The following is a 144,179-nucleotide window of genomic DNA, read 5'->3' as shown; positions in this document are numbered from 1 at the left end:
TTTGATGAAGTAAAGCAGCAAGTTTCTTACATGCAAAGGTGAAATAGAATAGAACAGTTAACCTTTTCAAAAAAAAAAAGGTAGTGAAACCACATCACAAGAGAACCAAGACCATAAACCTGGCTTACTGCTCAAGCAGATGTTAAAGAAATCTCCCAAATGGCTCATTATTGGGAAGCTTGCAGCAGGTGGATAAGTAATTTGAACAAATTATGAGACCACAGGAAAAATGAGTAATTTTTAAAGTTGCTTTAAATTAACACCAAAAACAAAACATCATCCACTGAATCCCAAAATGTAGTAGAAATAGCAATAACAGACGAAAGAAGTGATCATACCTAGTAATAGAGATAAAACATGTATAAAGGTGCATTACTGTGTTGCGATGAATGGGTACTAGACTCAAACCCGAAGACTATAACTATTTGCAAAGAATTACCTTTTTCTGACTATGTATAAAGAAAGAGTGCGATAGGATTTGAACTTGAGCAATGGTCACAAAAAAAAATTCCAAATTTATAATACTGCAAAGGAATACGATTTATAATTTCACATGAGAATTTATCATTCCCAAATTCTTTCAAATTTACAAGGAATAAGAACATGAAAACAGGATGCAATGTGCTACAAATTGCAGATTTGGAGGACTTTAAGATCTGTCGTGTGCAGGGTCTTGTGATCAGTTTGGTTGGATTTGGTCGCACATTTAAGCAGATAACTCATATCCACCAAATTGGAAGATGTCAAGAAGAGAACCAGGACCTTTCCAACCACATGCCAGCCCTCATCTCTGACCCACAAATTTGAAGATGCATTATCCCGTAAGAGAGAGAGTGTACAAAGATTTCCCGATCGTGGAGTTGCCAACTACTATCACCAAGAGTAATACTACTTAAGAGTAGTTCCCATTTTTTTCTGTACCTCAGGCACACTATCATGAATATTAAATCATCATTATACAGCTAACGATCACCAATAAGAAAGCATGTTCATGAAATAGCGGCAGGAGTTTGTTGAATCCAAAACCAATATCGTTCAACTCGTGGCTACATCTGAAAGGAATTAATGGTATAACTGAATATTTGAACCCTAGGATGGGATTGGAGCATGGGTGTTTAGGGGGGCGGATGCCTCAACATTACTTCCCGGCCTCCAATTCTCACAGTTAACATATCAAAAAAAAAAGGGGGCCTCAGCCCAAACCTTCAAAGTTACAACCGCAGTGCTCCTGAACTGTATCTCCCAATTAATATTCAGCCAATGATATCCAACCTTTCTGCATGTTTGTAACATCACCCTCGTACTTTTTTTTTTTGAAAGTAACATCACCCTTGTACTTGTGGCATATTTGCTTATAGTTGCCTTTATTATTTTAAGCTAAAACTCAGGTATTTACTAGTATCATGCTATATTTTTTTCTCAAACACTTAAAACATAATGAGTGCCATACTAACATGATCCCCTAGTCAGACCTCCCAACATTACACTAAATAGCCACAAACACCATCTCCTAAATAATGTTTTCATTCCTTTAACATCCAATCTTCCTGTATACTGTGAAATCTCCTTTACACTTGCAGCGAATTCTGTTCTACAGTCGATCTTTAATCGTTAGAATTTCATGACCACATCTTTAACCATGCCAATTAGGTTAACTTGGACAAGAAAATTCTGATTGGCTATTCCTCACAACTTCATTGGTGCCACAAATTTATCAGCAAAATTCAAGAATTCACGTGCAAAGTTTTATTGCAGTGATAGCATTAATTGAGTTAACAATTTCTTCTAAGGATAAGCTTTGATAAGTCGGCCAACTCATCTATTTATATGAGCCCTTCCTCCAAAATATATCTTAGAGATGGATTTTGGATCCAAAAATTTCAGGGGTTGACAATCTATTCCATTGATTTGTGGGTCTTGGTGGGACAGACCACCACCTTTTGACATCCAACTCTAACATGTTAGGTGTGTCAGGGGACGCACATGTAGAATTGCATCCCCTAACGCACACTACACCTTCTTTTAATGACCTATTTGGGTGAAGTAGCTGCTGAATTGCCAAATGAAATACTGGAGTGATATGGTCTATTGTAGTCCACGCAGCAGTTTGACCTTGTGGAGCAGAGAAATAGCAAAACTTGCAGAAATTGGGAAATCTAAGGGAAAGCCATCGATGAAAGAATTAGTATATACACATTGTAAAACGTTATCATTTTCAATAGATCAGTATAGATACACATGCGTTCAGTTTTATTCCTTGATTTATGATGCATCCATCAACAAACATGAGGTAGCTGTAAGTCATCACATGCCAAGTGTGCAAAGGAATGCCCATAATCAAATGAATTCATGATGTCAGTCTCAGAGCCATGTGCACTAATAAGATCCAATTTGCAGTAATTCAGGAAATCCGAATGCATAAAAACAAACGGTTCATTAAACGGAGCACCTTAGTATGAGAGAGAGAAAGGGACCTCTTTATTCACATCATTGTTATTAGCTAGCTCATTATCATCCTTGTCTTCAGAACTTCCAGCTATTTGAGCAGCAATTATGGAATCTACGAGTTCGTCAAGGGGAGCTTCCACACCTGCAATGCAATATAGTCATATAGACCATAGTACAATAAAATTATGCGGCATTAGCTTACTAAACACCAGAAACTATGTAGTTACAAATGAAATAGGAGAAAGTTTTATATAGGGAGGTCAAATAGGAGAAAATTTTATAGAAGTATGGAAACAAAACGTTTTGACTCAATATGATACTCATTCTCAGTCAGCAGTGAAGTTATGGCTGTGCATTGAAGTCCAATTTTTCAAGAGTTTCAAAACGTAGGGACCTAAAAATAACTGAACTGATGACAATTCTCATAGAAACTTTAACTAAAAGAATTACATTAACCTCAGATTCATTATACATAAGTTAACTAGACTGTTTAAATTAGATGTGGACTACTACTTATTTACATCTATGAATACCAATTAGATCTATGCACCCATGCACTTCACAAGGCTTCTGCTAACAACTTAAGTTTTTACATCTAAATAGTATATTCACACATTCTCTAGAGATTTGTAATATTCATCGATAGATTACATTAAGTATACCTTGCTGGGCACCAGAAACCATTCTTTGCATAAAAAGGTTACCAAATGCACCCTTCTCAACTTGGGCATATCCCAAAAGCCCATTCTTACACGACTCTTCTTCTTTATTCCCGTGATTGAACGCAGGACAAATGCACAGTTGATGTTTCTTTAGCTATTTCAGTGGGAATCAGGTAGTGCTTTCCTATTATGACAGCACCACTTTTGGTTTTTTGGAAATACCATGTACTTGGTATTGGATGTATGACAGTACATTTCTACGATATGCTAACATCCATCAACTTATTTGCAAGATGTTCTCTAATCCAACCAACACAACCACTTCAAGAAACCATTATATATATATATATATCTAGGGAGGGGATTTCATGTCACCATTCCATTCTAATATAATGAAATCACTCTTTTTAAAGACCATGTTCATGGCATTTGTTGACCCCAAATTTTTAGTCACAATCTAATCATCCCGATAATCAATCCCAAAAAGGAAAAAATCAAATTTGCATCCTAGAAAAGGCCAAAATCAGTCATTCTCAAACAAATGATTCAGATTGTCTATTTGGTGGACATTGAGATCTAGGTCTTTAAAGGACTCAAAAATCCATTTTTGTTTTTCTTTTTCAAAACCGGAGATCTAATGGTGATAAGGCCATCTACAAAATTTGGGATTCAAAATAAAAAATCTCTATAAGGCTAAATTTTTTTTTTTTTTTTGGGGGGGGGGAAGAGATTGTTCATCTGAATCAAAACATGGTTTTGAAACCAATGTCCCTAACATGGTTTTGAAAGGTGCTTTTCATTTTACTAGTAGAAATTTGTTGCTTGAAATAACTACCCCCGCCTCCCAAAAACAAACAAAAAAAAAAAAAAATACAAACACACACTTCCCAAATACCAAGGTTTGAAAAAACGGATCGCGACCCGGATCAGCCTCCCCAAAAACCATGTCGGATCAGTGGATCAGCAATCCGGATTCGAGAATCATTCGGATCGGTGGATTTCGGCCCAAAAAAATTCAAAATAATCACCAAAAATATCTAAAAATAGTGTTTTTTGAGAGTCTAAAAACAATTGGGAGTGGTGCATTATGTACTTTCATTATTTTGTAAAAATATATGAATACAGAGATGTTTTCCTGTCTGGGTGTCTATTAAGCATTAACTTATATCACTAAAAAAAAAAATTTATAATAATCAACATGGATATAAATTAAATGGAACATACAATACAACAATTAAAATATAACCTGAAACCAAAATGAAACATGTCGTTGTTCTTCCTCTTGATCGTGTTGGTGCCACTCATGGAATTGTCTCGACAATTCATCGAGTCGTTTCATATATGCCTCGGAATAGTGTGAACAACTTGTTATATATTCCATATAACAATAACAACTTAATATAATTTAAGATTATATTAATTTTTATAGCTCTATAAAATAAGTTATTATAACAATGACAAATTAACAATAGGTTATTTGTTAATACTTGTGTAAGTGATAAATATATTAATTTAAAATTATAATCTATATTAAATATGAAAATAGCATGATCTATACAACAATAACAATGTATTAATAATGCAGCAATTTAATACATTAAATTATGAGATGTTTTAATTATTTATAACAATAAAAATTTCAATAGAGAGGTAGAGAGAATTTGTTAACAGTTATCAAAAAAAAATAGAGAGATAGAGAGAAAGAAGCTATATGGAACAAATGATTGTGGAATTGATTTGGAGAGAAATATGGATGCCAAGGGGAGAGAGAGAGGAGCCAAGTGGGGGAAGACGGATTTTATTTTGATGGGGCCAAGGGGTTCTATTGTACGCAAAGTTCAATAGGTTTTATTGTACGCAAAGATCGGTAGGGAAAATAATCCCATGTCGAACTCATAGCTTATGACAAGGTTCTATAAAAGTGTCATGCCCCTAGTAATAAATGTCACAGGTGACTCAAGTTTAGGGAAGTGGACTTGCTGCAATAAAGAGTCCTTAAGTTGAAATTTAAAAATTCATTAAATGCAATGCGGGACCAGCAATGGAGTGTTTTTTTTAATTAAAAAGCTGCTATTGGAAATCCTAAACTTAGGAACGCGTGACGTGCCCAGTTTTCACTTGGGAACTGGTGATGTGTCCGGTTTTCCCTAACAGAACCGGGTCTGACCTAGCCCGGTTCTAGGGGGAGTTGTCTGGATCCCAATATATTGAGGGATTCGAATTGCCATTAACGATTCCCAATCCGGATCAGGTGATTCTGAACTGGATCGCCAGATTTTCAAACCTTGCCAAATACCATACCAATGGGATTTGTTTGACCCCAAACATTGAGGATGTTCCTACGAACTAGAAATGAACATTAAAAAAAAAAAAAAAGACTTTAACACATCCAACCCCAGATCTCACAGAGCACCACAAAGAACGTGTGCACTATCTAAGCCACACATTTCATTGTAGCCAAGGGTCCATATTATATCTTCCATCAAACTTAAGTAACCCAAACTCAGACTTTGTCATCTTCTCATCTCCAGCCCAAGAACTCCCTCATCTCCTCCCCTGCCACCGTTGTGCATTGCACCTACTTCTGGCCCCCACCTGCTTCATCAACCACATTAGAAGCTCAGCACCAACCAAACCCTAAATTATTGTACATTTCTGATGGTCCACCATTAAAACTTAATACAAAACCTGTAGAGTCCTTATCCATCCATGAGAGAGAGAGAGAGAGATATTGGGAACCTACAAGTTGAGGCAGGAGTCAGGAAGTGGTCAATGAAGCAGGTGACAGAAAAAGGCAGTGGTGTGAAATTTGGGTCGCTTTTGATGTAGGTGATATTATAGACCACAAAATTTAAAGAGAATGAGCGGCTCAGATTATGCCACATCATGATTTCTTTTTAATCCCACCATTAGCATTTCATACATGCTACAATCATTCCCCAATAGTACCACGGTACAAAACGCAGACATTCTTCTTTTTTTGGGTAGTTCAGCAGTAGGATCGAACATAGTGTTGCCACTGTCAACACCTTAACCAATCAAGACTAAGCCAGAATGCAGACAACTAAACTTTGGCAAAAATGTAAGGAACCATACAAGAAGCTCTTTATTGAACAAAAGATAAAGAATTACAATGAGTCAATGACCATAGTGGGAGGTGATCAAAGAAGAAGGCATCACAATATTCAGAAGAATACAGAAAATCCAAAAAGGACATTCCAGAGAGTTGGTGAACAAGCACGTAGATCTTAAGCTGTGGTCATATAAAATGAGATTAAAAAAAATATTATGTTGTTCAACTTCAGTTGTAATTAGCATAATTGGAACGTGAAATAGTCTTCAAGTTACCAAATGAATCCAGGCAAGAGTTCTGAACCATTTAAAGAATACACGCATACCCAAAAGATTCAAAAATCCCTTGAAATACCTTCACCTTTATATGAGTGAAACTACACCTAGCTCAACAAAAGCCAAGCCTTATAGGGTGGGCAATCAAAGTCCACCATCAACAAGATGATCAGCAGCATGAAATAAATACTACAATGACAAAAAAATATTGAGACAGACCAAAACTGCAAAATAAACCTTCCAAACAGAACAATAATCTAGTTTACATAACTATTGAATGCTTGTGAAGTGAATCATGAGTTCTACAACTTCCACATACTCAATGAATTGAATTATTAAATACATAGTTATCAAGACCAGAGCGAACTAGTAGTACAACCAGTTAGATCGGCAACAGGTGCCTTGGCTAGTCTAGTCCAAGAAAAAAACCACATTTGGTCAAAAACTAGTCAAAACCAATGTTTGACCAGTTTAGGCCAATCGAACTAGCCGGCTTTAATCGGTTAGACTAGCTAGATGAAGTAGTGCAAAAAAAATTAATATATTTTATATTTAAACTATTACATCTATTTTTATTTCCTTTTTCTAAAATCTGGTCCAACTGGTTTGGACCAGTTTGACTAGACCACACCCCTCAACATTGATTAAATAAGGTTTGGACCAGTTTGACTAGACCACACCCCACAACATGCTGTCAAGGGTTCCATTCCTACACCATTACTATGTCAAAAAAAAAATGCAATATAAACAAGAATAGTACAATATGTTAGCTCAGAAGCCTACTGATGTTAATCAAAGATAATTTAAGAAAAAAAATAGTACCAAGCCTACTAATGGCCATATCAATTTCATCGGCAGAAAAGTCCATCAACAACAGAGAAGTCTTTGTGTCTATCACATCATTAGATGGAGAACCCTGGTGCTGCAACAGTGAAAAAGCAAAATAAACAATGTAGAACATAAAAGAGAATGCCTGTAGAGATCAGCACAAAAATGGTTACCTCCATTCCTTGATCGTTGTTCAAATAGGAGAGTTCAGCAATTTCAGTTTCCTCTATGCTGGGATTATTTATGGCTGTTAGGGGCTCGTCCAGGTCTAAATTAGAGTTTTCAAGGGCCTGTGACATTCAGTGAAAATGCAGTTACTGATCACCCACCATTTTTTCCATTTTGTTATCCATAATTATCTTCCCTAATCATCATAAATATATTTTAGAGTTGTAAGATAATTCAAATTACAAAACATTTGTGCACGCAAGCATCACAAAATCAAAATAAACAACCAAACTTCGCATAATGTTTTACCAGTGGGCATTGCAAAAGGAGATATTTCTTGAATTATGCTCCCACATCTACAGTTCAACCCAAACTATATGATTACATCTTTGCAGGCAGCCTATCCCTTACTAGTAGGAATGTATTTGAGGTTAATGCATACTGTATGCAAAAAAGTACTCCGTACTCCACTACTAATAGCTATATTGATAAAAAGTGAATTACAATAGATAAAATAATAGGCAAAACATAAAGAGTCTAAAAGGACAGATACAGTTAACAATGTCATCTTGTAGAAAATTCCAGGCGCAACACATTTTTCAGGTGAAGGATGTGGTCATCTCAAAAGCTACTATCAAGTTTTTGCACCAAGTTCTCTAATAGATCACATTTTTCAGGTGAAGGATGCGGTCATCTCTAATAGATCACAATATTCAGGTAAAGGATGTGGTCATCTCAAAAGCTACTATCAAGTTTTTGCACCAAGTTCTCTAATAGATCACAGTGCAAGTTACGAAGTCTCCACAACATGGAACGTCACAGTCAGTTTATTTCTTCTTTCAAACGAAGCATCATGGTCATAGCCTAAGAACCATTGAAGTTTGCACTATGGTTTTTACACCAAGGATGTGGTCATCTCAAAAGCTGCTGTAGATCACTTTGCAAGTTAAGAAGTCTCCACAACATCAAACAACACGGAATCAGTTTCTTTCTTCTTCCACATCATTTGAGCAAGGAAACATCATGATCATAGCCTAAGAACGATCAAAGTTTGCAGCTAACTGAAATTGCACCTAATAGAGACCTGAAATATCTTTGGAACACCATTCTACACCACAAACTCCTCTTAGCAACCTGTAATCCTGTACAAGAGTACGACATTAACCAAAAATAAAATAGATGCCACCTAGAATTTCCTACATTTGTAGCTCTACGGGTGTGTCTTTTCAGCACATTGAAGGAAGCTAATAAGGCTGAGCCCTCGTGAATAGCAGTGTGACTAGACAGACCCTTGATGTGGAGAAGGGCTTGCAGATTTTGACAATGAGATGTTGCAATGCAATCTCCTGGAATTTTGGCATGTGTTTCATAACCTTGTATATTTAATAATGTTTCATGATGATAAAAAAGAAACTACAATTTTGCACCAGATGGCATGGTTAAATAGCACAATCAACTTCATCAATGAAAGACAACTTAAGCACTTCAGGAGAAGATATGAGGACATACAGAATAGGTAAAGAGCGAATTCAACATTGCATCAGCATCCTCTTCACCTGGATCCCAAAAGAATTAATCAATTAATAGCAGGATCAATATTCTTTTGTTAATCAATTAATTAGCAAAAGAATTAATAAATTAAACAACAATCAGTTTTCTATGAATGCAATTAAATGACACAAATGCAATTGGAACCATACAATAAAAAAGTATATGCACATAGATACATATCATTGCAAATATGTACTCAGAACAATGCACTCACGCACAATCTAAGATTTGATATTTTTTAATGTGTTGACTGTAGCATTGTATCAAGTTTAGTAAAAAAATGCCCACAAGCTGGGTGCTCTAAGAAAAAACCCTCACAGGAGCCCAAAAATGCTATACAACCAGAAATAAAAGAAAACTAGATATAAAAGAGGGGGCTAAGTGCTCAAAAAGTTGCCAAAACTCCCGAGTGCCAAACCATGCTGCCCCCTCCTTAGCACGCGTAGCGCAGGTGTCGGCTGCTGCATTGGCCTCTCGCCAGGTATATGTCCATGAGACACGCATAGGCAATGACAATTTAGGGTATCCAAACAATTTAGGGAGAGGGAGAGATTTTTGAATGATGTGCATGGAATTTGTCTCTTCCGTACAATGCATATGTTAGGATTGAGATCCCCAAATGGGATCGGGAGCTGGGGGATCTTGAAATGCTAGAAGATCCCTATAGTTGAAAGCACCATCCATACAATGAATATGTTAGGGATTGAGATCACCAAATGTTAGGGATTGAGATTCCAACCTCTTGGGGATCTTGACCCTGACATTTTGGGATCTTGATCCCAATTTTACTACCAACCTTAAACTGTATGATAAATAAAGATTATATACTCTTTAAAGTAGGGATCCCCACAAATGTTAAGGATAGAGATTCCAACCTTTTGGGGATCTTGATCCTGACATTTTGGGATCTTGATCCCAATCTTACTACCAACCTTAAAGTGTATGATAATCTAGGATTATATACACTTTAAAGAAGGGACCTCTTAATTTATAGCAAGCAAGCAATGCAACCACATTAAAATTATAGTTTATGTTGGTAGTTGGCTATAAATGAAGAAAATCATCAATATGGTTGTTGTTTTGGTCTTTAAGGTTGGGATCTAGATCTTTAACAACAGGAATCGGGATCTCTAACAATGGGGATCGAGATCTTAAAATTTAAAAATTGAGATTCTTGAGAGATCTGTACTGGGAATGATAGAATCGAGATCCTAGAAGGGATCACCTGAATCGAGATCCTAGAAGGGATCGCCTACCAAAGTGATCCCGATAACCATGATTCATACATATGTACATACAAACACATATAGGACCAGTTCGGATAGCAACTAAAAGTTGTCGCATATTTTACCTCCATATCCAATAAAATCACATCAAATGGACAAATCCCACTATCTCAAATAGATTAGAATGCCACAACCGAAACGTCATAATGAGGCACGTACATATAAAGCCCCAATATTGGAAACTTATATATGAGCCAAAAGGCCGATAGAGCATAGATTTAGGGCTAGCAACAAGCCGAGCTAGGCCTAGAATGGGCTCATTGGCAGGACTAAGCTGGGGCAGGGCTTTTACTTAGTATGTGGCCAAGTGGGGCCTGGAATTCCAGGCCTGCAGGTCTAGCCAGGCCAGGTCCTCGAGTAACATATGCTGGCTGAGGCTCTGGTTGAAACAGTCTGGGCGGCTGGGGCACCTAGACCATTGCCAACCCTAAGCAAAGTCTATATTCATGCTGCATAAGTCCAATAATCAACTAGAAATACATATTGTACAAACAGACACCCACAAGAGCACAAAGATACACATATACACCACCTGTATGCATCATAATAGACACCCAAATAGAAAGTTCTGGCAAAAATTGTCTATCAAAAGAGATTTTGAGAATTCAAGAAAAAGATAAAATAGCCGACCCCCATAGTTGTTATAAGGCTCTGATGATGACGAAAGAAAAAGATAAAATGACGCAGGAATAAATTAGATATGATAAAGATCCTAATCAAATGCCGAAAGTTTCAGTTACTTTGCATAAGTGGGAAATACTTCATGCCCCATATTTAAAAAGAGAGGGGTAGTTTTGTTATTTTCTATAAATGATTGAGGAGATTACCTGTAACAGTGATTTAATAACTCAAACACAGTAGGTTTAATTCAAAGTTTCAAACAATCACAGTAAGTGATGCCTAACAGAAATGGAAGAATAATAAACTTTATTGACACAATAGTAAAAATAAAGGAAGCAAATGAAACTTCAATAACTTTGCCAGTAAAAGCCAAAAAGAACAATTAGTAAGAGCAATACCCTGCTCTGCAATAACTTTGTCCACAAGAGCCACTGGGAAACCCATTCCTATAAAATGCGATTTCAAATGACTCCACGACGAGCAACCAGCAGTATTCTTGAATCAACAAACAAGAAAATGAAATAGCAATGGTGATGAGTAGACAATCAAATGCCACTGGTATTCAACAAACCAACACCAAATGAACTAAATTTTCCCACGGCCAAAAAGATGACAAAACAAAATTCAAAAACAAGGAAACTAAAACAAAATCTAAATTCCAACTAGATTTTAGGAGCATGACCATGTTGAAGCACAACATTAATAAAAAGCAAAAAGAAAAAGGCACAACAATAATGAAATTAACAACTTGCATGAAATGATTGCGATATAACACATAGTAACCATGAGCAATTAAAAAACAAACGAGCAGATAGCTAATGAGACACCTTACAAAGGGATATCATCTAAAACAGAAATTTTAAGATTATGACAGCTAGGACAAATTACAATTCAATTGTAAAAGCTTAAGTTTGATCAAAATGCCAAACGAAAAAGTCGACTACATTGAAACTGAAACCTTGCACCGACATGAATGTGATATAAGAAGACATACTAACCATAAGCGATTATTAAAATGGGTAGAGTTCTAGTGAGTCACTTTACCCAAGCGATAATCATACAAAGCAGTTGTTGAGATAATACAGACACCATATGGTCCTATTTATTTAACAGTCAATCTCTCATAGAAAGCACCATAAAAGCCAACCCAAGATGAAAAAACAAACAACAACAAAAAGAGAGAGTGGGTTTGCATGGTTTGTACAATTTTCAAAATTTGAACCCCTGACCTCCCTCATACAAACCAGGTGTGCCACTAGATCAGAGCATAAGATACCAAAGGAAAAAGGCAATAATAAGTCAATGAACATAAGAATGCAAAGAGCTTCTTAATAACAAAATTGAAATTAGAGTGAGTAAAACTTATTTTAAAATAAGTAATACACCTAAGAAATGCAAATTCACCGGGATACAAAATCAGGAAGCTCTAAAATGTCTTAAAGAAGTAAATAATCCAGATAACCCCCCAAAAACAAATACCTCAACTGGATCTGCGCATACTGAATCAGAGTACATTCTTGAAGTCGATGGGCCTATCAATGACATGCTAGTATCATGCTCCAAACCATCTGAGGAACTCTCACTATCATCACAGTCTATTATGTTTTCCTGGACAAAAAAAAGAAAAAAGTGAAGAAATAAGATCAAGAAGAATTGAAGTTGACCCATCCAAGTCATGGTGGATACCATTTAGGAAGCGTGCAGGAGACAACGCAAGAGCAAAAGACAATCCTGCCACCACGTATTTAAATCTCTGCAAAAAATCCCATAAGAAAATCAATCCAGAAAATGTTTCTTCTAAAAGATAGGTGGAGATCCAAAAACTCTAAGTGAATTCAAGAAGGCATATATGATTTATATGATTAAACATAACTAACAGGAATAAATAGAACTAGATAAAGATGTCAAACATTGGATCATGTCATTGTTACTACAATCCAAGACTGTTTAGGCAAGGTATAATTTCCAAGCCACCTTACAATTGGGCCCATTTGAATTTTTGTGACATGCATTTTGTCCTCAAGGGATCTGACTTTCAAATTTGAATTGATTCCCAATTGCAATTGGGCTCCCAAATTGAATTTTTTGCAAAACCATGCCAAATCTCTCTCTCTCTCTCCACCACCATCACACTAGCATCACTCAAGCCATCACCACCATCACACCATATCACTAGCATCACTCAAGCCATCACCACTACCACCATCACACTATACCACTAGCATCACTCAAGCCATCACCACCACCACCATCACACCACACAGAAACAAATTACATTTCAAACTGAAACAACCAAACACCCCTACAGTGCAAATGATAATTCACCAATTTGCGATTTGATCAATTACAAATTGAAACAAAACACCATCTAACAATGTTATGAAATCAAACAATGTCTTAGAACATTCAAATACTGTAATATAATAGCATTGGCACAGGTGAAAATGGGATTTTAGATCACAAGCTTTATCAGATAGCAATTCATCTCTTTTCAATAGAAATTTACATATTTTACACCATTCAACATGATATTAACTGTAGAACACATTTTAAAGCATAAAATTATCTGCAAAATAGCCCACTTTCTGGGACTATAGTCAGAAAGAAAATTTGACATTCCTACAGGACAGAAAACACTTTGACATTCTTAAGAGATTGCATATAAACAACATAGGTAAGATTGACTTGAGTAACTAACTTAAGCAACTAAGAACACTAGCAGGAATCATATGTCTTGTAGGTTATATCTAGTCCCGAGCATCAAGCTCAAAATTCAAATCATTTCGAAATATACATTACAGAAGTTGTATGACATATAAAGGCACAATAAAAAAGATCAGGCAGAGAAATATGATAGAAGAGAGTCTTCGGGATTGTAGAATAGTCAGGCCTGAATTGCCAAAACCAACTTTCTACCTTATATTATCACCATTCTCTACTCCTTCATTCTTTAGTCATATATCATTCAGTACATATTACTCTTTCAGTCTTTCCCAGTGTTTCAAAAAAATTGTGGGGTTTTTCTCTCTAAAATAGGCTCTAATGGATTTTAGGTTTCAAATGAACCTAGAACCCACAATTTCTCCCCTTTAGTATTCAAAGAATGATCAAAAAAGTACAAAAAAGCCCCTCCACAAGGGGCATTTTCGTCCTTGGTGGATCATGGATTAATTGGATTATAATTTATGTTTTGTGAATTCTAATTATATATATCTGCCTTGGCTACCCCCATGCTAGTCATGCCGGTACCAAGCCCGGGTACAGGAGGACGGTTGTGTTAGGTAGGCTGCAAGTGTAACATTTTGCCACAACTTTCTATAAATCTTGAATCTATGTTATCTGCTCATGCTAGAGCGTTCTCCGTGAGAGACATGCTGCAAGTCTTACGGTCTTACTGGGGGTATAGCCCCCTTGATGGAGCACAATGTCGAAATATGATTTGTGTAGCCGACCCTAAATAGTTGGGATAAGGATCTGATGATGATGAGTTTGTAACTGTATAATTATTATATCTTCCTTGTGATTGTGTTCGTAGTTAGTATTAGTAGTCTAGTCTACGAGTATTCCAGTACTGAATTTGAATATTGGATTATATTTTCTTATTTTTCTTAATGTTTAACTAATTGTCCAAATCTCACATACTTTGGTTTGTCTTTGTAATTTGTATTGGTTGAACATAAAAAAATGTATTAAAAATGTCTCAATATGCATTTTTAACACACAATTTATACGTGAAACAGTTTTTTTTGGACACCTCCTACCCTTGTTCTTCCACCTGGGCTGCTCGGCTGCCTAGGTGCTGGGTGGCAACCCAACGCCCAGGAGGGCCGCCTAGGCGATGCGCCCATACCCTCCCGGCCCGCCTAGGCACCAGGCGGGATGTTTTTTAGAACATTGGTTATGAAAAAGTCAATCATTTTACAAACCAATGTTCTAGGACTCAGCCAAGTGCACTTGGACCCAGCCAAGTAACTCAACCTAAGCCTATGGCGGAGGCAAGTTCCTACGGCCAACTAGGCCACAGTTTAAAATTAATATAAATGCTATTTTTTGTTAAAAATTTTAACTAAATAATTTAAAAATACATTTTTAGATCATTTATAAGGTTTTTATGATGATTTGAGAAGCTTTCTCTCAACATGCCCCAATTTTTATTTTTCATTTTTTTTATTTTACTGAATATTTCATGGTATAAATTAAAATTTTGAATAATCCATTTTTATGTACGCTTTTGGACTTTTCTGGACTTCCAATGAATTCCATTACTTATTTTCCACTTTCCTGATTGTTAATATTTTTAACTTTTCTTTTTACATTTTTTTTTATTTTTTTAACTTTTTTTGACGTGTGCATTGCTCAGCCGAGTCCACTCCGAGTTACTCAGCTCGAGCCAGGTCACGCAAGTTGAGTTAAAAAACATATTTACAATATATCAAATTGCCTATGCAAAATAAGCACATGGATGGCATTGTCAAAGTATTATCAAAGATTATTGAAACTACAACAACTTGCTACAAACCATTTATCATTACCCCAAAAGAAAAAAATAAATATCATGTATCATGCACACATACTCGTGCATTTGCTAAAATCCACCTTCTTATGTAGACCATTGTTAAAGAGAATCATCTTACTGGAAATGCAGGTCAGAAAATTTAAATTTGCATGTAAGCAATGGTGAAAAGAAACATAAAATCACCTAAAAAAAATCGAAATTCAGTCTAACAAAAAATGGCATTTCTTAGTGCATGCAGATAAGGATAACAGCAACATTATATCCGTAATCTTTCTATAATCAAAGTCTAACCAATAATCAAACTAAGTCATACAATAAATAGGTTCATAAACAAAAAAACTCTAATTCGAACCATAAAATGAAAATTTAACTTCCAGAACAAAAAGCTCAAGATTTTTACCCTAAATCCTTGATCAGAAAGGATCAGAGTGGACTCAGCCGAGTTTTATAACACTGGAGAAAAGGGGAAAAACCTAATTTCAGCTGGAATATGGAGCCTGTGAAGAATTTGGCCCTAAAATATGGGTTTCAGAGTGAAATTACAAAAGCGAAAACTCAAGAGAGAGAAGAGAGACGCCCCGCAAGCTTCTGTTACAAAATTTTGGAGAGAGAATATTTTGGGTTTCCCGGAGGAGGGAAACGGGGACAGCTTTTTTAAGTGGAGGTTTAGTAGACGTAGATTGACCATCAACATCCCAAACTTCTATCAAAATGACTCTTCAAGACACCAATTCTTATTCGTCAGGTTGAATCACGTCCGTACTGTTTTCTAACGGTCTTGCGTAGATTTTGCTGGCGGTGTCAATGGATCCCGACCCGATCCGGGCCCGAGTGGTAAACCCAATCCAGGTTCAAGCATGGGCTTAAAACTTGGATTCGAAAGATTGGGTCTGGGTCTGGGTCTGGGTCTGGGTCTGATTCATGTCCTAGTTTGGGTATGAGTTTAGAAATTGGACTTGACAGGCCTAATTTGGACCCAAACATTATGTGAGTTTGAGTCTGAACAGGTCTGGGTCCACTAGTATTTTTTGAGACTCAATATATGAAATATATTTAAATATAATTAATTGTAAAGATATTTTAATTTTTTAATAGGATCCTATTGGGTTTGGGTTCGAGTCCCATATAATAATTGCTAGTCCAATTCCAAGTCCGGTGAATTCGAATGTAGAAGGGTTAAGGTCCTATATCATTCTTTCATGTCCAAAATTAGGTCGGGCCCATTGTCATATTTTTTTAGCAAAGTGATAATCTCTTGTATTCAAGTGTTAAAGATTGTATTGAACAAAAATTTTTTAGTAAGGATATTTTTGTTATTAATAATAAAAAAATAATAATAACGAATATCTTTAAGATTCTTTGCAGTAAAAGTGTCACACATTAAAACACGACCTGCCACTTGGACATTAAAAACTGTACTATTATTATCACCACCGTTGATTCCCTATTAAAAAACTTTAAAAATGCCAAACACTTTTTTAAAGTTTCAATACTAGCGTCCAAAACTTTTTGAAAACCAAAAACCCATCTCTCTCAGTAACTTGCCTACACCGTAAAAAATGGCATTTCTTTCGCGGATAAGTTTTCATGCTTTTATGGAACTTCTTTCCTCTTTTATTATCCAGCCGTTCAATTTTGATCAAAAAAGCTACTTGTCATTTAATTTTAGAGTTGATATTTTAAAACTTTTTATTTTTATTTTTTTTATACAAATTACATAAATATGAAATTTGGTAAATATCATCTTTTCATTGGAGATATAGATCTAGCAGATATATGAACACTTGATAATCTTAAAAATAACTTTCTAAAGATACATTACAAGATGCATTTATTTCTATGACTTGAAATCCATTTTTTCTTATGCCCATCCATCTCGATGTCAAGGTGATCAATTTGGGGATTTTTGGGCTTCAAAACAACTTCTTTTAGTGAACTTTTTAGGTGCGTTCTGAATTGAGTGTTGAGCATGACCCTTATGTAATTTTTGCCCCCACTAAAAAGGAGTTGAGAAAAGGTAAAATATTATTTAAAAAAAAGTTTATATAAGGGTGATTCCTTAAACAATCAAATTAAGACGCACCTCAAATATTCATTAGAAAATGTTATTTCGATACTGAAAAACCCTTAATTTGATCATCACGACCTCAAGATGTATGGGCATATTTCAAGTTTTAGAAATAGCGCTCTTGTAATATATTATCTAAACTGTCAATTTTCAAGATAGGTGCAGTTGGCATACAGATGCATCCGTAATTGTAGAAGTAAGGTGCGCATTTTAAGTTTATCGTGGAATGTAATTTTGATGTAAAATGTTCTTAGGATTATCTCAAAATCTATTTTTATATCTAATTATAAATTTTAAATTTTAAAAATAGTTAAAATCAAGTAGATCTATAAGTATATGAACACCTTGAAAATTGATGGTGTAGATAATATGTTGTAAAATACACTATTTTTTATACTTAAAAATAATTTTATTTTTCAACATTAAAACTACATTTTCTAATGGATTTTTTAGATCCATCCATAGCTCTACATTATAAGGTTGCAACCTTATATAAACTTTTTCATTTCCAGATTTATAAGTCTTAATAGATTTGTTCATCTATACTTTTTATTAACTTTGAATTTTATAATTAGAGATGCAAATGATTTTCAGATCATCATAAAGATTTCTCATACTGAAACAATATAGTTCAATACTATTTGAAGGTGTGCCCCACTTTAATTGTTTATGGTCTCGGACTTATACAAATTGCACTAATTATTTAATGAGTCATGATTCATTGCTAGATTAGGACTTCAAATAGTTGAAAAATAAAAAGCTCTAATGATGATGAAGTAACCTCTCACTATATTTTCAAAACTCAAGAGATCTTTATTAGCATTAAGTATTTATTTTTTAATTTAGTTTTAATTAAATATTTATTATACAATACTATAATATTTTGTGTTTAAGGCTTCCAATAACGAACGGTTTAGGTATTTTTGAAATATTTTTGGGAAAAGTACATAAAAAAAAAAAAAAAAAACCTTCTAGATATTTTGATCCCTTAATGCTGTAAGAGATTTTGACCCTTTAAATCATATTTTTCTAAAAAATGTAAAAGAAAATCATACCAATTACTATAATATTCACAGCCAATATCCACTATTTTTAAGGAAAGCAGGCACCGAATATTCACTGTCTATATGTGGATGTGTATATTTAAGTGATGAGTTGTTTTACAGTTCTATATTTAATGTTGTTAAGTAAAATTAATAAGATAATATTCATATACAAGGGATAGTTTTCGGGCTTGAACAGGGTTATATATATATTTAACTAAGGGGTTTATTTAGAGTTTACAAACATGTAATAAAAAGGTTAATGTTACAACGTGAGTAGTTTATTTATCAAAATCACTATTTTTGTTTGAATTTTGTTTTTTATACGTAATTTAATCATTAAGTAAGAGTAAATTTCATTTTTTTTTTGAAAGTTATAAAATTTTATTTGTATAATACCCTTGTCTTTCAATAAAATTTTCAAACTTACTCTTTTCCAATGAGTACGATCTCATCTTTGGGTTTGGGTGAGAAAACCCATAGTTTTGCGGGTTTGGACTGTAACTAGCAAAACAACAGTTAAAAAAATCTTTCCTACTTTTACTGCATTTAAATTCAAAATTTTTTAAACTTTCGATATCTTTATTTCTTCTATTTTAACTTTTTATTTAAAAATAAGGTTTAAGAAAACTTCCCTTTGTCTTTATTTTCAAATTTGAAATTTGTTTTTGAAAAACTATCTTCATATACTCTAATTTGGTATATGATTTCTCAGTAGACCCACATATTTCAAATCTATCTTACGGCATCGATTTTTTTAAAGTCTCCTTCCCATATTCCATCCAACTAGCAACAAACATTTATTCCTTTACCTTTCAAAAACACCAGCACCTCGCTTTCTTTCACCATAAATATGGAGTAGTGCGCTTAACTATCAAGTTGGGCACCAATTTGTCTACGCATTTACTCGTTGGCCCTATCTATTTGCCCATTGTAAAGTTAGGAGAGAGAGATGGGTTGCGGAGGGAAAAAAGTTAGCACGATAGTGTGAGAGAGAGAACAAGAGCTTTGGGCTGCTGGATTTAGAGTAAGAGAGAGAGCGGTTCGGGGAGAGAGATTTAGGGGAAAGATGGCATGGGTGAGACAGAGATTGGAGGAAGAGGCGTATGAGAGAGAGAGACTTAGAGGGAAAAGAGCAAAACTAGAGAATGAGTGGATAGAGAAAAACTTGAGTGAGAAAGTACAGATTTTGAAACTTGTTTGGGATGGAAACATGATATAAATTGTGGTTCTATAGGTTGAGGGGGTTAGTAGAAAGATTTTTAGAAAAGTTGATGACCCTCGAGATAATGAAAAATCATACACAAAATTAGGGGTTATGAAGATATTTTCCTATATTTTAATGTAATTTGATTTTTTTTTTTGAAAAACATTATAAGATACTTTCCTATTTTATTTTCATCCAAACTGAATAATTTTTGGAACTTTCTATATCTTTATCCATTTAATCTTTTTTAAAAAATAATTAATAAGGTAACTTACTAAATTTATTCAATATTAATGAGGTAACTTACTACATTTATTCAATATAAGTACATGATAAGCTGGAAAGTTACTGTGTAGAATTAATCAATATTCGATGGATTGGATTCTACATACATTTTGGTATTAAAAAAAAACACACACACATTGCAATTAACCAAAAAATCATCAAAAGACTTCCATGCAAAAGAAGTGTTTCAACTTCTAAGGGCTCATTTGGTTCCTGTGAAAATATGTCATACGAGTGTAAAGCTGATTTGAAAACTTGTCCCATAGAAAAAGGTTTTATCACCACAAAGAACAAATCGTGTGAAAAGAAATCCCCACCCTACAAGGTAGGGAATGTTCCCAAGGACCCATTACTCGCGCGGACCCAAAAAAATATTTCATTCGAGTTTACCACAAGGGGTTGAAACAACAAAAAAAAATTAGAAATTTTCTCTCTCTCTCCCCTCATCCCTCTTTCTAGTCTAAAAGGAGAGTGGGTTTTTGGAAATAGAAAGAGATCATGGATTTCTAGAGAGATAATAGGTCTTTAAAGAGAGAAAGAGAGATTGGGTTTTTAGAAAGAGAAAGAGATATTGAGTTTCTAAAGAGAAAATGGGTATTTAAAGGGGAAATAGAAATTGAGTTTTCAGAGAGAAAATGAGTTTTAAAAAAAGAGTAATGATTTTATGAGACCCTCCCACACCTATGTGTGTAAGACTCCAAACGATCACCATTAAATTTGATACAGATATCTAGAAAAGTTATCACATGGGAGTGAGATTTGACTTTTCTAGATATCTATGTCAAATTTAATGGTGATCCTTTAAGGTCTTATACACATGGGTATGAAAGGGTCTCACAAGGTCATTTACCATTAAAGAAAACAAATAGATATTTAGTTTTTAGAGACAAAAAGCGAGATTGAGTTTCTAGATAAAGAGAGTGGATTTTTAGAGAGAAAAATAATGAGATTTGGAGAGAGAAAGAGAGAAAATAGGTTCATAGAGAGAGAGAGAGAGGGTTTTTAGTGAGAAAAAGATAGATTGGGTTTCTAGTTAGAGTACGGGTTGTTAGAGAGGAAAAGAGAAATTGCGTTTTTAGAAAGAAAGATTGGGTTGTTAGAAAGAGAATTTTTTTTAGAAAGAGAAAGAGAGATGGGATTTTTGGATAGAGAGAATGAGCTTTTAGAAAGAAAAAGTAAGATTGAGTTTTTAGAAAGTGAATGGATTTTATAGAGAGAATGAGTTTCTAGAGAGATAATAGGCTTTTAGCTAGAGAAAAAGATATTGGGTTTTTGGAGAGCGAGAGCGATTAGGTTTTTAGAAAGAAAAGAAATTCGGTTTTTAGAGAGAATGAGTTTTTAGAGAGAGAAAGAGAGAATGAGTTTTAGTATAAATATAGTTTGGGTTATTAGAGAGAGAAAGAGAGATTGGATTTCTATATAGCTTGGACTTTTAGAGAGAGAAATAGCGATTGAGTTTTTAGATAGAGATTGGGTTTCTATAGAAAGAAAGAAATATTAGGTTTATAGGGAGAGAAAATAGGTTTTTAGAGATAGAAAGAGAGAGTGAGAGATAGTTTACCAATGGGTTACCCAACATAAAAAAACTGGGTACATATGAATTCTAGATATGTGAACCAAATATGGAGAGATACAGAATTGAAGAACTCTTGCACATGGAATTGTGTAAATCTGAAAATTGTTTTGCATTTACACATGAACCAAACGAGCCCTAAGGGCTGAGACAATTATAATTTTCCAAGATTTTATTTTGGTAAATGACCTTCCACATGAGAGTCAAGAGACAGTGGGGTCGCTTCTTCCATACCTGCAGGCTAAGATGGAAAGTTGTGACTGTAGAATATTAGGGTGCACCTAACCCTAGTAGAAAATGAATAGTGGAAAGTCCCACCCTCCATTATTTGTGGTCAACAGTCTTCAAGGCCTCTGTTCTCGTCACATGGCTTACCTCTCGGCTTAAAGGAGCAGGACATTTCCTTTCAAAGCTCTAAAGCCAGTTAGGTTTGATGAGAGCCAAATTACCATACTTATATTTTTTTTTAAAAGATTACAGGTATTATGGTGAAAAAGACAAATATTGCAATGATCTCTAAAAGAAATGGGTCAAAAAAATTATAACGCTCATTCTTTTGAGGGTCACCCCTTTGAAATTTATGGGAAGAGATCTTTGAGATGGATATGGGTCTTCAAAAAAGAGCGACATATAACATCCAAGAGAGATATGCTATTTCTATCGGTTTTTGGGTGGTAGGTTTCCACTTCTAGATAGAGAAAGTCTCTCGGTTGATCTCAAGGTGCTTTTTCCAGTAGAGGTATAGTGGTGGTAAAGATGAGGTTAATTGATGCTCGGTCGGGAGAGTGGGTTTAGAAGAAAAGATCAGTGATGATCTTTTGTCGATGTTTAGAGAGTTATATAACATTGTAGCCCAAAATTGCAATTTTCATTGAGATAGTAAAATTTTATTTGCCGAGGCCATGATGTAGTTTTATGGGGGTGAACCACGTAAATCTTGTGTTGTTGTGGTGTACTTTTGATTTTTACATTGTTTATTGTGCTTGATTTGTGATTGTATTTATCTATTTCTACGTCTACAATATTGGGTGGGATTCTGGTATTTGAGATTCCTCCTTGTCCCCACCTAATTGATCAACTCATTTGAATTAGCAGTTTTCAATTAACCATGGGAATTTGCATGATCAGCCTCCCAAGGTTTGGAATCACTTAGGGCCCGTTTGGGTACCGGGAGAAGTTTGTCATATGAATAGGCTTCTTCTAGAATTGGGTTATCCTGGAATTGGTCTGTCAATTGGATAGGGGTGTCTGATGTTTGGATAGCACTCGATAAGAAACACGGAATGTACCCGTCTACTATATGGATTGCTTGAAAGATGCAAATACATAGATATTCAGTTGTAGTTTTTATATTATTACATTACATGTAATTTTTACCGATTAACTTCTCTCATTAATTCCACACTTCAATATTATTTCATAACTAAGATGAAATCTTTATTTCATTCTTATTCCTTTTCATTGTATCCTTATGTATAGATATCTTACATTTCAAAGATTCTATTAGGGTATGTTTGGTTCATACGTAAAATATTCCTCAATAAATATTTACATACGTAAATTGTGTTTCACATGTTTGGTTCATGCAAATGCATATCCAAATAAAATACCATGGTAAAAGCTTTTACCATGAAATGGTCTAATTCATTGAAAAAAAAAAAACCACACTTATTGAGGTGGGGAAACATTCTATGTGCACATTTGTTTTCACATGCGGACCCTCACATGCGGACCTACTATTCACCATTCATTATTCACTATTTACAATATAATATATTATGGACATGGTTCGCGTTGCGGGCCAAGCCCGCACATACAAAAATGCGGTGCCTCTTAAATATCTATTTTTGAGATGGATTTTTGGACTTAATTTTTTAAGGACATATAATCTCAAACATAGAGATCATGAATATGAAAATAAATAAATTTATAAAAATAGAAATAATATTTTTATTAAAAAAGCATTTGGGCTATCAGTTTTCCATTGTTTTTAGATGGATCACCTACTTGCATTCATTTTTAATATATGGATGCTTTACACTACTGGACAACACATGTAGAAATGAGGTCCAGCCTGTATGAAACAATTTTTCATATATTATTATAATATTTTATTTACATATAAATTATATACTTATTATATAAATTATATTGCAATAATAATTAATATAAAATATATAACTAATATATTATTTTATATTATACTATAGCATATGACATTAGAGGAAATATATAATATTATATTATAATACATAAATATATTATACATATTATATAAATATATAATATCCTATTATATATTTATATAATTTGTATTATATTTATATTTATTTTATTAATGTAATTGTATTACGTTTAATATATATTTATTATGTATAATATAGGTAATACATGATAGTTATATACTATAAGTTATATAATTAATGAGTAATGATCTTATGAGACCCTCCCACCCATATGAGTAGGACCCCAAATGATCACCATTAAATTTGGCACAGATCTCTAAAAAAGTCAAGTCCCACACCCATGTAATAACTTTTTTAGAGATCTGTGTCAAATTTGATGGTGATCCTTTGGGGTCCTACTCACATGGGTGTGGGAGGGTCTCATAGTGTCATTTCTCATAATTATTATATATATATATATATATATATATATATATATATATATATATATATATATATATATATATATATTATTTGTATCATATATGATATAAAAATATCATATATTATATTATAAAAATATTATATTATATAACGATACTACTTTCTCTTTAGGGGGTGGAGAAATATACATTAATAAAATAAATATAAAATACTAATACATTAATATTATGTTATATATGTTACATATTTACATATTTATGATATCAATATATATTTTATTATAGATAACATAAATATTTATTATATTACATATAATATACAATATAGTATTTAAGTAAGATGACTTTGTAATGCGCGGACCTCAATGTTCCTTAACTTGAATGAATTGTAAAATTTCGGGTCCGACAGGGATTGGCCAATCCAAAACCCGTGATAACCCTATTCCACGTATTTTGGTAGAATAACATTTTCCACGCATGAATTGGCCACTCTCCGGGATTCAGCTATCCATGCGCGAATGTGTTACCCAAACAAAGGATCAGGGCCCAATACCTGGATTGTCTTATCATGGAGAGTACAATCTAGGTACCGAAACAGGCCCTTAGCTCTTTGAAGTCACCATCTTTACCTCTTCCTCTTTCCATTGATGCCTTGGCTGACTGTTAGAGAAACCTGCTTGTCAAGGATCCAAAAAATGAGCACGCACCAGGAGCAAAGTGCTGTGTCCCTAAAGAACTAGCTTCTAACAGTCAGCCCAAAATATCTTAAGCCTGTACAAACTCACTTCGAAGGTGTTAAGGAAATTTGACCGAATGTTTTCAAACTTGAAGGGCTCTATAAAAATTGAAATTAATCAAGCGACTAAAAAACCTCAGTCTCAGGCAATTGAGAAGAGTTTGACTCTGATAATGAGACCCTGCAAAATCAGAAGCACAAGGATGTTCCAGATTCCAAGGTTTTCAAAAGTCAGGTTAAATAGTTCAAGTAGCCATCAACCAACATTCGAGGCCACGGTTGAGAAAATCCTGTGATGTCAACCTAGGACAAAAGATGACCAAGATCGCATCCTCACTAACTCTCGAGGCACCGGACCCAATGATCACATTTTTTAAGGGGTACCGAGATGTGTTCACGTAGTTGTACAACAACATGCTAGGGCTAGACCCTGACCTTGTTCAACAGTACTTGGTTCTACTCCCTAGAGCCAAGCCAGTTCACAAACACCTTCATAAGCAACCCCTGCAACTTATTCCCAAAACAAAACTAAGGATGAGTTCAGTAAGTATTCGATGTTGGATTCATATACCTGGTTGATTACTCTAGCTGGTTCAGAAGTATTGCAGTCACGAAGCACGACAAATGTGTCGGAATTTGTATTGACCATCATGATCTCAATAAGGTGTACACCAAAGATAATTTCCTACTAGCATTAATATATTGATTCATGGCCACTCGTATTAATTGCCAATAACCCTTAGTCTAGGGCAATCCAAACTGAAGGCAACACAAGATTTTCCTCTTTGCTTTGTTTCTTTTTAAGCTTATCAATTTTGTCTTACCTCTTATGATATCTTAAATACACCTTTTAACCTTCAACTTATCCCACTTATCGTTGAGCTTTTCCAATGAGTTGGCTAATGGCCACAAGTTCACGCTTTCCCTTCATTTAAAAAAATGGTGATTAAGAGTTCTGAATGTGTACAAAAGGATACGGTTTTGGCATGGCCATGGCTGTATGAAACTGCATCTCAAAACCTTGCCAAAGAACTTCCTCGTGGACATCCAATTTGCCTTTTGCCTATGAATATTGATCTTGGAACTCCTACATCTATGAGGACTTGCAATGGACTGTCAAAAAAAAGTGCCACAAGACCTACTTTTTAGGGTTTAAGGTCTTAATTTATTTTAGATCACCGATTACCGAGGTAGGGTATAACTTATGGTCAGACTCAAGGTAATGGCTTTTGATAGAGCAGACCGGAGGAACATGATTCATATAGCCAACCCCAAATAGTTGAGATAAGACTTAAATGATGAATAGTTGAGATAATGCTCAAATGATAATGATTACCAATGTAAAATAATTCACAATCAAGATATGTTTTCCTTCCAATGAGGTCTTGCAACCTTATACAGCCCCAGCCTCATAAATTGTTTTTCTTTTATAAAAAGCAATCAATATTCCCTCAACCATTTTAATGCACACCCAGAAGATCATCTTGCTTACCACCAAGGTTCATACTGTACACTTACTCCATCTTCAAACAACTTGCTTATGTCAATAATAATATTATTATAATCATAGACAATTTCTAAGATGTTTACCAAGTACCTTAGAATCACTCTCCACCAGTCTTAAGTACTGCAAAACCAATCAAACCTAAGAGGTGGTTGGGAATAGTTAGTGGAGAGTATTTTGGAAGAGATGATGGCATTTGCAGCTTCTGTGTAGTGAATCCCATCCCAACTCACAAATCTTAACCCCTCTTTACATGCTTCTGCACTCACCATTCTCCCATTTATGTACCCACTTTGCCCGCACCTCACCTTATCATTGAAATTGAATGGAGGCCCACCATAACCACAACATGCCATCAATGGGCTCTCAAAACCTATTAAAATCAAGCAAACAAAGAGAAGGATTTGTTAGGACTTGAATGTTTATTGTATGTTAAAAGAGAGAGTGTGTTTTATACCACCCTATATTCATAAACGATTTCAAAAATTTTGAAAAAAAAAAATTTGGCCAGTTATATGTTAGTACTTTTGAAATGGGGCAAAATTAGAAAAAAAAAAAGAACACGAAATGACTGAAAATATGGGTCATGCAGTAATACCACATCTTTTTTCGAGTCTACGTAAATTTCAAAAAATTAAAGTGGAGCTTCTCACCATATTTGGAGTAATTCACAATTAGATCGTATTTGATGGCGTAAATATCGACGTATATGATGGTGGCATCATGTAGTTCAGCTCGAAGCTCCGCACACACACGTCGGAGGCCCAAGTTGAGCACCTTGGCAGCTTCATTGAAATAGCTAAGACATCCCGCAGCGTCTAATGCTACGTTCTTTCCCCCAAACATTGCAACCTTTTGAGGCAAACAGCCCAAGGGCCCTGTGTTATGAACCCAAAACTTTCTCCCGCCTTGTTGATGTATAAGCTGCATCAGTGCAACAGCCATGGTTAGAGAGGGAGGTTTATTGACTAAACAAGCACCCTCACATGTGCCTGCGTATATGTGTGAGAAAGAGAGAGAGGAGATGTTTTAATCTTCACTACGAGTAAAGAATTTCAAAGGGGTGTGGGTGTGAGAAAGAGAGAGATGTTACCTTCACTAGAGAGAGAGAAGAGATGTTTTAATCTTCACTATAAGGAATTTCAAAGGGGTATGCGTGAGAAAGAGAGAGGTTACCTTCATTATGGTTAAAGAATCTTAGAGAGAAAGGGAGATCAGAGGTGTTTTTTTTTCTGAGTAATTTATGTATGGACCTTAGTTTTCTTTCTAAAATATGAAATGTTCCATTTATAGATGGAAATTACAAAGAAGGTCAGTTAACTGGCTTTTCTTTTTTATTTATTTTTTCAAAATTGCCCTTTGATCTTATGATGGAATTCCCGGTCTGAATTTTATTTTATTTTTTTAGAATTTTACTTAGTAGGGCAGTGCCCTAAGCTTTAGCAGTACACTACTACGAAAAAACTATAAAAAAAATCGGTTTGAGGATGTTCTCAAACTAAGGGACAAATTTTGGAAAAAATAAAAAAAAGACGGATTGATCAACCTTCTTGGTAATGTCCACTTATAAATGGAGCAATTTTGTAATTTGAAAAAAAGTTTAGCCTACAAAAATCTTTTTTTTTTTTTTTTTCGAGAAATTCAATGGGGAAGACGAGCCCCCTACCCATTTTTTCTGATGGATTAGGGAGTTAGCCTTTTTGAAGGTGTTGTGTCAGCAGGATTGGAAACCACAATGTGGTAACTAGGTATGATGGTGCTACTACCATGACCCAACCCCTTTCCTAGATCAAAAATGTTAACTTTGCTATAATTAAAGAACCAGAAAGAGAAAGAGAGAGAGAGAGAGAGAGAGAGAGAGAGAGAGAGAGAGAGAGAGAGAAATGAAACCTCTATGGCAGATTTAATCTGCGAAAGAATGGTTGGGATTTTCCGGATGACCTGCTGATAGGTGAGATTTTTAGAGAAGGCATGAGACAGATCATTTTGTCCAATGTCGAACGCGTAAAGCGCCTCTTGAAACCCATTCTCACTGGGCAGAGAGCTTCCTAAACTTGCATCTGATAAAGAAAAACATTATGATACTAATAATTCATGCATAATTTGATAATTTCTAAACAATTGAATTTCTTTTGTGCAAAATTTTGAATTCTGAAAAGGTAAAAAGGAATTCAGTCAATACTCCTATTTATCATCTATGAAAAGACTACTTTTTCCTAAGTTAGTTCATACTTTACAAATCTTTTCAAACTATATAAGTTAATGTTTGAAGGGGCTATAAATTTTATGTATTTATTAAAAATTACCAAGGATAATATTATTTAAGGGAGAACAAGTTACAAAATCATTAGTGAGGTTCAGGTATTTTCTCAAAAAAAATATTAAAAAATATCTAAATTGCTATTGTCCAAGAATGGGAACAAATATAGACTTCAGTAATTTGATCGGCTCTAATACTCCCATTAATTGGTGGGGGATTCTTAAATGGATCAAATTACTAAAAATGCTCTTGTATGTAGGATTCCCAACCTTGAACAAATGCATTTTGAGCAAGTGAAGATATTTTTTGATGATGTACCGGAATGAAATATAAATTTTAAAATATAATTTTTATTATTAATTGGGATGTTTTTTTATCTGAAATTACATTTCGATTGATTTTAGGCCTGCTTAAATCTTATATGAGGATATTCTTTGCCATTACTTCCACAAGGTAATCCACGAGTTTAAAGTTAATCCACCCTTGGTTAGTGGGAACAAGAACTAAAATAAAAATAAATAAATTACCAAAAAAGAAAAAGGAAAAGCAGACAGAAGTTTATATTTCACTAGCAAGAAAAATGGTGTAATGCGCATTTTTTAAAATGAAAAAATTAGGACATAATCTCCATCAACATAACCAAACCATCTACTGAACCTACAAACTCTTTAGTGGTTGCCACATATGCACGAACCTCCGTCGTGCTTTATCTATAATATATAATAGATATTGTAATTACCAAAACTCCGATCTAATATATGATTATTTAAAAAATACTTTGATTTTTCTGAAAATTAAAAGGTATGCGTTCAACATAACTTCAAAAAAACTTTATTTTTTAAATTAATAAAAAATTATTTTTTGAAGAAAATGAAATATTAGCATAACATATTATTTTAAAAAATCTTTTCGAAGAATTTTGAAAATCGCCTTCAAAATTTTATTCTTTGTTATTTTTTGTCAGTTTGCAATCCAATAAATCTCCCTATTAGAGGAAAACTAGGTATAAATATTGATTTATGGGTGAGGTTTGCGTAAGGGATCAATTTTAATGCGCTTTACTTCAATATTATAAGGTTTGACATGTTATATAAACTTTTTTATTGATTTAGTAGCTGATTACTTACATTTGTAAATCAACATTCTTTTTATTGTTTAAAGTTGCTACACGCTGAACCATCATCTCTTGCCCATACAAAATAATATCATCTATTTTTTGGCTCCAATCTGAACCAATCACAACTTTTTTAACTCAAACAATTATTGGATGCTCTGTTTTCTATGTCCAATTTTTACCTAAACATGAATTAATTCTGAAAGTTTAGATTAAATATAAACTATAGAAATAAGAAAAGGAAAAGGTGCAAACCTTTCTTAATTAATTGGAGGGTGCGAGTTTTAAATCTGAGGAACTGAGACACTTGAATGTTGAGAGCGAAGGGTTGGAATGGTGGCAAAGTTGCTGAACCCGCAATTGCAAAATTTGCTCCGTTTTTGAAATTGGGCGCCAAAGACTCCAAATATGCACTCAAATAACTCGCATTCAAACTCTCACCTGCCAAACACAAATACCATCAATACTAAGATCACATCAATGTTTAAATTTTTTTTTTTATCCGGATTAGACTATTCTCATTTGAGTCGGGAATCATCCCACCCAAACCGGTTCTCGATACCAATCATGTTTCCCCTCGAATCTGCGTCGCGTTTCCATTGTAGTGAATTGTCGATTCGCTACAGTTGAATTGGCAATTCCATTATTCGGGCACCAACAATGCGGTGTGTCATAGGTTTTCGAGCTTTTGATCCACTTTTGGTGCCTTTCGATCCACGTTCGGTACCTTGTTCAATGAATTATTGCTCTGAAATGATTGAAAATTGCTTCTAAAACAACTATTTTATTGATTTTGAGAAGCAATACGAGATTTGCAACCAGAATAAGGGTTTTTTTTAAGGTTTTGTAGAAATCCGCCTTCCAATCGATTTCAGCGTTGGTTGTAACCGAATTTCATAAATTTTGGTTTTATTTGAAGATAATTGAATGCTACACGGTATCCTAGTGCTAATTGGTTATTGAACTAGGATTTCCCATTGATTTTGCTTTCAAATCCAAGAAACCAAAATCGAAGAAAACGATGTAAATTTGAGTTAATTTTCATCAAATTTGAATGAGGTTTGTGATATACAGAGCTTTAGCACTCATTATTCAGGTAAATTTTATTTCATTTTTTATTGTTTCTATAAGTTTTTTTGCACGAATGTTCCACAGATCAGTGTTCCTCCATTTCAATATGTTCTCTCTCATATTTGCCTCAAATTTCTTGAAATTTGATTCAAAATGATCGTATTGAACCTATTTTCCATATTACAGATCCAATACAATATATAGAAATAAAAAATAACATGGATTTTGGTTTAAAATGGGGCCCAGTTTTTAGGCTTTTGAGAAATCATTTTTCAAAATTAATAAATTTTTAAATAAAATTAGGGCTTTTGATGCATATGGTGTGTGATTCAATATTCTTTTTTATTTTCTCAAATTTCATGTCATTATTTTCTATTTTTTTAGGGAAAATTTATTTGAAGATTGTTTTTTAATGTTATAACATCAAAATTTATTAAGGGTTGTAACATCAAAATTTTTTGAACTTTGGTTATTGGGAAGTCGTTTTTAATTTTTTTGAATCATGTTTGATGCATTATAATAATATTATATTATAAATATACTTTAATAATCAAATGTTGTATTTTATTTTTCAATTTTTCTATATTATAAATTACATAATGTTATTTTTTTGTTATAGTTGTAACTAATAATTTTTTAAATTAGATGATATTATAAGACAAAGTGGAGATTTATCATATTTGTATAGTAAAATAACTATAAAATATTAACTAATAATTCAAATTTTAAAGCACATGATTATTGTTCATAAACAAAAAAGATCCTGAATATAGGATTGTAGTTAACTAAAATAAAATGCAAATATCCAAATATGTAAAATAGTGGTCCATTCAAAATACTATGTTGTATACACCAATGAAATAAAAAAGTAAAAATCAAAATATGAAATTAATAAACTTTTCTATGTGTAAAAAAGCAACAAAATATTTAAGCAAATTCAATTCTCACATTGAATTCCTAGATGCGTAAATCTTTAGTATCATTGATTCTCTCTTGCTTTTTATTAGGATGTTATGTGTTTTAAGGACAAAATTTTTTTTCATTGACTTACTCTTCCTAACTATACCTATTATTATGAGATATAATAACTTAGTTTTTTAAAAGTATATTGCTTGTATTTTTTGTAACATTTTTTTTAAGATAACTTATTGGTAAAATTTTTGATGGAATTTTTGTTAAATTGTTATTCTGACATGTTTATCTTTAAACCACAATTCAATAATATTAAGTTAATAAAGAAATAAATTATAAAGAAGAAGTCTTTTTGAAGACTTTCAAAGATTTATATTGGTTCCAAAACTTTCATTAGAAGAGGTTGTTTTGATGCTCAAATATCTTCAAATTGATCATCTCGGCATCAAGCCATGAGAAAAAAATGGATTTCAAGTTTTGAAAATACTGTATTTTGTAATGCATTTTTGGACCGTTAATTTTCAAGATTTTCAAGTTTTCATAGATATGTAGATCTACAATATTTTTGAAGCTTTAAACTTTATAAATAAATATAAGAATAAATTTTAAGTCTATCACAAATACTTTGAATATTAAAATCACCATTTGAAGGAAGGCTCTAATTTGATTGATTAGAGCCTAGGCTGTATACAAACTGCACCGAAAAAAAAACAGGACCACACCGGCCCACCCTATATGGGCCCAAGGCCAAGCCGGACCTAGCACTGGCGTCATTTTCTTTTGCTCCCGACCTAGTTTTAGGTGTCGAGGTGGCCCGGTCCATTGCCGCCACCACCACCAGGGAAGTAAGAACATGAAGAGAGACGGGAAACCAGTGAATGTTAAAGTTGACCACAGTAAATGAACTATCCATGGCCTGGCGGCAATAGAAAATTTATCATTCTCTTCAACAAGAATCACAAATCCACCCGAATAATGGGAAATTTATCATTCTCTTCTGCAAAATCACAAATCCCTGATTGATTTTGCGAAACTGAGGAGAGTAAACCACCCAATCCAATGTGGTAGTGAATGATGGAATCATCAACCATCAATCCTTCTCCAATCACTCAAAATCTCTCTCTCCTCTCAACCAGGGGAAGGGGAAAGGGGAATGGCAAGACAGACCAATATGTTTTTGTGAGAGATAATGCACTTAATATTTCTTTATTTGGAGACAACCATAACCTCGTAAACAATGGCGTGCTATTTCACTCTTCTCTATAGCCAAAATGGTAGACAAATTCATCAAATTTTCTCAAAAATCGCTTCAATTTTCATGAAAAACTCAAAACCCATCTCTAATTTGTCATTAAATATCAAAAGAAAGAGAGAGCAAAAATACTTACAGAGAAAATCAATGGCCAGGCGGCCGTCGCAAAATCGACCGGTGGGCTCATTGAAAAAGGTCCTGCCATTTGGAGGCCCAACTGGTAAGCCAAGACCAGCCAATAGTCCCCCCGTATCTGAGTTTGAATCACCAAAATTGAAGATTATGGGCTCCTTCCCATTGCATCTCTCTCCTATTACTAAGCTCCATGAAATGAGAGAGAGGAGGTACAAAAGAAAAGTGGATATGTGGCTTTGAGAGCCCATTATTCTCTCCTAAACAAATGGGGCAATGGTTTTTCTATACAGGGTGGGTGCACGAGGAAAAAGGTCTCTAACCTAACAAGAGGAGGGTACCTCACTCATTTGCCTTCTCTCTCTAGAAAAGTTGTCTCTCATTTTCTCTCTCTAGCTTTTCTTACCTTTCTCATCTTATACTCCTGCTTTTCTTCCTACAATGAGTTGTTCTCCACTCCTCTGCGCATCTTGGGTTAATTTTTAGAGAGAGAGAGGATGAATCTTTAAGGTAGAGAGGGAGGAAATACAGAAGAGAGATTGATTGTATGGAGAGAGATTTTAGAGGAAGAAAAGAAAGGGTGAAATCACATTATTCCGGTAAAAATATTTACGGTTGTACCCTTGATTCAAAACATATTTTATCCGAAATCTGGTGGTTATTTAATGGAGATGACGAAAATAGCAAGGTGCTCGCTGGCTAACCTGCTGCTTTGTTTGTTTGTCGCAGTACGAACCGTTCTTTCAATACAAATCCTAGAGAGAGAGAGAGAGAGAGAGAGAGAGGGAAAGCAAATGTGAGAAAAAAACAGAATTAGAGAATGCCACTCGGACCGATTAATCGTTACTCGCTCCATGCCCGAGATTATTACTCGGGTTGAGTCTCCGTAGCTCGGTTCGATTGGTGCTATAACTCGGTTCGATTAGTGCTACGCACTATAATAGCAAAAAAAAAACATAAGAAATCTAAACAAAGAAAAAGTATATGTTTAAAGTAGGATTAAACAAAATATTTCAAAATAATGTTAAAAAATATTTTTAAAAAATCAACTTGTGATTAGGGGTATTTTTGTAATAATCCAAAAAAGATAAAAAAAAAATGTACAAATTAGTATTTATGGCCAAAACACTTTCCAATCTTTGTCAAAATAATAGAAAACACTAAAAAAACATATCCCAAATAATTTTTTTATTTTTTAGGATTTTTAATTATTTCTTTTGAATTTTTTTTAAATATCCCTAAGTTGGACACCCAACTCGAGCTCAACAAGGGCACAAGCCCAAGTAACTCGGCCGAGTAGAAACTTCTCGGCCAATTTTGACAAAAAAGTGACATATGGCTCGTGAGAGAGACATTAAGAAGTAAAAAAAATACAAAGAGCAACAGGATGAGAGACTATATAATTCATGTAGCCGATCCCAAATAATTTTTAAAAAAAAAAAGTTTCGATAATAATAATGATAAGAAAAGGTGGGCCATACGAGGGTAGAGGATAAGAGTTCATGTCTTAAAACCTGAGAGAAGTAGCAATGCAAAGTCTCCGACTTGAGAGCGAGAAGAACCCAAGAGACAGAGAGGGGTGCGGCCGAGCAAGGTAATAAGAGTGTTAGGTATATATATGGGGATAATTTTACATGTGGAAAGGGATAACATTTGGATTTTTCTCCTATTTTTAAATCTAAATAATTTTAAAAACTGAAAAATAATACATAAAAAAGAGACATGGGGCATGACATCTTATCCGGTGGAGAGTTAAGTATACGATAGAGAGATCGGTGTATTCCCGACCAAAAATTGTTTTGTGAGCCATCGGATTCACAAGCCCACACATTCATAAACATCCATCTTTAAGATGAACATCCACAACTAAAGATTTTTATCCAATAGATAGGATTTTTTTTTAATAATTTTTTTAAATATATTTAATTTTTTTATATTCATGATCATCATAGTGTAGATCATGGATCACTATAAATTTGGATCCAAGATCGATACGGGTGTTCAATGTGTCGGGGGACTCATAAAAACTAGGTCCATTTCGGACTCACAGAGAAAAATATTGACTAAATTTTTATTTATAAATTGTTTTATACGGGCTAGACACATTGCAATCTCGACCGTCCAAATAAGTTAGATAGTGGACAAAATCCGTAGCTATTTTAATTAGACAATGGATGTTTTATACGGGCTAGTGTGTCCAAACTTCATCGTTTGCAAAAACTGGGGACTCTCAATTTAGATTGCCCATCTAAATCAAGAATTAGTTGGGATCGTGCCAGTTACAAGATAGCATTGATTTAAAAAATGTCGGGTCGGCATGAAAATGCCTGATCTAACCCGGGAATCAGTCACTCCGTTTTGTTTATGCATATATATACAAAAAAAAAGCTGAATCTAGAAGGGAACCGGCGGTTCCACACTAAAAAACAATGATTCTCGATGATAAAACGACGATATGAACTGTCGATTCACTAATTTAGACCAGTTTTTAGGGTGCTTGATTCGGGTCACCGATTTGTTTTTTAAATCACCGCAAGATAGTATCAATCTCAGTCTAATTCATCTAAAAAACCCTCTTCTTCATGTTTTTTTCTTTTTCTAAATTTATCTAATATTTTTTAAGGGTTTACATAAATCCTCCACCTCATAATCATCTATTTTAATTTTTATATTATTTATTTTTTCTAATATTTTTGGATCACCAATTCATATTGATCGATCCAACAAACCAACATAGACATGTGGGGTGAACGATCTGGAAGATCCTAATGTATAAGGAGTAGGACCCGTGCTAACAAAGTTGTGGGGCCACCTCGCTGCCCAACGCTCAAGACTAGCAGAGACAAAATCGGATTCGCATGGAATTGCCAGATTTAAGATAAGGGTGCGGTTTGTATAGAGCCCAAGCACTAAACAATCAAATTATTGGACCTATCTTCAAATGGGATAAAAAAAAATAGTTTCAATGTTGGAAATATTCGTGATAGCCTCAAAATAGATTTTAAAAAATAGTGTAAATTGAGCAGATCTATGACAACTTGAAAATCTGGAAAATTGACGGTCCAAAAACACACTACAAGACGCACTATTTTTAAAACTTGGAATCCATTTTTTTTTCACATGCATCTTGATGTGGGATGATCAATTTAAAGATATTTGGGCATCAAAACAATTTCTTCCAGTGAAATTTTCGAGGTAGATTCAAATTTGATTGTTTAGAGTCTTGGCTCTATATAAACTTTTCCCTTAAAAAAATACTATCTATTTTTTCACCAGATACTGAATTCACCATTTTTAAACTCTCTCGATTCTTCATCAAATACCAAAAAAAATAGTGTAAAAATTTTAATGTTTGAAAATATAACCGAAATAGAAGAAATCGAGAGTCTTAAAGCATGATAATTTTTTTAAACTAGAACTGAAAATCTTTTATTACCATCTCATTGTTTCACCAAAATTTGTGTCAAATTTGTCTGAAAGTGTTACTATCATACATGTCTAGGAAATCCCTAACAAATTTTTTGCAACAAAGCAAAAGTTCTCTAAGATCGATTTTGTTTTTTTTGGGTCATTTTCTTTGATTCTCCTTTTTTTGTATCTTTTAACTTTTTCTTTTTCTTTTTCACAATGTTAAAAAACTTTATTAATTTCTTTTATCTTTTTCTCTCAAGAAGATCTAAATCATTTTTTGAATATGTATCTCTTATCAGAAGAAATCAAAAGATGATTTTTTTTTAAGCTTTATTTTTTTATTTTGATTTAAATAGATGTTGTTTTGAGTTAAATTTTTTTAAGTTATTTTTCATATTGGTAACAATTTCTCATTTGTAAGTGTGTTTTCTATTTTTTCCCCTATTTCTTTCATCCCCTAAATTTTTGCTTTTTTTTTTTTAGCTTTATTATTATTATTTTTATTTAAATAGATGTTGTTTTGAGTTAATTCTTTTTTTAACTTATCTTTTCATCTAGGTCTCAATTTCTAATTTTTTTTTAAGTGTGTTTTCTATGTTTTTCCCCTATTTCTTTCATCCCCTAATTTTTTTTTTTTCAAGTATCATGCATCGCCTATTTTACTGCCTTGGTAGGCAGACCTAACTTCAACCTGGTGGATGACAAGTTCCATCCATTGGTTTGAGTTGCTAAACAATAACAAGGCCGATATTGAAAAGGCTGTTAGAACACATAGATGAGAATAAAAAATTAAACACAAAACCTAAGATAACATTTCTCATCAAAAAATATAATCTTTTTCTCAATGTTTCAGATAAGCAATTAAAATTAACTGGCCGTCATGCCACAACAATACAATATGAACCTCCCCAATTGTATTGCTCCAAAAGACAAATATTATTGTCATAAATAGAATTTCCTACAAAAATGTTAGAACTTATTTATACATTAAATTCAACACTACATAGATTTTTAACAAATATACAGGGATATAATTAGGAAAAGTACATAACGACACCATTTATTTTTGGTACACGATGGTCACAATTAATCTTGACTGTTGGATGTGAATTTGGATGGTTGCATTCATTTCATTGACCAAGCTCAAAGTTCAAAATAAATTTTTTCGAACTTTGTGACACACCCAAACTATCAAATGTCCCATCCGATGGTTGTAACTTATAAGTAATTGTTGTGAAAAATATAGAAAGTTGCCCTGATGTTTAGAAACAATATTGTCCTTCTTCTTATGTGTACTCATATTAGGAAGGTGGTTCACTACATATATTAGTTTCTTTAGTAGTACACAACTTTGTAACCTTATAAATTGGAGCTTTTGTTCACATATTTAATAAGCTCAATAATACATCTTCATGGGAGCACAAGGCCCAATTATACAAAAATACAGTTTCTCACATGTGAACAAGAGCCCCAATTTATATAGTTATAAAGTTGTGTACTACTAAAGAAACTAACATATGTAATGAACCACTGTCCAAATATGGGTACACATAAGAGGATGGACAATATTGTTTCTAAACATTAGTGCAGCTTTCTACATTTTCCACACTCCCACTCAAACTCAAGATGCATTAAGTGAGAGCAACTTGAGTTTGGACAACTGAGAGTAGGCGTTAGTAACAAAGCATTAACAAAAGAAGCCTGAGCAGCTGCAAATTAGCGATCATCAGAAACCAACATCTCGAACAGAGTAATCTCGCATAACAGCAAATCAACAGGCATTCGAAACAGATATGATCGAGTAATTCGATCATCAAACATGAGGCACTTGGAAGAACTAACAGGAATCATCGAAGGATCAACAAGCACAATTGGAAATTAGATTCGGAGTTGAGAACAGTAAGATCCAAAACAGGTCAGAGAGTTGAAATACGACTCAGTAGAGAGACATATCAGAGAGTCAAAACACATCTCGACAGAGAAACAGATCAAAGAGTTGAAACACGACTCAACAAAAAGACAGATCAGAGAGTCGAAACACGACTCAACAAAGTGACAGATCAGAGAGTCAAAACACGACTCGATAGATAGATCAAATAGTCGAAACACTACTCGGTAGACAGATCAGAGAGTCGAAACACGACTTGGCAGATAACTTTTGCACGTCCTTGTGAGATAACTTTTAGGTTTTTGGTTTTGCTTTTGCAAACAAAACGCAAATCATGGGAGGGCTTCTAGGAAAAGCACGGGAGTTTTTTTTTTTTTCTTAACAAAAAGAAAGCAGGGGAGAACGGAGATTGTAGATTCCTGAAAATTGTTTCCGACGGAGTCACACAAAAAAAAAAAATCGATCGAGAACGAACTTCGCTTTGATACCATGTGATAAATTGTATTTCTGTATAATTGGGCCCTGTGCCCCCATGAAGATGTATTATTAAGCTTATTAAATATGTGAACAAGAGCCATAATTTATAGGGTTACAAAGTTGTGTACTACTAAAAAAACTAACATATGTAATGAACCACCTTCCTAATATGGGTACACATAAGATGAATGACACTATTGTTCCTAAACATCAGTGCAACTTCTTATATTTTTTATAATTATGACCTCCTTGTATCAAAGATAAGTGGTCTCATTGTATACAATCCCATATAATTAACCATTTCAATTTGAGATCACGAAAAGATGGAAAATAATTATAAAATAAATGATCTTAATACAATTGAAATGAGAGATTGTTTATATCACTATGCATTGCAGCTATTACCTACAAATCAACTACTAAGATATTTACAATTATACTTTTTAAGGCATTGAAAATAAACTAGACAATGTATGTATTTTGTCATCTTAATCAATGAACCCTAACTTTATTGAGGGTATGCGCAAAATCCTTTTTGAATATGGCCTCTCTATAACTAAATGTAGAACTCAATGAGATTCAAAACTTAGATGTATATGAAATTTTTCAATACAATTGTAGTAGTTCAAACCAACGAGTATATATAAAACATTTGACGGGTGAAATAGCTTCAATTTGGGTTGCTACAAGCTCTTCTTTTGGGTTGAATTTAGGAGGACTTAAAGCGGTTAAGACCCATAAAAGAGGAGAGAGAGAGAGAGTATTTGGATAAGGGAAGTCAACAGTTGAGACTAGTTTCCTACTTAGGCATTTGATTGAGAAGTTTAGGAAGAAGAGAAGAGACCTACACATGGTCTTTATTGATTAAAAGAAAGCATGTAATATGCTACCTAGAGAGTTATTTTGGTAGGTATTGGAAAAGAATGAGTCTGTAGAGGATATATTAATATAGCAATTGACATGTACGAGGGAGTGCTAGCTAGTGTGAGAATAACTAGTAGAGAGATAAGTGACTTTTCAATTACAGTAGGCCTATATCAGAGGTCTGCATTGAACATATATCTCTTTGTTTTGGTTATGAACTAATTAATTAGGCATCTATATAATGAGGTACCATGGTGTATGTCATTCATGGATGACATAGTTTTGATTGATGAGACTGGAGGTGGAGTCAATGCAAAGTTATAACTTTGGAGGGATGGTCTAGAGTCCAAAAATTTTCAAATTAGATAGGCTAAGACATAATATATGGAATGCAAGTAGTAATAATATGATTAAAAATAAAGAAACAATTAAAATTGATGGCTAAAAAATGCCCACAAAAGATTATTTTCAATATCTTGGGTCGATAATGTAGGAGAATGGAGAGATCGAGGAAGATGCAGCAATAGAATAAAGCTGGGTGGGCGAAATGGAGATGTGCATCTGAAGTCTTATGTGATCTCTGCATACTAATAAAACTGAAGGGAAAGTTCTATAGGACAACTGCAAGATCAACCATGTTTTATAAGACATAACATCTGGCAGTTAAGAGACAACATATTCATATGATAAGTGTAACTGAGATGATGATGTTGATATGGATGAGTGGCAAGATAAGAAAGGATAGAACTCAGAATGAAAACATTCAAGGGAACTTAGAGGTGGCTCTAATAGGCGATAAGATAAGAGAATATAGACTAATATAAGGGAGGAACATGATTTATGTAACCCACCCCAAATAGTTGGGATAAAGCTTGGATGATGATGATGATAAAACATTAATCAATCAAATTGAAACGCTGGCTTTTTGAGAAAGGAGATTGTGGAGTATAAATGTCTCCATTTAAAGCAGTCAGGTGAACTTCTGTTTATTCTGGACCCTCTGTAGGTGTAACAAGTATGATTTTTTTATAGCTAATAGTTGTTTGTTTGTGTTTGTTAATGGGTTGGGAGGATTTGGAAGATGTTGTCTTCCTTGTACATGTGAACCCAATATACCCGATGGAAAACAAATATTTTTTAATGAAATGTCACAATTTTTGTGTTCTCTTGATGTCCCTAGGTGTGGTATGAGTGACTATTATTTAATTAGATGGCTGCATATTTATAATCAGCTATTGTAAGTTCAGGATTCATGATACCCCTTATATGAGGAAGTTCAACTAAGTCATCCAAATCGTGAACTATTAGATTTACCAGTATCAAGCACAAATTTTATGTGGACCAATAATTTGACCGGCGCTTTACATATATCTAAAACTAATAAAGCTTTAGTAAACAATGGAGCTAATGGTCAGATAGCTATGGCAAAACTCGCAATTTCATGGATGGAAAGCTACAAAGTGCCTAAGTACTATGAAAACCAAACTAACAGATTAGAAGAAAGAATTAATTATGGATATTGCACTAAGAAAAAGCCCCATCATCAACAAAATTCAGTTCCTCAACCTCAAAGAACAACTACAAATTGGACTATATATTACTCATTTTCAATTACAATTGAACCTCATGGTGTAGTTAGAAGAGTGCTTGAGGGAAAAGGAACTAATCTATTTTCAGTTGTTGACATCCAAATAGACGAAGGAGGGTGATAAAAATACTAAGCATTCCTAAACAATAGGTATTTTTAAGAAGGTGGACAAACAATATCCAGGACCTTAGAGTTGACGGAGCTGACTATGAAGAACGAGAGGGAAATAAAAGCGGTATCTTGCATTTTTTTAAATAAGCTTTCTCTTGAAAAGACCAAAAAACTTCAATAGAAAGAGTTCCCTTCATCAAAATATCAAATGTCCAAGCAGTCAATTCAAAAATAAAGGAACCTGTTTATGACTTATCAAGAGGTAAGGCACCTAGGCCGGATGGTTAACCAATGGTTTTCTGTCAGTCCTTCTAGGATAACGAGGGATTCTATTAGAGGGGAAGATTAATAAAGCCATCAACTCCTTTATAGTTTTAGTACCAAAGAAGAATGTATATGAGACCTTACAAGATATAAGACCAATTAGCCTCTTTATAATTCTATACAAAATTATTTCCAAAATTCTAGCTAATAAATTAAAGGCGTTACTTCAAAGTCATATTTTGGAACCTCAATCAATCTTTATAAAGGATTGTCAGATAATGAGTAGTTTTTTTGTTGCACAAGAATCCGTTCAATCCAATATGAAATCAAAGAAGCCAATGTTAATTTGCAAGCGTGATGTTGAGAAAGCCTATGATAAAGTGGAGTGGGATAATTTATTGGAAATAAAAAGATGCATGGGTCTTGGAGGAAAGTGGAGGAAGTGCCTAATGGGCTGTTTAGAGTCAACACATTTTGCAATACTAATCAATGAAAGGTCGATTATTTTAAAGGGTCGAGAGGAATTCAATAAGGTGATCCCTTATCGCAAATCTTTTTCGCATTAGTAGTCGAATCCATATTGCCATTCTTTATCACTTAGTAGTGGACCCTATATCGCCATTCTTTTTCATATTAAAATTTTTCTTTACCATGGAGAAAATGAAAATAAAAATATAAAAAGAACGGAATATGAGAAATGATACAATATAGTTGAAATATATAATACGGTATAGTGTTTGTATCTAACCTCCATCCATCCATCTATCATCATCATCATCCAAGCCTTATATGAAGAATCTCAGGTTTCTCTGAAGAGACCTAGTGTCTATTAATTGATATGAATACATAGATTTGTATTTTTATAGACACATTATAGATGACACTAATAGAAACTAAATCATAGACACCTAAACTATACCCAAACTTACCATAAAATACAAGACACAATATCCTACCCTTGCCATATTTACTGATTACAATATACATCTTCTATATTAACCAGAAATACAATATGTACTTTCCTTTTATACTCCTTCAAACTCAAGATGCTATGAAAGAAAGTAGTTGGAGTTTGAACAAGTAGTTGGAGTTTGAACACCAAGTCGCGGAAACGAGCAATTGGATCTTTAGGTGCATACTTAGACAAAGAAAGTAGTGGTGAATCAACACGCCTCGAGAACATATGGCTATAGGAACTCTTGGAAAAGATCAAACAAATCAGAGAGTCGAAATACGACTCGACATATAGAGACAGATCAAAGAGTCGAAACACGATTTGGCAGAGAGACAGATCAAATAATCGAAACACGGCTCAACAGAGAGTACAGATCAAATAGTCGAAACACGACTCAGCAGAGAGTCGAAACATGACTTGACAGAAATTGCATTGACTGGGTGAGCAATAGACTCGTCTTGAAAATTAGTGAGGATGCTTCAAGGACGAGGAATTAACACAACTAAGATGAACCTCATTTTGATACCATATGAAGAGTCTCAGGTTTCTCTGAAGAGACTCAATGTCCATTAATTGATATGAATAAACTGACTTATCTTTTATAGACAAATTACATATGACACTAATAGAAACTAAATAATCGACACTTAAACTATACCCAGACTTATCATAAAATATAAGACACAATATCCTACCCTTCCCATATTTACTGATTATAATATACACCTTTTATATTAACCGGATATAGAATGTATACTTTCCTTTCACAGATTAAATGAATCATGTTCCTCTATTTTGCTTTTATCAAGTATCATATTCTCAATCAAACCATACGTCACTATATTTCTTCTCACTACTCCCATCCATGTCCATTTTGGCCTTCCCCTTGCCCTTTTAGAGCTTTCCACTTGAACCAATTCACTCTTCCGAACTAGTATTGAATTAGGCCTATGCTATATATAGTTTTGATTAATGAAACTAGAGGCGGAATCGACAGAAAGTTATAACTTTAGAGGGATGCTTTAGAATCTAAAAGTATTAAAATTAACCAGATCAAGACATAACATATGGAATGTAAGTTTAGTAATGATAGACCCATAACTCTTCAAATTGGAGTACTCTAGACCTCCAAGATCAAGATGCTGACAGTGAAAGAAGGATTTAGAATGCTAAGAAATAGTTTTACATGGACATTGACACATGTGGCATCTGTAGGACACATCTAAAGTATTTAGTACTTCAACAAAATGCTAATACTACAAGACAATTATGTACAAGCATTAGTTTGAATAAAATAAGGGAAATTTATTAAAGGGTGAGAGTTGTAAAAGGTTGGCACCTTAAGCAATCAAAGTAAGGCATATCTTGAATTGATGCCGAAAGCTGTAGTTCAAGCGCCGAAAATCCCTAAGATGGTCATCAAATCTATTTTTATATTGAATTGTGAAATTTAAAGCTTCAAAACTAGTGCAGATCGAGCAGATTAACAAACACTAGATAATCTTGAAAGTAGACAGTCTAGATAATATATTAGAAGATTCACTTTTTTCAGGACTTAAAATTCCTTCTTTTTTTCCACATCCATACATCTGAGTTGTTCAATTAGACATGTTTTTTACGTTAGAACAGCCTTGTCCATTGAGTTTTTCGAGGTGCGCCTTATTTTTATAGTATAACTCTGACACCTTATATAAAATTTTTCCTTTATAAAATTACCCACAAGATATGAACAATCTAAAACTTTGCCCATATCTTCCGATTTAATCTCAAATCGTCTTGGGTTAGAATAGTTGCAATTAGGTAAAGTGTTAAATACTTCATCGCTAATAAGTATTTAGACAAATTTTTCATAAAATAATAAGGCCTTCTAACCAATATATTATGTAGAGTTTTGCGGAAGCTTTGATACCAATTGTAAAATCCAACACGACAATGAAGAGTGAGAAACACTAACTTTTATTATTAAAAAGAAATATTACGATAATATTTCCATCACTCAACCACCCAAAAATACACTCTTTCTAAAACATGCACGCGCAACCCGTTACTGCAACTCTCACTCACAACATCAACTGAACTTCATGCTTATTGTCCACTATTCCCTTTCAAATGGCCTACCAACCCATTATTTCACACACCCACAATAAGGCATCCAAATTTTATTTATAGGCCTTGTGAAGACTCACAATGATCCACGTGAGCTATCCATTTGAAGAAGGAAGGAATGAGAGAGGGTGAGATGAGCTGGGGTCTTGGACGAGCAACTACTTGTTACGGTCCAGATATTATATTTCTTTTTCTTCATATTTGTGATAAAGTGGTGGACCGGTGGCACTTTAAACTCCTGAGCCCTTGGTTCAGGATCGAATCCCCCTACCACAAGCATTTCAAAATCCTTTTTCAATTTACTGAAGTATGAAAAAATGCTCCTCTTAGTGCTCTCGCAATGTTCCATTTTGGCCATTTGATCTCAACAATCCATGGATTTTTTAGGTGTAGTTGTATAACCCTAACCCGACCCCTGGATTTTTTAGGTGTAGTTGTATAACCCTAACCCGACCCCTCTCTAGAATATGGATTTTTTAGGCATAATTGTATAACCCGACCCCTCTCTAGAATATGGATTCTTTGGGCATAGTTGTATAACCCGACCCATCTTTAGAACGACTGGGTTGTTGGAAAGTGGATGAAACAAGGCAAAATAGAAATTGAAAGAAGCTAAATGGGTTTCAATATCTCTGATCAAAGGCATAATAAGTAGCTTAAGTTTATATATCAGTATACACTTAAGTTTCTCACAGGCAAATTTGTCTTCGGGATATAAAGGAGCAGAGGATTAAGGATACTAACTTGCCAATACAAATGCACAAGTATTGTAAGTTCTTTGTCTTCGAAATATAAGGGAGCAGAAGATTAAGGATACTAACTTGCCAATACAAATGCAAGTTTTGTAAGTTCTAAATCGCCTATTTTTTTAGAAAGAGGAAAAATTGATATGTAAGTTTTTTAGTAAAAGATGAGAAAATATGTCTCTATATATAGAGGTAAAGTGCCCTTTTCACCTACTACACATGACTATTCAAGTACCGAATAAATCAAGATTTGCGTCTCATGAAATCTAAGCTGTCAGTACGGCACGTCCGGTGCAATGACGTGCAATAGGATATCCCATATTTCATGCGGTGACCCTCCAAGTTCCGATTCGGGTTCCGATAAACTAATTATCGCAATATTCAATCACACGGTATCTAATTAGGTTCCAATAAAATAATTGTCACATGCCTACTGTACGAGTGCAAACTCCCGGAGTGCACCAATGCACCAAAGTACACACTTCATATGTGCGTCTTCACCATGGGGCACTATTCACCGGGTGCACTAAACCACAAAAGCCCAATATACCGACAGGCCCTTAGGCCAGTAATGCACTAGAGATGAATCTATGGGAGCATTGAAGTGGTGGCAAAAGTTATACACGAGCCTATCCCACACACTTGTGAAGGGGCACCTCATGTGCTGATACGAGCGCAAGTACACTATCAAGTGCCCTCACCCTCGCCTATGTCCATACATATGCGCGATCGCATTCTTCGCATGCTCCGCATAGGCTTTCTCTCCCTTTGGTTCTTACAACACAAGTAAAAGAGGATGTTCACATATTTATACAAAGTTTTCTCTTCCACATCCGAAATATGGGATAAACAACCCATCATTTCTCTCTCTCTCTACATGTACCAAGACAAAACACCATTTTCAAAGCTCTACACTTTCCAAAATACTATGGAACAAGGGGGTTATTATTTTGAATAACATAAGATATTTTTCAAAGCATAAAAAATAAAAAACACAAGTCGTTGCATGTCTTAAACAATAAAAATATCTCAAAAACTATGTCATAACACTTCGAGGGAGCATATGAGAGAGAGAGGGGTTTGTAGCTTAAATAACCAGTTAATTGGAAAAAACAAAGTAAATTTACCTCGCATGAAGTCTGTAAATTAACCAAAGATTTCAAATGAGAAAACTACAAGTAAATTCCCCTTGTGACCAGCTTAATTTCTCTGCCTTAAGTACAACATCAAGCCTGAAGTCTGTAAATTAACCAAAGATTTCAAATGAGAAAACTACAAGTAAATTCCCCTTGTGACCAGCTTAATTTCTCTGCCTTAAGTACAACATCAAGCCTAAGGGGCCTAAAACTCCTGTCAGGCCCATAAAAATGAGGGAAGAAGTTGACATCATCTACGGCTTCATATATCAAACCATTTCCAAGCTGCCATAAAAAGTGACAAAGAATAAAAGAAGGTTTGCATGTGACATGGCATGAATGATTTTCCTTTTTTTAGGAAGATAAAAAAGAATAAACTATAAAAGCAACTAGGAAAACACATTTAAGCTTATTCATAACATGCCTCATGTATAACTTGTAACTATAGTTTCAAAGAAGCTAGAAATATTTGTAAAACAATCAAAAGAAAGGAAGAAGGAGATTATTTCTTGTATGTAAATATCTCATAATTCAGCCAGGCGGTAGCTAAGAGAAGGGCAAATAATGATATCTCTATAATATTATCACAACGTAAAGCTAGATTTTGGTGGGAGCATCTCACTGACTTAGAACAAATAGCAATAGTAGAAATATGTTTATCTCAATTGGGTTCCAAATTAATTGCTGAAATCATGGCTGACAGATCCGCTTATAAAGTTGTTGACATAGTTTTATGGCACAAAAGAAAACTTACAAATACTTGAAAAATTTTCTGAAGTTTTATGAAAGAAAATATTTAGTAGCCATGCTAGGAAAGATTTCAGATTTGCTCATTGACACAATTACAACAAAAATGTGCTGCTAAAAACATTGGTCCTTTCGGATGCTGGATATACTCGTGCCGAAATCAAAAGGCTTTGTCATAAAGCTAATGCTGCAAAATTGTACAAAAAATGGGCCAAAGCAATGTCATACTATTGGAGGAACAGAAATCATACAACAACCTACTTAACCCTATCAAATTTTAGTCAAGAAATAAAGGTGAAACATGGGAAATCAGGGACCATGTTTTACATGCAGATAATGGCATTTCGTTGCCTAGTGTCCTCAAAAGGTACCGAAATAAGTAAGGGCCATATTCTCCCAATTTACTACTTGAGAAGAGGGGCTGATAATAGGGATTCCAAATGAATAAGAAGAATTCCAAATGAATAAGAAGAAGAATAAGCTTTTCAAGATAAAAATATTTTTGCCTTATAATAGTTTTACTTTTGAAGATTCCTTTCGTTTCCCATTTAGAAAATAGAATTCATTTTTGAAAAAGTGTGGTGACATGACAAATTTTATGTAAGATGCTTTACTTTTTCTTTTGCATTTGTAAAAGTTGGATAATGTGTCCAACGTTATATAGAAAAGATAGAAGAGAATCTTCCTTTTTATTTTTCTGCCCATGCAACTACCTTCACAAAGTAAAGGTAGTATTGAACCTTGTAAATTCTATGAATAAATAAACCTTATTCAACAAATGCAAGAGTGAAATCTTGGTTGTTCCTTTGAGCAGGTATTTAGAAATACTACTTTCTTAAGCAAAATGCAGAACCCGTCTCAAGGTTAAGTTGTCCCTTTAATTTTCTGTTTAATAAATTTGTGCTCTGAAAGCTCATATACATCGGAAGGTTGAATAAGATGTAAAAGATGATGCTGATCGACGTGGATAGATTTCCAAACTCCTCATTTATTTCGTTGTAGAGAAGCCGGTTAGAGTGCCAATCCCTTCTTTTTTTTAATTTTTTAAGGGAAGGTGGAACAACATGAGGTAAGAGGATGACAGAGTCCTGTGTCATCCCAAAATGTACGTCTGTAAACTAAAGCCTCAGCTACAAAAGGAGTAATTTGAACAAAAGAAAACAATCTAAAGAAACTGACCAACAACGTATTCTCAAAGAAAGGTAGCAAAAGCACAAACCATGGAAGAGACAAGAGACTCAATTTTTGGGATTTTCTATGATATAAAAAGAGAAAACATATTAGAGAAAGAAAGAAACAAGACTGTTTTCTTTTTTGGTCTTAAAGGAGGATAGAACAGTATGAGGTGAGAGGATGTAGAGACCTAGAAAGGCCATGGTACTGGTACCCTCTATAACGAGACAAACGTGGACAGTTCATCCTGACAAACGTTGACAGTCTCAATTGTGTCAATGACCAAATCTAAAATATTTTTTGGCATTGCAGCTAAATACGTGGCATTGCATGTAGGAGTTTTGTGTAACACCAATCTGTGACTTCTTTTATAAAACTTTCAGAAATTTTTTCAAAATCATCAAATATTCACAAGTTTTCTTTAATGCAATAAAACCATATGAACAACTTTTGAGTGGAACTTTCATCCACAAATTCGGCAATTAGTTTGGAACCCAAATGAGATAAGCCTCTGAGATCGAAAAACATACAAACCCATTGCACAATCTCATCAATACGAAATATATTCGCTTTTCAGGTAGAAGTCCCTATGATTTCCTGAGTAGGTTACTTTTCTACAAGGGTTTTGTTAGGAACAAGTTGTCTTTACTTTCAGAACGTGTTTGATAACAGGAAGTGTCTTTATAGGAATTTTGAACCTCTTATTGTTCAAGTTTTGTGTTTGATAAAAAAATTGAACTTCAAACAAAACTTCAAGAAACTGTTCAAGTTCTAATCTTGTTTTAAAAAAAAAGTTCCAACCCAAGGGTTGAAACTTAAACTTGGAACTTTTTTTTTATGAACCCCCCCCTCATATACAATATAATTTATTGTACAAGATATAATATATTTTATTATATTTATGTAATAGATATTTATAATATTATATAATAAAAATATATACAATGGATAATAAATTATTTTATTATATATATATATATATAATATTATTTTATGTATATTATATAACAAAAATAAAGATTAATAAAATAATTCACTATATAATATATCTTATATAATACAAATATATATATATCAATAAAATAAATATACAATACACTATATTATATTTTACATTATGTTATATATGATATATGTATATATTTTATTGTATAATACATAATATACTTTTTTGTATAATATATAATATAGTTTATTATATTTCATATTTTATTTATATAATCGATATTTATAATATTATATATTAAAAATATATATTATAAATAAAAAATATAATGTATAATATACTATATTAATGTATATAAATATATATTATATAATAAAAATAAATAAAAATATATATTATTATGATATATATATATATATATATATATATATATATATATATATATTATACATTTATGTAATATAATATATTTCATTATATAAGATATATTATATTATATAATAAAATAAATATAAAATACACAATATTATATATTATACTATGTTATATATATGATATAAAATATATATTTATATATTATATATTTATGTAATTTAAGATACATTCATTTATATATATATATATATATATATATATATATATATATATATTCTAAGGAACAATTAATACGGTTTACTTCAAAAGCCTGGAATCCAACACAAAAGAATTATTCCACTGTTAAAAAGGAACTACTTGCTATCATCCATTGTGTTTGCAAATTTCAAACTGATATTCTCAATCAACATTTTCTCATACGCACTGATTGTAAAGCCGCAAAGGATATTCTGCAAAAAGATGTCCAAAATCTTGTTTCTAAACAAATTTTTGCTCGTTGGCAAGCAATTTTATCTGCCTTCGACTTTTCCATTGAACATCTGCACGGTTCTTCTAATTCCCTTCCTGACTTCTTAACCCGTGAATTTTTGCAGGGGGGACCATATCCACCATTATCCACCATCATCATCCTAAAAAAGACAACAACAGGACGAAATCATTTCGCCCTACAGTTTTCTCTTCTCAAGGTTTGCATATCTCTAAACATATTACTAATACAAAAATGAATCCTTCTTCCAAAGGCAAACAACCAATGGATCTAATTCAAAGCAACAGATATGGGCCTCTCATGCCCAGTCATTCTCCTCTTGACCTAACCCCTATGTCACCCTTGAGGTCCACAAATGTACCAGAATACATAATCCAATCTCCTCCACAAAGTCCATTTGTTACCCCAAGTCCAGCATTCACCCCAGCATCGTATCCCAATAAACAAACTTCAAATTCTCCCAAGTCAGTATATACTGACATTGCTTTCTTACCAGAAACTATTATCTCAGACAATCATATTGGCTTAGACCCATGCAAAATAGCTCCCCTATATTTATCCAACCATATGAACTCTTCTTATGGTATCAAGAACCGAGAATGGTATGAAGCCATACTTATGGAAACTGGTTCAGTTTCCATAGTACATTTCTACCAAGAAAATACCAAAATATTTGCATATTCAAAATTGCAAATCAAAAGGTTACTTTCATATGAAGATTGGGGCTGCAATCCCAATCAAGGGAAAAAGCTTCTCATTCCAGGATTTCAATATAAATCATATAAGTATAGTGAATATATTGAAGCATGGCACAAAGTCTTTGCTTACCAAAATCAAAATAATACACACTCCTGGTATATCCAATTCAAATTCCCTATCCTTGAGAGATTCCCTAGCTGGTTCCGACATTGGTTCTTAATCTGGGGATCCTTAACCCAAATAATGCCAGAGCCATTTCAAGCCTTACAAACTAAATTTGTTGAATATAATACTTGCACTGAAACCGATGATTACCACCTTTATTTCATGGCCATCTACCAAATTCCCTGGATTCTCAAATGGGAATATTCAATCTCTGAAAATAATACTCTTGACTATACTTACATTCCCCAACTTGGCAAAACCGTGAAGGTTAAATAGTGGGATATCTTCAATGCTAATCCTACTACTTTACCTTTGAAAAGAATACCTCCGCAACCCACAACCTTCAACTCTGCTACATATAATACAGTCAGTCTCCCTACTTTCTCAGCCTATCTCAAAAGGTTGAAACAGTCAAATCCCAATGCTACATTTGAGGAAATAGAGCAAACATTGCTCCATGTTTTCACCCCCAATAAAGCCGTACCAACATCATCAGAAGAAACAGTCCAATCAGGAAATCCCCTGTTGGATGATTTCAGCCAAAGGCCCACAGAATGACCCGACCCGGTGGTCCAATTCCTTCTTCAGCATCGACATGACTACACCGACATTGATATGACTACACCGACAGTGATAAGACTACTACAGCATACAATATTCTCTTTTCAATAAAGAAGACGCGTCCCTCTACAGGAAAGATTCCTTCTGCATAAACGACAAAAGCCACGTTGCACTCCCTCTACAGGAAAGATTCCCTCTTCATAAGACGACAAAGGCCACGTCACATAAAGGACAACCTTGCTCCCTTTCAGGTCACATCAACCAATAGTCATCAGCAAATCAGTGATAGCCACGTATCATCTCCTTATCCTTACGGAGCCTTCTCCAGCAAGCAATCAATCCTGAGCCACAACTTCCTTCAGCCAATCACATCCTTTCCTTCATCGGCAAGCAATTAATTCCAGCCACTCATTGGAGACCAAGCCCTCTATAAATACCTCTTCAGCCAAGAAGAATTCAGAGCATCAAGGATATCTTCCAGCATACCAGCAGACGATCTCAGCAGCAGCACAGCAGCACAGTCTCTTTAGATCTAGATCTTCTCATACTTTCTCTCTCATAAGATCTCTTCTCTTCTTCTTACCTTCTTCTCCTCTCAATCTGTATCTAAGAAAGGTCATCGACGACTGAACTTCATAAAGTCGGTAACCTCCATAACTTTTATGTGTGATTATGTGTGATTGTAATCAGTCCTCTTTACCTTCCTATTTGCCCTCCGAGTGGAGGAAATTCGCAAGCCTGTGTATTTGTAATCAGTGAGTAATGCAGTTCAAGTTAGTTTTTACTTTCAAAATCTCTGATTATACTCATACTTCTTGGATTGTCTTTGACATTTCAGTATTACCAATTATTGTTATAATATTTGCATTTCTTTATTACATTTCTATACTTCAGCAATTAATAACCTATAATACTACAATCTTTTCTTACTTATTATAAATTCCGCAATCTTTTATAATTTCCTTACCAGTTTAATACTTAGGGAGATTCTTGGGCAAAAATGGTATCAGAGCCAACCCTGTATTAGAGATCTCATAGTATTACCAGTTTTGCTATCTTAAGAAACTTAAGAAATTTATCCATTAGAGAAAGTTGGTCCGAGTGTTAAGACACGAGACGAAAAGGTCTTATGCAAAGTACCGCCAAGGCCGAGGAAGAGCCGTTAGGGAAAACGCTGGACTTTTGGTCGTCCTGAGTTGTCATTATCCGCAACCTAATAATGGAGAAATTTATTAAGAATCTAACAGATACCACAACTAGTAAAACTAATAGAACTCTAAGGATCAAGAACAAAGAAGAACTTGTTATAAATGATATTGAAAATCAAATCCAAAATTGGAACATACCCAAGGTTCCTATATCTGATATTTACAAAAAAGGTACATTCGACCTCAAAGTCGGATATGCCATAAAAACAGTAGAAGAAACTCTCTCCGTTACTAGTAATCAAGAAGATTTTCAATTATTATCTAAAAAAATATTACAAGTTCATCAAAATAAGAATTATAAATATTTACATATAGGATTAATACAAGTAGCAGTTAAACCACTCACTAGACTAGGACTAAATAATTCTATTCTAGTTTGTTTACGAGATACTAGACATAACAAATTCTCAGATTCGTTACTAGGAATGGTAGAAACTAGTTTATGTAGTGGACCAATATATTTCAATTGCTTTCCAAATTATTCTGTATCATTAACAGACCCAAACATATTAAATGTTTTATCTTTAAATCTTAAAACACAAGGATTTGACATGATGACGGGTTCACAAAATATAGCCATTATTTATAGAATATATTATAAGGTAATGAATACATTATGTCCTAATATACTCCAAATAGACAATAAGGGACAAACAATATTTTTTCAAACCAATATAGAAAAATCAAATACGATCATACCAAAAACAATATCATGGTCAGATATAGTCCTACCCCATACCTGGGCTATTCATAATAACAACCAACCATCATCACAAAATCCTATTCAAAACATCCCAGACAGAATTTCAGAATACACGGATGGAAATGTTGAAATCCAATTTACTAATAATAGTCTTTTAACTAAGACATCCACATCAGAAACCATAAGCAACCATTCTTTTAGAGACTTAGAACCTCCACGAAAATCCGTTACAACCTATGATCGGAATTCTCATATATCAGCTACTCCAATTTCAAAACCACAGTTAGAAGGATTTTTACGCACATCTGATAATATTATTATACCTCAATATGAACAAGCTGAATCAGGATTTATCCAAGTGCTACAAATTGAAGAAACATTTACAAAGGAGGATATTATAAATGATTTTCTATCTCCAGAAAATGATAATATTAGAAAATGGTATGTTAAAGAATTCAAACCTAGATTAGTAGAACTATTCCATTCCCAGTTCAATAGTTGGAGACAAAAAGGAAATAAAGGAAAATGTTTTTTCGATTGGTTAAGAGATACTCTTAAACAACATAATATCCCAATTCCTGAGTTTGAATTAAATACTGTAGAAACTCAATATACTACCTTTAATACAACAGAAGGAAAATCAATTAAATCCATACACCCTCCAGAACAAAGTCTGAAAATACAAGGGATGGCAACTACGGTACCAAAAGCTTCAGAACAAACTGAAGGATCGCCATCTACCCAAATAGTTGTCTATGAAACAGTAGCCATACCTTACAAATTGAATAATGCTAATATACCTCGTATAGAGTTACTTCCACACATAATTGAACAAAACAATTATACAAATCTCTGTCTTCATAACCTAGGAAAACAATCAAATAGAATAGAGAATTTATTACAACCACCTAGTCACAAAGAGAAAAAACAATTGTTTTTCAAACCTCCTCCTGATTTGAATAAAGAAAAATTTCTTATAGGCGAAGATAATACTACCCTTATGGGACAACTAATTTCTAAATTATCAAAATTAGAAATAAAAGAACCTAAGCCAACAATAGTAATATCCGCCCCTATTCTCCCAGACGGTACTAAAGGAAAAGAAAAAATCCCTGAACATGATACTATGACATTACAAGAAGAAACACTTTTCCAAACTAATGAAACCATAGAACCATCTATAGGACCATCAATTGCCAATACAATACAAAATATGCAAAAGGCATTTTCAGAAATACAACTAACTCCAGAAAATATCAATCGGATTAATTATAGTAAAAATTGGCAACCAATAAATGCTCGCCCATATTATAAGAGACCAACTCCTGTTGATATACAATTAGAAGAAGACTTAACAAGTCATACTTCTACATATTCTGGAAGAACCATCATAGATTGGAATATAGACGGTATCTCTGATCATAGGATCCTAGATACAATGAAGCATATGACTATGTATGCATCTGCTTGTAAAATGGCTGGAAGCCATGACCAAGAAATAGCCAAAGCTATAGTCTCAGGCTTCACTGGATGGCTGAGAGGATGGTGGGATTCATATTTAAATGAACAAACAAAACAAAATATATTAACCAATACTAGGCAATGGACAGCAAAAAATGAACATAATCAGGATATGGTATATTCTGAGAGTGATGCTGTCAATTCTCTAATAAACACCATTGCTCTTCATTTCATAGGGAATACATCAATACTTGCAGCAAGGACTGCTGACCTTCTATCCAATTTAAGATGTCCAACATTGTCACATTATAAATGGTATAAAGACGTCTTTTTCTCCCGATTACTTATACGAGAAGATAGTCACCTGGATCACTGGAAAGAAAAATTTGTAGCAGGACTACCTTACCTCTTTGCTGAAAAAGTAAAAGAACGTCTCAAAAATAAAAATAGCGGCATGATCAATTATTCCCAATATACTTTAGGCGAGTTATCTTCGGAAATTTGTGCTGAAGGCTTAGCCCTATGCACAGACTTAAAACTCAAAAGACAACTCGATAAACAAAATCTAAGTGGCAAGAAAGAATTAGGAGATTTTTGCCAGCAATTTGGCTATCATATGGACCAAGGACATATAGATAGAACCAAACCGCATAAAATACATAAAATATATAAAAGGAAAAAACATCGAGATAAACCCGATAAAACGTATAAATCTTTTCCAACTAAGCAGAAAAAATACAAGAAATTTACAAAACGTTTTGCTTCTAAATCATTTCAAAATAAGAAAAAATTACCTGTTTGTTATAAATGCGGAAAAGTAGGCCATTACAAAAGCCAATGTAAAGTTAAACAAAAATTAGACTCGATCACTTTAGATGAATCCATTAGAAATAAAATCTACGATATTATTCAATTATATGATTCAGATAGTTCAAGTTCGGATACTACTTCTTCTAGTAGTGATACTTCCTTTATAGGTACAATACATAATGATGATTTTTATTGGTCAAATAACAGTTCGGATATTGACGATGCTAATGAAATATGCAACTGTCCTATATCATCTGATATTCATACATTAACAAAGGAAGATAATCTAATTCTAGATTTAATAGAAAAAATATCCGATCCCAATGAAAAAAGAGAAATAATTACTCAATTTATAAATCTAACTAAATCAAAAACAAAACATACACCATTAATTAAACCTCCTGATAATTATAATTTTTCTGATATTATGAAAAGAATCAGTCAGCATGAAGCTACCCAAAAGGAACCTACTATTGCTGAACTCAAAGCTGAAGTTAATACTGTCAAAATCGAATTATCCCAATTAAAAACACGAATTCAAATTCTTGAACTTCATAATACTTCTGGAGTACAGACTGAGGAAGACATGGTAGAATTCAATCATTTACTCAAATCATATCATCCCAATGACTATTCAAATCATCCTAATGATTATTTAGATCAAATACATTGTGGTGAATCTTCATCCAATAAACATTCGGTTAATATAATAAATAAAGTAATCACACAAAAATGGTTTGTATTAATAACTATTGTAATAAATGATGAATTTGAGTTTCAATCTTTAGCATTAATAGATTCGGGAGCTGATTTAAATTGTCTTAATGAAGGATTAGTTCCTACTAAATATTTTGATAAAACTACCCAAATCCTTAATACAGCCGATGGTAGTAGACTATTTATCAAATACAAACTTTCCAATGCAAAAATATGTACGGAAGGACATTGCTTCCCTACTCCATTCATCATGGTCAAAGGACTCAGCCAAGCTGTAATCCTAGGAGTCCCTTTTCTTACTTTATTATATCCAGTTACAGTTTCCCATACAGGCCTTGAAACAAATATACATGGTGCACCCATTAGATTTGAATTTCTTGATAAACCAAGAATTAAAGAAATAAATACTGTTAAACAAAATATCAAAAATAAAGAAAGCTTCTTAGGATCATTACAATTGGAAATCAAACATAAGATTATAAGCGAAAACCTCCAATCTTCTGAAATAATACAAAAAATACAACATCTTAAGAATATTATTGAAAAAGAAATATGTAATGAACTACCTAATGCATTTTGGCATCGAAAACAACATATAGTAGGATTACCATATGAAACCAGTTTTGATGAATCAAAAATACCAACTAAGGCTAGGCCAATCCAAATGAATACCGAACTATTACAAACATGTCAAACAGAAATAAATAATCTACTCAATAAGAAATTAATACGTCCTAGTACTTCTCCCTGGAGTTGTTCTGCTTTCTATGTTAACAAAAATGCTGAACAAGAACGAGGTGTTCCTCGACTAGTCATCAATTATAAACCCCTTAATAAAGTTTTAAAATGGATCCGATATCCTATTCCGAATAAAAAGGATTTGCTAGATAGATTATTACATGCTGTAATCTTCTCCAAATTCGATTTAAAATCTGGTTTTTGGCAAATACAAATAGAAGAAAAAGATAAATACAAAACAGCTTTTAATGTTCCTTTTGGACAATATGAATGGAACGTTATGCCTTTTGGTCTCAAAAATGCTCCATCCGAATTTCAGAAAATTATGAATGATATATTCAATCCCTTTTACAAATTTATATATATATATATATATATATATATATATATATATATATATATATGGAAAATACTACGCAACACCTATAGGTGAAAATGAATAGTGATTTCACCTACCCCCATCACCGTCCAAAGTTCATCACACTGTCACGATTGTTCGGTAGTGTTTCATTTTTCATTTTTTTTCTACAAATCGGAATAGCCTGAAATTTGGAACATGTATTCATAAAAAATAGGGAAATATTTGAAAAATATAAAAAAAATGTTTTACATGAAAAATATTGACCAAAATACCCTCGAAAAGTTTTGGGAGTATTTTGGTCAATATATTTTTTACGGATATTTGTTTTATATTTTTATTAGATGCGATTCATTAAGATGTACTTACCTTTCAAATTTCAGGCCATTCCAATTTATAAAAATAAAAATAAAAAATAAAACTCTACTCGACAATCGTGACTACGCGATGAAGTTGGGACAGTAAACGAAATCACTATTCATTTTCGCTTATAATTGTTGAGAAGACTTTTCCTATATATATATATATATTAAAAATAAATGTAAAATGCAATATATTATATATTATAGTATGTTATAAGTATTATAAAATATAATAGATATTTATAATTTCATATAATAAAAATATATATTAATAGGATAAATATAAAATACAATGTACAATATACTATATTATTTTACATTATTATGTTTATATATATATATATATATATATATATATATATATATATATATATTATAATAAAATAAATATAAAATACACTATATTATAAATTGTACTATGTTATATATATTTATATATTATATATTTATATTCAAATTATTATCAATAAAAATATAAATATAAGATATTTACCATATATCCCAGGAGTTATCAAACACAACAATTATGAACCTTTTAATTTCTTAGGGAGGTTATCAAACGTAGAAACCAATGAACTTTTTAATTTCTTAAGGAGGTTATCAAACATAGAAATCATGAACTTCTTAAGTAACTTCTAATTTAAAGTTCTTAAAGAACTTCCAACTTACCGTTTATGAACGATTATCAAAAAGGCCCCAATGTGCAAATACATTGGTGCCAAACACACTAATGGCAAATTTCTAAGGTTCATAGTCAAAATTATTTAACGGTCTTCCATCTTGCTACTCTAAATCGGAATATTTTAATTGAATTGCTCTTCATGTAATTGACTTGTCATCATGAAGGTAGAATTTGTTTTATTGGGAACAAAGTTGTTAGAAGTATTGAGCCATCATACAGCCAACAATCCATTCTTAAAGAAAGGCAATGAAAACTAATATTCGAAAAGTCGACTCAGATCGTATTACTCGGCTGGGCCCAGCCGAGTACTTGACTGACTCTCCTCGAGCTGAGTACAATAGCAGTTGAAAATTATTAAAAAAATACAAAAAAATTGAAAAAATAAAGTCAAAGCAAAACATAACAAAACACAACCAATTATGATTAAAAAATAGTGAAAAAATAAATTTTTAAAAAAGTGACCAGAGGTATTTTTTGAAATTTTTCGAATAAAATGGAAAAATATAGAAATAAGTATTCATGACAAAATACTTTCCAGTTTTTGTCAAAATGATAGAAACATAAATAACCATGTTTTTTTCATATTTTTTTTGAAAAAAAAACATAAAAAAACATATTACAAATATATTTTTGAGCTTTTGGAATTTTTTTTAATTTTTTTATATTTCAATTAAAAATGAAAGGGTAATGATTTTATATTTCAATTAAAAATGTATATTTTATATTTTATATTTCAATTAAAAATGAAAAGTATATTTTATATTTCAATTAAAAATAAAACGTATATTTTATATTTCAATTAAAAATGAAAGGGTAATGATTTTATAGGATTTTTTTTATTCTAAATTATCACCATTAAAGTTGACATGGATCTCTAAAAAAAATTATCATATGAGTGTGGGATTTGACCTTTTTATAAATCTATAAAAAATTTAGCTAAATTTAATGATAATCATTTGAGATCCTACACAGATAAGTGGAAGAGGGTCTTATAAAATCATTGTTGAAAATCAAAATAAAGCTCCCAGCTTTACAATAATAATAAAAAAAATATTCAAAATCAAAATAAAGCTCCCAGCTTTACAATAATAATAAAAAAAAGCTGGTTCAGATCTTTAACTTATGTACCTTAAAAAAAAATAAAAAAATAATAATAATAATAATAATAATAGAATCCTCGTTGTAGTGAAGTTCCCAACATACCTTTCTAGCGTCAATTTGAAGCAAGTATAGACCCTCCCGTCCACGAAAGAAGTTGTTTAGAACAGCTTTTACCTTGAATCAAACAACAATTATAACGCTCTTGGGTCAAGCAACATGAAAAACATCTGCTTTTTCCATAAGTTCTACAAAGTGGCATACTATTTTTCTTTTGGAGAGAATGTAATGCTAAATTGAACCTCTTACATAACTCATTTATCTACATATATTATGCTGCAAGATAATTATTTATCTATATCTACATATATTATGTTGCAGTTAAAAATAGGAGCTATAATAAAATAATACTAATATTGATGTTGTATATTTCCTAAAATAATAATAATAATTTATTTATTATGGAAAAAGTTTATATAAGATCGAGGCTTTAAACCATCAAACTAAGACACACCTCAAAAATTCACGGGAGGATGCATGGACATAGAAAAAATGGATTTCTAAGTCTTGGAAATAGTGCAACACGCCGTTAGTTTTTCAAGATTTCTAAGTATTCATAGATCTACTTGATCTACACTATTTTTTAAACATAAAATTTTATAATTAAAAATAAAAATAAATTTTTACGGCATCATAAAGATCTATAGTAATGAAGGGATATCTTTTGACACTAATTGAAAGGTACGCATTATTTTAATTATTTAAAGCCTCAGCCTTATACAAACCACATCCTATTATTATTATTATTATTTTATTATTATTATTAATTTATTATTATTATTATTAATTTATTATTATTGTTGTTATTATTATAAGATGATATTAATTTGTTAAGATAATAAAACAATGTTATAAAAAAAATGTACCGATATTATAGGTTACTATTATAGTAACAATATTATTATATTATAGTTAAAATTCCGGCAAACTTTTATTTGATGGCTATCTTTTTGTATAATTGGTACTTGATCATGCAGTAAAATTTAGGGTCAAAACGAGGTTTTGTTCATATTTCCCAAAAAAATTCATAATTTGGAGTTTTAGCGCATTTTCAAGGAAATTATCCGGAATACCAAACGAATTTTGAAATTTTCGCCACGACTATTTCTTGAGCAAGTTTCTGCCACTAAATGAGAGATCTGTAAACTGAAAGTTGGCCGAAATTCACAGAAATTCAGAGCTGAAACTCTGAGAATACCTGTTCGATCGTGCTTAGATGGATGCATCCCGTCTGTTTGTCCAAATCCCCTCCAAAAATGGACCCAGTCCTCTGCAGCTCCTTCCATTCTTCTTCTGTGCTGATCCTATAGACATGATCATGGATTAGGGTTGGAGTATTTCCTGCTTTCTCCTCAGCCATTATTGTTTCTAGACCAAAACAATATGAAAGAGTACCAACCCCTTGTTGGAAGTAGTTATAGGATGAAGTTTCTGTAAGGCCTAGGCTTTTTGAGAACAACATAAAGCCTCACCTCAAATCTTTATCCAACATAAATATCTATGATGGATCTAAAATCAATTTTCAACACTGGTAATAAAATTTGAAATTTTAAAAATAGTATAGATATTACGGAATATATGACTCACATTATTCTTGTGCGGTTTCATTTCAAAGATGTATTTTTTATAAGAAAACTTAGAATTCAACGGTCTCAACCATGATAATGATATAAATTTAAAAATTTTCTTTTTCAAAAAAATATAATATTAATTTTTGAATTCCTTTTTCCAATGTCCATTTTAACTTGGAGTGGATGTAGCATATGTTGACATCCATCTTGGAAATGGAATTTAGATAGACAAGGGATCGCACAATAATAAGCTAGTTGGCTGCTCACCAAACTTGTGTCCATATTATATGTACAAGTGCTTAAGTATCTAGTACTTCTATGCATTTATTTTATACAAATGAAATATTATATCTTTGTATAATTTAATAATTATATATATATATATATATATATATATATATATATATATATTTTTTTTTTTTTTTTTCTTTTTTTCTTTTTTCTTATAACACTTGCCTAAGTAGATGGAGAAATGGAATAATGACCCTCAAAAGGGGGTGAGAGGTCAACTATTTTTCTTCTATTTATCAATCGTAATATTAGAGTACTAATGATATATACATGGGCTATGATTATGAACTTTCTTTATTTTTTTCATTTTTTTCTTTTTTTTTTTTACTTTCATATACCCATGTTATTGACAATATTTACAGTATTGCACAACATTTATGGATACCCACATATACTCTTTACTATTTATGTAATAAATGGAAATTCCTGAAAAACATTACGTATTGGCAACATTTATGAATACCCACATATGCTTATATTATTCAGGTCGGGTCCGCTTGGACCCGGACTTGGACCCAAATACTATTCCGGTCTAGGTTTTGGACCCAGACCCAACTTTTTGGATCCAAAATGTAGACTTACACCTGGACCGGAGGTCGGGTCTACTTGTCAGATCCCGTCTGGTCGGGTCCATTGCCACCCATAGCTCCTCTTTCTCTATCTCTCTCCCTTTCCAATTTTATTTGAGTAAAAGTTATACTTTTTCCTCCCTGAAGGAATTTTGTTATAAAAAATATTCTTTAATATTTACTTTTTATAGGATGTGGTTTTAAACAATTCAATTAAAGCGCAATTCCAAATTTCAACATAACATGCAATTTTGGTGTAAAAAATTATGAGGATTATCTGAAAATCTATATTTATATCTATTTATAAAATTCTAAACTCCAATAATGGTTAAAATCAAGTAGATATATAAATATATGAAAATTTTGAAAATGGGCGGTCCAAATAATGTGTTGCAAGATGCACTATTTCTGGGACTCAAAACCTTTTTTTTTTTAAAAAAAAAAACTCAATGTCAAGATATATCAATTAGAGACATTAAAACAATATTTTCAGATGGATTTTTGAGGTGCATCTGTAAATCTAATTTTGAAGGTTATATAGACTTTTTCCCTTTTTATATTAATATCTTTTTTTCCTTTTTGGGAAAATTATAAAAAATCCCCAATAATACACTTCCTATGTAACTTACCCCCAACCCAAGTTTTTCTCTCTTTGTTTTTTTTTTTTCCCAAAATATATTTTCTTAGCAAATACCCCTCAAGTACAAAAATGCATATTTTTTGACAAAAAATACCCCTTTCATACAAAAAATATTAATTTTGGCCAGACATTCACATGGGCATGCATACAGTATCAAAAGCCACATGCGTTGCCGGACCACCATGAACCTATTGCCGGACCCCATTAAACTAAAAAACAAGTCGGATCGCGTTCATTCTCTGTTGGACCGCATTGTGTCTAGGAAAAATGTTCCGAACTGCTTGTTCAATTTTCCGGACCTCACTTTTGTCTAGAGAAAATAAGTGTCGGAGTGCGTGTCTGATTTGTTGGACCACACTTTTGTCTAGAAACATAAATGCCAAACCGCTTGTTCAATTTGTCGGACCGTTGTTTTAACCAGAATGAAAATGTCGGATCATAGTTTTGACTTGAACGAAAAGTGCCGGATTGCTTGTTTTGACTGTCGGACAACAGTTTTGAAGAAAAACAAGGGAAAGAGGAGAGAAAGAGGCATGGGGTAAAAGTGTTAGAGTAGTTTAGTATTTTTTTGATTTTTGGGTTGGGGGTATTTATTAGAAAAGTTGGGGGTAAGTTACATAAAAAGTGTATACTTGGAGGTGTTTTGTAAATTTCTGTTCCTTTTTTATTCTTTTCTGTGATGCCCTTACTTCGGATTTTTAAGGGCACATATAAAAAGACAATTCTTAGTTTTGGTTTTTGAATATCCTTAGTTATCATTCTAACTTCATATCCTCAATATCCAAAGGGAAAAGTTTATATAGAGCCAAGGCTCTAAACAATCAAAATTCAGCCTACCTCGGAAATTTCATTAGAAGATATTGTTTTGATATCCAAATATCTTCAAATTGACCATCTCGACATCAAGATGCATGGATATGAGAAAAAAATAGATTGCAAGTTTTGAAATTTTGTAAAACATTTTTGGACCGTCAATTTTCAAGAATTAGAGATATGTCGATCTACACTATTTTTGAAGCTTTGAACTTCATAAATAAATATAAAAATATATTTTAAAGCTATCACAAAGATTTCCAATATTGAAACCATATTTCTTACACTATTTGGAGGTAGGTTCTAATTTGATTGTTTAGAGCTTAGGCTCTATACAAACCGCACCTATATCCAAAGCCACTTAGACTTATATATATATATATATATATATATATATATATATATATATAAAGTTTCCACTTTTAATGTCCGAGCTAAAAAATTGTTAAAATGAATTTAGACTTTTAAAGATCCAAAACCTTTGTGAGAAAACCTGAAGGGTGTGGTTTCTATAAGATTGCAACCTTAAACAATCCAATTAAGGCGCACCCCCAAATTGTATCATAAGATGTAATTTTGGCGAAAAAAATTATTAGGATTATCTCAAAATCTATTGTTATATCTAATTATAAAATTTTAATCTTTAAAAATGATTAAAATCAAGTAGATCTATAAAATGGACGGTCCAGATAATATGTTGTAAGATGTACTATTTCTAAGACTCAAAATGTTTTTATTTTTCATATTCATACATTTCGATGTCAAGATGATCAATTAGAAGTTTTTTCAACATTAAAACAACATTCTTCAATAGATTTTTGAGGTGCATATGTAAATCCACATTTTAAGGTTGTAACCTTATATAAATTTTTTCCAAACTTGAAACCCCAAGCACAACAAAGCCTTGAATTTGGGCAATCAAGATTTGACTGTGCATGTTTAGAACTCCAATATGGAGTTGTTGTCACTTCGGAGTCCGAAATTCGGACGACGAACTAGGAGAATTTTGGAAAAAATACACACAATAAAGGGGTATAATTTCTCTTCTTTTGACATTTTAGGGAATCTAATGAAGAAAATTCTTTCATGAGGGCTGGACCGCATTCCTACATATGCGGTCCAAAAAGTGCAAAGCATCCTTCTTAATGATGGATGCAAGAAGGTGATTTATCTAAAAATAATGAAAACTAATGGCCTAAATGGTTTTTTATTAAAATTATTAATGTATATATATTTTTTTAAAATATATTTTTTTAATGTATATATATATTTAAAATTAATTCTTAAAATCCGACTCAAAAATATATTTATTAAGAGGCTCGCATTTCTAGATATGTGGGCTTCACCGTACAGAAAACCGGGTCCATCTAATAATATTGCTGGGATCTTTTACTGCTAACCAGTGTCTCCCCTGGTGTAAGCATGGCTTTGAGCTTTCCAGCCATTACCAAACTTAGGGCAACAAACCCCAAACCCTCTTTTCGCAAAGACTCATCTCTTCATTCTTCTCCAAGTTGGTTCTCTAATAAATGTCCAAAGACCCATCTAAAGCATTCTAAAATGGCATGCTCTCAACCAAAGATTAGAGCCCAAAGTTCTCCTGGTAAGTCTCTATACTCTCTTAATGTTTTCTCATTATTTCTTCCTTTCTATTCCATTTACAATTTATATTCTGTAGTGTGTTTTTGGTGATTTGGTATTTGTTTGGGAGTTTTATTTTTGAGATGATATGTTATCAGATTATGTACCCGAGGCGAAATTCTACAAAATCGAAGCAATTTTAAGGTGTGTTCATGCAATCTAATGCATAATCTGTGTAGTTAGATTTTTACATGGAAAGATCGCCTGTCAATGAGGGGGTTGATCTATTATGGGCATCTATTGCATTTCCATTTTTCGCTTTCTTCTCATTCCTGTGTTTTTTCTCTCATTTGTTTCTGTATTTGTTGTGTTGTGAAATGTGGAAACTCTCAAGGCCATGGCGGGTTCCTCTTGTTTCATCGGTGAGGATCAATGAAGTTTTAGTGGAGTAGTTCATGGAAGCTACTTTAAATTGTTTATTCTTTCCTTCTCTCCTCTGTCAACTCCATCCCCCATTTTCCCGAAAACAAGAAAGAACATTTTAGTCGTAGTTTTTGGTTGGATTTGGCATTTTAGCAACTTCGGTTTTTTGGATGACCAACTGTTTGTTAATAATAACTTGATCATAAAATTATAGGCGCTTATTCAAATGGGCATTCGTGGTGTGACTATTTCTGATGTTCGTGGATTTGGGGCGCAAGGTGGATCTACAGAAAGGCAGGCCGGTAATATTTTATGCATGTAGGTGTTTGAAATTATTTTTTTTGGGTCACCAATATTGTCCTCATATTTAATGATACAACTTGAAAAACAAACCAATCTAGCCACCTTGTAATAGTTTAACCCTAGTAGTGGATATGGTTGTCATTTTCTTATCACGATTACGAGATATGACTATGGTGATGGTGTTGATTTTTCATCGAAATAACACGCATATCATTTCTATACAGGAGTGTTTCCTGGATACTTTAATACTATAACTTGAATCAACATAGACCACAAAGGGAGTGATAATGGTCCTTTTTAATAGTCTTTCTAAAGGGAAAAAAGGGCCCTTTTCAGTATTTTTGTTTTAAAGACAAGAATTCGTTTTGTTATTATGTTAGGAAGCTAAGCTCCTCTCAATATGACAAGAAAAAATGAATTGAAATGATATTGAAGGCTTTTGGAATAAAAAAACGCTGCCTCCATTTTAAGTGTAATGAAAAGAAAAAGAGGAGGGCCCTGTTTTCTGATTCCATTGTGTCATTTGTCCGCCACTGTCATGTGTGAATACTATTAGTAGTTAATGTTAGTCAAAGGAGATTCAAATTGTAATGCTCTCCACTATCAATATGATGGGATAAGCTCTACATTGTGGAGTAGTGATGGACGATAGCATATTATGCAGAGTTATGCTGTTAGAAGGAGCTCTTACATAAAAATTTACAGTAATTTGAAAAGCACATTGACACTATGTGTTTATTTTGTGGTTGTAAAAATGGCGATTAATATCCCAATCTTCAGATACTGCCTTTGGGACCAAAATTGCTTTCAAATTCCCAACAAGGTTAACTTGAAGTCCTTAGGACACCTTGGTGCATGGGATTAGGGCCACCAAAGTTTTCACCTTATACAAAACATGTAAAAAAAATTAGTTTAAGTTTTCTACCAAATAAGTAAAGTACAGTTTTTGTGAGTTTAATTCTAGAAGAAATATTGATTATTTCTTACCCTCTTATTTTATGCTTAAGTTACATGGGATTAAAAGACACAAGCATGGTAGTCGACTCAATGAATGCCAAACCGAGTCATTTCGCTGAGCTACACAGTTAACTTGAAAAAAAATAAAACGATATTAGCTTACTTCAATTTTTTTGAAAAAAATATCAAAAATACGAAGTGCCTGTTGTGGGATTCGAATCCCGCTTGTCACACCAATTCATACCACATTCTTACACCATTAAAGAAATCCATTTACGTGTTAAAAAAACACATAAATTATACATGACGAAAAACTTGGCAGATCCTGATTTTCTCATTTATAAAACTCGCCCACTATGCCATAAGATCAAACAATAGCAAACACCTACTTTAAAAAGAAAGATGAATATTTAATAACTTACAAAAGTAGATCATGTAAAAACCAGATAGACTGTTTTCTAGTTAAGAAAACATAACAATCATCATATAAAGACCGTAAGGTTATCCCAGGAGAGTGTTTGATCATGCAACATAGGCTTATGGTTGTGGATATTTGCATTAAGAGATGAAAGAGAAGGAGTAACATTAATGGGTGTCCAGAAACTAGGTGGTGAAACTTAAAAAGGGAGAAAATAGACTTATTTATGAAAAATTGATAAAATGAGGAAAATAGATTTTTGAGGACAAAATTAATGTTACGTGGAATGAGATAGTTGATTGTATTAAGAAAGTGAAAAAATAAGTTTTAGGAAAATCCATAGGAAAAATACTTAGATAAGGTAACTTGGTGGTGGAATGTTGAGGTTCAAAGGGCTATCAGTGAGAAAAATATCACATTACAAAGTTTGGTAAGAGAATAGAAATGATTAGAATTTAGAAGAACATAGAAATGCCAAGAGAAACACTAAGAAATAAGTAAGGTTAAGCTTAAGGCATATGATGATCTATACAATAAATTGGAAAAGAAGCTGAAAAAGATGTCTTCGAACTAGCAAAAATGAGAGAGGGGAAGTGTCGAGACCTAGATCATGTTAAATGCATTAAGAATGAGGATCTATTTTTAGAAATTCTTAAATGATGACCACTCTGGGAGCTTAGGGAGAAGAGAAAAGACCTCCACATGGTCTTTATTGATTTAGGCAATTTTTTTATTTAGGCAATTGATTGAGAACTTTAGGGAGAAGAGAAAAGACCCCCACACGGTCTTTTTTGATTTAGAGAAATCATACGATAGGGTACCTGGAGAGATAATTTAGTGGATGCTGGAAAAGAAAAGGAGTCTCAAGGGGATATATTGACATGGTTAGGGATATATACGAGGGAGCACTAACTATGTGAGGAGAGAGCAATGAGTTTTCAGTGACAGTAGGCCTACATTAGGGGTCAATGTCAGTGTTCCAAAATATAGCAGGCCCTAGGCAGCCAGGGGGGTCTAGGCTGCCTAGTGCGGCAGTTCCTAGGCGACTGCCCAGAACCTGGGCTGCCTTGGATCAAAAGGGGGCAAGGGGTGTCCAGTAATCATGTTTTAGGTCTAGATTTTTTTATTAGGAATGCATCTTCATGTATCTTTTATAATCCAAAAAAAAAAAAAAACCCCACCTGATGGGTGTTTTCGCACTTGCAGGCGTAGTCCTATGGGCGCACATTGAGGTACCCTGGGTGCCCGCCTAGGCAGGGTACTAGGTGGGCACCTAGGTTCCCTAGGTGAGCGCTCAGGGACAGCCTGCTTAGTTGGTCCGCCATCGTCCATACCCCCCCAGCCCGCTTAGGTGGCCTCCTAGGCGCTTGGGCGGACAGCGATTTGAATCAATGTTCAACATTAAGCCCATATCTCGTTGCTTTGGTTATGGATTATTTAACTAGGCATCTACATGATGAGGTCCTAAGGTGTATGTTGTTTGCCGATAACATAGTTTTGATTAATGAGACTAAAGACGACGTAGACAAAGTTAGAACTTTGGAGGGATGCTTTAGAATCTAAAGGTTTTAAAATTAGTCAATCTAAGACAAAATATATGGAATATAAGTTTAGTAATAATAGGAACAAAAACGAGGAATTAATTAATATTGATAGAGAAGTACCTAAAAAAGATTATTTTCGATATCTTGGGTCGATAATCCATGAGAAAGGAGAGATCATGGAAGATGTTGCTCATAGAATTAGAGCTGATTGGACGAAATGGAGATATGCTTCTGGAGTCTTAAGTGATCATTGCGTACCGGTGAGTTGAAGGAGAATTTCTATAGGATGGCTGTAAGACCAGCCATACTTTTTGGGTCTGTATATTAAGTGGTCAAGAAACAATATATACATAGAGTCAGTGTAGAGGAGATGAGGATGTTGAGATGGATGAGTGACAAGATAAGTAATAATAGAATTCAGAATGAATACATTTGAGGGAACTTAGGGGTAACTCCCAATAGGCAATAAAATGAGGGGAAGTAGATTTAGGTGGTCTGGTCATGTGCAACGTTGACTTAGAACAACACTGGTTAGGAGGTAATTTGGTTTAAGTGGAGCTCAAAAAGGGTCAGGGGAACCCCGAAAGAACATTGATGCAAGTAATAAAAAATATATGGTGACTTGTTGTTTGACTAAGGCTATATTACCCTTGATAGAGTGAATGGAGGAATGAGATTCGTGTAGCTGACTCCAAATAGTTGGGATAAGACTTGGATGATGATAGTTGGAATTGGCCACTGGACAAGTTTATTTGACTCAGCAAGTTTTTCCAAGTTGAAAATTTTTTTTTTTTTTCAATTGTTACATGTGTAGATCTTTTCTAGTGGGAAGGCATATATTATATAAGAGAGTATTTTCAAGGTTGTAGTTCCTACCCCTTGTGTTGATGCAATTTCTTTGTCATTTTTACCATCTTGATCTTCTTATATTTTTCTATATATTATTAATTTATTATTATTATTTTGAACTTGTCATTGTAGGATCTGAATTTTCTGAAGACAAATTTGTGACCAAAGTAAAAATGGAAATTGTGGTGAGCAAGGATCAGGTACATGTTTAGCATACTCTCTTCACTGCCTAGTCATTAACTTTTAGGTTGTAGACTAAGTGTCCAAAATTTCTTTAGTACCCAATACTTGGAACTCTAGATAGTCACAGAATGGAATGCTTATTTTAAAAACTGATTCTGATTCGCGATTTTTTAATTGCAATCGTATATGTTTATGTCAAAATTGTGGAGGTCTGATTACCTTCAATAGCAATCAATAGAATGACAAAAACAACATGATCAGTTAGGGAACATTCCCTGAAATGGCACATGATTTTAAACACCAATGGTCGGTCCATTCAGATAATTCATTCTTTCTTATTTTCAGAATCTTCATAATTGTGTTTTAAATCAGCTAGAACTGTTTGTATTTGAATCTCCTTCCACTATTACATCTAAAAATTTGTTTATTGTGTTATCAATTAATTCACAACCAAAATGTGAACTAAGTTGTTGGGAAAAGAAGTTTATTGATAAGTGGGGTTAGAAAATTACATCACCCTAGAAAAGTGGAGTGTACCCTTTTTCACTTCTAATGGGTGGAGGCGAAAGATGGCGCTACCCTCAAAATTTTATGTCCCAAAGTGGGGCCTATCATTTGTCTAAATAAAGAGTTATTCTAGAATCATAGTAGTTTGAAGTAAAGAATCAGATATACATTCATGTGTGTGCAAATGCTTGTGCATGCGTGTGTTGTTGAGGGAATGAACTTTTGATATCATTGATAGACCATTGTCCTTGTCTCAAGTCTCTTGATGTTGTCTTTATCAACCTTTCTGTGTCTTAAATCTCCTGATTTCTCAAAATATCCAACTTGCCCTATTGTTTCAGAGCAGACTATAGTATTTCCCTCAGTCTTCTTGTCGTTGTGAAGGATCAACTGTCTGCATTTACTTACAAAATATTAGTAATTGCATCCCCTTCGTCTAACCTTGTTTTTTTCACTTCCTGGAGGTCTTGTAGTAAAGTGATGATCCTGGAGGCCTTGCTGTTAACTGATGATCTATGGGGTTGAGAATTTTTTGGATCGGGTCCGGATCCACCCAGATCCGGATTCGAATAGTATACATGGGATTTGGATCCAGATTTGGATCTGAAAACTATATATGGGATTTGGATCCGAAAACTATAGATGAGACCCAGATTAGGTCTTGTACAAGTTTAAAAAATTATATATATGGGTGTAGTTTCTATAAGTTTGCAACCTTAAACAATCTAATTAAGGCGCACTTCTAAATTTTATCATAACATGTAATTTTAGTGTAAAAAATTCTTAGGATTATCTGAAAATTTATTTTCATATCTAATTATAAAATTTTAAACTCCAAAAATGGTTAAAAATCAAGTAGATCTATAAACATATGAAAATCTTGAAAATGGACGGTCTAAATAATGTGTTGCAAGATGCACTATTTCTGGGACTAAAAATATTTTCTTTTTCATATCCATACATCTCGATGTCGAGATGATCAATTAGAGGGTTTTTCAACATTAATACAACATTTTTCGATGGATTTTTGAGGTGCATCTTTATTCTACATTTTAAGGTTGCAACCTTATATAAGCTTTTTCTTATATATATATATGAGAAATGATTCTATAGGACCCTCCCCCACCCATGTGTGTAGGACCCCAAAGGATCACCATTAAATTTGGCACGGATCTATAGAAAAGTCAAGTCCCAAACCCATGTGATAACTTTTTTAGAGATCCGTGCCAACTTTAATGGTGATCCTTTGGGGTCCTACACACATGGGTGGAGGAGGGTCCTATAAGATCATTACTCTATATATATATAGGAAAATTGTTCCATGCGGGCTGGACCGCATTTTAAATATGCGGTCCAAAAAGTGTAAAGCATCCATCGTAGAGATGGATGCAAGTAGATGTTCCATCTAAAAACTGAAACCTAACGGTCCAAATGTTTTCTTACTAGAATTATTATTTGTAGTGTTTAAAATTTATTTATTTATTCATATTCATGATCTCCATGTTAGAGATTACATGTCCTTAAAAATTAAGTCTTAAAGTCCATCTCAAAAATAGATTTATTAAGAGGCCCACATTTCTACATATGCGGGCTTGGCCACATAGAAACCAAGTCCATATATATATACTATTTTAAAAATCAGGTCAGATCCGGATCAGATCTACCTGTACCCAGATCCGATCCAAATTACTATTCGGTTCTAAATATTTGATCATGATCCGAATTTCGGATCCAAATCTTGTTTCCAAACCCGAATCCAAATAGGATATGAAATTCAGGTTTCGGATCCAGATCGGGTAAATTCTCAGCTATCAAAAAGCGAAAAAGAAGAAAGCTGGTAATCTAAAATTCTGCTGTATAAAAACTTTGTAAAAGAACTTTGAACTAATGCTGTAATAATTTCTTTTCTAGAAGATTGAAGTATTCATCAAATTTTGTATCAAGACTTCTAAAATTTCATAAATGATGGTATCGTTCCTTGAATAATATCACCTTGTAGGTTGAAGCAGTTATTGAAAAGATTATTGATGAAGCAAGAACTGGAGAAATTGGAGATGGCAAGATCTTTTGTAAGTGTGGTTTTTGCTACCATATTCTAGTGTGCATTTAGTTTGGAAAAGGTGCATGAATTGGAATTTCGAAACTCTTATGCCATGAAAGTGTGTTTATGGATTTAATTAGAATTATTTTCCATGCACCTTTTGCTAATATAAATATTCATCTTGATGCAAATAGCATCTCATTTGAGTTTGAAGCTGATGTTTATGACATTTGTGCTACTTCTGACCTTGGGTCCAGTGTTATACTTAAAAGGAAGTTATAGGTCCAAGGCTGGACATCTGATTTCTTTTATTGTATCACAGTTCTTTCATTTGTTCAGTGTGCATCTTTCATAATCCTTCTACTGATGTTGCTTTGAGTTATGTAGTGATTTTGAATGGTGTTGATTGTCAAGCTTTGATTCTGCTAGTCCATGATTTGTAAAGGCACTTTGAGTTCATTTGGAAGTATTGAATAAACCCAGAATTCTGAGCTTCATGTTACTTCTCCTAAGAGACATGTCAGAGCTGGAGGCATCCCAATTGGATTGAACGGGATGACAGTTTTTCATCATGAACTTGTAGAATTGTAATTTTGATCAAATCACACATCGCAGTATATCAGGCCTTCTAATTCTTTAAGAGGTCTATCAGAAAGATTCGCGATATAACTGGGACGACGTTTCAAATACCATACATGAGTCACTGGACATGCCAGTTTGATGTATCCCGTTTGATATCTTCGTATCCGAGAATCAACAAATTCGATTCCGCATTGTTCACAAAATTTCGGGTCTTCTTTTTCATCCCCGATGATTCGGTAATTTCCACAAGCTCAAATTCCACTTTTTATAGGTCCAAAGATTCTTTCACAAAACAATCAATCTTTTTCCGGTTTATTGCTTATGTAATGAAAAGTATAGGGTTTTGTCACTTCTCCAACCATCTTTCCATTAGGTAGGATTTTGTTGGCCTAAGCAGTTCTTTGTCGAGGAGCAACTAATCCAATTCGAAGTTGTTGATGTTTATATTGGTCAATCATAGAAGAAAAATTTTGATTCATTCCGACCTTCCTATTAATCTGAAAGTTCTTCTCAGATACAAGGAGATGCTTCAGTTCTAGAGCCAAAGATCGTAGTTCTCGAACGAGCAGTCGAAAAGATTCTAGAGCACCCTCAGGCTTAGATATTGTTCCTCCAATGATCGTGGTACCAAGTAGTTCTTGACGTGTTCTAATAGGGTCGGATTTATAAGTAAGCATCTCTTGTAAAATATGAGCAACACCAAATCCCTCTAGAGCCCAGACTTCCATTTCTTCTACTCGTTGTCCTCCTTGCGTGGCCCTTCCTCTAAGGGGTTGTTGTGTAACAAGTGCATAATGTCCATTGGAAGTAACAAAAAGAAAAGCAACTACTGGAGTGGGAGAGTCAGAGTCGAAAAGAGGATTCCTCACTTTTTTCTCTCATTCAAAACCGTGCATGAGACTTTCATCTCGCACGTCTTGTAAGTGATAAAAGAAAGAAGATGAGTTCTTTCTTTTTTGATGACCTTCCTCGCGTATGTATAAGACGGAATAGAGTGTTATGTGTGAAGGTATGGTCTTCAAAGCATAAAGCTTCAAAAAATTGGACTAGTTAAGGTGATAAACGTATTGAAAAGGTAGAATATATATTAGAAACTTATGGGAAAGAATAAGCTAAATAAAGAAACAAAAAAAATCTGAAATAATGAGAAATAACTAATATCTGAACTCTAAGATAGTTGTTTTTCCTGTTTCTCTTACTGTATGACAGCCATTTTTTTAATCAAATTCCATAATTCCATCATTGGTAACTCTATAGCTGAAAAGGGGGAAACTTATTGAACTGTATTATTACATTCATGTACTGTTCCATTAATAAGGTACTTAGGCACTACTAAAAAAATTGTTAACTTAGAAGGATAATCATAATATGCTTCATAAAATTTTAGTGTTGGAGTTAAAAGAATGAAGTTAGAAATATACTAATGTATTAGAGAAAAAGTCAGACTCATTGTTCTATTGTATCTTTAGCTATTAATGATTAATGACTGGAACTTCACTAGCAATAAAGGAAAAAGACTTGCATTCTAACAATGGAATTCTGGCGCTTAAAGTGCAAAAGATATATATTTATAGATTGACTAACAAAATGACTAGGCAAGATTAGATTGGTAACAAACATGATGGCGGAAGTATGAATATACTGAGCTCCAATTGATAATTCACCCAACTTTGTAAGATAAACTTTTTACCTCTTTTTCTTTCCTAGTCTGAGTGTTCAATCAATAAAGTAGCTTCTCAATTGCCAGGTGCTCACATCCTTTAGTATGGGTAAAACTTTGAGACTTTGTTGAGGTCCGAACTCCAAATGTTTGCCAGAGTCCCGTTGGAATTAGTTGGAGTCCAACCATGAGTCAGTTAATAAAGAATTTGATTAAGCATGCTGCAAATATTCTTGTAATTTACCCAAAAAAAGCTTCCAAACTAAGCATTTTTATGGGTTTAACCTTATTGTAAACAAAAGGGAAAAAGCATTGTAGGAAACAGTGACCTGCATTAGGGCCCTTTTACCTTCCTTTGGCTTTGTACTCTTATGAATCTATTGAGTATTGGCATTCTTTCTTCTCTATCCATATCATTCATGAATGTGTTCCTACTTTTGATTCTATGCATGTTTTTGTGCTACTGATAAATAGCTGGAACTTGTACAAATACCTGTATATGGATTGTCTGGACTAGAGTTTTAGGGCTAGTACATTGCCCAGTACTATTCAGAGTATTATTTTAGTAAACTTTCAATGATTTATCTGCGAGCTTAAATTCATCACAGTTGTGAACCATGAATGTCTTGGCTCATGATCAAATTTCTGAGGCTCTTCAAGCATGTGTGCAGATGCACTTATTTTTGCAAAGCATATGTTCTGATTTTTGCAAAGCATATATGCTGATTTTTTTGCAAAGCTTATTGTGATTCTTGCAAGCATATGTGCTTGTTTTTGCATAGCATATTAACTTATATTTGGCAAAGCATTCATATGATGTGAAGTTTTTAGTACATAATTAGTAATCTTTTTGCAAAGTGTATTTGCTTTTTGCGCAAAGTATGTGTGCTGATTTTTTTTGCAAAGCATGTGTACTGAATTTTGATGTTGTTGCTCATGCTGGGTATTGATGCAATCGTGTAAGCGAAGTTTTTTTGGATACATATATGTATATACACCATGCAAAGCAATGCATGAGGTATTCGGAAATATTGGTTGCTTTTTTACGGTGTGTGTTTTTCGGAGAACTCCAGAGTTGATTTCTCTAGGTTTATAGCAAATGTGTGATTTTAGTTCCATGAAGCATACTAAGAATAGTTCAGCACTGGTAACTCAAAATTTAATATTCATGTTTGTAGGTTTTCTGTAGGTTTTGAAAGTTTACTTGTGAAATATTGTAGTTTCCTTGTCTTTTAGGTTGCTCTAGTATTTCAAAAAATGACAATGGCCCACACACATGCACATATAAACTTACTATTTATTGGAAAAAACTTTTAGATCAAGTTGTAAATGAAAGAATACCATTTATGTGTTGACTCCTTTTCCTTTCTCTTCTTCTTTGTTTGGAATATGCCAAGGTATTGAATAGTTTGATATAAGAGCTTATGGAATGTGGGAATGTGCCATACACCGTGTTTGTTACACCATATATATATATATATATATATATATATATATATATATATATATATATATATATATATATATATAGGAAAAGCTAAAGTGTGCAGCCTAGCTTAGATAAGCTCAATGCACCAACGGCCCAGATTGAATCTGAGCCGATCTAACGATCACAGATGTCCGATAGTGTTTGAATTTTAATTTTTTTTCTACATATCCAAATCACTTGAAATTCTAGGTGTATGTTATTCTCATCAATGCGCACCTAATAAAAATATAAACAAAATTTTTCGCAAAAACAAAATTGACCAAAATACCCCTAAAACTTTACAGGGGTATTTTGGTCAATTCCTTTCATGTAAAATATTTTTTTAATATTTTTCAAATATTCACCTATTTTTGATGAACACGCACCTAAAATTTCAAGTGATTTGGATTTGTAAGAAAAAAATTAAAATTAAAATTAAAATACTACCGACCCGTAATCGTCAAAGCAGCCCAGATTCAATCTAGGCCGTTGGTGTATTTAGCTTATCTAAGCTAGGCTGCGCACCCTATGTTTTTCCATATATATATATATATATATTTATGTTAGTATGATCACTCTATAGAGCATTTTATAATTGTACTCAACAAATTTTGGACACTTGTATATCTTATTTTGTAATACAATATTTTTTACTAAGGGTATTTTTGATCATTAGGAAGAGTGTAGCATCATTTACATGGGGTGTGACATCACCCACATGGGGCATTAAATGGTACTCATGTGTTCCATGTGGGTGATGTCACAACCCATGTGGATGATGTCACATCCCTCCTATTGGCCCAAAATTCTCTTATTAAAAAGGTGCTCTATGCTTCCCCTATAACATAAAACTTATATGCTTCCCTTTATCCAACCATCCATTTTGAATGGACGGCTGAGATGGTCTTAATCACAATATCACGTCACTACACTATTTTATTTTTAATTTTTTTCTAAAAATTATTTTAACATGAAAATTTGGGCATCCACTCATCTCTTAAACTCGCACTTGTGAAAAGTATAAAAAAATATTACCAATAAAATAAAATGACTAAAATACCCTTGAAATTTTCAAGGGATATTTTGGTCATTATATTTTATCAAAAACTTTTTTAAAATATTTTTCGTAGGTGCGTCTCATTGAGAAGATGATACGTACGAAATTTCATATTCGTACAATTTGTAAAAAAAGATAAACAATAAAATACTCTGAGGCGTTGGATCTAAATCAAACGGTGTGTGGCTCACTTGATCTAAATTGGACGGCTGGATCGAAGGGGAAGCATATATCTTTTATGTTGTAGGGGAAGTATAGAAACCTTTCCTCTATATATATATATATATATATATATATATATGAGCAATGATTTCATGCAACGGTTGCATCATAATATAATGCAACGACACTTCTAAGAAACCATGTTTGTATTATTTATATGACCTAAAATTTGAATGTAGGCTATTCATTTGGTGAATTTCAAGATCTTAGCTTTTATAAACTCAAAATCTTTTTTTTCTTTTTTAACATTGATCATATAATGATAATAAAGTCATCCAAAAAGATTGGAAATGAAAAGAATCCGTCTAAAGCTTAGATCTAAGCATCTCACCAAAATAAACGGCCTACGTTAATTGGGCTAAGAAAATACTTTTTAGGTTGTGTTTTCAATTTTTTCTTTTTTTGTGATTGTTCATTAGAATGAAAAGAGTATATTTCTAAATTTGGATCAAACAAATGGCCATAACATGGTTTTTGAAGGTTGTTGCATTATATTATGATGCAACCGTTGCATGAAATCATTGCTCATATATATGTATATATATATATATATATAAGAGTGAGAGAGAGAGAGTATATCCAATCCACACTTCACCCATCCCGGCAGGTTGGGTCCTGTTCACGTTCGGGGCCGATATCTGCCGGCTTGGGATCGACTCAACCCTTTTTGAGCCCTGAAGCCATGAGAGAATAATCTCAACTCATTTGAACATGCAATATAGCATGTGACTATCTTACTTGGAATCAAACATATAATGTGAATTATGGCTGTGGAGTATATTGGTTTCTCTAGTGACAACCCCAAAGCATCATCTCATTTCTATTCTTTTGGACCTGGACTTGCATGTCAAGTGTGCATGTGGATGTCTTTTGATGTTTCTGATTCATTCCTCTTGTTTTTGATGTATTATATGGCTTTGTACCATCTTGCTTATTGATTCCATTTTCTTGTGATAATTTTGCATTCCATTTTTGTGATAAGTTTGATTTGTGAGAAGTTTGTGCTTAATTTTTTCTTTTAATATTAAGAGTAGAAGATGGCAATTTAATCTTCGATATGGGCCAAACCATCACCTGCATGTTGGGTTTTAATATGGTGAACAGTAAGCTAGGAATTTGAATCTTGGAGGTGAATTGAAGATCTCCGTTCACTAGGCTACATAGCTGAATCCATTTGGAATGTTGCATGTTATTAGCATACAGTTCATGTTTAAACATGGGTACCACTTAATCTTCGTGACCTAGCCAAAAGAACCATATTCTCTTATGAAGCATATTGCACATTTGTGCCAAATGCAGCATACTTTGTTTAATTTTATTATATCTTATTGTTCTTTTTCCTTTTTTTTACTGTGGCAGTGATTCCAGTTGCCGAAGTGATAAGAGTTCGAACAGGTCTGACTTTGACCAAATAGTCATAGATTTTAATGGAAAATAAGAACATGGTCCTTACTCCATGAATGAACATGGGTTTTTACATTAACATTTGTTGTCAAATGAACTGTTTCTTTTCACATTGGAGTAACTAGGATGATTTCTTTACCCAAAAAAAAGTCAGATGATTTTAGTTGCTTGGAACTATATTTGTGTATTGGGGACATTTTAGATGGTTGTGTTTCTCAAAAAAAAAAAAGAAAAAAAAAAGGAGGTTTTCATTGGGAGATTAATTGCATTTCAGGTGAACGCGGGGAGAAGGCGGATAGAATGATGGGAGGGCGCTCGGATTTGATTTCATCTGCTGCTTCTGCTTGATCTGCTGGCAATTTGCGATTAAGTGTAGGATTACAATGCCATTTTATCATATGAACTTCTCTGTTATCTCTATCCAGTAATATTTTTTTCACTTATGGTGCTTTGACACAGCTGTGTTTTCAGATGCTTTTGAGAGAGTGAGAGAGAGAGAGAGAGAGGATTACGGTTGCTGCTATATCTATTGCTAGAAATAAATAGTGATAGTGGTGCTTTTGTCATGGTTGAAAAGATTATGATAGTTGCTACCAATTCTTGTTGGAAACAACAACAATAGGGGGTCTTTCTTCCCAATGTAATTTTTGGGAAACTGGAATACCACTCCTTGTCAATCATATCCCTCACATGAAACCAGTGTTTCGGTGGGCGGATAACTCACCTGTAGATTCGTGTTGGGTCTCTGGAAATGCAATCCAAATTGGTTCCGGATCGGTCTAAATAGGTGATCTAGATAAATGTTAAAAAAAATGAAAATTAAAATAGGGATTTATATGGTAGGGATAGAGAGGGGACCTGTAGGGGATTTAGAGGGAAACTATTCTGAGATCCATTACCATCTTGAAGCCAGTTCGGTCTTGAATAATTCCTATGCACTTTGAGAATTGCTGGGGTTTAAAAACACTGCATGAAACAATCAATTTTATTTGAGAAAATGCATATAATAATGGGAAAAATCACGTAATGCCCTTTACGTTTTCTTTCTCCTCTGTTCCCATGTACCCTCTAGCATTTTTTTTGTTTGGATTTCTTTATCATTTCTTCCCATATCATGGAAAGGAGAGGGTGAGATAAGATGAGATCAGTATTGTCGTATTCACTTCGCTTCAGCCAAAGATGCTGAAGTTTTCGGATTTAAAGCCTAGACTAAAGCGAAACGTGGAGCGTGGTATTGCCGTTTCACTTCGCTCAGATTTGGGTCAGATTACGGCCTAAGTAAGAAATATTTATATAAAATTAATTTTTTATTTTTTTTGAATTTTTTATTTTTATTTTTTTGAATTTCTTTTTAATATTTTTTATATTTATATTAAATTAATAACAAAAGTCTGCAGTCTTTCTCTTAATTGGCCGTAGCATTGAATTGTTTTATTTTTTTCACCAAACATAAGAAGACTCCGAAACAAATCGGACAACATAAAAGGAAAGAATAGGGAAATTGTGAACCCAAATAATAGATGTGGGGCCTTTCCTGACTTTCTTTTTCCTGTTTTAACACAGCAAAGGGAGAATACTGTTGGGGTTTTAGAGAGTCTTTTGCGCGTGAGAATTGGAGTAAACGGACACTAGACGGCATTTTAAAGAGCCACTTAACACTATAAAAAGCTTCTACTTGTTTTCTCTCTTAATTCTTTACTCATTTTCTCTCTATAAAATCATGTCCACTTTCTCAGTGCTTTGTATGCTCGCCTTTTTAGTGTAATATTGGTGTCATTATCTCATGATCTTTTGTTTTAAGATATCCCAAGGATTGATTTGCCCGGTCTATTTTTTTGTGTATTCATTTATATTAATAAAGAGGTAACATTGAGAGAGCACTCTTAGCATGCTGAAAACATGAAGGTCATCTCATTTTTCTTTATATTTACTTAAAGGTGTGGTTTCTACAAGGTTTGAACCTTAAACAATCTAAGTAAGACGCACCTTAAAACTTTATCAAAACATGAAATTTTGGTGTAAAAAAATCTTAGGATTATCTGAAAATCTATTTTCATATCTAATTATAAAATTTTAAAGTTAAAAAATGGTTAAAATCAAATATATCTATAAACATAGGAAAATGTTGAAAATGGACGGTCTAGATAATGTGTTGCAAGATGCACTATTTTTTAGACTCAAAATCTTTTTTTTTTTTTCATATTTATACATCTCGATGTCAAGATAATCAATTAGAATATTTTTTAACATTAAAACAACTTTTTCTGATAGATTTTTGAGGTGCCTATTTAATTATACCATTTAAGGTTTCAACCTTATATAAACTTTTTTCTTATTTAAATCCAACCAGATAATCTAAAATGCAATAACTAACTATGAGATCATAGGTCACAATTATAAGATTTGAAATTTGGAGGGCAAAAACAATGCACAAAGTTCAAGATAAATTTATTGAGCATTATGCATAATTAATGATTGACATACCTTGGAGAAGTGTAAATAGCCTCATCTTATATTCTCTCTTATCTTCTTTCTTCTTCTTCTTTTTCCTCCTCTTCTTTTCTTCTTTTATTTTTTTATTTTTTTATTTTTTATTTATTCTTTGATCGAGTAATTGAGTACAAAGAGCCAAGACCTGAGAGTGAAAAAAAACGGAACAGAGAGAAACTTAAGTGTTTTTTATTTTTATTATAAAATAGTATAGCCTTTTTGTTTTGACAAGAATCACATTTTCTTTATTGATTCAATCAATTCAATTACAGAGAAATCATTGTAGACCAATTACAATGATAAAATAATGTAACTTTGCCTACAATAATTGGATGGTTTTAGAGAGATTGGGGCACTTGGCCAGGTTTGATGGATCTCCATCCTTGGTTGGATGGGGATGACAATTGTGACCATGGTTATATTGTGGTCATATGAATCATAATATACCTTTCCATCAAACTTTTGATGCGTGGACCCCCCCCTATATTGAGAGATCTGTGTGCCGCACACCACTGGTGTGTATGTATATATAACAGAGTGCTCATCCACTGTTGATTCCAAGTGTTTGATGATGAGATCAACCGTCATGGATGACCATCCAACGTTTAATATCCATCCATGATCCGGGGTGGACTGTGGGGGTGGGTGTACCCCTGTTTTGCACTAGTAATCTATGGTGTGCTCAAGTTTAAAGCCAAAGCAATTGAAAACAGTGAAATTAAACCCTAAGGCATAATATTTAAAAATATTGTTAAAAGTTAAACCCCTGAAATTTTGACTGGTATTTGATTATTTTTTTTAAATTGGTTTTTAATATTTTTTTACCGGGGTGCCTCAATGAGGAGTATACATTTCCAAATTTCATCTCGATTTGATTGTGAGGAAAAGTTAAAAATAGACAAAGATAAAAATCAGCATTTTCAAAATGATCAAATAGTCTACATTATAGTTCACCTAAAATACTATCAATCTCAATGGTCCGATCTCGATCAGACAATTGAGTACATGTTTGAGTAATTCACTTTATTTTTTCTTCTATGCATCAGACTAAACTAATCGCCTTCGTAATCTGATATGATCTTTGTTTTTTCATTGTTTGGAGCAAGAGGGAAAGTTGGAAATTGAGAGATACACACCAAGAAATTCAAGAGAGAGTTCTAACATTCTAGAGAAAAAGATACTTCTTAAGCACGTTTCGATTTTAATCATGTACCATCGTGGTTGTTGTAATCAATATAGACAAGTGTGATAAAATCTTGAATTGGGTCTTGGATCAGGCTTTTTCTGGATCAATTCAGATCAATGCTTCCAATCCAGATCGACTAATTCTCAAAGGTTTAAAGTATTAAAACGTTATAAATAAAAATATGAGAAAGATATACCAGGAATCAGCCAGTTATTTGCTCAGATGGTCAATTAGTCTAATAGAATCGTTAGATATTTAATTAAAGTTTCTGTTAGGGTGGTCACACTATAAAGTAATTTATCATTATACTCAATAAATTTTGGACACTTATATACATTTGTTTTGTACATGAAACATTTTTTTAATAAAGATATTTTTTATAATTAGAAAAGATATAACATCATCCACATAGAGTATGACATCACCCACATCGAACACACTAGTAACATTTAATACTCCATGTCGTTGATGTCACATTCATATAGATGATATCATAAAGAGATAGTAATATGGTTATTGTCCACGATTGTTATCCAAGAGTAGGACAAGCAACTGTTATGTGCAATTTATTACACGACAGACTCCTAATTTTCTCTGGCTGCATGCTACTACACTCGTCCAAATGCTCTACTACTCTCTCCTCTTTCTTGTTATATATAAAGTCTGAGTTAATAGTAAGGTCGAATGGCCTCTCTCTCTCTCTCTCTTTAAAAAGAAGGGCCTCTCTCTCTCTATCTATCTATCTCATTCCAGACTCCCAGGGAAGAAAGTGAGCCTGGCTTCCTTTTGCAATGAAAATTCGGTGATTTTATTCTCCATTTATATTTCTAAAGGGTATAATATTTATATTACTCGTAATATATTTTTGTTTACTTCTATTACTCTTAATATATTTTTGTTTTAATTTTTGGGTGCAGAGCTTAACACTAAACTTTCGTTTCCCGCCGAGAGTTTTCCAAGGATCCACAGTAGGTATGCCACTTCGGTGTGTCAATTAGCAAATCTCTTTAAAGGAATTGTTTGGTTTCAATAAATTTCAATTTTATTTCTTACATATAAGAGGTACCCTGGTAAAAAGCTGGTAGATTTTGTTAAACCCCCTTAATGTATATTGTTTATTCTAAGTTTCATTTAGAGTGATTTACATATGGACCTTAAAATTGTACCTAAAATACTAAATGCTTCATTTATTGGCGGAGATTACAAAGAAGTCGGGGTCAATCTACATTTTTTTTTATTTTTTTCAAAAATTACCCCTCGGTTTGGAGGATCCTCGGACCGAATTTTAATTATTTTTTTAGTTTTTTGTTAGTTTTAATTTTAGTTTTAGTTTTCCTACTAACGAAAAAACTAAAAAAATAAAATTAAAATTCGGTCCAGGATGGAATTATCTGACGAAGGGGTAATTTTGAAAAAAAAATAAAAAAACATGGGTTGACGGACTTTTTTTGTAATTTTCTCATATAAACGGAGGATTTCATATTTTTTTAAAAAATTAGTTCTATACGTAAATCACTCTTGCATTTATATGTATTTTATGTGCAAAAGTCGAAATATCCTGCTAACTTAACGAAGTCACTTTCATTTTTTTTTTTTAACTAGAAATATTTCGATAAATTAAATAAAAAATAAATCAAACGGTGGGATTCAGGAATTTGCATAGGTTTTTCATGACTAATGGAGTAGTTTTGAAATTGTTTTGCAGTTACATGGGTTTTAGTAACCAAGGTCTAGACAAAGTTGACAACGGAACATAACGGGTCTGTTCCTGCTTTATAACTGGTATGGGCGTTACGAGGGAACAAAAGCTGCTTAGGAGGAAAACTGAAAAATGGGTATATATGATGGAAAACAGAAAAAATAAAGAAAAGGAGAAAAACGAAATTACAGTGGTAAAATACCTCATATATATATATATATATATATATATATATATATATATATATATATATATATATATATATATATATATATATATATATATATATATATATATATATATATATATATATATATATATGGGATTAGCTCACTAGGTCATATGAATATATGAGCCCAACGGCCCAGATTGAATCTGGGCCGATCTGACTATCACGGGTGTCCGATAGTGTTTGAATTTTATTTTTATTTTTACAAATCAAAAGCGCTTGAAATTGTAGGCGTGTGTTTAAAAATAGATGAATCTTTGAAAAATATCAAAAAATATTTTACATGAAATAAATTGACAAAATTACCCCCGAAAAGTTTTTGGGGGTATTTTGATCATTTTATTTTTTACGAATAATTGTTTTTATATTTTTGTTAGGTGCGCCTTGATGAGAAGAACACACACCTAAAGGGGACTAGTGGGCTCATATATATATTGAAAAACTCTTTCCAACGCCTATAGGCGAAAATGAACAATGATTTCGTCTCTATATATCTATAGGAAAACTCTTTCCAACGCCTATAGGAAAAAATGAACAGTGATTTCACCTATCCCATCACCATCCAAACTTCATCGTACGGTCACAGTTGTCCGATAGTGTTTCAATTTTCAATTTTTTTTTTTTTACAAATACAAATTATTTGAAATTTGGAACGACAAATTTCAGATCATTCCGATTAGTAAAAAGAAAAATGAAAAATGAAACATTATCGGACAATTGTGACCATGCGATGAAGTTTTGATGGTGATAAGGGTAGACGAAATCACTGTTCATTTTCACCTATAGGCGTTTTGTAGCATCTTCTACACACACACGCACACACACATATATATAGGAAAAAGTTTATACAGAGTCGAGGCTCTAAACAATCAAATTTGAGCCTACCTCAAAACTTTCACTAGAAGATGTTGTTTGATGCCCAAATATCCTCAAACTGTTCATCTCGACATCAAGATGCATGGACATGAGAAAAAAAATGGATTTCAAGTTTTGGAAATAGTGATTTTGTAATACGTTTTTGGACTGTCAATTTTCAAGATTTTCAAGTTTTCATAGATATGTCGATCTGCATTATGTTTGAAGCTTTAAACTTTATAAATAAAGATAAAAATATATTTTAAGGCTATCACAAAGATTTCCAGTATTGAAACCACATTTCTCGATACTATTTGAAGGCAGGCTCTAATTTGATTGTTTAGAGCGTAAGCTCTATACAAACTGTACACACACACACACACACACACACACACACACATATATATATATATATATATATATATATATATATATATATATAGAAAAGGTTTTTGTGAGCCAATAGGCTCACAAGAAAAAATGAGTCCAATGGCCTATATTGAATCTGGGCCGATCTAACGATCACGGATGCTTGATAGTGTTTGAATTTTAATGCTTTTTCTACAAATTTAAATCATTTGAAATTTTAGATGTGTGTTGATAAAACATAGATGAATATTTAAAAAATATTTTACATGAAAAAAAAACCAAAATACCCCTATAAATTCTTGGGGGTATTTTGGTTATTTTTAATTTTATGGATTATTTTTTATATTTTTATTAGGTGCGGCTTGATGAGAAGAATATTCACCTAAATCTTTAAGTGATTTGGATTTGTAAAAAAATGCTAGGGTGAGCCCACTAGCTCACAGAATAATACAAGCCCAATGACCCATATTGATTTTGGGCCGGTCTGACGGTTGAGAGTGTTTGAATTTTAATTTTTTTTCTACACATCCAAATCACGTCAAAATTTTAAGTAAATATTCTTCTCATCAAGCCGCACCTAATAAAAATATATAAAAAATAATCCGTAAATTAAAAATGATCAAAATACCCCCAAAAAAGTATGGGGGTATTTTGGTCATGTTTTTCATGTAAAATATATATATTTTTAATATTTTTCGAATATTCACCTATTTTTTATCAACACATATCTAAAATTTCAAGTGATTTGGATTTGTAGAAAAAAAAAAAAATTCAAATACTATCGAACATCCGTGATCGTTAGATCGGCCGATAATCAATTTGCCATTAGGCTCATTTTTTCTTGTGAGTCCATTGGCTCACATAAGCATTTTCCTATATATATATATATATATATATATATATATATATATATATATATATATATATATATATATATATATATATAAGTTTTTTTTTTTAATTTTTTTTTCAGTTTTTCTATAAAATAGGTGTTTTCCAATGTAAAGGCTCTTTTTCTGTTATTTGTGTTATAAAGGCCGTTATGTAATTATTTTCAACATCATTTTATTTACATAACAATTGCCATTATTTTCAGTACAGACCGTTTTATACCGCTGTACGTTTCCCTTTATACAAGATCACAAGTAGGGGCAGTTTTCTTGCATTATTTTCGTTATAATGGCCCTTTTTAAAATCTTGTTAGCCGTGGTGCAGTAGTTATTTCCATTTTCTTAAAAGTACCCAAATCAGCTTAAAAACTTTTAAAATCATCTAAAAACCTAATTCGCATTTTCTTCTTCCTTTTTTTTTTTTTTTACATTTTTTCATTCTTTTAACTCTTCTTTTTTTCCTTTTTAAATTTGTTTTCTAATTTTTATCTCATTTATAAAGATGGAGCAAGTTCCCATGGAACTCGTCCCAACTCGGCCTCATCCATAGGACGAGGCAGAGTTACTCACGCAAGTTTGACTAGACTCAGGTGGCCCCGTAATACCGTTACAAGAAGAATAGAATAAAAAAAGACACTCAATATTTCAAAGAGGCAGCCTCAAATGGTTTAGGCTATCAATGACATCATTTCTACATTGAAGATTTTTTTTTTTAGTAAATATATTGCTTGTATTTTTTATTATTTCTAAGTATGGCTATTTATTTATTGCATCTCGAGGTTAGATATTTATAAAGGAATTCCTATATAAAATTCGACCCGATCTTTGTCATTACTATATTCTTTGGTATCTAACTTTGGATCAAATTACAATTGAATTAGGCACAGAACTTACACGCTTCATTATAATTGGCTTTTTTCATAGAATTACACATTTACATTTCATTTCATATATTGATTTCTCTTTTTTTAGGTCAATTCATTTGAATTGCATGTATTCTCATTCTTATTAGTTCTAAGTATTTGACGTTAAATTCAACAAAATTCAATGAATTCGGACACTACGGGAAAGAGGTCCTCATCCAAAATAAGAATACATGAGGTCCACCAATTTTCAAATCCGTATCTTGTAACAAGTTATATGATACCGATTTTCAAATCCCAAGAGTAGCATATCTTGTACAAAGTTATATGATGCGCTTATTTTTAAGATTTTCAAGTATTTATAGGAGTTATTTATGTACTGACTTTAAATAAGTTAGAAAAATACGAGTTGCTCTCTTTATACTTGAAAATTACAATTAAGATAGATCAATACAATTTTTTTTTGACAAAATGACCCTGAAGTCTGAGGATGCCAACTTCGTACTGTTTTTTTTTGTCAAGAACTTTAGCTGCAATCCAAGGATAGTATTCTAGAACAATTTTTTTTTTTTTTTCAAAATTTAAATTGTGGTCCGAGGATGAAATTCTCGAACAACGTTTTTTTTATCAAAACTAAAATTGCAATCTGATGTTGAAATTTTGGGACTGCTTTTTGTTTTCTTTCAAAACATAAGTTGCGGTTTGATGATGGCATTATTGGATTATTTTTATTTTTTATTTTTTTTCAAAACTAAAGTTTCGGTCCGAGGATGTCATCCTTATACCGCAACTTGAAGTTTTGAAGAGAAAAAAAAATTCATCCCCACACTGCAACTTTAAGTTTCTAAAAAAAGAAAACGATACCCGGACCCCTTTTTTTTTATTTTTATTTTTCAAAAGTTAAAAGCATTCCAGGGATGGCATCATTGGACCGTTTTTTTTCTTTTTCAAAACTTAAAGCTGCGATCTGAAGATGACATTCTCGGACCGTTTTTTTTTTTTTTTTTTTCAAAATTTAAGTTTTGGTCTGATGTTGAAATCCTTAGACCGCAACTATATGTTTTTTTAAAAAGCAACTTTATATTTTGAAAAAAAAAAAAAAAAAGTTCAAGGATGATCGAGGGGTAATTTTGTCAAATGTTTTTTACATTGACCGACTTTAATTGTAATTTTCAGGTACAAAGGGAGCAACTTGTATTTTTTTAACTTATTTAAGGTCTGTATGTAAATAACTCTATTTATAAATATGTTTGATTTGTATTTTTAAAAAATTTTAAATTTCGGGTTCAACATTGAACATATATTTTTAAGCCATCGTTATGGTTCCAGATCCTCCAGCAGCCAAAATTTAGAGGGGTACATCTTAGTTGTATGATATATAAAGTGGCCACCTTAACCAAACGTGTTAAATAAGGAGCATTGTGTAATTTAAAAACAAAAAATATCAGAGGCGTGCCACTATTTCCTTTCGAGAAAGCTTGAGGCGTTTACAAATCAATCCATCCAAAAGAGAGCCATACCAAATAAGCGAGGGAGAGTAGAGAGAAAAGAGACCGATCTCTCTCTTTCTCTCTCTTCACCTTTTCTCAGAGAAACCGTCGCAGCAAAAGGCAAAGAACAATCTATGAGTGTCCATTGCCGGTAGCATATATGAGAGAGAGAGAGATTTTATCTCTCTCTCTCTCTAAAAACCATTTTCTCTCTCATGCAAAACCGTCTCCATCAAAAGGCTACAAAAACACAGCTTATGCCAGGTAGGGTCCTAAGCAGGGAAAGATCAGCACCCTTTTTGCTCCTTCACTTTCAGTTACATTAAAATTTTGTTCCTTCACGTCTCAACTTTTTTCATGGTGTATAAATTGGGTTTTGGGGGGATCGTATCTTTTAAGCCTCTTTGTTTCTTTCTCTTCTCAGAATCAGAAGAAGAAGAAGATGGGAGGAGGCTTCGGGCCCGTCGTGGCCATGATCGTGGTGCAAATTGCGTTTACAGGGCTCAATGTTTTGTGCAAAATGGCATTGGATAGTGGGATGAACCCATTTGTGATGGTCACTTACAGGCAGTTTGTGGCTACTACTGTCATGGCCCCCTTGGCTTTTTTCTTTGAAAGGTAAGAAGATTGAGAGTGTAATTTACGCATGGACCCTAAAATTAAATACGAAATGCTTCATGTATAGGTATATAGGGTGGCGTTTGTATAGAGCCGAGTCTCTAAACAATCAAATTTGAGCCCACCTTTAATTAGTGTTAAGAAATATAGTTTCAATATTGGAAAGTTTTGTGATAGCTTTAAATTATATTTTCATCTTTAGTTATAAATTTAAAGCTTCAAAAATAGTGTAGATCGAGCACAGTTACGAAAACTTGAAAATTGACGGTCCAAAAATACGTTACAAGATGCACTATTTCCAAAACTTGAAATCTATTTTTTTCTCATGCCATGCATCTTGATGTCAAGATGATCAATTTGATTATATTTAGGCATCAAAACAACATCTTCTAACGAAAATTTTGAGGTAGGCTTTAATTTGATTGTTTAGAGCCTAGGCCTATATAAACTTTTCATATATATATATATAATTTTTTTCATGAGTAGGGTAGTTCTTCAAGCTTTAAAGTATTGCTCTATTAATGAAAAATTAAAATAATAATAATAATAATTAAAATTCAGGTTGACCAATGAGTAATTTTAAAAATTTAAAAAAATGACAAAAAGTGAGTTGACCGACTTCTTTTTTTTGTAATTTCTACATGAGCATTCGTATTTGACCTAAAATTTTAGGGTCTATATGTAAATCACTTTTGAATAAATCACAATGTGCTGTGGGTTCCATGAGAGAGTTGTTCATGCAGTTTTGTGATTTATTATGCATCACCACGACGTAGAAAATCAGGGTGATGACATTCACTCCACTGCATACTAACCCAAATGCCCCTCAATGATAATACTCCAAAGTTATAGAAATGCCCTTTTTTCCACTGTGAGGGAGTACACTGTCTATTTACTCCCTCCGATAAAACCCAATCTAGAAGTATTTTTAGGATCCCAAATTTTGGGGATCTAAAAATTTTCAACCCTATGCCGATTTCAATAAAAAAAAAAACTTCACATTGCATTCTCTATGGGCTTGACAAAAATAAATGCCTCAATTGAAAAGAAACTATCCAAAACTTCTCAACCCTATGCCGATTTCAATAAAAAAATTTCCACATTGCATTCTCTATGGGCTTGAGAAAAAATAATGCATTGAAAAGAAACTATTTATTATTTGAAGGAAAAAGTTTATATAATAAGGGTGAGGCCTTAAACAATCAAATTAAGGCACACCTCAAAAAATCATTGCAAAATGTTGTTGTGATGCTGAAAACTCTCAATTCAATCATCTTGACCTCAAGATATATAGACGTGAGAAAAAAATTAATTTTTAAGTCTTGAAAATAGTGAATTGTGTACTGTATTATCTAGACTATCAATTTTCAAGATTTCAAGTATCCATAGATTTTTTCGATTTACACTATTTTTTAACTTTTAATTTTATAATTAAAGATGAAAATAATTTTCAGGCCATCATAAAAAAATTATGATATTGAAACAACATATTTTAGCACTATTTGAAGGTGCACCTACTTTGATTGTTTAGGGCTTATTTGAAACATGAGACCTAAGTATTAGAAAACTCAAATTTAATTGAACATAATCATTTAGTAATTTTGATTCCCAAAATTTATGATAAAAAGGATCTTCCTAAGTGGAGTAAGTGCGCAATATGCTCCTGCAGGAGCATAATTCACTCGCATGAGAGAGAATAGAGGGTGCCACTTCCGTTATGAGGTTTTCATTCTCTCGAAAGACGGCAGCATAAAAATGATTGTTTTTATCTCTTATCATTCTTTAATCGGAAAATATATCAAGCGATTAACTCTTTAGTATTTTACTCGAATAATTTGATTTAATTTCAAAATTCTATTAAACGATGGGTGGGGTTTGTATAGAGCCAGGGCTCTAAACAATCAAAGTAAAGCGCATCTTTAAATATTGTCGAGAAATGTGGTTTTAATATTGGAAATCTTTGTGCTAACCTTAAAATATATATTTGTCTTTAATTATAAAATTTAAAGCTTAAAAAATAGTGTAGATCTAGCAGATCTATGAAAATTTAAAAATCTTGAAAATTAACGGTAAAAAAATGTGTTCTAAGATACACTATTTCCAAAGCTTGAAATCTATTTCTTTCTCATGTCCATGCATCTTGATGTTGAGATGATCAATTTGAAGATATCTGAGCATCAAAACAACTTCTTCAAGTGAAAGGCTTTAGGTGGGCTCTAATTTGATTGTATAGACCCTCAGCTCTATGTAAACTTTTTCCTTAAAAGATATATGATTATGAGTTGGAACAGTTGCAAAGGTGTAACTGTTAAATAGTGTATGTCCCATGAAGTTTGATAAATTTCCCTTTTTTCTTTCAGGAATACCAAATTGAAATTCAACAGGAAAATACTATTTCAGATCTTCTTATGTGCATTCTTTGGGTAAGCCTTTTTTCCCATTTATTTTCTATTCCTTCTTTCTCTCTTTCTTTCTCCTCTTCTTCTTCTTTATTATTATTATTATTATCATTCTTTATTTATTTTATTTTATTTGATTTTTTACATTTATCTACTGCTCTTATTAACAAATTCCAAAGTTTTGGGCTTCTAGACCATTTTATGAATATTATATTTTCTAGTTTTTCCTTTTATTATTTACTGATTTTGGGTAATATGCAGGGCAACAATGAATCAGAGCTTTTACTTTGCAGGGCTCAAAAAAACCTCTCCAACACTTGCTTGTGCGTTGTGTAATTTACTTCCAGCTCTTACTTTCGTCTTGGCAGTTCCTTTCAGGTACATTACATCAACTAAAATTTAGTTTTTATTTATATTGGGAATTATAAAAGGACCCGGTTTTTATGCGGCCAAGCCCGTATATGTAGAAATATGGGTATCTTAATAAATTTATTTTTGAGATGGATTTTAAGAGTTAATTTTTAAAGACATGTAATCTCTAACATGGAGATCATGAATATGAAAAAATAAATAAATTTTAAAAACTAAAAATAATAATTCTAGTAAAAAAACATTTGGACCGATAGTTTCCATTGTTTTTAGATAGAATACTTACTTGCATCTATCTTTAAGATGGATGGTTTACTATTTTTCGACGGCATACAATTTTCCATTATAAAATCAGACTAAACTTTTGTGTATTACGTTCGTTCTCAATTCCTGAGTTTCCTAGTAGTTTTGAGTCCAAGGTTAAATTTGGAATTTTATATTGTGAATATGGATAAATGATAGATGCTCTAATTTGATTGTTTACAGCCTAGGCTCTATACAAATTGCACCTTTTACTTAAAGGTGCAGTTTGTATTAAGCCGAGGATCAAAACAGTCAGAATAGAGCCTACCTTCAAATAGTATCGAGAAATATGGTTTCAATACTGGAATCTTTGTGATAGCCTTAAAATATATTTTCATCTTTAATTATAAAATTTAAAGTTTCAAAAATAGTGTAGAACGAGCATATATATGAAAACTTAAAAATCTTGAAAACTGGAGGTACAAAAATGCATTACAAGATACACTATTTCCAAATCTTGAAATCTATTTTTTTCTCATCTCAATGCATCTTGATGTCGAGATGATCAATTTGAGGATATTTGGGCATCAAAACAACCTCTTCTAGTGAAAGTTTTTAGGTGGGCTCTAATTTGATTGTTTAGAGCCTCGGCTCTATATAAACTTTTTTCTTTACTTAAAAGGTGTGGTTTGTATAGAGCCTTGGCTCTAAACAATCAAATTAGAGCCTACCTTCAAATAGTGTCGAGAAATGTGGTTTCAATATTGAAAATTTTGTGATCGACTTAAAATATATTTTTATATTTTTTTATAAAGTTTAAAGCTTAAAAAATAGTGTATATCGACAGATCAATGAAAACTTGAAAATCTTGAAAATTGACGGTCAAAAAATGCATTACAAAATACATTATTTCCAAAACTTGAAATCCGTTTTTTTTTATGTGCATACATCTTGATGTCAAGATGATCAATTTGAAGATATTTGGACATCAAAACAACCTTTTCTAATAAATTTTTTGTGATAGGCTCAAATTTTGATTGTTTAGAGCCTCGGCTCTATATAAACTTTTCCCTTAAGTAAAAGCACTAGTATTATGTTTGAGAAATGATCTAATACAACAATTGTATCATATTATAATGCAACCACACTTCTAGAAAATCACGTTTGTGGTATTTGTACGACCCAAAATTTTGCACACACGCTCTCTTGATCTTAATAATCAATCCCAAAAAGTGAAAGTTCAATTTAAACTAAACAATAGATATGATCAAAATGAGTCCCCTGTAACAACGAATCTAGACCATTCATTTGGTGAATTTCAAGATCTTAACCTTAACAAATTTAAAATCATTTTTTTTTATTTTTTAACGTTGTTCATCTGATGATAATATAGTCATCTAAAAAAATTGGAAAAGAAAAAAATCTTTCTAAGGCCTAGATCTAAGCATCTTATCAAAATGGATGATCTATGTTAATTGGGCTAAAAAAATGCATTTTATGTTTTGTTTTCAATTTTTTTTTTTTTTTTTTTTTGTGATTGTTCGTTAGAAAGAAAGAGTATATATTTTTAAATTTGGATCAAACAAATGGGCCTAATATTGTTTTTAAAGATTGTTGCATTATATTACTATACAATCGTTGCATGAAATCACTGCCCATTATATTTTATTTGTATTTTAAGGGCTTTCATCATTTTGATATTTATTAAAGTGCAAAGATGTTTATATATTAATGAAGTACTATGAAACCCTTTTTTTTTCCATGGATATCTTTTTATATTAGGTTAAAGAATCACTGCTTTCCGTTATAGAATAACACAACTACCCCTATAAAAGGAGCATAGTTTTTTAAACAATAAGGGCAATATAGAAAATATGATACTAATACATTTAAGCCTAAGCTGGCGAGGTTTAAACTTTTTTGTTTGGTAGATCAAATATAATATAGGCCTTTCTAAAATAATTAGTGGTTTTCGAATACATAAGTGGGAATGAAAACTTAGATCGGTAGCTGAGACTCAAGTGTGGGAATGAAAACTTAGATCTGTAGCTGAGACTCAAGTGGTGTTATAACCACGACCACATCCCTGTTCCCTATAACTCAACTACGTTAACATTATGAAGTCGTCATGATGACGAGTAACAAATAGGAACTACAGGAAAATTGGTGTATCTAATATATATTCTCTGAAATATTTTAGTTATTTTTACTTGTTTGCCCTTTTTTTTATTTTCATTTGATTTTGTCCATTTTCTATGTTATTCTTTCATATTTTTGTATTTTTCCCAAATTTCTAGCTTTCATTCAATCTTCTCTTTCTTTTGTGTCAAACGTAGAATGCCTTTTTTTTATTATGGTATGGTTTGTATAAGGTGTCAACTTTAAACAATTCAAGTAAAGCGCACTCCGAAAATTGATCAAAAGATGTAATTTTATTGTCAGAAATTTCAATGATGACCTAAAAATCTACTTTACATCTACTTATGAAGTTTAAAACTCAAATAATAGTTCAAATTGAGCAGATCTACAAATGCATGAACATTACATAATGTACTATTTTTGGCGTTCAAAAAAATTCCACATTTGTACATCTCAAGGTCCTCGAGATGATCAACTAGAGGGTTTTCCAATATTAGGATAACCTTTTTGGATGGATTTTGTAGGCGTGCCTTTTTTTCTCTATAATATAAAGTTGCAACCTTATACAAACTTTTTCCTTTTGATTATAAATGAAAACAGACCAGGCCTTTTTTTGTTTATTCAAGTAACAATTAGTTTATATATTTTTTAGGATCATGTGGAATTCAAATAAGTTAGTATTTTATGTGAATATGTAGGACTAAAAATGATCTGAAAATTTTCATTCAATAAAAGGTTCAGGTCAGCGCAAGAGTATATTATGCGCCTTATACTGCTAGGAAACACCATTTTAGAAGGATTTCTTTTTCGGAATTTTGCAAAATAGCTTTGAATAGATTGAGAAAGTTTAGTTTTTTTGCAATTAAACGACTAGACTAACACTCCAGCAAATTTTTGGGTCATTATTGTTTTTATTATAAAAAATGATCAGCAGGAAATTTTGTGTCATTGCTAGCTCTTTTTTATTTATTAAGATTGATCACTGTAATGAATGGTATATTGGTAGGTTTATAAGATTTTCTTTCTCACCAGAGGTTGTAGTTTAATAAAACATGAAGAATATAACAATACTATTTATCTTCATTTTAAAGAGGTCACATTAGCCTTGATAATTATCTCTTGATAATTATATTGAAATCAAATGGTTTGAGATGTAACATTCATCAAGCTCAAAGTTAATAATAATAATAATAATAATCAAACTTTACGACTCAAAGTTATCCAATATGACTTCTAACAGTTAAAAATGATTGTGAGCAAAGACAAATAGTTTTACACTATAAGGTTCCCCAAGCAAGTAGTCTTTAAAATGGCATGTAAGATCTCCATCTATACTATGCTAAAGAACTTGTCAATTGCCCAAAAATTGAAGTTAACTTCCCTAATGCACTTGTCCAATTGCCCAAGAGGTAAACTTTTCTTCATAAAATAACCAAATAATTTACTTTGGATGGGGTTTTTATGAGTTAGCCAACTCATATGTACATATACGGCCTCCCTCTAAAATCCATCTTTAAGGTGGATTTTTTATCCAAATTTCATGATTCATGATCTAGGACAAGCTGATCATGAATACGGGACAAATAAAAAAACATTAGAAGTGTTGTTTGGGGATTGTTGTTGGATTTGTCTATATATTGTTTGATCTAGGGCAATTTACACTACATCCAAGGGTCAGCGGGCTCTTGCACCTTACTGATTCATATAAAACTTTTCTTTTACTTTTGCATGTTAGATGCATTATTACTTATATTTATATGTAGGGCAAAGTTCTTAGTTTTGGAAAAGTATACAAAGAAACCAAATAATTTTAGTAAAAAGAGGTCACAATCACTCATGTCCATCAGATTTTAATTTGGGTGGTTATAAGTGTGTCATTGACTAGACTCAACATTCAAAGAAAAATATCAAACTTTGTGATACACCCCAACTTAATATCTGATGATTGAGAGTGATTGTGAGTTTCTTATAACAATTGGTAAATGGTCTCATAGTCTACAATCCCTTCATATTTTTGCAAACTCTACACAACACTCGCAGGGGATTCCCAAGCTTTACGTACATGGGTAAAAGACTATATGGGTGTTCATTGAATGAAAAGTCCATACCAAGGAGTCAATCTTTTATAATTAAACTAAGGTGCATCTAACAAATATTTATAGATTTACTTGATCTTTAAATTTTTGTAATTAGGGGTGGAAATAGATTTTTAGGCTATTGAAATGGTTTTTGGTACTGGAACTACATCTTCCGATAAATTTTGAAGTTACGTCTTACTTAGATTACTTAAGGTTGATGTTTTATTTAATCCACACCTTTTGATGTAAACAACCATTAAGGTAAAGTACATAGACCATTTACTTTTAATACAAGGAGATCACAATCAACTTTAGTAGTTGGATGTGAAATCGGGTAGCTGGAGTCGTCCTTTCGACCAGCCTCAAAGTCTAAAGAATATTTTTCATACTTTAAAAACAACCCGAAGTTATCAAATTTCACATTGACAGGTTTGAGCGACTGTAGCCCCCTTATCTAAAAGTAAATAATCATATATTATATGAACCCATTTTTCTAATTAAATATTAGAACTTATCCAAGTGCATTGTAAGATTTGTAAATGCTAGTATTCTTCGACAAGAGCAATGGTTTAGTGCAAGGCTTTAAAAAACAGATCGGTGACCCATATCGTTCTTCTGGATTTCATATTCGGTTTGATGAATCGAAAATCTGGTTTATCGAACTGGAAATTATAAAAAAAATTAAAAATTAAGTGGGACTAAAATATTAAAAAACTTTTTAAAAAAGGTGAATCCGATTCGTGTTGGTTCTCTGACACAACTGACTGGTTTTGTTAGTGAACCAATAGAAATCAGTGGGAATCCCTTGAGCATGCCGATTACTGACATTTTTACAGGATCTAGTGCAACCCTACCTATTCCTAATTGTGATTGGTTAGTCCCAATCCGAATCACCGATCTCTTAAACCATGGTTCAATGAGGAGCGCCTTCCGTACTATTGCACTCTCACGCCTACCTACCTCTAAAAGGAAAGCATTGTACTTAATTTTTTGGTATTTACAGCAAGCGTAACATAAAATTCGAAAGATAGTTTTCTAGTTTTTGTTTAGGGCTGGCAACCTGTCACGCCTAGGTAAGGGCCAGCCTAGTTGTAGCCCGGCCCTAATCCCTACAGGGTTGGTCCGGGCCCGGCCCAACCCAAACTAGGCCAAGGAGGCCGGGGGGCCATCGAGGCTGGGCATAGCATGGCCAAAATAAAAATAAAAGGAAAAAAATAAAGAAAAAGAGAGTCTGGTTAGGCCAAACTGGGCCAACCTTAGCCCAGGCCCAGCCCGGACCTACATTGGGGCTACAGTTGGCCAACCCTGACCCAGACCCTAGTTTTTTTAGGATTGGGTCACGCGGCTCATTGCCGCCCCAAAATTTTGTTTGGTTCCTTTCTTCTTTATTCTCCCGCTGATTATTTCAGAAGTCAAATTTTGTTTAAATTTTACAGAATGGAGACAGTGGGCTTAAAGACCTTAGCAGCTCACGCAAAGATTTGGGGAACAGTAATGTGCGTGGGTGGTGCGATGCTTATGACGTTTTACAAAGGCGTTATTGTCCCTTTGAAATCATCGGGCATCCACTTGAAATATTCAGACTCAAATTCCGATAACTCCATTGATGCCCAAGAAATGATTCTTGGCTCATTTTTTGTGGTGTTAAGCTGTTTAGCATGGGCCATCTGGTTCCTAATCCAGGTAACTTAACAAAAATATATGACCATATTGCACATTTACTATTTCCTATTTCACTCACCTATTATACACTAAATGTCTATCTCTAGGATGCACGGCTATTTTATTTATTTAAAAAAAAAAAAACAAATTCATGGTCATCGTCATGGTTGAGATTAGCAAACCTAAAATTTTGAATTCAAAAGGGCAGCAAACATAAATAAGTGAGTCAGCCCGATCGCCAAATACTTTTACATTAATAAAGGGGAAAATATAATTGAGGGGGTAAAAAAAAAAGATACCAACTAGAGTTTTAAGGTTTTTTTTTTTATTTTCAAGAAATATCAAGTGTACCCAAATGGCGCCGTTGGGAATCTTGAATAAGCAGGGCATTTTTTTTATTTGACCCACCTAAGAGGCCTCAAAGTAATGGCATAAGTATCCAAATGCTAAATTTTTTAAAATACCCTTGCTTGTTCAACGTGAATGTAAACAATTTGGGTATTTTCTAATATACGTTTTTGAGAAAGTATTTAAGTGAAATAAAAACTAAAATATAAACCTTCTAATGTTATTGTTGTGGTCCCCTTCATGATTTTGTAAGGGATTCCTTAAATGATATTTCCTTTGATAAAATTTAATAGTATTTGAGAAGATTAGGACACTTGATTAAGACACACATACACTTGTGAAAAATGATCAATGGTCCAGTTTATTACGGTTACGTCTCTTAGGAATAATTTTTTTGGATGCACTTACTTTTCAGCTATAGGTGAACACATATTTTAGTATTGAAATAGCCATTAAATTTATGAATACTTCCTATCTGTTATTTCATTGAAAATTTTAGCATGGTCTATTGAAATTTCTTTTTGCTAAATGAAATTTGTATTCATGCATATTTTGCCAATCTTTCACATGAACTTATCCCACTATCACTTATTTCTTTTTTTATAAAAATTATTTTATTTGAATTATAAAAACAAAAAAAAAAGGAAAAAAAAATATTAAGGAAGACAATTGTTTACTCTCCCAGGCCAAGATGAGCAAGACATTTGTAGCTCCTTATACAACAACAGCAATAACGAGTTCCATGGCATCCATCCAATGTGCAGTAATTACAAGCATTGTGGAAAGGGATATTTCAGCTTGGGCTTTGGGTTGGAATATCAGGCTTCTGGTTGTTCTTTACACAGTAAGTTTTTGACAATTTCATTTTTGAATTATCATCGTCATCAAAGTTTTTTTTCAACTAACTGGGTTTGGTTACACGAATCCTGGTCCACAGTTCAGCTCTATGAAGGGCCATATCTTCAGTGAGGCCTATCTTTTCTCACTACTTCCAATCATGTCTTTTTAGACCTACCCTTCGTCCTTTCTGAGACTTCCACTTGAAGGCAACCTCACTTTTGAATACCATGTCAAAACCACTTTCATAAAGAATGTTGTATGCGACTCATAAAATAAACATGACGCCAAGTCAATGGCATCACTTGGCATATATCTCTTATTTTCTATTACTAGGTCTAGGCATGGGATTTGAACAGGCTCTAACACAGTAGGCCAAAAGGGTGGAAATCAAAGTAAGTGCTTGCGCTTGCTTGGGTATGAGCCATACCCCTTCTTACCTGAAAAAGAAGAAAGCAATACCTCCTCTTGAGATACCCATTATTTTTATTAGGGTCTTAGTTATAGAAATAAAGGAAAGTTGATTTTCTCCAGATGATCAACAAGTTCATTCCACATAGTCTTGATCAATGTCTAAAAAGTTGGACTCAGGCTCCCACTCACAAAGGACTTGAGCTAGAGTACTCCCTATCTGACTCAGGTGACCCTCGTACCGGGGCATTGAATTTTAAAAAAAAATCTTAAAAATACAGTAAAATTGGGAGACTCGGGCGATTCTAGGTTTTTCGGTGTGGATCTACAGCCTTCCATTCCAATGTGAGTCCCTAAGTTAGGCAAATTTTGAAACATTTCTTTTGATTTCTTCGTCTTCCTCCTCCTCCTCCTCCTCTTCCTCTTGTAATTGTTTTGTCCTTTCAGTTTCAACTTACCAATTGTTATCTAATTATCAAGCCCTTTCATGTACCCCAATTGTCAATTGTCACCATACATTTCTTTATGCCTGCCTGTTTTTGGATGAGAGCTCACTCATGCAATGGCGTCTTTTGGGGTGAAAAAGATTTTGGTTTTTCATCGAACTTTGAAGTTAAATTGTAACAGAAAAAGATTTAAGATTCCCTTGAGATACCAAGTCACAATAAATTATGTAACACCAAGTGAAGATTTTTTATCAAATTTTGGACGTGATATTAATTGGAGGAATGATATCATGTCACCGTGTCATTATAATATAATGAAACCACACATCTAAAAATATCATATCTTTATTATTTATTTGACTCTAAATTTGGCACACACCCTCTCTTCATCCTAGTGATCAATCTCAAGAAAAACAAAATTCAATTTGTATCCTAGATATAGTCAAAATGAATTCCCTCCGACATTGAATCTTGACCATCTATTTGATGAATTTCAAGATCTAGCTCTTTACAAACTCAATTTCATTTTTTTCCTTTTTAACATTATTCATATAATGATAATAAAGCCATCTAAAAAAATTAAAAAGAAAAAAAATCTCTTCTAGGGTTTAGATCTAAGCATCTCATTAAAATAAATGACATATATTAATTGCACTAAAAAAAAAATTTATTGTGGTGTGTATTTTCAATTTTTTTTTTTTTTAGGGTTGTTCATTGGAATTTAAAGATTATATATTTAAAATTTGAAGTTAAATAAATAGCGGTAACATGGTTTTTAAAGATCATTTCATTATATTACTAAACAACCATTGTATAAAATTACTTTTCAATTAATTAAGCCATGATATTAATAATTTAATGATGAGTTTGTGTTATTGTTGAAAACTGTAGGGAGTTTTTGGATCAGGGTTGGCATTTGCATTAATGAATTGGTCAATTTCAAGGAGGGGTCCCCTCTTTGTGTCCATGTTCGGGCCCTTGTTGCTTGTGATGGTGGGGGTTATTGGAATACTTTTATTCGATGAGAAATTGTATTTGGGCAGGTCAGTAACATTCCTATAACACCGACTGGTTTTCTTATGTGTCTTGTACTTTGATTGTAGTTCAAATACTGAAAAGACCGTACTTTTAGGGATTCAAGGTACAAATTTCAACTGAAAACCAATGTTCAATTATTCGCCTCGCCTCGGGTGGGCTCAAGACTCCACCCCGACTTGACCGATTAACTCAGGTGGGTCTGAGTGGACTCACCTGAGCAATATACAAGCCTAGAAGGGGCTCAAAATTGAAATAAGTGTGTGTGGTAAAAGTAAAAAACAGTAAAAAGCTAAAGAAGTAATTATACAGAAGAAATTGAGGCATAGCTTGAATTTAGAAAAATTCGAAACGGGGAAAAGTAGATAAATACAGCACATAATATGAAAAATTTCACCAAATGATCACAGAAAACACAAATTATATAGAAATATGTTTATGCATCATCTATTAGTGATTTAGTAAAAACAAACAGCATTATTTTAAGATCTCTTAAGAAATCCGAGTTTGTCACTTTCGTCTAGACAGGGTGCAGATGCCGAATAACTTGGCCTTGTCCAAATCGGCTTTTGGAGCACTGACCAAAACATAATATGGTACCAAAATATCTCAGTGGAATAAAATTTCCCTCTCTCCTTTAAGGTAAGGGGCCAAGATAAACATTGGAAAGGATGAAAAATAAATCATTTCCAAGTCTAGAATTTAAATGAAAATGAAAGAATGGAATATCTTTGAGAGAGAGAATTTCAATGCTTTCTTCTCTTATGTTAAGTTGTTTAGTGCTCATCTAATGAGTTTCAATGATCATGATGCAGTGTTTTAGGCTCAATTTTGATAGTAGCAGGGCTTTATTCAGTACTTTGGGGGAAAGGAAAGGAGATGAACAGTAAGGGTATTGTGCCTACCAATACCTCCCAAGAGAAAGTAGAAAATGAAGGCAGGATTGAGGGCATAGTTTTGCCCATGTTCTCTACACAAATGCCTGATAACCAAGAACAAACCATTGATTGTTCAGAAGAAGAAAGCTCAAAGGATCCAGAGCTCTCTTCCATGCACTCCATTGATTTCTCTGGAGGTTTAAGGACAGATAAATGAAACTAAGAGATAGAAAAGAGATTGCCATAGTTTTATTTTTCTTTTTATTGTTATTTTTAAAGGTATGGTGTTAAATTTAACTGTATTTTTTTTTTTTAATAGAGAAAAGTAGCTATGACATATTGTTTTAGATATATTTTGAGTTTTTTTAGGAAATGTGTGCTGCCTCACTATAATGTACCCTTATTGAGATATTGATTTGTGTAATCTCTTAGGAAAAGTTTTCACATCTAAGGGAAAAGTTTATGTAAGGTTGAGGCCCTAAACAATAATATTAAGGTGCGCCTTAAAAAATCACTAGAAAAGTTTTTTCGATGCCAAAAAACCCTCAAATCCGATCATCTCGACTTTGAGATGGGCTTAAAAAAAAATTGGACCCTTAATCTTGGAATAGTGCATCTTGTAAAGCATTATCTAGATTGGCAATTTTTAAGATTATCGAGTGTTCATAGATTTACTTGATCTGCTCTATTTTTTAAGATTTAAATTTTATAATTAAAGATAAAAAATTTTTAGGCATTCATACATATTTTTTTGTACTAAAACAACATCTATTTGAAGGTGCACAACTATTTAGGGCCTCAGCCTTATACGAACTGCACCCATTGCATATCAGTTTCAATGAGAGAATGCAAAGATGAGATTTATAAAAAAATATAAGGAAATTTATGAAAAAAAAAATCATAGTAATTCATAATCTAAGTACCACTTTGCCATGTAAGGTGCTGGTATGGAAGGGCCATATATTCATTCATAGGATTGAATCTGTAGATAGTTTGGAAGATTATGGAGTTAAATTTTGTTCATTATATGGTTGGGAAGATGATGATGGCTTCCTGTAAAAAAAATAAAAATAAAAAAGTTTATATATATATATATATATATGAAAATGTTGGCATAGGCCCACTAGCTTACTAACTACATATGAGCCCAATGACCCATATTGAATTTAGGCCAATCCAATTATCACAATTGCATTATATATTTGAATTTAAAAATTTTTTTCTTCTATAAACCCAAATAACTTGAAATTTTGGATGTGTGTTATTTAAGACTAGGAGAATTCAATAAAAATATCAAAAAAATATTTAGTAAAAAATAAATTGACCGACATATCCCCAAAACTTTTCAGGGGTATTTTGATCAATTGTATTTTGTGAATTATTTTTTAATATTTTTATTAGGTGTACCTTGATGAGAAAAATAGACATTGAAAATTTCATGTGATTTGGATTTGTAAAAAAACTAAAATTAAAATTCAAATATAAAATGAGGTCGTGTTCGTCTGATCGACCCAAATTAAATTTGAGCCATTGGACTCATATGTAATAGTAAGCTAGTGAGCCTACACCAACATTTTATATATATATATGAAAAATGTTTATATAAAGTTGCAACCTTAAATGTAGAATTAAAGATGCACTACGTGAAAGGTTGTTTTAATGTTAAAAAACACTTTAATTGATCATCTCAACATCGAGATGTATGAGTATGAATACGAAAACAAAATTTAGATTTTGAATATCAGAAACAATGCATCTTACAACAAATTATCTAGACCGTCAATTTTCAAAAACAATTTTATCTAGACTGTCACTTTTCAAAGAATCTCATATGTTTATAGATCTACTTGATTTTAACCATTTTTGGAGTTTTAAAGTTTATAATCAAATATAAAAATAGATTTGCAGATAATCTTAAAAAATGTTTTATTCGAAAATTTGGAGTGTGCCTTAATTGGATTGCTTAAGGTTGCAACTATATAGAAACCACACGTTTTTTTTTTTTTTGGGGGTAAGTAAATATTGTTGGGGTAAGTAAACCTATTTATTAGGAATGATTAGGATAGCTCTGTATTAAATGCAAAGGGCAGTGATACTCATAGGTTAAGACACAGGCCTCACATGAGAAGCCTGAGCATATCTGAGAAGCCATGTGATAAAGAGTGTCCTTCGGAATGCCTATATAGAGCCGTTTTCCGACTTCGTATTGATTGGTTGAAATGCTTGAAAGAGAATGTTGTGTGGGGGAATCGAGCTTTAACTTGATTGGTTAGTTATTGATGATTGTAACTATTGTCTGAAGTTTCAGCAGGATTACTCAGAAAAAAATTATCAATTGCCCTAGCTTCATGAGATTGGTACCAGCGTAATGCCAATTTTTTGCTAAAGGCTCGAAAAATCAGCTGGTGTTTTAAACCAAATAAAAGCTTATAATGGTGTGCACATGTTGAACTTACCTTTGGTACACAAGGTTACAGAAACCCCGAGCTAACAGATGTAAAATCTGAGGGTTGAAGTGTGTAATTTCTTTGCACAAAGTCAAAAAAAAAAAAACATTTAGTTAAAGGGAAAGTTTATATAAGGTTGCAACCTTATAATGTAGAATTAAACGTGTTCATTAAAAATCCATCATAAAAGGTTGTTTGGATGTTGGAAAACCCTCTAATTGATCATTCAACATCGAGATGTATGAATATAAAAAGAAAAAAAGATTTTACGTCTGCAAAATAGTGTATCTTGCAAGATATTATCTAGACTGTCCGTTTTCAAGATTTTCATGTCTTTATAGGTCTACTTGATTTGAACCATTCTTAGAGTTTAAAATTTTATAATTAAAGATGGAAATAGATTCTCAAGCCATTCTAAACAAAATTTATATTAAAATTATATTTATGATAAAATTTAGAGGTGCACCTTAATTGGATTGTTTAATGTTGCAACCTTACACAAACTAGACCCTTTAGTCAATGGCACAACCCCTAGTCCCCCACTTTCGGATTTGAAGGCTAGAAGGCATTTCAAGGCTAGAGGGGATCATGCCCAAATGATCTTATAGTATGCTTTTCCTCCTTTTTCATTGTGGCAAATTTATTCAAAAAAGTTATTTTCACTAGTATGTCTTTTCTTGCGTATTACCATTTTCCTGTGTTTGTTACTTGAGAATGCGGTTGTTGCTGTAGAATTCGGGAAAGTGCATTCTCGATTTCTATGCTTTTATTTCACAATCAGGAAAGTGCTTTCTCAATTTCTATGCTCTTATTTCTCAATTCATTTTATGCATTTTTTGTGGAAAAGCAGTTGTTGAAAATGCTTGCTCAATTAACAAACTGTCCTCGGAAAGGAATGTGCCTCAAGAATTTTCTATTTTAAATATATTTTTTTAAAAAAGTTTTCTATTTTAATCTTCAGTTTCCCTTTGCATCAAAGGGAAAATTATAAATACCCCTTGATCCACATTTATGTGCACCACGCTAGTAACCCAAAATTATTATTATTATTTTTTTGGTATCCACCGCCAAGTAAAAAAATGACTTTTTTATGGCGTAAATGTCCCCCCTCTAAGCATGCATTTTTTAAAAAACAATCAAGTTGTTGTGGCACAATGTGTGCCATAGCGGTTTCACTATGCATTTTTTAAAAAACAATCAAGTTGTTGTGGCACAATGTGTGCCATAGCGGTTTCACTATGCATTTTTTAAAAACCAATCAAGTTGTTGTGGCACAATATGTGCCATACCGGTTTCAATAGAGGTTGAAAGCTAATTTTGCATATATTATGCCGAACCGGATTCATGGTTCATAATGAAGCTAGTCCAACACAACGTATCCTGAGCCGGGTTCATTGTTTATAATAAAGCTCGTTTAGTACGATGTGTGTTAGAACCACTTCAATAGGGGCAAGAAGTTGGTCCAACGCACTATATGTTGGACCGTCTTCAATGGAAACCAAATGCTAGTCCGACTCACTATGTGCCAGACCTACATTGTATAAAATGAAAAAAAATGTGGGTTTGGATGGTGGATTTCTATCATAAAAAAATAAAAATAAAAATTTTACTTGGGGTGGATGTATAAGATAAAAACCAAAGTTTGGGAAAATTAAGGGAAATAAAAAATAATACAAAAAATTACAAAAAAATAGGCATAGAGATTTATGTGGTTCAGCAAGTTGCCTATATATGCACGGGGTAACAAAGTTCTCTTTCACTAATAAAAAAATATCGTACAAACATGAAGAATATAAGAGATTACAAGCTCTCTCTAAGCTCCAAAACATGGTCTAACTCTCTCTAGAATACTCACCCAATGGCCAATAAAATCAACTATTTTCTCTTTATTTTTACATCTCTTTTTTTCTCTCCACAAAACTTCTTTTATAAAGAGGTACCACATAAAACGAACCACGTGAAGCCCACTTATCTCTTCCCTTCATTTTTGGACTAAGAAAGTCTTGTATCCCCTAGGCTCACCTACCATCCAAGTCAAAAAAAAAAAGAGTTCAAAGCCCATGATAATAGAAAACTCATAAAGTTGGGGCAGTTAAGTATACACATCAATTATATCCAGTTCCTTAAAGACAAACTTTCCATTTTATAGGAAATATGGCTTCACACACTAACATTGGATTTGAAGGTTTTTTCTTAATCTTACTTGCCAATGCCAATAAGCTTCTCTAGTTGGTAGATGGAGACAGGACTTTATTTGTGAGACTCAAATTCCTGTTTTTCATTTATAATCATGGATCTTGGTGTGGAGATGATGAATTACAGGGTTTTTCATCATTAAAACAATATTTTTGGATGAATTTTTAAGGTGAATATGTATTCTACAGGTTGCAACCTTATATAAAGTTTTTCCTTGAAGAAAAACACGTGGGTGTTTTCGTCCAATCGTTTTCGCTCACACTTTAAACCTGTGCTTCTAGAACAGGAGGGAAATGTTCAGAAGGCCTCTCATGTGACGTGCTTTTAACGAAATTAAGAACCTCTGAATTCAGAAGACAAGCAAAAGATTGCAAAGGAAAACTCCTCCAAATTTTGAGAGAGCTTAAGCTGCCAAAAAACCCTAGCTAAAAGCAAACAACAAAACCTTTAGCATTTGCTGATACTCTCTTTTAAAACTTTGAAACTGGCGGCAACCCGATGGAGATGGAAACAGAGACTGCTTCAAGCTTGGCTCTCTCTGATACCGACATTAACTGGGATAGGTTCGTTGGTTCTTTCAATTTTAAGCCATTTGTTTCTTGGGTTGATGAACTTTTAATTTTTCTTTCAGTTTTGCTTTTTCGAAGCCCATGTATGTGAGTTTCGAGAGATTTATTTTCTTTTTTCTTTTCTTTTAAAGGTGTTTCAGGGGTTGTTTTGATATTTGTGATGGTGCTTCTGGTTTCTTTTTGGCATGTTATTTTTATTGGCTTGATTTTAGTGTGGTTGGGTTTTTTGGACTGTGGAGGGCGTAGATCATTGCTGGAAGAGGTCTACTTGTTGATGTAGCTTCCTATTTTGTGCTAATTTGTAAATAGAAATTCGATGATCGTGTTGCATTTCTTGCATTTGGGTTAACTTTTAATGTTGCGGTAGGTTTTGACCGTATTTTTATTTCTTGTGTTGCATTTCTTGCATTTGGGTTAATTTTTAATGTTGCCGGTAGGTTTTGACCTTATTTTTATTTCTTTTATGTCAAATTTCAAAGTCTTATTGAATGGTCATGTTAGATTTCTTTCATTTGGGTTTCCGTGATGGCGTCCACGCGAGTTTTGGCTTTATTCAGGTAGTATTTTGAACTCGGAACATTGAATTATGTATTAAAGATCATGGTGAGCATACATTTGTTGAAGGCGTTAACAAATAGCAATATTTGTTTTGTTCACTTTACATGGTTAAGTATTATGGAAACTGAAAGAAATCCTTGTTCCTTGGTAGGTGATTTTTTTTTTTTTCTCTCTTTCTTTAGTGGGTTGGTTAAAATTAATCAATATGGGGTCTCACAGTAAACACAAATAAATCGGGAAACCAATATTTTGATCATGTTTTGTGCAATTTTGTGAACAAGAATTGCACAATGATATGGATAGGGCTTTGATCGAAAGCATTTCCCACTTTGTTGCTGTATTTCATTGTCAGTTGGGAGGGTGAATCATGTAGACTAGGTTTCTACCAAAGAATTTATGACCAAGATATGGGAAAAGCAACTTTATTCCATTTTCTTGCAAGTTTGGTATATGGCCTTAGTTTTTCCTAAGTCAATTTGGCAACCAGCCTAACTCCATTTATTGGAAAGATCCTTCACTTTCTTGGTGGTGATGGCGGTGGTGGTGGAGAACTACAAGTGTGACGCAGGGAGGAGGGGAGAAAGAAAATAAACAAACCAGACCACTCGTAAGGTCTGCAAGGGAGTCCACTCTAAAAAGATATTTTCACAAGACCCAATATAAAATTTTATTCTTTTCTCTATTGTTCTTGTCATACCCTCTGTGGGGGCTGAAAGGAGTCCACCCCAAAAAGATTTTTCACAAGACCCAAAATAAACTCTTTTTCTCTTCTCTAGTCTTTTTGCCCAATAGCTCTATATTTATAGAATAAAAACCTTAACTTACTCTCTAAGAAATCCTAATCAATATGAAATCCTAACCCTTTATCTTTAAAAGAAATGAACTTCTAGTTCTACCCCTCAATTCTCTACAACTAAGAAATACTCAAATACCCCTAAAAAAAAAAAGACACCCAAAACAATTCCAAATCTAAAATTTAGAAAGTAACAAATTAAAAATCCATTACATCAGAATGAAAGCAGTTCAAACTCTTAATGGCATCACCTACAGATGAATGTCAACCTGCTTCTCACATACGCAACAATTTAATATCTTTATACAATTTGATGCACAATTTCATCAATCTTACAAAGATGAGATTAAAATCAAATTGTCATTGTGAAGCATACTTACTTTGCTTTTTTCTGATGGTGAACAATAGGTTGGACAAGACAAGGTTCCATGTCATTGGTGCCATCCTCTTCACTGTTCAGTCAGCAGTGCTTCATCCTATAACAGTTGTGAAGACCAGAATGCAAGTTGCTGGAGCTGGTTTGTCGCATATGCCTGCTTCCTCAGTCTTTAGAGACATCTTGAGAAAAGATGGAGTTCCCGGAATTTTCAGAGGTTTTGGTACCTCAGCTATTGGATCATTGCCGGGTAGAGTATTATGTTTGACTGCATTTGAAGTATCAAAGGATTCTGTGCTAAAATATACAGAGGACTCAGATATGCCAGAGGCAACACGCATTGCAATGGCTAATGGGGTGGCGGGCATGATATCAAATATAGTTTCATGTGTATATTTTGTGCCTTTGGATGTGGTTAGTTAAAGTTATGTTTCTTCTAGTGAATTATTTCGTTGTCTTTATTACGTGAATTGCTATGGTTCTAGACTTTGTTATAACATGAATTGCTATGGGTCTAGAAGCTCACATCCAATGCAACAACTAGGCACGTGAATCTTAATTTTTTTCATGATTAATCAGTACATTTTTTATGCTGACAATTGTTCTTTTTATGTGCATTATGTCTTCCTTTTTTACTGAAGATATAGTGACTTTATTCAGTCAAAGTATGAGACGTTACCAGGTTGATTTCGATTTCAAAAATGTATTCCACGACACATGGATAATGTTTTAGAATCTCAATGCTATCAATTCATCCGAACTCTAAAGCAAATAAGGTACTTTTAGTGGACTACACTAGCCATGAGTAATGTTTGTTAAATGAACCAAATTTATGGTCAATCGCATTGGCAAGATTCTAATTATCAAAGAAAGAAAAGAAGTAAGAAACATCAGGGCTTTACTTCTACACTCATCATTACGCTGAGATGAAATCCATGATCTATAGCTTAAAGGACCAAATTTTCTATTTTATAAGGGATTTGGTCAACTATTTTTCACTTGAAGATCAGATCTTGCAAGCAAAGGATCAATTGTTTGCTAGAGCTCTTTTATATAGTGATTAATTAGCGTGCAATCGGCTCGATTGTGACTGCTGGTGTCAACAAGGGATGGCGGGGGAGTGTTGTTTCTCTGCTCATTGTATGTCAAAATTGATGTTTTAGCTGTGTCCATAGCTGTTTCTGTGCGTCATATGCATGAATACGTTCAAAACCTTATAAATGAGTCAGCAAATAAGTTGCCTGAGTAATTTAGCAAGCCAGCAAAGGGCAAGGGCAGATCAATCTGGGGACAAGTTGAAACATGGGTAAAGAAACTATATGAATGCACTGAGAAAGGGACTGAATAGGGTCCAATCAACGAGGCATGAAAACTATGCTTAGGCCCATATTTACCAGGTCTTGTTACTGGCTTTTGAGTGGGATAATTTTGCCAGCATCATCTTTAACTCTTCAATTGGATTGGTTGAATTTATTGTGTATCTGTTCTATAAGGAGTAATACTCCTGCTAACATGATTTCTGGCCCAAATATGCAAATATTGTGACACTTTGTGTTGGCCTTACTAATAAGACATTGGTCTTCTTGGCATAATTCCCCTCACAGTGTTCTAGGTCTACATCATTTTTCTTTTTTCATTTCGTATTGTTTTTTTGTATTTCTGTTCTTTATTGATTTAGAAGCTTCAAGTTTGCAGTGGTCTCCATGAAATCTGGGACTTAACAATTGACATTGTAGTAAATTGATAGATTAGATATTTTTGAACATGTGAACCTAACTTTTTAGTCTTTCTTCTAGGCCAAACTCTAGTCGCAAGCTCCATATTTAAATTATTCTTTTCAGAGCACTGTTGTTACGTGCTTGTTTCTAATTACCCCTCCAGAGGGGCTTGAATTCCTTGAAATCCTGTTTAAAATTTAACTTGGTGTCCTCATGTTGTGGAATGCATCGTTAAGGTTTTAGTTTGGATGTCATAGCTTCTCTGTTAATGACCATCCTCCTATCATGAATTTGGTCATCCACCTTAATTCCAATGAACACTTATCTCATGAATGCACATGGAATGATGGACACTTTGATTCTCTCTTTACTAATGTATCTGTTACCTTGAAAACTTCTACTTCACTCATTCACGAAACCCAAGTAATTGCTAGTCAGCAAATATTTCACAGATGGGCCCTCCTAAGAAGGGGTCGACCTCTCCACTTGAAAGTTCAGCCACAAACAATGGAAATCCCATCAAATGCCACATGTTGCATAAAATGGATACATGACCTCTTTCAAAAATATCAATGAATGGGTCTGATGGTTTCTTTTACTTCCCTTTGAATAACAACGATAACACACAAACTTGTTCAATAAGAAAAGAAATCATGAATTATAACACATAAATTTGCTAGATACAAAGATAAATTAACAATGATAACAACAAATTTGGGAACTAAAAGATTCCACCGGTAGATTGCTATTCTATCAATAGGTGCTACCCACTTGAAAGTGATGATACTCGGAAGGACATTTATACTCAGAAAATACACCCTAGAAAAGAACCCAGACCTCCTGTCTATAAAGCTCAGGAAAACCATTAACTAGAAGAACTGCCAAATATATATATAAAGTATTTTACGCAACTCACCAATGTCATTCTTTTCTAGTGTTTCCTCCGAAATGTTGACTCCAAACAAAGTTATTCCCCTTGTGCTGAAACCAAGTGTGATTCTAATATTATGGTCATTGTTTAAAAAAACGGTCTGGCCTAGGTGGCTGGAGGACCTCAAGGCACACTCCTAGGGCTAGGCGGCCCTCCTTAGGTGCCATTACTAAGCGGGCGCCCAGGTACTAGGCTCTCCCCCCAAGGGCACTTTGGGCCATTTTTGACCCACTATTTGTCATAAAAGGCTATTGGGGTTATTCCATTGATTTTGAGATCTCTCATCATCATCATAGCCTTTTTCCAATTAATTGGGGTCGGCTACAGGAATCCTAAGCTTTCATTCTGCTCTATTAAAGGCCATACCCTTAGTGAGTCCATAAGTCCCCATGATTTTGAGATCTTTGTGAATCAAAAAAGAAAAATGTAAGATTTCAAGAGACATCCATAAGCTTACTCATCATTGTTGAAATTTTTGAGTATTCCATCCTCTTGTATTGGACATTTGGCCTCTTGGTTTTATTCTTTTCTTTTGTATTTCATCATATCTACTTGTGATCGTGTTCATGAGTCGGTGGTGTATGCCATACTCAGTTTGGATTGGATAGTTGGAGGTTAATACACCATGGACTTGTTTATGTTTCTCACCTTTTTTTCAGGAAATTTTCAGTGATTTGAAGTTTTGAACGTGTTTCAACATTCACGAGTATATATTTGCATGGAAAAAGTTAGTTAGAATACATATAAATGCAAAAGAACAAATATTAACATGACATATATGCAATTTTTCACCTCAGGGTGCCTGCCTAGCTCCTGGGCGCCAGGGACCAAGCTGGCCGCCTAGCTTTTTTTGATGCATCCACCGCCTAATCACTTGATAAAGCTAGGGAAGTTGCTTCATTTTGGACTCATACAACACCATGTGGTTTGCCTAAATGGAGCATTATTATCATCCCTTATCTCAAATATGATATTTCTGTGAACTAAATAAAGTAGTTGCCTCAGCCACCAGGTCAACGATCTCCTCATGTTCCACCCCGTGTTGTTTTAGAAAAGCCTTAGCAATAACGTGTTGTGATGATTAACGAAGCTGTCATCTTTAATATTATTCTTGATCTGCTTGCATTCTATGGATAGATGGAGATCTGTCAGGTGCAGTTGAATTCTTAGCTTAGAAAATTATGAAAAGAAAGAAAGAGGGGTGGAGAAGTCTGAACTCACTTCTTGTTGTTTGTTATGTTTCTTTTACAAGGTCCATATCTTACTTTGCAATAACAACCTAATTGTTTATTAGGATGAATTTTTGTGAGCAACACATTCACACTATTTGGGTTTAGGCCTTTTTAAAAATAATAATAATAATAATACAATTACTATCCCTGTGGGAGATTGTGCCAATATTCCAGAAGAATGTTCTTTTTCAAGTCGTGGCTACTCTTTCCAACTTTATAACCTTTATCTGTTAATCTTTTGTCAATTTCAATTTTCACAGATTTGCCAGAGACTTATGGTTCAAGGGCTTCCTGGGATGACTGTGTACAAAGGGCCATTTGATGTAATCCCTAAAGTGCTGGCCACTGAAGGCTTCAGAGGACTATATAGAGGCTTTGGAATGGCAGTCGTGACCTATTCTCCAGTCTCTGCACTTTGGTGGGGTTCTTATGGTGCTGCTCAACATGCAATATGGAGGTCTGTGCACGAGAGAGAGAGAGAGAGAGAGAGAGAGAGAGAGAGAGAGAGAGAGAGAGAGAGAGAGAGAGAGAGAGATTAGATCATTCTTTTACCTAGTTATTAAGCATCAAATATGTTACGATTGATATTGCTTTTTCTGATGTTAGGGGACTGGGTTATGGAGATGAAACAGAACAAAAACCATCACACTTGGAGATGGTGACTGTTCAAGCTGCGGCAGGAACGATGGCCGGGGCTTGCTCATCTTTAATTACCACTCCACTTGATACAATAAAGACACGGCTTCAGGTGAGTCTCTGTCTCTCCCATGTCATTTATTAGTGTGCCAAACTGGCTTAGCTATTGAACAGTCAAAGCACAATGACTTTCTTATTTTTCTGCTGTTTGTTTTTATTAATTGGAGTATGGTGTTAATCAATTTAACTGGACACTTTAATATCTGTGAACATTTGGAACCATGAGAGGAAGAGATGGACACACAACAATGTTACATGCATAGATATGTGTTTACATACATAATAGCTGAATTTAGTGCAAGATTCTGAATTATCTGAAATTTGGCTATTCCTTTGCATAATTTGGACTCAATTTGTTTCTCATAATACAAAGCGATAAAGGATGGGTGGGATTTTGTCTGGTTTTGTTTATTGGATATTGTGATATCCAAAATCACCCCCAAAAGGAAATCCCTTAATGTATGTAATTAATATTGATATTAATAAGTTTCCTTAGTTTGTTGGTATTACCCATTGAAGTCTAACTAGATTAGTATTCTTGGTTATGTATATATATCTTCTTCTTCTTTTTTAATGTAGCATATATACTTGTATCTAAAGTTTGAGATATATGTTACATCAATGGGATTCATATTTGGTATGGGATTCATAACCTTATATATATATATGGAAAGAGGAAAAAATATGTTTGCCCTATTTGAGTCACCATACGAGAAAGATAACTTCCTCTAGAGAAAGAGAGGTAGGGGCCTCCTGTGCATGAGAGGCAAAGCTTGCACACAAAGAAAAGAGAGTTTCCTGTGGAGAGAAACGTTGTGATGGTGTCTCATGCAGAGTGAGAGGCTGATTTCTTCTAGAGAAGTGGTTCCCATGGGGATTTCGTGGGGGTTTCCCCTTTTAGTCAAAGAATCTTGGTTGCTCTCAAGGTTCTCTTCCTGGAGAGTGGAATAAAGATGGGAGTTCGGCTGGTGATATCAGTTTTTGGAGAGTGTGTCTAAAAGAGTTGCTCAAGTGGGTTTTGTTGAGGGTTAGAGAGGCAACTCTGTATCTCAAAATCTATGATGTAACTCTCATTGGTATAGTGGATTTCAGTTTGTCATGTCCGTGGATATAGCTCTTTGGGATGAACCACGTAAATCTTTGTATTCTTGTGGTGTGTGTGTTTTATGTTTTGTTTCCCATTTTATTGTTCATATCCTTACTAATTTTGTTTCTAGCCGGTTAAGTACACAATCCTGATGGGAGCCAACTTTCAAGGTTCTTGTTTTTGCATTTAAGAGGTTCTCAAATCCTAACAAGCGGTATCAGGTTGTACATTCAGTCAAAGAAAAATATATGGCAAAATATACAAGTGTTTTGTTTGAGGTGGAGAAATATGATGGCAGGCACAATCTTTTTCAGCAAGAAAGTTAAATGTCATTTGGCAACAAGGAAAAAATCATAATGCTATGTGATGGATGTTGGCTTGGTGAGTAGGTGATTTTGATATCAAAGTTGAGATTGTTGGATATTTTGATATCCAAAATCACCCTTATGAGGAAATTCTATATGATACGGGATTGATATTGATATTAATATTAATTATTGATAAGTTTCCTGAGTTAGTTGGGCCACGTATTGAAGTTCAACTAGATTAATACTCTTAGTTATATCTTAAGTTTGAGATATATGTAACATCAATAGGATTTCCATTTGGTATGAGATTCATAACCTTATATATATAGAATGAGGGAGGAAATAATGTGTATAATTTAGGTCACTATATGGGAAAGATGACTTCCTTTAGAGAGAAAGTGGCAGGGGCTCCTATGCATTGGAGGCAAGGCCTCTACACAGAGAAGTGAGCGTCCTATGGAGAGACACTGAAATGGTCCCTCTTGTAGTCTGAGGAGTTGATTTCTTGTAGAGAAGCAGTTCGTATAGAAATTTTAGGTAGTCTCTCCTTTTAGTGAGAAAATGTCTCAGTTGCTCTCAAGGTTCTCTTAATGGACCATGATTTTAGCTATGGATTAGAGATGGAAGATTGGTTGATGATGTTGGTAGGGAAAACGGGTCTAAAAGGGTTGCTTGACTAGGTTTTGTTGAGGGTTAGAGATAACTTTGTGTCCCAAAATATGCGATGCAACTCATGTCGGTATTGTGGATTTTCAATTTGCTATGTCCATGGATATAGCCCCGTGGGGGTGAACCACATAATCTCTGTGTTCTTGTGGTCTGTGTTACATGCTTTATTTCTCATATCAGATTTTGTTTCTAACCGGTTAAGTACATGATTCTAGTGGGATCTAGCTTTCAGGGTTTCTGATTTCGCATCAAAGAGGGTTCTGAAATCATAACATTCTTTAGGATATCAGTCTCTCTCTCTCTCTCTCTTTCTATCTCTCTCTCTCTCTCTCTCTCTCTCTCTCTCTCATTGTAGTAGTAATACTAGTAATAATAATAACAAGGGCATGGGCATTAAAAGTTCTGGAAGTGGTTTTTTCTATGACACTGATAGGTACCTACTCCCATTTAATTGCTGCATGAAATCCATTGTGGCTCTTTGAATTTTCAAATTTCCGATGTATGATTCATGTCCATGTTCATGTATGCATGGTTCTACTGCCGTGTGGTTTGATGCACTTGAGCATACAACACATGCATGCATCTATCTTGAGATAATGTGCCATGCACTAATCCTTATGCGAAAAAGCATGCATGACAAATGCGTATGTGACATTTATGTGCATATGTGGTATGTTGGATGCATATATGAATGCAGCATTTTTTTCCTCATTCATCCAATAATAATAATTTGAGTTTTACACAGGTAATGGACGACTATGGGGAGGGGAGGCCAACAGTCTTAAAGACAGCAAGGAATCTCCTCAAAGAAGATGGGTGGAAAGGCTTTTACAGAGGTTTTGGACCTCGCTTTCTGAACATGTCACTATGGGGCACCTCAATGATCGTCACTTATGAATTGATAAGTATGGACATTCTAGATCTCTCTTCCATAACCATTTTTCATGGCTTTTCATTTTCTTCCAGCACTTGCATCCGTAAGTCATTGTATTTCAGCATGCTTTTTTGAGATCACAAATTAAATCGCCAATTTTCAACTCGTATTTTTAATGATTTAATCTTTCTCTCTGATCGTTTTTGCTAGAGAGATTGTCAGTGAAGAATGAATGAATATGGTTGAAAGCGGTTGAGATACGATCAATTACACGATCACACGACAAAAATGTAGCAGCAGGCCACTCAACATTGCTCTTGTTTTCATGAGTGGTTTGAAGGCTTCATGCGGTCATTTTTGGGAACGGCTGCCAAATGGCCATGACACTGGATCTTACTTGGGCTGAGTCTTATAGGTGGTTCTGAGGCCATTGTTCCGTGGATTTTATGGTGCTTCTTACTGAAAGAGGAGCACTGAGCAGAAGATTTTGTTAACTGAGATGAGTGAAGGAATTTAGTCACTCAAGTATTGCGACCTTGAGGTGAAATTCCCTTAATTCATTATAGAGAGGTTAATTGTTCAATCTTTGCCATGTTAGCAGCTCAAAGTGAGAATAGGGATAGCGTAGTTATCTGTGATTGTTTGTTGACAATGTGAGATATTTTTTGATAGAGATATATTTTTTAAGGCGAAGTTAATAGGTCCATTGCGGTTTAATGTGAAAAATGGATCGTTATAGACTTACTAGGTCTGTGGCGGTTGATTTTTTCCAATTGTCCAAAAAAAAATCAAACGGTGAAGAGCCTATAAGTGAAAATACTGTTCATTTTCCCTGTCCTTGTGTGAGGCTTCATTCTATCTTCTCGAAGTGATGTTGCCTTGTTGGTTACATGTATCTACCTTGACATTTTCAACCTTTCGCTCTCTAACTTTTCATCGTATAAGAAAATCCTAGTAGGACCTAGGATTGCGCAAAATTATAAAAAATGACCATATTATCCTCATGGCGTGGAGTAAAACGAGTGGGCTACACCATCAAAGGGAAAAAATTATACAAGACCTAGGTTATATAATTATCAAAATGATATTCTTGGCTTCAATAATTATGAACCTAACCAAATAGATTTTGAGCAGTATAGTGCACTTCGTAGCCGTTATTGGAGTCATTTATTATTACTATAATTTTGGGTAATTCAGTGGGGGGAAGACATGCCTCTACCTGTTTTTTCAGATACCAATGTGGTGGTGTTAAATGTTACATATTCTTTAGATGTGCAACATTTTATCGTAAGAGCATAAATAGATTTTAAGGCCATCATAAGGGTTTTTGACTCGTATTTAGCGGGATCAAGGGCGAGGCTTTACTTTTGTTAAAAGCTTACATATTTAGATATTCATACTCTTAGGAAAATTTATGAATATATAGTCAGAAGCTGAACTATTTAATATTTGAGCATGTATATTATGGTTCCTTGGAAGCATGGTATACTACTCTGGTCAGAATATCTATTGGAGAGGATTTTGTTGATCTGAAATTTTAGGAATCATTTAAGGATCACTAGATGATTATTCTAAAAAAAAATGGAAATTTTGATTTTTTTAACACTTGGATCAAATTAGAGCTTATTTTCAAATAGTGTCGAAAAATGTGGTTTCAATACTGAAAATCATTGTGATAGCCTTAAAATATATTTTTATATTTATTTATAAAGTTTAAAGGTTAAAAAATAGTGTAAGATCAATAGATTTATGAAAACTTGAAAATCTTGAAAATTGACGGTCCAAAAATGCATTATAGAATATACTACTTCCAAAACTTGAAATCCATTTTTTTCTCATGTCTATGCATCTTGATGTCAAGATGATCAATTTGAGGATATTTGGGCATCAAAACAACCTTTTCTAGTGAAATTTTTGAGGTAGAGGTAGGCGTTAATTTGATGGTTTAGAGTCTCGGCTCTATATAAACTTGTCCCTTCTTTTTATTCAGGTTAATGCATGAGTTGAAGAGGCTATATCTAAATAAATAGTACGTGGGTTTTACCCGAAGGAGTAAATGGACAATCTACGAGTAGAATATTTTTTGGCTTAATATTTTATCCTATATGCAATTTGATAAATTTTAAACACCATTTTGATGTGTTATTTGATGTCCTATTTGATTTTTTTTTTTTTTAAATGATGGACTATTTAAAGTTGGACTAAAAACATGAACAAGAATTCTACAATCAAATTAAAGCCTCTTACAAAGAGTGTCAAAAAATGTGGTTTCAATACTAGATATCTTTTTGATAGCCTTAAAATATATTTTCATCTTCATTTATAAAGTTTAAAGCTTCAAAAATAGTGCAAATCGACAGATCTATGAAACTTGAAAATCTTGAAAATTGACGGTTCAAAAATGTGTTATAAAATACACTATTTCTTAAATTTGAAATCCATTTTTTTCTCATGTCCATGCATCTTAATGTTGAGATGATCAATTTGAGGATATTTGGGCATCAAAACAATTTATTGTAGTGAAATTTTTGAGGTAGGCTCTAATTTGATTGTTTAGAGCCTCAACTCTGTATAAACTTTTCCCTTCCCTTAGTTGGGTAAGGTTTGTATAGGGTGTCCACTTTATACCATACTAGTAAGGCATGACTATAAAATTTGTTACAAGATGTTGTGTCAGTGTAAAAAATCTTATGATGGCTTAAAAATCCATGTTCAATACTAATTATGAAATTCGAAAATATAGTACATCTATAAATACTTCGAAATCTTAAAAGTCGACAGGCCAGATAACTTCGTACAAGATCCAATATTTTTAGGACTTGAAAGTAGCTCATTTCTTTATAGCCATACATCTCGAAATTGCGATAATAAATTTAGAGGATTTCCAACTTTGAAACACTGTTTTCTACATGATTTTTTTAGGTACACCTTAGTTCTATAGTACGAAAGTTGTAACTTTATATAAACTTTTGGACCTCGTTTCTATGAGTCCATGTAAAAATGAGGCGCCTCTTAAAAATCTCTTTTTTGAAATGGATTTTTTAACTTAATTTTTAGAGATTTGTAATCTCTAACATGGAGATCTTCAATATGAAAAAAAAAATAGATTTTAAAAGCTAGAAATAATAATTCTATTAAGAACACATTTGGATTATTAGTTTCAATTGTTTTTAGATGGACCACCTATTTGCATCCGTCCTTAAGATGGATGCTTTATACCTATGGACCGTATATGTAAAAATGCAGTCCAGCCGGCATGAAACAATTTTCTTATACTTTTTTCTAATATATTTCCCATGCTTTTATGGAAAAAGTTTATATAAGGTTACAACCTTAAAATGTACAATTACACATGCACCTCAAAATTTCATCGAAAAATGTTGTTTTAATGTTGAAAAACCATCTAATTCATCTTGACTTTGAGATGTATGAATATAAAGAAAACATAGATTTTGAGTCCCAAAAATAGTGTATTATACAATATATTACCTAGACAATCCATTTTCAAGATTCTCATATGTTTATAGATCTACTTGACTTTAACCATTTTCAGAGTTTAAAATTTTATAATTAAATATAAATATTTTTTTTCAAATAATCCTAAGGATTTTTTACACGAAAGTTTGATGTTATGATAAAATTTAGAGAAGCACCTTGATTGAATTGTTTAAGGTTGCAACCTTATAAAACCACACCCTACTTTAATTTTGATAAACTTCTTTTTTATGGTGTATCTTTACTTTACTTTTTTTTTTTTTTTAGGGTATTTCAGTGGGATGAAGAGCCGTTAATGATTTTTAAATGCAATAGGTGAGAATGAATATGTAAATCCAATTCCGTTCTCATTTAACTTTTCTAAGGGATGCTTCAATTTTTAGCACAGGTCTCTTACACCAGATGGTACCGTGAGGGTAAAGGTAGGGATATTTTCGTAAAGTTCGGACTGACAAGGCGTACTAACGGTAAGATGGCAGGCACGTCACACGTGAGACGTGACATTGGGCTTCCTACGACCAGTTAACATTAAATGAGTAACAAAAAAAAACAAAAAAAGATTAAAATACCCCCAAACACCTTATACAAAAAAATCGATATCCTTGTAAACAAATAAAAAAAATAAAAATAAAAAAGTCCATCGTCATTTGGATAAGGGAAAGCTTTCCATGTTTTCCCTAAAGTTCTATCATCTCTTTTATCTAATCGTTCATTTTTTAATGGAAGGTTAAGATTGCCCCAATCACAATGTCACGGTTTTATTTTTTATTTTTTTTTATAAATTATTTTGATACTAAATTTTGGACATCCATTCCTCTATTAAACTCGCACTAACAAAAAATATAAAAAAAATATTTTCAATAAAATAAGAGTAATGATCTTATGAGACCCTCCCATATTCATGTGTGTAGGATTCAATAGATCATCATTAAATTTGGTACAGATCTTTAAAAAAATTATCGCATAGTGTGAGACTTGATTTTTTTAAAGATATGTATCAAATTTAATGGTGATCATTTGAAATCTTATATGGATGTAAGAGGGTCTTTTAAGATAATTATTTATAAAATAAAATGATTAAAATACTTTTGAAAAATTCAAAAAGTATTTTGATCATTACTTTTTATCAAAAAAATTATTATTAATATTTTTTATAGATGCACCCCAATGAGAAGATGACATGTACTAAATTGTATATTCAAAAGAATTGTATTAAAAAAATAAAAATTAAAATATTTAAGACGTCTGATCTAAAATCAAACGTTTAATAACCTTTAATAAAAAATAGACCATTGAACGGTAGAAAAAAATAAAACTTCTATGTTGCAAAAGAACATACAAAACGCCCCCTTTTTAATAAATGTCATTTAAAAACCTCTTTTTTCTCAACATCAATTTTAGAGAGCTTAGAGGTGCTTCTCTCTCTAGGCACATCAAGACGCACAATGTGCTTTCAAAACTGTTTCTCTCTCTAGCCCTAATGATTCCCATACCCACTTAATGTGTCGTGGTATTCACTCTTACTATTAACACCCTTAATTAATATTTTTTAAATATAATTTTTTAATCTATTAAAAAAAAGAAGTAGGAACCTGTCTCCCTTGCTGATTATTATCAAAAAATAAACTGGAGCTTTGATCTGTTTCCCTCTCTAGACATGTTCGAAACTTAAAAGAATAAGAGAGAGAAAGGAGGCCAGAGGCTGACGTTTTCGAAGTACGCTGGGTGATTATGTAATATACGATTTAAACCAATGGTAGTTTTGTACTTCTCCTTACAGAACGCTCGCTCATTAAATAGAGTACATGGTTTCTCCTGTGCTGCGGTTGAAAAACCCGACGTAGGAAACGCGGACAGCGAATAAATAACGGTCCACGTATTAAAGAAGGGCATTTTTGTCATTCTAGAAAAGATGGGATATTCGAAATTAAAAGAAAAGGAAAAAGTGTACACGTGGTTAATGTGCACCTAAATGTTTTTACATTCGAAAACCTTATGTTGTTACCTTATAACTACGGATTCCTTTAAAAAATCCATCGGAAATGGTCATTTTAATGTTGAAAAACCTTTGACTGTTCATCTCGACATTGAAATATATAATTATGAAAAATAAAAAAAAATTAAATTTAAAGAATAGTATATTTTATAATATATTATCTACACCGTTTATTTTCAAGATTTCATATGTTTATAGATTTATTATTTTAAATATTTTTTAAATTTAAAATTTTATAATTAGATATAAAAATAGATTTAAAATAATCCTAAAAACATTTTACATCAAAATTATATATTATGGTAAAATTTGAAGGTGCATCTTATCTCTACACCTACGGATGCCTCCGTATACAAACTACACCCATTGATCATCTCCACTAAAAAATAGTGAAAGCCGAGCGGATCGATGAAAACTTGAAAATCTTAAAAATTGACGGTTCAAAAGTGCACTACAACTGCACTATTTTCAAAACTTGAAATCTATTTTTTTTCACATGTCTGTACCTCAATTTGAGTATATTTGGACATCAGAACAACATTTTTTTAGTAAAAAAATTAATGTGGGTTCTAATTTGATTGGTGAGAGCCTCGCATCTATAAAAAAAAAAAAAATAGATTTTGCGAATCCTACAAATTTTAGACGCTAAAATTAAATAAAGTTTGAGGGGTGCATTTAATTTGATTGTTAAATATTCCAACCTTATGCAAACTGCACCCTATAAAAAATAAAAATACTTGTGGAGGATAGGAAATGCGAGTAAGAGAAATGAAGAGAAGAAACAGGCCGGTTTCGTGGGAGAAAGCAAAGGGCAGGAGATGGTGACAAACAAATCCCCACCATTTCTGGAAATTACCACCTCTTCTCTCTCTCTCTCTCTCTCTCTCTCTGCAACTTCCCGTTTCGGCCCATTTGTAGAAACTCTCTCGTTGCCTGCACATACCACCTACTCTCTCGCTCTGCGAAGCCTACTTTTCCCTTGAACGAATGTCATCTGCCTTTATCTCTCTCGAAACGGCGAGTGCAGGAGATATGAGAGGTATGTTTTCTTTCAACTTTGTTCATTGATCCTCGACATCTCAGCTGTAATGCTTGCGTCTTTTTTATTTTCTTTCTTTCTCCTTTTTTTTTCTTTTTTCTTTTTTTCAGTTTTGTATTTTGAGCATTGGAATGTGGGTTTTTTGGGGGGAGGAAGTAGGGAGGGGAGAAATTGGTTTTCTTTGTTTGTTTTGCATAACTAACTCTCCCTCCTTTCCTCTCTCTGTCTCTCTCTGTCTCTCTCTCTAGTTCTTGATCCAGGTTTAATCTTATGGAATTTTGTGATCGGAGGAAATGATCTCATTGGATGAGCAACTGCTTTTGATCGTTTAAGAATTTATTTGGTAGGGCTAGAATTAACCTGCCTCTCTCTCTCTCTCTCTCTCTCTCTCTCTCTCTCTCTCACCCCCTCCCTTAGAATTTGGTTCTCTCTGTTTCTTCTCTCTCTCAGAATTTGGTTCTATCTTTTCCTCTATTCTGTGATTTTGATTTCCTTGTTTCTCCTTCTTTCTCGCGGAATTTGGTTATTTGTTTCCCCTATGTCTGTGATTTTGATTTCACTTGGTTCCTATCTTTCTTTCTCTCAGAATTCTGTTCTATTCTCTCTCTCGGATTGAATGAGAAATCAAAATCTGAAATTTTCCCATTTGAGTCGTTTATTATTTGTTCTTTCCTTTTCAGCTGGTTGAGCTTTGTATCTTCCAAAACTAACATCTTTTACTGAGGTTTTTTGAGTTGTTCAGTTAAACAACTGCTTGGGTTTTACTCCTTTTCTCCCTCTCTTTTACATTGAGATGCACTTAGGTTGCTTCTTTTGTGTTGGTTTTTGCTTGCTAGGTAGACCGATATGTTCTTTGGAAAATTATGATTGCTTGGTTTTGAATTGGGGTCGCACATTTTATTTGAATCTATGCTTCTGAGATATGTGTAGCTTTAGTTGCCCCAGTACTGCACTGTTATGCCTTGTATCCGAGTATCTAATTGTGGTATTGTGGGTCATGCTTGAACGATGTTATGGGCCTTAAATGATGATAGGGTGTTCTTCTATTGTTAATTATGGAAAATAAAAATAAAATAGAAGAAAGTTTCAAAATTTTTTTGTGGAAAATAAAATAGCTAAAAGTCAAAAGTGTTAGCATTTATGAAAATATTGTTCGATAAAATTTATGACTTTTTCTTTCATGACATGTCTTTCTGATAGCTCATAATGTGTTATAGCAACGATTGTTTAATATGCTCAATTGAATATGAATGTCAACAACTTGACAATATAATTACATGCTTCCTGTCCATATTCTCTTCTTTCCGCTTCGTTCTCAAACAAAACCATCTGATAGCTCATAATGTGTTATAGCAATGATAGTTAATATGCTCAATTGAATATGAATATCAACAACTTGACAATATAATTACATGCTTCCTGTCCATATTTTCTTCTTTCCTCTTCGTTCTCAAACAAAACCATGTCAAACGAACAAAGTGTATACCGCTGCTTGGGATTCAAGACCATAATAATTTTTGTGGCAGGGATTAATGTGTTTGTGTAACTTTCAGTGGATCATGTATAATTTTTGCTATCTATTTGTCAGTTGTGTTCCTATTTGTGAAAACAGTTATAGTTTCTGATGAACCATGATTTTTTTATTATTTTTTTTGAGAAATTTAATAATCCATATTTTTGGAATTGTAAAATCGATGTTGAATCCTTTGGCAAATGATTGTAACACCTATCACGCTTTGTCCTTCCTAGAAATCTTCTAGTTTCAAAGTCAAATGAACTTTTTCATCTTCAATTTCTTTTCTCTGAGGAAATTAGGTTTTCTTTCTCCAGGTAAGCAAAACATGTATCACTGTCCCAAGTGTTGTTACAACACGTGAGTCACACGTGGACGTAAAAAAATGCTATGCACTTTCTCAGGGGAGCAAGTGAGAATAGAGGAAGGTGGTGGTGTATCCGAAAATGATATGTCTGTCAAGGAGGTTTGTGCAAATGGGCTTTGCATGAAAACATCAGAGGTTGAGGCAAAGCTCGATGAAGGGAATATTCAAGAGGCAGAGTCTTCATTGCGGGAGGGACTTTCTCTTAATTTTGAAGTGAGCATACACTATTTGACTCTTTTTTGTTTTCGATAGGTCTATAGACATTTCTTTGTTAAAATAGCTTTATTGTGCTTATAGATCGCATTGCTTGTCAGTTTACGATTTACACACACTCATATGACTATGATATCAGCCATGTTCCCATTCCAATGCTTATTACATCATCATCATCATCATCATCATCAGTTTTTCCCAACTATTTGGGGTCGACTACAAGAATCCTGATCTGTTATTCTACTCTATCAAGGACCATACCTTCAGTGAGGCCATAGGTCCCCATATCTTTTCTCACTACTGCTAACCATGTCTTTTTGGGCCTACCCATTGCCCTTTTTGAGCCTTCCACTTGAACCAACAAGCACCTCCTAACAATTGTTGTACTTGGTCTGCGCTGCACATGTCTAGCCCACCTATGTCTAGATTCTCTCATCTTATCACCTATTAGACTCACACCTAAGTTCTCGTTAATTTATAAATGGAAAAAGTTTATAGAAAGCTGAGGCTCTAAACAATCAAATTAGAGCTTACCTCAAAAATTTCATTAGAAGAGGTTGTTTTGATGGCCAAATATCCTCAAATTGATCATCTCGACATCAAAATGCATGGATATGAGAAAAAAATAGATTTCAAGTTCTGGAAATAGTGTATTTTATAACGCATTTTTTGACCGTCAATTTTCAAGTTTTCATAGATCTGTTGTTCTACACTATTTTTGAAGCATTAAATTTTATAAATAAAGATAAAAGTATATTTTAAGGCTATCATAAAGATTTCCAGTATTGAAACCACATTCTCAACACTATTTGAAGCTCTAATTTGATTGTTTAGAACCTAGGCTCTATACAAACCGCACCCTTTGTAAATACCTACTACATAGCTTATGTAAATAGTTGTAAAGGTGTATCATACAATCTTACTATTTTAATATTTCATTTTTTGTATATCATATTATATTGTATGGCTTCAGACGTATCAAACATCTTGTAGAGAAAGCTTACAAAAGAACTTTATCATAATTTTAGATATAATATAATATCTTGCATAGTGTTATATTTCATTCATAATTTATGTTGCTATTTGTATCATTTTATCTTAATAAGTTCCTATTGCCTACTAGTATCCAATGCCGATATTATTTTATCTATGACGAGTTATTTATATCAAAATTGGTGCCACATTCTTTTACTTTTATGAGTACATATGTCTCAAAGACGAAGTGGCTTACTTGTATTTGAAAGGATATGCCTTGCTTGGAAATTTATTTGTTAAGTGAAGTCTCAAATATTTGTGCGATTTTCTTCTTGCTTCTTTTGTTTTTCCCACCTCTCTTATAATACATTCTTTGAATGAACACAAATTGCATGATGATACTTCCATTTTAACTTTTCATTGTTATTGCAATGGAGCTCCTGACTTGAGTAGCCCTTTACCATTTTTTCATGAAATGGCAGATGAGAACCAGCTGGTACTTATGATAGTCTCGTGAACATTTTGATGGTTGAGATGTGGGTATGCTATCTCCTAAGTGTCACAAGTACTCTTGTTACTCAAATGTGCGTGAATGGGTTTTATAACTTGCATTGTACTTTGATCCATCTTGAATCATGTTTGGACTTTTAGAGTCACAGGAACATGAGTGCTAAGGTCTAGAACCATTTTGGGTGTTTATTTTCTTGAACAGTGCCTTTCAGTAAATGATCAAGAGTTTGGGTGAACCAGTTTGCCACTGAACCATATATAATGTGCTGTGAGGTTCTATGTGGATAAACTTCTAGAAAACCCTATACACGAGACTTAACAGTATTGACTCGACTAAGCTTTTCATTTGTTTTTCTTCAAAAACATTAGACTTAAAAGCGGTTCATTAGCGCTACCAAAAGTTGATCTTTTTCTTTTCTGACAAGGTGACATAGGAATGGAACTTGAGACGTTGTGATATGAACACTCAGCCTTTACTGTCTTGACCCAATCCCGATTCCTTACCAAAAGTTGATCTTTGAGTGCATACTATATCTAAACTACGTGATGACACTCTCGTAAGTGGTCACTAAATATTATGCCTCTTTAAAAAAGAATGGAATCTTAAAGTAAACTTCTAGAATACCCTATACATGAGTCGATAACAGTATTGACTCAACTAAGCTTTTTCATTTGTTTTTTCTTAAAAAAAAATTGGACCTAAATGAGGATCATCAGCACTACCAAAAGTTGATCTTAAAATTCATATTATATCTAAAGGGGAATGATTTCATGCAACGGTTGTATAGTAGTATAATGCAACCATCTTCAAAAACCATATTAGAGACGTTTGTTTGACGCAACTTTTAAATGTACATTCTTTTCATTCTAAAGAACAATCACAAAAAAGAAAATTTTGAAAAAACACCCTAGAAAAAGTTTTTCTAACCAATTAATATAAGCTGTCCATTTTAGTGAGATGGTTAGATATAGGCCTCATAAGGATTTTTTTATTCCCAAAATTTTTGTATAGCGTTATCATCATTAGATAAACCATGTTAAACAAGAAAAAGGTGATTTTGAATTTCTCAAGGCCTAGATCCTGAAATTCACCAAATGGACGGTCGAGATTCATTGCTAGAGGGTACTAATTTTGACCATATCTAGGGTGAAATTTAAATTTTGTTTTTCATAAGATTGATTATGAGGATGAAAAGAATGTGTGAGCAAAATTTGGGGTCATATAAATACCAAAAACATGGTCTTTTAGAGGTGTGGTTGCATTATACTATTATACAACCGTTGCATGAAATCATTCCCCATATCCAAAATACATGTGCCAATTTGTTGAGTTGTCCATGGGATGACACTCTCATAAATGGCATCAAATATTATCCCTTGTCAATAAAGATTGGAATCTCGAATCCATTCCTTTTTCCTGTAAAGATAACTGGATCTCTAGTCGTAGTTATAGACAACTCCAATTATTGAGACCTTGTACTTGGGTTCGGAGATCTTATTGTTTCTGAAAAGGTGGGCTTATCAAATGGCCTAGTTTTCTCAGTTATGAAAAACAAAAATTGATTAATTTCTATTAAAAAATATTGTAGAGGGAAATGATGCTTATTTACTTTTTTGCTGTGTAATAGTTCCATCAGATATTAAGTAGTGCAAACAACATGGTTCAGAACCTTCTGAGGTTTGGATAGAATCTTATCACAGCTTCAATATTTCTTTATGGCGAACTTGAATACTGAGGTTCTTTATACTACGATAGTTTATACTTTATATTGCAATACACATCTCATGCTTTAAGATATTGGTCAAGTCCTCAACAGCCATTATTATTTTTCTCTTTATAAAAATCCTTGTTATTCCCTTTTGACTTCCCGATTATCTGTAATGTTCTCACCCGCTTCTGTATTGATTCAATTTTTCATTAGTATCAATATGGTACACAAAAATTCTGATCAATACAAGATATTTACCCACCAAAAAAAAAAGTTCATTGTCACGTGTCTCAGATTGGCCCTCTTGAGAGCATTAATGTATATTTTTAAGCATGTGTATTATATCAGCATCTTTCTGATATATAGAGATATTGTATGCCATAAGTGCTGAAACCCAAACCTTGTCAAAACTACCATTTCCTTATCTTTGTTGCTACAACTGCTCCTTGCCACCATGTCCTTGATGTACTTAGCAATAAACTGAAACTGATCCACTAACATACTGAAACTGATCCACTGACATATGCTACACCTATTGCCCTAAACGGAAAGGACCAACTACAAATGCTGAGCTTTCAATTTTTATTTTATTTATTTTTTAACCCGTACCGACCTGTGCAATCACATGCAATGGTCGGTTGGATTGATAAGAAATTTTTGTACACCCAATTGGTTCAGTCTCTATGCAATTATGGCTGGTGGTTAAAAGCTTTGAAAATATTGGGAGAGCAGTGAGGAAAATACAGGGTTAGGTTATTGGGTTTATCAAAAATAGAAGAGGGAAGAGGGAGAAAATACTTGAACATGATTGTGTGATTTATTTAGGCCAGTCAACAAGGAAAAAAAAAAAAATTATTGAATCTGGGTCGATCTGACGGTCACGACATCTTTTCGTGTTTGAAATTTAATTTTTTTTCTATAAATCCAAATCACTTGAAATTTTAGGTGTATGTTCTTCTCATCAATGCACACCTAATAAAAATATAAAAAAAATAATCCGCAAAAAAAATTGATCAAAATACCCCTGAAACTCTACAGGGGTATTTTGGTCAAATTTTTTCATGTAAAATATTTTTTTTATATTTTTCGAGGATTTACCTATTTTTTATATACACACGCTCCAAATTTCAGATCATTTTGATTTGTAGAAAAAAATTAAAATTCAAACACTACCGGACATCTAGGATCGTTAGATCGGTTCAGATTCAATTTGGGCCATTGGAATTTACTGTAGCAGTATGCCATTGGACTGACAGGATCTTTTCCCTATATATATATATATATATAAAAGGAGGGGAGTGACATGAGGAGGGGTGGGATGATAGATTTCACGGGTTTTTAATGCCTCATGTTGGTAAAGAAAAGGGTTGAAATTGATATCATTTTAAGGGGTTAGTACAAAAATTTCCCAACCCAAAACCGTTTACCATAGGGACAATTATAAATGGAGTCCAAATATTGCTTGGTGCTCCATTCCCGTCATCTCATATATGCTATGTTCAAACGAATGAAGGCGGCGGCTACGTAGGCGGGCGCCCAGAAACAACTTGGGGAGGGACCTGGGATGTTGTTGAGGGGGGGGAAGGGGGGGGAGAATTTTTGTGTGTGTGTGTGTGTAAAAAAGTATATGGGCTTGTGTGTGTGAGAGAGAGGTCTCACATCAACACTTAGAGGTCATGTTCCTATTTTTCTTCTTTTTATATTTAGAGAGAATAGAATATGAGCCCGTGAGGGAGAGGGGGGCCTAACATCGAATGCTTGGAGGTCATCTTTTTCTTTTCCTTTTTCTTATACCTAGAGCGAGTGCATATGGGCCCATATGTGCGTTTGTGTATGTGTGTGACTGTGTGTGAGAGATATCCTCCAGTGTTTTAAAATGCAGGATGCGACCCTGATGCGGTGGGGGGCCGATGCGGCTCAGATGAGGTCAATAAATGTAAAAAAATTCTTAAAAATAAGTTAATACATAAAAAAAATATGAAGGTGATATATGTGATAGTAGGTATTTTAGTTTAATGATTAACTTCAAAACTATTAGTCGGAGATTCTGTATCCAGTTATCCACCCATATAAGTATTTCCACAGAGTAAGCATATCACACAATTTCTATCTTTGGGATTTTTTAGCTTAGCATATTTCCAAGCTGGATCCTTATTACTAGAAGATTGGGAAGAAGACATTGCCCCAAAAATATGTATAATAGTAAAATTGTACAAGAAGAAAAAAAAAATTTACCGACTCTGTGAAGTACTGCTCGATTTCTTTACGACCCCTAACATCTCCAAATCAACAATCAAAAGCATCCAATGAACATCCAAGTATCAAACAACTGCCAAATCGAAGATTTCGATAAAAAAAAAATTCCGCCTAAATTTTTTTTATCTCAATTTGATGCATAAAAAGCCACAAAAGTGGCTGAAAATCTTCGTTTAGGGCCCCTAATACTAACCCCCCAAACAGTTTCGGAAACATTTGGATGGTCAAAAAGACCATTTTGCCCCTCATAGAGGGGCAAAACATAAATTTTTTTTGGCGGACACTGTAGCAGGGATGCGGTGCGATGCGGCCTATGCGGGATGCAATTACGATGCGCCTGATGCGGCACATATGTGGCCGCATTTGTCAAAAGCGCATATGCACCTGTTTCTGATGCGGATGCGAGCGCATCCCGCATGATGCGGCCGCATTTTAAAACACTGATATCCTCGCATCGAACACTTGGAGGACATCTTCTTTTTCCTCTTCTTCCTATATGTGGAGAGAGAGAGAGAGAGAGAGAGAGAGAGAGAGCACATGGGCGTGAGCAAGAGAGAAGGACCTTGAGCCCTTAGTCATTTTTGTAGGCCTTAACTATTTTTTTTTATTTTTTTAAGGGGTGTTACACTTTTATTCTTTTGGGGTGGCACTAGGCGCATAGGCGTTTGGAGGCTAGATTTGCCCCCCAAAACTCATTTCCCCCCTTTCCAGGGGAAATTACTTTTTTGCCCTTGGCCAATGGCCTTTTTCCGCTCTCAACCAATGTGCTTCAAGGCACTGCCTACACGGTGACTTGGCTGCCTAAGTGGGCTCCTAGGAGCAACTATACCAATTGGTATTCACCTACGTGCAGCCCATTTTCGAACTATGCATATGTATGTGGTTACAATTGCCTGATTGTTGTGTTTAACTGTCAAAATTATAATCAAGAACATAATATTAGAATAGGCACCTTTTTGGTTAAATACAAGGCCTTAAACACCTGTTTGAGATAAAAAGTTACGAACCACAATCAATTATTTCTACTTTCAAGCATTTTGATGCAAGAAATCCATTCCTTTATCCAACTTCCATGGCACAAAGGTCTGAATTTGCTTTTTGTTCTATGTCAACAAATTCTAGCAGCAGAATAATTTACCATAAAATGGACCAATTGATGTGAAAAAAACCTCCATATCTCTTGACATTGGGAATTTCCTTCATATGAAAATGTTTCCATGTAAACTTTTCCATATGAACCAAATGTACCATAAGGTTTTCTAAGAAGATTTTGAAAAATTGGGGGATAGCAGACCCTTTCACCAATTCCCGAAATGCTTCTTGGCGAGGGAGCAACGGCTAGCAATAGTCCGGGCCTGGACGGGGCCAACTTTGGCCCTAGCCTTGTCAAGGCAGGTCAGGGCAGGGCAGTGGGCCACAGATATTTTAAAAATAACAAGAGAAAACGAATAAGGAAAAAAAGGGCCGGGGCCGGCCCGGTTGTGGCCCTTCTCCAGGCCCAGGCAGAGGCCCAGCCCTGCCCTCGGGTCACATGTTCTGGACCAGGCTTGCTTTTTAGGGCTGGATCAGGCCACTCCTAGCAACTGCAAAACCATCAAGGGGCTTATCTTGGCATGGATGGTGTCATTCATGATCCTGGTGATGAAAGCATCCGTTTAACATGTAAAGTATATCAAAAGCAATAGTCATTATCAACTCACAAAATATCTGAAGGGTATAGCTAGGGGAGCTTAATAAGATAATGCATCGCATGGAATTCAGTGTGTGCTTTCGTAGCAGAAAATTGAAAGTAGTTAGGTATGGAAGCATAATAAAGTATAATGATAAACATTCTTGGGTTGACTCAAAGTCCCTAACAAAAGAAACCTTGATGGTGGATCCTAATTATGGTGCGTGCATGACTTTATAAATGTTCTACCAATTCTAGATTTCATAGGATCACTTCAAAAATGACTCGTGTATACAAACCCTTATGAGGTGCGCATGCCCCTGTGAAAGTTTTAAAACCTTATTGAGTGTTCTTTTCTGCCGGCGCTGGGGGATATTTTTGTGGGGGGAGGGGTGGGGGGCACAGGTGCATGAATTTTCAGCTTGGCTTTTCATAAATGCACTCTCTGAAATTCTTCTGTTTTCTCATAGGATGTCAAGTATAAAGGATCCATTTGTTTCCTTTTTATGTTTGTAGAACCTGAAGGATATGCCTCCTCTGTTCTCAACCTACTTCCTGCCTTGTTCTTAGCATGTTATTCATTCTATGGTCTGTCTTATTATTCAAACAGTGTTGAAGTTATTGTGCTGCTGTTTGGCTTGCAAGATTAATTGTTACAGCCTTTTACTAAAAGAAATATCACATTCTCTTTCGTTCCATACATCTTTGTCAATATTACTATGTACTGATGATGCAGTTTGAAGCATTCCCTGCAACTTCTATGATAGTTCTTACTTAGTGAGCTAAACTGTTGTTTTCCAAGTTGACATCTTTTTTTGTAATCAATATGAAAATGCATGTGGATGAGCGTGCTTGTCAATAGTTAACTTTTCTGGGACAGGATTCTATATTCCATTTTTGGTCATGGCTCATGACCACTCAACGAATGATGGATGTGATGGAGAGATAATGGGACACATCATTGGCATCATATCTTTCTTTGGTGGGTCCCACTCTACCATCATGCATCATTTCATTGGAGAGTCATAACCAGTGGACTATGGTTATTTACTTTCAATGGTTTCTTTTCAATAATGATCGTATCAACATATCATCCATACGTGTATGGATTTTAGTAATTTATTGCCTTTTAAATCAGGGTGTAGTTTACATGAGGTGGCAACCTTACTTGTAGAAGTTTGTGGTGTTTCACATTTTCCATTTTAGTTGTCTGGGGTAAATTTGATAGTATCAAATCCTTCACGCTTTTCAAGATAGCGTGACATCTAAACTATTTGACTAAAATGGACAATATAGATTATTGCAACCTTACTTCTACAAGTACGGTTGCTACCTTATATAAACTTTGCCCTTTGAACATTCAATGTAAATTCAACGCCTTCGAAATGTTCATTCCAGGAAGCTAGAGCTCTTCTGGGCAGGCTTGAGTATCAGAAAGGAAACATTGAAGCCGCTTTTCGGGTATTCGATGGGATAGACCTTCAAGCTGCTATACAGCGGTTACAACCTACAATTCCTGAGAAATCCCACTCCAGACGAGGTCGCTCTCGTAGTGAATCAGTGCATTCGGTTTCACAACATGCAGCTAGCTTGGTGCTTGAAGCCATTTATTTGAAATCTATGTGCCTCCAAATGCTTGGGAGAGTAAGTGGTATGTAAATTATTGTCATCATCATCTAACTAATTCGTCTCTTTTTTCTTTTTCTTTTTTAATTCTATAATATAATATGATTTAATGACCTTTTGGTAAAATTAAATTCCAATATGCCATCACTGTCCAATGAAATGATGAATGGTGATTGAAAGAGAGTGGGACCCACCATTGGAGTGTTTTATTGTTCTTGTAGCTCTCTTTCTCTCTCTCTCTCTCTCTCTCTCTCTCTCTCTCCCTCCCTCCCTCCCTCTCCCTCCCTCCCTTCCTGTCTCTCTCTCTCTCTGACCCCCAAATTGGAAGAGAATGAGACGATGGACTATGGTTCCCATGTACCTTCCCAACTAATTTATAGTATTTTCTAATTTCAAAAATTTGGTGGGGTTGGACACAGACTCGCCTGAGCCAAGTGGATCCAGCAAGGTGCCAGCTCCAGAAGGAGCCTCAATTCACCCAAATGTAGAAAATGATGAAACTCACTGAGCTTTTAAAAACTCCGTGAGTTGGATCCTATTGGGATTTGAGTCTATGCGAGCCTGCTTTTCAAAAAATAGAAAAGTGAATATTTATAAAAAAATATGCGACTTTTTAATGATAAGACTCGTTGAGTAAACTCAGGACATGGCAAGTCAACTTGCCCTCAGTACTGGCAAGTCCAAGTTTAAAAACATTGGTATTTTTTTTCCATGAAAATAATGTTGAGATATAAGCTGACTGCCAACGGCAAATAGTTGGGATAAGGTCGGATAATGTTGATGAAATTGATGTGAGATAATCTGGGTATATATTGTTGGAACAAGGTTGGATTGAACTAACTTTGGCCTGCACTGTAAAGCACTTCCTTCTATAGCAATAAAAGACATTTGTTAGATGGTCGTAGCTTAGTTCCTTCTTTTCTTTGTCGGTTTTTTTTTTTTGGTAATTTCCTGGGGTTTTATTTTTCATTTTTCCACTAATATATTGTCTACATATTATTTTTATTTTTAGGAGACAAGTTGGGTCTTTTTTAGACAATGTGCTTGTTGATATATATATATATATATATATATATATATATATATATATATATATATATATATGGTTTTGTTAGGGTACTCCAGCAAGGTGCCAGCTCCAGAAGGAGCCTCAATTCACCCAAATGAAGAAAATGATGAAACTCATTTTAAAAACTCAATGAGTTGGATCCTATTGGGATTTGAGTCTGTGTGAGTCTGCTTCTCAAAAAATAGAAAAGTGAATTTTCATAAAAAAATATGACTTTTTAATGATAAGACTCGTTGAGTCAACTCAGGATATGGCAAGTCAACTTGCCCTCGGTACTGGCAAGTCCAAGTTTAAAGGCATTTGTATTTTTTTTTCCATGAAAATAATGTTGAGATATTAGTTGACTACTGACCGCAATTAGTTGGGATAAGGCTCGGATAATGTTGATGAAATTGATGTTGAGATAGTTTGGGTATATATTGTTGGAACAAGGTTAGATTGAACTAACTTTGGCCTACACTGTAAAGCACTTCCTTCTATAGCAATAAAAGACATTTGTTAGATGGTCCTAGCTTAGTTCCTTCTTTTCTTTGTCGTTTTTTTTTTTTGGTAATTTCCTGCGGTTTTATTTTTCATTTTTCCACTAATATATTGTCTACATATTATTTTTAGGAGACAAGTTGGGTCTTTTTTAGAGAATGTGCTTGTTGATATATATATATATGGTTTTGTTAGGGTACTCCTACACATGACGTATTTTCTTAATATACTCTATATTTTTGGACACTCATTACCCTTGTTTTGTATTACAAATTTGTTTTCTATAAAGGACATTTTTGTCATTAGCAGGGGTAGAATAGATATTCTTATTAAAAACTAGTGGCTATGTATTAGTGGTTAAAGGGCAATTAGTGCTCCATGAGGATGATGTCACACCTCTTCTGGATGATGTCATTCTCTTTTCAGGGTAAAGTAGAATTTCTTGATACAAAAAAAGTCATTTATTAACTATAATGGAGAATAACATCATTCACATAGAGCACTAATTGTTTTCTAACCTATTTTTAATAGGAATAACTATTCTACCCCGACTAATGATGAAAATGCCCTTCAAAAAAAATTGTATTACAAAACAAGGGTAATGAGTGTCCAATGAATGTTAGGTATACTAAGTGAATACTCCATGTGTAGGAGTACCCTGACAAAACCCATATATTACTCATGAGAAATTATATGGGGGGTTTGTGTGTGTGGTTTATTCTTGTAAGATGTTTTTTAGAGATTTTTTTACCCATGAGAAATTATATGGAAACCCAACATTTGACTTCACCCAGCATGTTAAAATATTTGAGAAAGGCTGTAAAGTTTGGTGTCCATATAGTTTCCTAGGTTTTCCGAACAATCACACTGTTTATAGTGCCAAAATGCTCTTTATGCGGTGTTTCATGGACTTATGCTTCTTGGAATAAAATTCCAATACCGTTCCATTGGTTTCTGGATTTTAGTGAAAAAAATTAAGTAAAATATTAGTTGTTTTCTAAGTTCAGGTTTAGAGATTTGTTAAAACTCATGAGAAATTATATGGAAACCCAATTTTGAAGTCACTCAGCAAGTTAAAATATTTTAGAAAGGCTGTAAAGTTTGGCGTCCATAGTTTCCTAGGTTTTTTCCAACAATCACACTGCTTATAGTGCCAAATTTCTCTTATGTGGTATTTCATCAACTTCTGCTTCTTGGAATAAGACTCCAATACTGCTCCATTGTTTTCTGGATTTTACTGCAAATAAAATTAAGTAAAATATTGGTTGTTTTCTAAGTTCGGGTATTGGCAAATAAATGAGATGTTACAATACAAAATAAAAACAAAAAAGTGTTTTGGTATTGAGAATTGATGAGTTGTGACTTACCAATGAAGGAAAGAATTTAATATCCAAAAAGAAAAAATTGTGACGATCAAAGAATAAGAGAAGTTTGGATATTGGAATTCAATTAAGTGGATTATCAAAGAAAGAGGAAAATTTTTGGTGTTGAATTCCATATATTTTCATGTGTTGCAGAGGCTGCTCAAGAGTGCAAAAGTGTTCTCGATGCTGTTGAGAAGATATTCCCCCATGGAATACCTGAGATCTTACTAGACAACAAATTGCAGGAGACAGTTAGCAAGGCAGTCGAGCTCCTACCTGATCTATGGAAGCAAGCTGGCTCCCACCAAGAGGCGGCATCCTCTTATAGGCGTGCCCTACTTAGCCAATGGAACCTCGATAGCGAGTGCTGTGCTCGAATTCAAAAAGCTTTCGCCGTATTCTTGTTATATGGGGGTGTTGAGGCAGGCCCACCAAGCTTAGCTTACCAAACGGATGGCTCATTTGTTCCTAAGAATAACTTAGAGGAGGCTATCTTACTCTTAATGATACTCTTAAGAAAGAGTTTTCTTGGAAAGACTGAGTGGGATCCATCTATAATGCAACACTTTACATTTGCTCTCTCTCTATGTGGGCAGACCTCAATTTTAGCTAAGCACATAGAGGAGGTTCTACCCGGGATATATCCTCGGTGTGAGAGATGGAACGATTTGGCCCTTTGTTACTTGGGTTCTGGACAAAGCAAGGTAGCATTAAATCTGTTAAGGAAATCTCTTAACAAGAATGAGAACCCCAATAACCTTTTGGCATTGTTAATGGCTGCAAAGGCTTGCAGTGAGGACTGCTTGCTCGCTTCTGAGGGGGTGGGGTATGCAGAGAGAGCCATTGCAATCTCTAAGGGAAGAAACCGAAGGCATATGAAGGGAGCGTATCTTCGATTATTGGGCAAATGCTTGGGCAAGCAAGCAAGAGTTGCTTCCTCTGATCATGAAAGAACCCGTTTGCAAGCTGAGGCTTTGAAGGCTTTGGATAAAGCAATTCAATTCGAGAGGAACAACCCAGAGTTTATTCTTGATTTGGGGCTTGAATATGCAGAACATCGAAATTCTAGTGGTGCAGTGAGGTGTGCAAAGGAATTTATTGATGCTACAGGGGGTTCAGTGTTGAAGGGGTGGAGATTTTTGGCCTTAGTTTTGAGTGCTCAGAGGAGGTATCCTGAAGCTGAAGTGGTTATAGATGCAGCATTGGATGAAACTGGGAAGTGGGAACAAGGGGCTTTGCTTAGAATGAAGGCGAAGCTTAAGATTGCGCAGTCTTTGACCATGGATGCGGTTGAGACTTATCGGCTCCTCCTTGCTCTGGTTCAGGCTCAAAGAAAGTCCTTTGGACCTATGAGAACATTTAATCAGGTTAGTTTTGCTTCTAATCTTGATCTGGTTTCCTCTGAATTGATGGCCTTTTGAGTTCAATGGATTCTGTGGACTGTTTTTTAGGGATTGATAGTGGGTATACTTGTTTCTTGATTGGTGATGAAACTGAAATACAAGACAAATGTGTGTGTGTGTGTGTGTGTGTGAGAGAGAGAGAGAGAGAGGGAGAGAGAGAGAGATGCGTGTGCAACATGGCTTCGTCCTCTCTTATATGGGACTATATAATTCTTGAAGGTTGGTTTACGGGATTGAGATTGATATCTGGCCTTTTTGTTCTTGGGGAGACAAATCTTGGAGAGAGTTTCTATATGGGGTACATGGGACCCCACACTGCTATTGGACCACATTGTACACTTACTACCTTGGGATAAGGACCTAACTAGGAGAGTTTTTATCGATCTAAAATTTTGAGATCCACTTGAAAATCACCAGATGAGTATTTTCAAAGAAAAAAAAGTTTGAGTTCCCAAACACTTTAATCTGTTTGTAAATTGGATGGTCTTTGTTCAATATTAGGGCGATAAAGAGTAATTATGAGTTCCCTCCCCTCTTTTTTGTGAAGTTGTTGTTGGGGTTATATCCACAAAAATTAGGGTCCTAAAAATTCTTCTGGATAGGGTTTTAAACGGGGGAATAAATATATCATATGCTTTAGTGGGATCATATAATTTCTTTGCTCCATACTTACATACAAGAAATGCCTTCCGTCAAACAGAAAACCAGGAATGACTTGGTATAGTGAGATCCTGTATTTGGCAAACCTATCTTCTGTTTGGAACATTCCAGGTGGATGTCCACCCCAATATTGAAACTTTTTGAAATTTCAAGAAAGATTATGGTAATTCTGGTACGTCTGTGAAAAGTTATAAACTCTATGAGTGCCCATTAATAATTAGAGAATGTGGAGAACTTTTATCTTATTCTATTGTGATGAAGAATGATGATTTCTTCTTGATGAGCTGTCCATTATCCAGGCTTGCTAATGGTAGGGTTAGCTTATCTTGTGTTTATGTTGGCATGATACCTATATTTATCTTTAGCATGTTTGGTTATCTTGGATTTCGGTGTTCTAATTGGCTATTTGTCTGGTAAAAGCAATTTAGATTCAGTGACAACCAATATGAATTCCTTTTTCTTTCTTTTTGCATTTGTTTTGTTTCAATAAGAAATTCCCAAGTCCATGTATATAGTTTTTGCAAGAAGTTGCTTGCCTTTTAAGTTCCTATAGTTTCAATTCTTTTTGTTCTCTTTCTTTTATTTTTTATCCTAACCATGTATTTTCTCCCTCTCATGTTCAGGCCGAAGAGGAGAATGTTAACGAATACGAAGTCTGGCAAGACCTTGCAAACCTCTACTCGAGCCTCTCACATTGGAGTGATGCTGAGACATGTTTGGACAAGGCACGAGCCCTAAAGTTCTACTCTGCGTCCACTTTTCACACAGAAGGTAAAGACCCCCAAGTTTTCTTATTCTATAGAACATACCCCCATAGAAAAAATGCTCATATAGAAAGCAGAGAGAGAAGATTTTAGTGCATGCCATGATGCCAAAGAAGAAATTAGAGTGAGAGGCTCGTTAAAAAAGAGACAAACAGAGAGAGAGACTTGAGAGGCTTGTTGACATTTAGTGTGCTTTTGCTAGGAATGATATACGAGGCTCGTGGGCAAATTCGAGAAGCGTTAGCGGCCTATAGCAATTCTCTCTCTATAGACTTGAATCATGTGCCGTGCAAGGTTTCTATTGGGGCCTTGCTGTGGAGAAGCGGATCAATGTCCTTGCCCGTTGCGAGGAGCTTTCTCTCTGACGCCTTAAGGCTTGAACCCACAAACCGAATGGCTTGGTATTATTTGGGAATGGTCCATAGAGATGATGGGAGGCTATCTGATGCTTCCGAGTGTTTCCAAGCGGCTTGTATGCTTGAGGAATCGGACCCCATTGAGAGTTTCAGTGTAATCCAGAGGTGAATGTTCTGTTCTCTCTCTAGAAATATATGATTTATTGGTTTGCATTTGAGCTGCAAGGGCTGCTCAAATGGTGTAAGAGTATGTAGATTTTATTGATTTCACAAGACGACGTCTTGTGAGGCCATTTCACTTATACAACGACGTCCTGAAGCATCCATGGATTGAGGTTCCTTTCCCCTTTTTGTAAAATAGATGTTATTGTCTACGTTGCAATGAGTGTGTATATTGTACTGCTGCTGCTGGAGCACAGTTTAGACTTACTCCCTTGGGCAAATGCTACTTAGGATAATATTTTTGAAAAATAAAAATTTTGATTGAGTTTTTAAACACCTTGTATCTGAATTTCAAAAATTTGGATATTTTATGTTCAATCTAAGGACGAAACTTTCGGCAGGTAACAAGAGTATATGCATTGTTCAATTTTTTATTTTATTTTATATGTTGATCACATTGTAGTGGCAGTTACATTCCTGATATATGAGGGCCCTAAAAGCAGTTGCATCCCCAATATATGGGGGTCATGAAAGTATTCCTTTGGCTGGAGATCAATTGGTGGGGTCCACCACCCACCCTAACATCAAAAAAAAAAAAAAACTTTTCTCACCTGTGGAACCATATAATCTTTTGGCCTAGAGAATTCTTCTTGGTTTGTACTGCAACTATCTGGATCTAGTTTTCTGAGGTGACCACTTGGGGAGCTGTACCACCCAATCTGGTACCTCTCTCTCTCTCTCTCTCTCTCTCTCTTCTAGTTGATTCGAGTTATCTATGGTCTCTCTCTTTATATTTGGAAGTTAGCTTGAGATGCCGTAGGAATGGAACTCTAGATGTTATGTTATGCTATCTATTGTGATGCCTTGGCACTATGTTGACCAAGACTAGAGGTCATCTTTAAAACTGTCTCTTTCCTTGACGATTCATAGATCTTCCGAGATCGATGAACCATTTAAGTGAGGTGTAAGCTGCGAAAAGTAGCTCCCTCTCTCTCTATCCCTTGTACTTGAAGTTTTGGAGGTCCATGGTAAGATGGAGTCCTACAGTTAATTGTGCCACGCCAACGATCAACCCATATATGCCTTGGCTCTCTCCCTCCTTCCCATAGTACTTGTACGGCCGCGTGACCCCCACCTAGGAATTGGACGTGCCTGTAGGCTTTGTGATACCCTGGCACCATTAATCACGATACTTGTTTATTCCAAGTTGGAAAAACTTGACGTAAGGCTTAGGCCTTGTAGAATAAAAAGGTATAGCCGCACCTCTAGAAACCGATGTAAAAAAGGTGTATCCATGGTGGAAAACTATCTCGACCTCAATAATTATAGAATTAGAAAAGAAAATGGATTCCGACCCCAAAGATAGTGCATCTGGTATATGTGTTATCTGAGTCATCTATTTCCAATGTTTGTAGTTATGTTAAGTATGCACTTTTTGTGGAGATTCAAATTTCATAATCAAAGGTAAAAATAGATTTTCGAGCAATCATAAGAATTTCCAGCACTTAAAACTGCAATTTCTAGCAAGATTAGAGTGCAACTCTACTTATTTCATAAGGCTTAAGCCTTGTGCTTACTGTGCCCAAGTTGTTATTTACTTCACTCTACATAGAGAGCACAAACAATTGGCTAGCACCAAACATAGGGTTATGGGTAGGAAGGCCTATCCCATGTGGGCACATGTGCGAGAAGCATGGATGGAATGGGTGAAGAGCGACACCGGTGAAACATGGATAAGATGGATTTGTTGGGTGTTTGGTTGCCCATAACCCGTAAATATAGTTATGACTTAGAGAGGAAATGAGACCAGCTAGCGGATTCAAATTCATATAAAACCAGGTCGCAAGTGCAAATTCGTGTGGAGATGAAGATAGGTGGGAAGACCAGTTTGTGGATTCAAATACTAATTAATATGAGCAATCAGCGCAGAAGTCGAGATGAAGATAGACATTGCAAAGCAATCAATGATGCAGATTAAAAGGACCACAACCTTATGGTTATCAATTGGAGATTAAAGCTTATCACTTCCTTCCTGAAGTTTATATAAACCTTCTTGATAATCAAGAGACACATTCTTTTTGATACACATATCTTATCAGCGCAGTTCGAGTGTTTTAGCATTTGTTAGTGTGAGTGATATAGAGAGAATTGTGATGGTAATACGCAAAAGAGGGAGAGAGAGATTGGTTCCGAACTCCAAATACCCACTTGAGGTCCGTTCTCGAAAGAGGAAGCAAACACATGAGTAACATCCCTGCCTTAGATCAGGTAAAAGTGGTAAAAGATATTTCATCACTTTTATAACTGATCACTCGTGATATGGCTATGTGTATCTTATTCACGCAAAATCTGAAGCCCTAGAAAAAAATCAAAAAATATAAAGCCGAGGTAGAGAATCAAACCAACTTGAAAATCAAAATCTTTAGAATTGATAGAGGGGGGAATATTCTTATGAACTTTTCAAAGAATTCTGTGTTAAAAACAGAATCATCCATTAGTACACCATGCAATATACTCTCGAACAAAATGGTGTAGCCGAGAGACGGAATAAGACCTTGGTGGAAAAAGTAAGAAGTATGATGGGGCATGTAAGTCTTTCCCTAGACTTTTGGTGAGAAGCCGTGTTGACGGCATGTTATATTTTTAATTGGACTCTAACAAAAACAACCCCACTTACTCCTCACAAAATTTTCATAGGTCGCGCTATATAATAATCCTAAAAAAAAAAAAAACTTTTAATCAAGTGATGGTTCGTATGAGCATGATGGTCCTTAGGGACCATCACTACTTTCACAAGCTTTTGGTTTAGGTTTTTTCCTTTCTCTTACCATGTCCTTAGTTGACGTCGGCCTTAATCGTCTCTCGCATAATATTAAGGTAACACCTCAGGTATGAGGTGGAGCCTAATAAAATAATATAATAATATGTTATAAGAATTTAAATTCGGAGAGGTGAGGATTCCCACCTTAGAAAGTTTTGAGATCTCTCTCTAGTCAAAATGCAGTGAGCTCTTTCTCTCTCTAGCCGAATTTTTATCGGAAGCTCCATCTCAAATATTTTAGGTAAGTGACTTCATTAGCTTGAAAATAATCCGTTCTTTTTAAAAATGAAATAAAATAATTACTTCTGCTTATTATCATGAATTTTAGGCGTGATAAATTTTATGCGCAAGCGACCTCATCAATTTGAAAAATAATCTTTTTAATAAAATTGTGATATTTTATCTATGATAGAAATCTTAAATGCTGTAAATTCTTAAAAATAAATTTATTTATTTTTGTTGTCTATTGTTAGAAAATTTTAGATACTGTAAAATTATTAGAAATAAATGTGATATTTCTGCTTTTAGTAAAATTGTGAGATTTCTTTCTACTGTTTTTGAATATTTAGACA

The 144,179-nt window shown here is 33.7% G+C and overlaps 7 protein-coding genes across 46 annotated transcripts in view; 4 read left to right on the top strand and 3 right to left on the bottom strand.

The window, feature by feature from the left end:
• LOC18431407 (putative inactive DNA (cytosine-5)-methyltransferase DRM3) overlaps positions 1-16,084 on the bottom strand; it is a 20,302-nt gene extending 4,218 nt beyond the window's left edge. For 6 of the 17 annotated variants that reach the window (XR_016049672.1, XR_016049671.1, XR_016049673.1 and 3 more), the window contains exons 1-8: positions 15,829-16,070; positions 12,599-12,665; positions 12,392-12,520; positions 11,311-11,407; positions 8,964-9,010; positions 7,460-7,576; positions 7,281-7,380; positions 2,475-2,590 (exon numbers count right to left, since the gene is read on the bottom strand). Coding sequence is in view for 5 of the 17 variants with exons in the window: in XM_088858675.1 (XP_088714801.1) it covers positions 2,475-2,590; positions 7,281-7,380; positions 7,460-7,576; positions 8,964-9,010; positions 11,311-11,407; positions 12,392-12,520; positions 12,599-12,601 (609 nt within the window). In the remaining 12 variants the exon portion in view is untranslated. Of the gene's footprint in view, positions 1-2,449; positions 2,591-7,280; positions 7,381-7,459; positions 7,577-8,963; positions 9,011-11,310; positions 11,408-12,391; positions 12,521-12,598; positions 12,666-15,828 lie in introns of those variants that run through there. The other 11 variants (XR_016049674.1, XR_016049678.1, XR_016049675.1 and 8 more) reach the window with 5 other exon arrangements.
• Positions 16,085-26,254: 10,170 nt separating this feature from the next.
• On the bottom strand, positions 26,255-33,540 carry LOC18431408 (GDSL-like Lipase/Acylhydrolase superfamily protein). The gene is made up of 5 exons (XM_006841533.4): positions 33,198-33,540; positions 30,082-30,267; positions 28,343-28,512; positions 27,106-27,376; positions 26,255-26,825 (listed from the first exon to the last, which is right to left on the bottom strand). Exons 1-5 carry the CDS (start codon positions 33,442-33,444, stop codon positions 26,569-26,571), a joined length of 1,131 nt encoding a protein of 376 aa, XP_006841596.1. The 5' UTR covers positions 33,445-33,540; the 3' UTR covers positions 26,255-26,568.
• Positions 33,541-46,702: 13,162 nt separating this feature from the next.
• Positions 46,703-61,519, bottom strand: LOC105420427 (dihydroorotate dehydrogenase). Of its 6 annotated transcripts, XM_088858664.1 has the most exons (4): positions 61,288-61,517; positions 60,135-60,206; positions 53,033-53,105; positions 46,703-47,024 (listed from the first exon to the last, which is right to left on the bottom strand). In XM_088858664.1, the coding sequence occupies exons 1-3, from the start codon at positions 61,447-61,449 to the stop codon at positions 53,055-53,057; spliced, it is 285 nt and encodes a 94-aa protein (XP_088714790.1). In that variant the 5' UTR covers positions 61,450-61,517; the 3' UTR covers positions 46,703-47,024; positions 53,033-53,054. The 6 variants fall into 6 exon arrangements, with proteins under 6 accessions (XP_088714790.1, XP_011622277.1, XP_011622279.1 ...); XM_011623975.3 differs by lacking the exon at positions 53,033-53,105; XM_088858663.1 differs by lacking the exons at positions 46,703-47,024; positions 53,033-53,105 and adding an exon at positions 54,317-54,668.
• Positions 61,520-65,377: 3,858 nt separating this feature from the next.
• GLB1 (nitrogen regulatory P-II-like protein) lies at positions 65,378-79,748 on the top strand. 5 transcript variants are annotated; one of them, XR_016049668.1, is made up of 8 exons: positions 65,378-65,576; positions 65,713-65,758; positions 65,949-65,976; positions 66,192-66,295; positions 70,181-70,248; positions 72,738-72,807; positions 79,128-79,163; positions 79,447-79,748. XR_016049668.1 is itself a non-coding variant. In XM_006841534.4 (8 exons), the coding sequence occupies exons 1-8, from the start codon at positions 65,396-65,398 to the stop codon at positions 79,518-79,520; spliced, it is 591 nt and encodes a 196-aa protein (XP_006841597.2). In that variant the 5' UTR covers positions 65,378-65,395; the 3' UTR covers positions 79,521-79,748. The 5 variants fall into 5 exon arrangements, 3 of the variants coding, with proteins under 3 accessions (XP_006841597.2, XP_088714787.1, XP_088714786.1); XM_006841534.4 differs by having other exon boundaries at positions 66,192-66,279; XR_016049669.1 differs by lacking the exon at positions 79,128-79,163 and having other exon boundaries at positions 79,447-79,613.
• A 3,781-nt stretch (positions 79,749-83,529) lies between these two features.
• UMAMIT25 (nodulin MtN21 /EamA-like transporter family protein) lies at positions 83,530-103,079 on the top strand. Of its 13 annotated transcripts, none has more exons than XM_088858649.1 (9): positions 83,531-83,617; positions 83,766-83,820; positions 89,668-89,861; positions 92,222-92,284; positions 92,522-92,638; positions 98,526-98,772; positions 99,785-99,943; positions 101,685-101,836; positions 102,644-103,079. In XM_088858649.1, the coding sequence occupies exons 3-9, from the start codon at positions 89,686-89,688 to the stop codon at positions 102,921-102,923; spliced, it is 1,194 nt and encodes a 397-aa protein (XP_088714775.1). In that variant the 5' UTR covers positions 83,531-83,617; positions 83,766-83,820; positions 89,668-89,685; the 3' UTR covers positions 102,924-103,079. The 13 variants fall into 13 exon arrangements, with proteins under 13 accessions (XP_088714781.1, XP_088714775.1, XP_020521255.2 ...); XM_020665596.2 differs by having other exon boundaries at positions 83,531-83,650; XM_088858650.1 differs by having other exon boundaries at positions 83,531-83,682.
• A 4,574-nt stretch (positions 103,080-107,653) lies between these two features.
• Positions 107,654-117,864, top strand: LOC18431410 (uncharacterized). 2 transcript variants are annotated; one of them, XM_011623978.3, is made up of 6 exons: positions 107,654-107,912; positions 109,678-110,059; positions 113,787-113,983; positions 114,133-114,274; positions 117,032-117,191; positions 117,371-117,864. In XM_011623978.3, exons 1-6 carry the CDS (start codon positions 107,848-107,850, stop codon positions 117,394-117,396), a joined length of 972 nt encoding a protein of 323 aa, XP_011622280.1. In that variant the 5' UTR covers positions 107,654-107,847; the 3' UTR covers positions 117,397-117,864. The 2 variants fall into 2 exon arrangements, with proteins under 2 accessions (XP_011622280.1, XP_088714774.1); XM_088858648.1 differs by having other exon boundaries at positions 109,678-110,069.
• Positions 117,865-123,439: 5,575 nt separating this feature from the next.
• NPG1 (tetratricopeptide repeat (TPR)-containing protein) lies at positions 123,440-141,120 on the top strand. Of its 2 annotated transcripts, XM_011623979.3 has the most exons (7): positions 123,440-123,690; positions 123,939-124,033; positions 125,521-125,783; positions 134,301-134,553; positions 137,595-138,808; positions 140,128-140,275; positions 140,471-141,120. In XM_011623979.3, the coding sequence occupies exons 3-7, from the start codon at positions 125,589-125,591 to the stop codon at positions 140,791-140,793; spliced, it is 2,133 nt and encodes a 710-aa protein (XP_011622281.2). In that variant the 5' UTR covers positions 123,440-123,690; positions 123,939-124,033; positions 125,521-125,588; the 3' UTR covers positions 140,794-141,120. The 2 variants fall into 2 exon arrangements, with proteins under 2 accessions (XP_011622281.2, XP_006841599.2); XM_006841536.4 differs by lacking the exon at positions 123,939-124,033.
• The last annotated feature ends 3,059 nt before the right edge of the window (positions 141,121-144,179 follow it).

This window comes from Amborella trichopoda, chromosome 2, assembly GCF_054954075.1.
Source record: "Amborella trichopoda isolate Santa Cruz 75 chromosome 2, AtrichopodaSantaCruz75HAP2 v2.0, whole genome shotgun sequence".
Lineage (NCBI taxonomy): Eukaryota > Viridiplantae > Streptophyta > Magnoliopsida > Amborellales > Amborellaceae > Amborella > Amborella trichopoda.
The sequence above is the reverse complement of the archived record's forward strand: the minus strand, read 5'-3'. Positions and strand labels throughout refer to the sequence as shown.

Bases quoted from the DNA above. Each gene is read 5' to 3' on its own strand.
- GLB1 (XM_006841534.4), top strand. From the start codon at position 65,396: ATGGCTTTGAGCTTTCCAGCCATTACCAAACTTAGGGCAACAAACCCC. The intron at 65,759-65,948 runs GTGTGTTCATGC...GAAACTCTCAAG, and splicing joins AAAATCGAAGCAATTTTAAG to GCCATGGCGGGTTCCTCTTG. The intron at 66,280-70,180 runs GTAATATTTTAT...TTGTCATTGTAG, and splicing joins ATCTACAGAAAGGCAGGCCG to GATCTGAATTTTCTGAAGAC.
- LOC18431408 (XM_006841533.4), bottom strand. From the start codon at position 33,444: ATGGGCTCTCAAAGCCACATATCCACTTTTCTTTTGTACCTCCTCTCT. The intron at 28,513-30,081 runs GTTTGCACCTTT...TTTCTTTATCAG, and splicing joins CCTCCAATTAATTAAGAAAG to ATGCAAGTTTAGGAAGCTCT. The intron at 26,826-27,105 runs GTGAGAAGCTCC...TGATTTTAATAG, and splicing joins TGTGAATTACTCCAAATATG to GTTTTGAGAGCCCATTGATG.
- UMAMIT25 (XM_088858649.1), top strand. From the start codon at position 89,686: ATGGGAGGAGGCTTCGGGCCCGTCGTGGCCATGATCGTGGTGCAAATT. The intron at 89,862-92,221 runs GTAAGAAGATTG...TTTTTCTTTCAG, and splicing joins TTGGCTTTTTTCTTTGAAAG to GAATACCAAATTGAAATTCA. The intron at 98,773-99,784 runs GTAACTTAACAA...TTACTCTCCCAG, and splicing joins CCATCTGGTTCCTAATCCAG to GCCAAGATGAGCAAGACATT.
- LOC105420427 (XM_011623975.3), bottom strand. From the start codon at position 61,449: ATGGCTGAGGAGAAAGCAGGAAATACTCCAACCCTAATCCATGATCAT. The intron at 60,207-61,287 runs GTATTCTCAGAG...GTTTGATTCAAG, and splicing joins ATCTAAGCACGATCGAACAG to GTAAAAGCTGTTCTAAACAA. The intron at 47,025-60,134 runs GTATGTTGGGAA...TTTTTATGGCAG, and splicing joins TTCAAATTGACGCTAGAAAG to CTTGGAAATGGTTTGATATA.
- NPG1 (XM_006841536.4), top strand. From the start codon at position 125,589: ATGCTATGCACTTTCTCAGGGGAGCAAGTGAGAATAGAGGAAGGTGGT. The intron at 125,784-134,300 runs GTGAGCATACAC...TGTTCATTCCAG, and splicing joins GACTTTCTCTTAATTTTGAA to GAAGCTAGAGCTCTTCTGGG. The intron at 134,554-137,594 runs GTATGTAAATTA...CATGTGTTGCAG, and splicing joins AATGCTTGGGAGAGTAAGTG to AGGCTGCTCAAGAGTGCAAA.
- LOC18431410 (XM_011623978.3), top strand. From the start codon at position 107,848: ATGGAGATGGAAACAGAGACTGCTTCAAGCTTGGCTCTCTCTGATACC. The intron at 107,913-109,677 runs GTTCGTTGGTTC...GGTGAACAATAG, and splicing joins ACCGACATTAACTGGGATAG to GTTGGACAAGACAAGGTTCC. The intron at 110,060-113,786 runs GTTAGTTAAAGT...CAATTTTCACAG, and splicing joins ATTTTGTGCCTTTGGATGTG to ATTTGCCAGAGACTTATGGT.